The sequence below is a fragment of the Peromyscus eremicus genome, chromosome 16_21, assembly GCF_949786415.1.
Source record: "Peromyscus eremicus chromosome 16_21, PerEre_H2_v1, whole genome shotgun sequence".
Lineage (NCBI taxonomy): Eukaryota > Metazoa > Chordata > Mammalia > Rodentia > Cricetidae > Peromyscus > Peromyscus eremicus.
In genome coordinates this window covers 30,302,510-30,446,688 of record NC_081432.1, presented here as the reverse complement: position 1 = coordinate 30,446,688, position 144,179 = coordinate 30,302,510, and the positions used below count along the sequence as shown (strand labels likewise).

The 144,179-nt window shown below is 42.7% G+C and overlaps 1 protein-coding gene across 1 annotated transcript; it reads left to right on the top strand.

Annotated features, from left to right (window-relative positions):
• The first annotated feature begins 44,109 nt into the window (after window positions 1-44,109).
• Mrps9 (mitochondrial ribosomal protein S9) lies at window positions 44,110-96,493 on the top strand. Its single transcript, XM_059281658.1, has 11 exons — window positions 44,110-44,287; window positions 56,799-56,978; window positions 71,227-71,289; window positions 71,369-71,399; window positions 79,522-79,601; window positions 87,757-87,824; window positions 88,553-88,628; window positions 90,806-90,974; window positions 91,826-91,934; window positions 94,147-94,316; window positions 96,220-96,493. Exons 1-11 carry the CDS (start codon window positions 44,153-44,155, stop codon window positions 96,309-96,311), a joined length of 1,173 nt encoding a protein of 390 aa, XP_059137641.1. The 5' UTR covers window positions 44,110-44,152; the 3' UTR covers window positions 96,312-96,493.
• Window positions 96,494-144,179: the final 47,686 nt, after the last annotated feature.

Below are 144,179 nucleotides of genomic sequence, written 5' to 3'. Positions count from 1 at the left end.
CGTTCTTCAAAGACAAACTCAAATAGGTTAGGAAAAAGATGAGACCCAGTCTCTTACCATGAACAGACTGTGTAAACAGAAGAGCTGAGTACTGTTTTTAAATTATTCTCCACATTACAAAACTACTTCCTAATGTTCCAGGAGGGAAAGAAATAGGTAACTTCTGGGAACAAGGTGGGATGGGAAACGGACTCCGTAAATCCAACGCGCAGCATCCTGGTTCTGTTGTCCGATGACATCATGGACATGGTAATGGGGATCGTGGAGACCTAAACTAGAAAAGAAAATGAAAGGGCTGTTTGGAGTCCTGTCTAAGCTTCCTCTTCACACTAACCTGGTTGACTTTGCCTTTGAGAAAGGCTTGGGGCTACAAGAACAGGCTCCAAAGGTGGAGAACGCTGCTAGTGTTGTCTATCCGTCAGCAAGCCCTGGGCTGCCTCCTAACAAACATTCCCAGTCAATGCTCAAGATAGCCATCACCAAAACACCAAATTCCCCAGCCTCTACTGAAGCAACCAGGGGCAGAAATGATGGCTTTTTGACCTATATGTGAGCTACATCCTGTGGGGTTTTTTGAGGTTGTTTTTTTTTTGTTGTTGTTGGTGGTGGTGGGTTTTGTTGGTTTTGTTTTCCACCAACTCCTTTTCGGTATTTTATTTTCAGAATGTGTTCCAGTTTGTTTTCTATTGCTGTGGGGAAAAAAGAAAAAAAAAAAAAAACACCAACCAAAAGAAACTGGGAGGGAAAGGGGTTTATTTGATTTACATATCCTAAGTTGCAGTCTACCAGGGGAAGTCAAGGCAGAACTCAGGGCAGACTCTTCACGGCTTGCTCAGCCTGCTTTCATATACAGCCCAGGAACACTTGGCCAGGAGTGACACCCCCAGTCAGCGGTGCCCTCCCACATCAATCATTAATCAAGAAAACGCCCTACAGACTTGCCTACAGGCCAGTCTGAGGGAGGCCTTTTCTCAACTGAGGTTCCCTCTTCCCTGTCTGACCCTAGTTTGTGTCCAGTTACCAAAAAACAAACCAGGACACGGTGTTTGCGAACGAGGCGGAGGAGAACTTCACAGCCTAGGATGGCTACCAAACCTGTGGCCATGTGTCTATGAACAGATCCTAAGAAGTACCCTGAGGCCGTAAGCTGTCCAATCTAGAACTCTCTATCTCTCTCTCTTTTTTGGAAGGGAGGGCATATTTGTATGTCTGTTTACCATCTCCCCTTAGGAAAAAAAAAAAATCCTCTTATCCTCCTATTAAGAATTCCTTGTGGAGTTCAGCTGGAAAAACTGACGAGGGCTACTTTTATGAGACCCACCTCTCTGGTTTCTGTCATTCTTCTTCCTTTTGGGCCATTGCAGCTTATTAACTACAAGTCCCCGGGGCTGTGGGGCTGCGGGGCTTCAGTAGCACAGCCATGGAGGCCTCTACGCCTCGATCCACAGCCTGGAGAAACCAGCCCTGCTCCAGGCAGCCTCAGGGGTTCCAGAAAGGCTGAAATGTCAAAGCTTCCAGGTGTCAGTCACACCTAGTGACTTTGTCACGCAGTGTCCACCAGGGGACCAAAAACACTCAAGCTACTTAAGCAGAGATGATTTCATGATAAAGAGTAGTGTGGACAAGAACTCCTTGCCAGAAAGCTGTCTGCATAGGTTGAATTGACTGATTAAAACTTCAGTGGTAGGGAGAAGTTGGAATGTTGCAATTCCAGAGTCTAATTACAGTTTATCGGAGGGTGATCTTTAGCCTACTAAATAGCCATTCCTTGTCTCAATCTCTGTATCTGAGCAAACATCCTGCTGTTAGCTAGAACTGACAATCTGACAAAAGATAAAAACCTTTTGGAGTCTATTAACTTTAAAAAAAGAAAAGAAAGACCTAGTTCTCCACCAACTACTCTATCCATGTTGTCAGCTAGCATCCAAGGCTATAGCAGAGTCCCCCATCTAGCTCCATCCCTAGGACAGACCCGGTGAAGGGCAGAACTAACTCCTAAGTTTTCCTCACTTCTGCACATGCACCGTGGCACAAATCCCTCCCCCCTCCATCAATCAATCAATATTTTTTTAACTAAATAAAGAAAACTGTCACATCAGCAAGCTAAAAACTGTCAGAGGTAACATCAGAAGTAAAAACAGAAACCCCCTTGTTTTTTTAGTCAACTTACATCTCTCTATGGAGAGATGCAGTGATGCTCTAGTCTCGATTCTAACTGGGGCTCGAACTCACCTCTCCCATGTCTCCACTAATATATTTTTTAAGTGCCTTGATTTATAACTTTCTTTGTTCTATTACCATGAAACTGTTTTCACATTATTTTTTTTTTGGGGGGGGGGGTAGAGCAGATAGCTCAATGGGTAAAGGCGGTCAGTTGCTGTTCAAGTTGAGGACATGAGTTTGAACCCCACAAACCCAATTAGAAACTGGGTGCTACACGGTGAGTATTTGTATGGAGAGATGGGAAGTAGAGACAAGATAATCGCTGTGCACTCGTGGGCCAGCTAGCCTGGCAAAACGGCAATGGAAAATTAATGAAGAGACCCTGTTTCAAACAAGATAGGCGAGGACTGACACTAGACATTGTTCTCTGACTTTTATGCACACACACACACACACACACACACACACACACACACACACACACATTGAAGAGCTGAGAAAGCAGAAAGAGAACATTAAAATATTAAAAGGATGGCAGCTGCTGAAAGTAGTTCTCTCTCCTAGCACTAAACTCAAGGTTATGTAGCTCCTGAGGAATGGTGCCTACAGAGAGGTCCTGGCATCTCCAACGGGAGAGGATGAAGCTGGCTGTATATGTGTTGGAAAATCTGGGCACTAAATTCAGTTGTCATTACTGCAAGAAGCTGCTGCTGCCTGAGGGAAGTGGTCAATGGGGGAAGACTCTCTGCAGGAACAGGAATCAAAGGAAGTAGAAAGTTCCTGTTTATCCCCAAAGGACTCCATCCTTCTTCCCCACCCCTAAAGGACCAACAGGCAATGACTATCAGGGAAGCAGCCGGCAAATATGCTCTGCACCCCTGGGTCTGACATCATCAAACCATACAAAGGTAAGACAAAGTTGACAATGAATTAATAAGTGATGTATTTACTAAGATTTTTTAAAACAAATTTGACACCATAAACCCCCAAATAAAAAAGGAAATCTAGTACAAAACAAAAAAAAAGAAAAGAAAAGAAAAGAAAAAAAAAAAGGAAATCATAGCACCAAAGACACTCATCCAGGAAAAGCGTTTTGAATATAACCACTTGCTTTATTGTATATTAAGACATTGTCTTGGTACTAGAAAGGGAAAAAAGTGCTAGATTATTATTGGAAACCCAGAATTCAAGGAATGCAAATCTCTCTTCATGTTCATTTAACAAAGTGACATTTAAATTACTAAGAAGAATGGAATAAACTCTGTGTTATTTGCACTTTCCCAATATTCTGAGATGAAATTGTCCTGGGATCAGCAACTGATTAAGCTGATTATATACCTCATACGTGTAGGATGTGGTTTTCAACCAGCCACAATCAAAATACAATTTACTTCTGTTAGTGTAATAATGTAGATGCTATAAAAGGCATCTCTCGGTAAGTGTTTTTCATTTACATTTCTCCGACTATTAGCGATGTGTTTTTACAGCCGCACTCTGTCTTCGCCCTGCTTTTAATTCCACATTCTAACCATGGAATTGTTGGGATCTCTCGGAGTTGGTACTGGAAGGGAATCCAGATGTACTGTGAGAAGGGAAGGGGCTGTTGGAAACCGTATACAAGTGCTACCAGGAAAACGGCAGTGAACAGGGTCTTTCTCAAAAAGGCAGTGGTCAGAGAGAAAATATGGCAAGAGAGCTCCACCAACAATGTCAAGTAGACATGGAGCTACCGGCTGATAACAAGGCATTGTTTGTATACCTGCTCTCAAAGGAAATGAACAGGGGGTGAGGGAGGGCAAGGAGGGCACCCCACCATAACTCATTCAAAAGGAAGGATGTGTTGCAGGTCACCATTTAGATAGCTGGACTGATGCTTGTCTCTCCTCTCTTTAGTATGCCCTGTTGACTGCTTAGCTCCCTGACCATATAGTGCAAGACGCTACCAAACAGTGGGAGCTTATTTGATTTGCCCCCAGTTTATCAAGCAGGGACAAACGTGGAGCCCAAAGCTTTCCCTGCATTCCCACTGCATCACGTCACTCCACGATGTCAACATTCTTGCCTGGCCTTCTGAAATCTTCTTGCACCTGGCCATAGGAGAGAGTCCCCCAAAGAAATAGAACCACTAGGACGTATACACACACACACACACACACAAACACACACACACACACACACACAAACACACACACACATACATATCCTGGGGGCTCTCCATGTGATGGTGTTTTCCAGAGATGATTATCATTTGAGTCCATGAACTGAGCAATGAGGCTCTATCATCCCCAATAAGTGAATGGAACAAAAAACGGAAGAACTGTATACTTAGACATTCATGTGTGCGCGCGCGCGTGCACACACACAAGAGTGAGAGGAGATTATGAGGGATTAGTTCATGCAAGTATGGAGTCAGAGAAGGGTCTGACTTCAGCTGGAGAGCAGGGGAACTGCCTATGAAACACCAATCCAAACCAAAGGTCTAATAATGAGGGTGGCCAATGGTACCAGTCCTGGTCTAAGTGCAAAAGCCTAAGGTCCAGCAGCTCCAGGGCCCGAGGGAGGGAGTGGATGTCCTTGCTCAAGACATGACAGCAAATTCATTTTTTCTTCTGCCTTTTCATCACTCCGTCCCACAGCTGAGAGGATGATGCCCTCCCACACTGGTGATGACAAACCCTCTTCACCGGGTGTATTGATGCAAATGCTAATCTCATCTGGAAACACCGTCACACGGCACAGGCATGATGAGTTCCAGGCAACCTGGACGTTCCATATCCTAGTCAAGCTGAGACACAGATTAACTACTGTACTAGTCTTTCCAATCTGTTTCCCATATAGTGCCCAGAGTGGGCTTTCAGAAACTCAGACTGGAACATAGCCTTCCCTCTGGAAAAGCTCTCCAAAGTTTCCATTTCACTTAGAATAAAGTCAGAAGGTTTGAACAGAACACTGAAAGATCCTGCATGGTCTTATCTGTGTTTGGGTGACAGCTTCCTTCCCTGACACTCTCCTTGTCAACTCTGTGGTAGCTGGATACCTGCCGCTCTCTCCTGTCCCATACCTTTGAAATCTCTCTTCTATGTCTTGCATACCAAACTCCTATTAATTCTTTAACTCTGAAGTCAAGAGTAACTCCTTCAGAAAGCTACCTCCATCACACCCTACCCTCTCCTCCAACCTAGACACATGAATTTAACCACCATGCTGGTCTGTCCAATCTTATACTCAGTCCCTTATAGTCTTAGCTCTCAATCCCAATCCATAATTTGAGGGCATTTATTTAGTTGATAGCCTTCTATTCCCCACCAGAAAGTCAGCCCAAGCAGGGTAGGGGTCTTGATTTTTTTCTTTTCATTTTTTGAAGTTAGTTGATACATTCCTGGTGCCTCATGTAGTCCTGACGCATAAGGGATATCTAATGAACATCTGGTAATAAGTTAGCAGTATGAAAACATATTGTCAGTCACAGCTGTCCTCAAGAGCTACAGTCAGGACTGGAGATGTAGTTCAGTGGTTGAGTACAAGTTTAGTATGCATGAGCCCCCAAGTTGCAACTCCAGCACTCCACACAAGAAAAGGCAACAGCAAGCCCTGGTATGGAGAAGTTTTATTAGTCAACTTTATGCCCAAGGCTCAACTTGTTCCTGTCCTTAAAACCATGTTCATTCTTAAGCCGGGCGGTGGTGGTGCACGCCTTTAATCCCAGCACTCGGGAGGCAGAGCCAGGTGGATCTCTGTGAGTTCGAGGCCAGCCTGGGCTACCAAGTGAGTTCCAGGAAAGGCGCAAAGCTACACAGAGAAACCCTGTCTCGAAAAACCAAAAAAAAAAAAAAAAAATGCTCATTCTTACACATCCCTGAAACTTTTTCCCCCCTCACTGGTTGTCAGCTGCCAATATTGAAAATCATGAATTCATCCTCTGCCTCAGATAAGCTCTGCACCTTAGCGGACCCTGAACTGTGTAACATGCCTGCACCTCTGCATTTGAAAGTTTATTGAGGCCATCTCCATCCTTCAACATCACTGAGAGATGCTGTCTTTTGGTCTGCTTCTATCAACACTAGTCTGTATAAGTGAATGGAAAACTGTTTATTTAATGTGATTTTCTTTTGTTAAGGTTACTTTCAAAACCTCCTGGAGTCATGAAAAAAAAAAATCTTCCTTCCTATGACACGTGTGTTCTGTAGGTGATGTTGGTCACAGGACACAGATTTCCTTCCAGAATTGAAGAGAGCTTAGCCCTTTGAGGCTGAGGCTGGCTTCTGTCAATCAATGTACCAGGCACCTGACCACACACATGCTGTGCTGCACATTGCCCCATGGAGCATGCAGCGCGGGGGGTGATGATAACGGAAAAGGGCTTCCATTCCCATAGACATGATGAACATGGAAATTCTCATTTGCAGCAAAGAATTCGTCTCCTTGTTAGATTCCCTAAAATATGCCAAAATGTTTTTAAATTCAGAGCTCTACACTTTATGTCATGAATATTTCATTCCTTATCTTCAGATATTCTAGTTAGCATAGATGCTGGGGAGAATATTTCATACCAGATAAGGAAAGATTACATTTGCATGCACACTCACTGTCTTAGTCTGTTTGGGGCTTCTATTACAAGATAACATAAACTAGGTGATTTTTAAACAACACGGATGTGTTATTTCTCAGCATTCTGGAATCTGCAACTCCAGGACCCAGACAGATTTCCTGCCTGACAATGCCCACTTCCTAGTTCATAGGTGATGAACTCTCTCTTCATCCTCATGCAGTGGAAGGGGCAAGGGTACGCTTTGGGGACTCCTTCAAAAGGGCATAATCCTACTCACAAGGATTCTGCTCTTGTGATTAATCACCTCCCATAGGCCTAAAACCAGCACACAGAGGGTTTGGATTTCAACATACAAGTTTTAGGGGAACATAAACCTCAGCCATAAGGGGGAAAGGACCAAATGCACCCAAGACCCTATTATTATGCCAACACAATGCTTTATCCAGCTCTGTAAACAGGCAGAGGAAGTGGGGTCTGTACATAGAAATGCATGGAGAGGTTTCATAAACATAATGGCTGAGGCAGAATTAACATTTAAGTATTAACTAAAAGCAAGCAAAAATCACTCTCACAAGCATTTTCTCCAGACTGACCACAATCAGATGTTAACATCTCCGATGGAATGCAACCCTGCACCATGGTGTGAACAAGGTCTTCCGTGACAAATCTGCCCTTGTCAATATTGGGGTGGGTGCTCCCTTCTAATTGCAAGCAGTTGCAATGACAAAATTCATCAGACCTAGAAACAGAGGCAGAGTATGTGTAATTAAGCGACTGTCCCATGGAAACATCTGACCCAATGGCACTGCAAAAGCCCATGAGTTTGCAACCTGGCCAACTATAAGGCGTTTGGTTTAGGTTTTTTTTGTTGTTGTTTTGTTTTGTTTTTGTTTTTAAGTTTAAATATCCTAGATAAATACAACCTAAATGAAACTATCAGACTTAGAACTTCCGACTTATATAGATCTTTTCCTTCAGTGTTTTGTGTTTTATGGAATAGAGATATGTTCACTGCTTTGAGCCCTGGGTAAGAAACAGGTGTAAAGGCAGCTGCCCCAGGCCATTGGGTTATCAGTCACGTTAGACACAGGGCCCGTCACTTCTCACAAAAATTTCAGTGACTATTAGACCTGCATTTTCCCAATTCCATGCCATTCAGGGTGAAAGGAGACATTTCAGAATTGAGCCCGGGAGAGGCCTCCATGGTGTGTAGAGGCTGGTTAATTCCACGTTCTATAATTTAAAAGAATTTTTAAAAGATTTTATTAGAGAGGTTCTTGATTTAAAGTGGTGCTTCAGGAAGTAATCAACTGTTTTACTGTCATATTGAGATAATAGCTACTTCTCAGCCTGTATAAACTCAGATAATATCCATATTCTGGGCTACACTCGGGAGCATGGAGCATTTGAGAACAAACTGCCTGGAAAGAGGCCTTTACAGCTAAAAGCCCACAAGACCCATGGATCAGGCGAGAACACACACTGATCACGGAAATGAGATAAGTGGCAGATTATATCTGTACTGGTTTATTTCTGATTACATGGTAAAGGAGGAAGAGAATGGGAGAGTGACTGAGCACAAGAAAGCAAGAGAGAAAAGGAGTGAGAATACAGGAATGGAAAAGCTACTCCGGCAATGTCAAATGCAAAAACGTATTCGCATTACATGGGAACCTCCAGCTAATTCAGCTAACTTACTCAGTTTAAAAAGTCATTTAAAATACTTTTGTCATTATGCTTTCTTTACTGATGATTTAGCTTCCTAACCATTTATAAGATATGTCAAAATATTGAGATCTAGAGTTTTGGCTTTTAGGATAATTACTCACTAATTTGAGCCAGCTTTTTAGAATGGAGCCAGATCTCCCTAGAGAAAAATATAGGGCCAGGACAAACACTCCGATGTCACCATCACCACCATCACTACCACCACCTTCACCACCACCGTTACCATCAGTACCATTGCCACTATCACCCCCATCATCCCCACCAATATCACTACCCCCACCCCCTCACCCCCATCATCACCATCACTGTTATTACCACTACCGTTGCCATCGATACCACCACCATAACCACAAGCATGACCAACATCACCACCGCCATCACTCACTATGACCATCACTACTAATACCACCACCACAGACACCAAAACCACTACCATTGTGCCACCACCATTTCTGTCACATGTATGCAATTACCATTGCTCTCTCCACCACACCACCACTAGTCTGCAGATCAAAAATAAATACTTCTTTTGCATTGTCTAAAAATGTGGTCTACCTTTCCTTGCTCAGGGTAGGACACGAAGGTTTTCTAAAGTAAGAAGAACTGTATAATCTTGCAACAATACCTTCAGTGCATTAAATATTTGAGAGTATGCAAACGTGGAGGTGGCTCCGTGCGAGCGAAGACAACACATGGAGACATTCCTTCCCCACAGCCTTCAGTTACTGAGTTCACTCTGTCAGTTCCAACAGCCTCCTCTCCATTCACTTGTTAAATACATAATAGCACTTCACATCAAAATCAGGAGTGGCGTCCTTGAGTTTTGAAATAACTCAACCTTTACGGCCCACTCATTTACAAACTATGGTGATGTTCTTATGAAAAGGGAATCATTTTTCTCCTTCATATTTTGTAGACTGAAAACGTAAGAATGCTGGGAGTTCCTTGAAATTTCATCGTCAAGTCTTGGTCAAAGTGGAAGGCAAGATCCCAGCACAGCCAATCCAGCCACACCGGCTTTCCCAATGAGTCACGTGACCCACTGACTCCAATGGCATTGTGGGAATTCCATTCTGTACTCAAGCTACACAAAGGTAACAAGCTTGTGCTTAAAGGGAGCTTTAAAAAATTTAGATATGGGGAGAGAGGGAGATCTGTGGTTGATATGTAAAATGAATAAAAAATTCCTTAATAAAAAAATTAAGATAAATTTCTTTCTGAATTTCAAAACGTTCTTAATGCAAGGAATTATAAAATTTTTAAAAAAAGTTTTAGCTCATTTTTCATTCAGCAAGGAATAAAAGCAGAAGGTTGACAAATTGATATAATCAAGCCATTGACTCAAAATTAAGATCTAGCCTGCCTTTCAAGTCCTCCAGGCACACCGCTTGGCCCCTTTAATTACCCTTCAACATCTAGGTGAGCAAGGGTTTAATGTAAATAACCAGCTTCCTTTCCAATGAAAATAATGTTTACTTTACATTTCATGGAACGGCAGCATAATATGTTGGTTATATTTACAGCGATAATCATTTCAGAGATTCTGACATTTTTTTACCATTGGCAAGGTATTCAAGGGCACAGTTGCACACTTAACTCTCATTTGCATCAGGAAAGGCTATCAGCTCAGGCACAGGAAATGTAGGCTTTTATTCATGGATCCATTCATTCACGCATTGACTGGATGCCTACTATGTGTTCTCTGCACTAGAGATGTGGCCATGAGAAAAATATCCTGTGTGCTCACACGTTTCATGTCCTACACCTTAGCTGAGGACAGACACAAAATTAAAAACAGTAAGTCTATGATAAATAGGGGGAAATGTTTTGCATAAAAATAAAATAGATGTCCCCTGAATCTATGTGTGTGTGTGTGTGTGTGTGTGTGTGTGTGCGTGTGTGTGTGTGTATGTGTGTGTGTGTGTATAACAATAACAACTACAAAAAAATAAATCATAGGGTTGAGAGTGGGGGACATGTGAGAGGTTGAAGGAAAGAAAGGGAAGAAGGAAATGATGCAACTATATTTTAATTAGAAATAAATAAATAATAAAGTAGAAACAGAAAGGGTGGGAAGCCTTCCTTTTTTTGTTTTTTGTTTTTTTTTGTTTTTGTTTTTGTTTTGTTTTGTTTTTCGAGACAGGGTTTCTCTGTGTAGTTTTGGTGCTCTGTGGACCAGGCTGGCCTCGAACTTACACTCACAGAGATCCGCCTGGCTCTGCCTCCCGAGTGCTGGGATTAAAGGCATGCACCACCACTGCCTAGTGCCTTCCATCTTCTTGATGGCTCAGGAAAGCATCAGTGGGAAGTGGACATTTGAACATAGTTTTAAATGTTTCATTAGTATATGTCATTTGTATATAATATGCTTTATTATGACATTTTCATACACATACATAATACTTTTTCATCATATTCCTCTCTCTTATCCTCCTCCCATCCTCACCACTTCCCCTCATCTTCTGATCTAGCATCCGTTTTCATGGCTTTTTTTTTTTTTTAATCTGACACAGAAAATTGCATTAGGTCTGGTGAGGGTTTGTTTATAGAATCATGAGCATCTTGCCAGTGGCTACATGCTATGGAAGAAAATGCCTCCCACTCCCAACCTTAAGAAACAGAGGAGCCCATGAACTCCTACTTCTTCCACAACAGAGTGTTGACCTACCCAATTTTGTGCAGACCTATGTATGCATAGAGTGTAACAACTATGTCATGCCCGGAAGTCTGTGTTCCATAATGCCCTTCCCCATCCCCCTCACGCAATTCCTCAGCTCTTCTATTCTTCCCACTGGTTCTGCAATGTTCCTCAAGCCTCAGAAGGAGGTGACAGAGATGTTCCACTTATGGTAGGCAATCAACAACCACTTACTATGGGTCTCTACAGTTACCGCAGACCACTGCAAAAGAGAAGTTCCCCTGACCAATGTTGACAGAAGCACTGATTATGGGCATAGACATAGTCATTTAGAAGGCTAGTCCATGGGCTTCAGTATATTCTTGAGGGGATAATGGGGCCCCATAACTATCTGACTAGATGTGAAAGACCTGGGGACCCAGCAAGATGGAGGAGCAAAGACAAAGCCCAACATGTGCACATGTCAGATATATTAATAAACAGCATAGGGATAAACAATGGAATGTGCTGGGACAGGCTAGCAAAGAGGACAGAACAGGAGGGATGTTAGAGAGGGCCATTGTTGTGTGACAAGACTTTTCCTGAGGAGATACAACACACACAGTCTACTTACCCCAGATATGGAGCCCATATCCTGGCAAAAGTATGGATACCACCAAAGTCCAATTTGATGAATCGTGAGTTTTATTGGGGTTACTTACAGGAGCAGAAAATGACTCAAGGACAGCTGAATTACCAAAGCCTACCCCAGCATTAGTGACAGTTCACAAAAGCTGGAAACATGGAGCACACTGAACAGCCCGTAGGCAACTCAACGGGTAGAGAGTGTCCTTTCCAGGTGCCTCAACCGTTGGTCTAAATCTCTTCCAGGCAACTAGGTTAGTTTCTGCTTCCTCTAGGCAGCGTGTCTTGTGTCAGAACCTTCTTTGCAGCTTGGCCTGCCTGAGAGTGATTGGTAGCAACTTGACTTGTTTATTCTTGGGAAGACAAGGCCTGGTGAATCCAGTCAGTTTTAGGGACTTCCTGAAGCTATTTGAGTTGTTTGTCTTCTTGCTTAAGGAACTTCCCTGTAGGATGGAATGTTTCAATGTTGGATGAAACTGTTACACAAGAGTCATGCAATCTGACAAGGCCTTTGTAAACTCGCTTTTTTTTTTTTCTCTCTCTCTCTGAGCAAGAGGACCGCCACTGGATCTTGAGTAGTGGAATGAAACATTCCACTAACATTTTAAGACAGATGAGAGAAGAATGGCTTAAGTCAAACCAGTGCACAGTGTAGGCTGTGACAAGGGAGCTCTACTTTCTAGGTAGACTCAGCAGGATCCCCTGATGGGTTGGAACAGGGGTCAGAATAGAGGGAGTTAAAGACGGCTGTGGCTTTAGTCTGTGTGCTGGAAGGTAGAGCCACCAGTACTAACAGGACAGAGTGGGGTTGGAGCAGATTCAGGGAGGGATCATCAGTCTCTGTTGGGTGTGGTTAGAAGTGTCTCCTAGATGGACAGAGAGAGGGAACAAGGAGACAGCTTGATTTGTCGGTCCATAGTTCTGAAGGATGATCAAATCAGGAATCTGAAGCCATAGAACCACCTTAAGTTAGCAACTGAAAACAGTGTCCCAGGATGACACTGGACATTCCAACACAAGGAGAGGATGATGAGGAACTGGCAGAGGCAGAAGACAGATACAGGAGTCTCTAAGGGACACACTACTCAGCCCTGACAATGAAAATTCACAACACATCATCAGTTACAAAGCGGAAGTCATTGTCAGCTTGGTCAGTGAGGTGGGTTAAAGACAGAACAGGGAGCTTGAGAAGACTCACAAGAAGCTCCTCAGGCAGTGGCCAGCAATCAGGAAATATCCAAGTACATCACCGGTTCAGCTGGTGAAATGGCAGGTGTCTTAGCTAGTACCAACTGTCAACTTGACACAACCTAGAATCACTTTAAAAAAAAAAAAAAAAGAGTTCCAGTTAATCCTTATCAGGGTGGTTTGTGGATATACCTGTGAGAGATTGTCTTGATTTTTCTCAGTTGATGTAGGAGAATGCAGTCCACTGTGGGCAGGGACATTTCCTTGGCAGGTGGCCCTGGGTGATCTAAAAAAGGTAGCTAATGAGGAGCTACCAGCAAGCAAACAGCATCCTCCACAGTTCCTACTGTACCTCATTGGCTGTGAATGAGTTCCTGGCAGGAAATAATGCCACACAGAATAGCAAATAGGTTTGCCTTCAAGTCTCAGCCCTCAGTTCCTGCCTGCCTTCCCTCGGTGATGGGTCATGGCGTGTAAGATGAAATAAACCCATTCCTCCCCAACTGGCTTCCAGTCACAGGTTTTTATCTCTGCAAGAGAATGAAACAGCAGTTGGCACTAGACTGGTTCTCCCCAGCAATCACTACGAAATGTTACCATGTCACAGTCAAAGCAACAAAGGACGTCCTTGTTATATTTTTCACAAACAACTTGTACAGTTCTCTAATCGACCTAGAGATACTAACGGAGCTAGTGTTTAACAAAATACCACAATGTACACTGACTGGATCAAGTGTCCATCCCCGTCTTATGTTGCATTATCTTGCTGTTTCAGCAATAATGTCAGTGATTATGCATTGGCCACACGCCTAAATGCTGGTCCAACTCTATAATTTAAATACATATCATACTAATAGCATCATTGTGCAAAAGCCAAGGAGTATTGGGTGGTTGGTGTTTCCCTTCTTCTTGGAACACAAAGAGGCTCTTTCTGCTGCCCAGGATGCAGGTGTACCACCGGAAAATGCCTCACAAATTCCACCCATTCATTTGCCTGGGAAAAATAACTAATTTCTTAAGTTATAAAAATATACTTGCTCTTCCACATGAGTGGGTGGAGGGAAATGGGTAAAAATGTACTGTTCCCAGCTAATTTGTTTATGTAGTGAAACCATGAAAATGTTTCAAAATAAACTGTCTTAAATAATTAGGCTACGTTTTGCTCGGACCTGACAGTTGTATTTGTTGTTTTGTGCTGAACCTTCACCCACACACATGAGAGCTAGGTGAAGCCCATTTCTGGGTATTTAGGTTTTGTCTTTTCAAAGTGTCACTTGTTACGGATACATGTTTAGAAAAAAACTCAGATACCTTCTTAAAATCTTGACTGCACGGAACTTGGAGCAATACTGTCTTTAAAAACCTGAATGTGGAATGCTAATCGTGCCACGTACCATCCCCCTGCCACGTGGAGCACTAGACACATGTGAAGTATCACAGAGCATCTCCACAATGTCTGGACTTGACCTGGAACCTGCAGTGGCTGCCACGACAAAATGGCTTCAATTGCAGCTTGGACAGTTCCTTTGAATCCAGATTAAACGGTTCTAAAACATGATCCTTACAAAAGGGCTATTTGTTTGGTATCATGGGCCATGAAAGAAAAGGCGTAATTAACATTAACTGCTAGTCTTCCTAGTCTCGCTGACTTCCCTGGTCCAAAGTAGGAATGTCTGATTCTCAGGCCATTCTTACTAGAGTGGTCAAAGACATGACGTGAGATCTTTGGCTTGCACACTGGTATGGCTCCTGCCAACATCCTGTTTCCTGGTTCTTGGCTAGTCTTCTTGGTACAGTGGAGAAGAGGGCATTGAGGATGGTAAAGCATTGTGTAAACTGCTAAAATTAGCCTCACATTATTTGTGGCTCTTTTAATTTCCCTACTTCCTTCATTTCAAATCTGGCATCATCTGCCTTGTACAGTGACCTGCAGCAGAGGTGAGGCTGTGTGTGTTAGAGCCCATCCTGCTGCTATAAGTAACCCTTGGAGTGGGGAATCCTCTTGTCACCTAAGAACAAGCCCAGGCTGGCCTTTAGAGTAGCCGTTCTCAACCTGTGGGTCGAAACCCCTGGTGGTGGTGGCGGGGGGTGGGGGGGTAGGGGGTGGGGGGTGGGAGGGTTGTCAAACAATCCTTTTACAGGGCTCGAATATCAGATATCCTGCATATCAGATATTTACATTATGCTTCATAACCGTAGCACAAGTACAGTTATGAAGTAGCAACGAAATAACTTTGTAATGGCGAGGGGTCACCACGACACGAGGTGTCACAGTATGGGGAAGGTTGAGAAGCACTGCTCTAAAGGAAGGAGAATCCTGGGTGAGGACTGGCTCCTGAGGTGCCTCAGCTCCCTCAACCCTAAGCAAATGAGATAGCCTTTCCAGGAGAGTCAGACAGGGACCAGACCAGGGCACTCCCCTGAGCAGCCCCAGTGGCCCGGGATTGGTTTAGCATCTTACAGACTATGGCTACCCCATGGGAAAAAGCAGCCATGCCCTATGCTAACACCAACAGGGCCTCCTTCTCTTCCTTCCCATTAAAGGAACCCTGCCTCCACTAATCCTTATCTGATGACAACGACCGATTTTTGTCAGGAACTGCTTAGTCTGTCCTAAGGGAACAAGTTGAACCATGAACACTGGAAGGTTTCATTGGAAAAGGTGTGCTAGCTAAGGAAACACAAATCAACTCTCACCTACAGCCCAGAGGCTGAAGGAGCTGCAAACCAAATGCTGCCATGATGAGATACTCTGCAGAACCACCTGCAAAGGAAGAAATGAAGTTTCAGATCTGACAACAGCAGAGAGCATGTGTTCTTGAGGCAGACTCTTCTCCCTCTCCACTTAGCTTTGATCTTTGTGGGTCCGAAGCCCCAGGAGCGGAGTAAAGAGAGGGGCATTGTATTCCATTTTCTGGGTCCCACATGCAGAAGCCTCAGGTGAGTGGGAGAGCGAGCCCAGGAAACATTGTGGAAGAGAGAGCAGAAAGATAGCAAAAACCAGAGAAATTTTTGTGAGAGTGAATCTCTTGGGAATGTCAGAAACTACACCCATAAAGTCTCACCAATACGACTGCCTAAACATGACCTGAACAAAGACAGTAACAACAGGCATGTCAAAGTGGATGGAGAAAAGCACATGGAGCCTCAATCAGTCTTGTTTTATCTCTTCTGGGATGCCAACACCCCTCCTCACAGGCCTGTGTCCAGGTTTTAAGAAGCCCATGCTTGTGGCTGGGTGGCGGTGGCACATGACTTTAATCCCAGCACTTGGGAGGCAGAGCCAGGTGGATCTCTGTGAGTTAGAGGCCAACCTGGGCTACAGAGTGAGTTCTAGGAAAGGCGCAAAGCTACACAGAGAAATCCTGTCTCGAACCCCCCCCCCCAAAAAAAAGAGCCCCATGCTCTCTTTTCAGTTCAAGGTAAGCTGACCCCTGCATTTATACTGTCTATTAAGTACTGTAAGTATTGTTGGCACTCCATAGATTCAGATGGTTGGGAAGCTTCTGGAAGCTGAGAGGTGATACCAGATAAATCATCATGCAGACAGCAGGTGCAAATAAAAAAAAAAGTAGGAAAGAAGGAAGGAGGCCAGAGCTTATAAACTAGCTGCAGTACCAACATCTATCTGTGTTCTGGGACTCTGCTATAGTCTGATTTCTGTTCACAAGCCATTCAGTGATTCATGCCCATACTGAGTCACTTTCACTAACTACATTTTGTCAAGTATGTGAGTTTGTTGTGTATGTTATTATGAAGTACTGCGAGCTGGTTTTTTTGAACAATAGAAATGTACTTCAAATGGTTTCAGAAGGTGAAAGTCAAGGTGTCCAAAGGATCCATTTCTCTTGGGGTCCTTCACTCTGGCATAGAGAGAGCTGTCCTCTTCCTGTGCCTTCATGTGGTTGCCCACTAGGCATGTGTTTGTATTAGACTTTTCTTATAAGAACAACAGACACATTGTACTGGAGATCACCTAATTAATCCATTTTAATTTAATTTTTGTGCTCCCTCACACACACCCAACTTGACATCAAATAGAATCATCTAGAAAGAAGGTCTCCCAGCTGTGAAAACACCTCCCTCAGAGTGGCCTGTAGGTAAGTCTGTGGGAATGTTCTTTTGATTAATGATTGATATGGTAGGGTTGAGACCACTGTGGATGGTGCCATCCATGGGCAGGCTGGTTGTATAAAAGAGTCAACTGAGTAATTCATGGTAAGAAAGCCAGTAAGCAGGGTTCCCCTGTGGACTTCATTTCAGTTACTGCCTCCAGGTTTCTACCTTTAGTACCTGTGTGACTTCTCTTCTTGACTGACTACAAGCTGTAAGCTGAAACAGAACCCTTCCTCCCCCAAGGTGTTTTGTTTGGTCATATTTTTCTCACAGCAATGGATAGCAAACTAGTACAGTTATCAACGTAAAGAACTTGTCTTCCAATGCAATCACAGTTGGAAGTGCTGGGACTTAGAGGGGTCACTGTATTTTCAATGTGAATTGGAGAGGAACACAGTTCAGCCCATCACTGCATACACTTTTATAAACAGTTTATAGACAGGGGTCACTGTAAAACTTTACATTGCTCATTAGCCATTTCCTTTGTTAAGAAGCCTTTTTTGCATCAGGCTTGCGTCTGTCATCCCTGCGCTCTAGAGGCTAAAACAGGAGGATTGTGAATTTGAGATCATACTGGGCTCTATGACTCAAAAGGTAAGTAAATAAAAATAGAACCATCATTCCCCTGTGAGCTTTAATCACTTTCTATACTCCCAAGTAATATTCAGGTTTCAGACTCTTTCCATCATTCCCTTCTCACATCTTTTCTTCCTTTCTTCTAGGAGAACCAGGTGGTCACTTAATCATGAATCCTGTTTATGCAAGTTTATGTAAAGACCTCTAATGGAAACTCCTGGCCCAGAGCCTGGGAGAATGTTCCAGGCCAGCAATCTTCTAGCACATCGCCTTACATTGGTGCTAGAAGACTAATACCTCCTGACCTCTGTCAAGGAAAAACACAACCCTTTCTCCAAAGACAGTACCATGTCACTGTGTCCTCTGAATTGAAACACTCCCTCCTGGAGGGAGAGAGGATGCTGGTAAGATCCAGGAAGCAAAGTGAACTTATAAGACTTTTGAAGCTCAGAAAATGACGAGACTAAAAGGCTCTTCCTTGAGCTTATAGAAGCAGCAATCAGGAAAACTGCTGGTGAAGAGGAGACACTTTTGGAGAACCATCTGCAAGTTGAACAGGGAGCTCCCGGCATACAGATTTTTATGAATCATCGCCCACGCTAGGGTGAGGTTTTACAGTCTTGTGGCCCCCAGGGGTTCACCAAGCTCCTGTAACTCCTCATCCGTGTTCCCATAAATAACTCCAAAGAAAACCATTGTCTCACCAAGCTAGGCTTGTGTGGAATTTGGTCTGTTTGTGCTCTATCTGGGGGACAGGTGTTCGTGCATGTCCTCCCAGGAAGAGTTTTGTAACAGAAAATAAAAACAAGGTCTAAAGGGTCATGACTTGGAAACATGGGTAGAGGTTGATCTGAATGGCATGTATGTTCCAGTTGTGGAAGAGATAACATGGATTCTAGTAGTCCCCAAACAAAAGGAAGTTAATAGACAATTATATTTACCAAAGTGTTGGTGGAAGTAGTCTATAGGTTTCTATTCTGTAGGTTGCCCATGCTGTCTTGTAAAATTCTTAGGTCTGGGTCTGTGGAAACATATACTGCTAAGTTAAAATTTTCCCAGGCTTTTACCTAATAGTCACAATGATGCTAGGTACGATGCATAAGTTAGTAATGAACGGCTGTGAAGGGAAAGCAAGATTTTTTTTTTCTCAATCTGCAACATTCCATCTCTCCCTAATCACTGCAGTCTGTAGAATCTTCAACACAGATGTGGCCTTGTCAGGGAATTTTGGTTCACATCACAGAGAAGTCGACAGGATGGCTGTGATTTGTGCCCTCCCCATCTCAACTTTGTGTGCTTCTTCTGTGGCCAGTTCCTGTTCGCATCTTTCCCCAAGATAAACTGTGCGTAACACCTTTCACTCAGCTCTGTGATCTTCCTGGCAAATATTAAACCTCACATTGGTTTCAGGAACCCCCTAAATTTGCCATTGGTGTCAAGTGAAGGTAATTTTGTGTGAACTGGACATCTCTCTGTGTCACGACACTCCTGTTTCTTTCAGGCCTATCTTAGAAATAATTAGTTACAAATTCTTAAAAAAAAAACATAAACAAAATAATGAGATCTACTGTTGGAAAGCAAAATACAGCATCTTAGGTTGATCATATTCCTTTAACTCTATAAATCTATAAATAGCATCATTAGTTGCTGTGGAACTAGCTACACACTGTTAAGCAAAGGAAAACTAATAAATAGTCCAGAAACCAAAGCTGGCTTATTCACAAAGTCAATAAAGCTGATAAACTTTGGACTGGATTGAGCTGAACAAAACTGCAGAAGGCATAATATATATATATTCAACATAAAGGCTCAGTAAACTTAGCAGGGAAAGGACAATTGCTGTGGGTTAAGTGTGGAATGTCCCCATAGGCTCACATGTTTAAACACTTGGCCCACAACCAGTGGTTCTGTTTTAGAAGGTTGTGACACCTTCCAGAAGTGCAACCTTGCTGAAGGTAAGTTGGTCATTAGGGGTGAGCCTTGACATAGGATGCCCCCGAATCCACTTCCTGTCTATGTTCAGGACAGGACTGATTCATACATCCGTTTAGGACTTCTTGACAGTGGGCATATCTGATCAGCTGTGTCATGCATGTTTCGGCCACTGAGTTCCGAACTGTCAAACCGAGAGCCAGAATAAAGCTTCTTTCCTTATGGTGCTTTTGTAGATATTTTGTCAGGGCAACTAGAAAAGTAACACACACACACACACACACACACACACACACACACACACACACACACAGAGTTTCAGGAGTGGGTGGCTGCTGTACTAAACCTGACCATGTGGTGCCTAATAAGACTTTGGAATGGGTTTGTGGGAGGAATGTGGCTTTGGAGTTTGGGGCTAGGAAATCCCTAGAATACTTGAACAGAACTTAGCGCTTCTGGTGGAAGTTAAAAAGACCGGATTGCTGAGAGAATTGTGGCTCATGGGAGGCCATCTCAGCATCTCAGAGGGGAACGGGAACTCTGGAGAACTGGGGCTAGAGATCCTTTGTGTTATACTCTGGTAAACGAATTTGGCTGCATTCTGCCTGTGTCCGGAGAACTTGAATGAGAATGAATTTAAAGGCAACGGACTAATATATTTGGCAGGGGAAATCTCAAAACAGAATGCAATTCAGGCTGTGACACTGTTACTGCTTATTCCTCTATCAAGGTCTAAGAGCAACAGCTGAAACTTCAAATATGAAAATGTTCAGTCTGGTGGAGAAAGGAATTGGTTTAAAGTTTTAGACAGAGTGAGTTCTGGGAAAACAGCTATAGTTGTTAAAGTGATAAGCCCCATTAGGAAGAAATAGTGTGTCCTATACTGGACAATAGAAAAAGTGTCAAAGGGCAAGACCTCACTCATTCAAAGCTCCATCTTGTGTAAATGCAAATTAATTAGAAAGGAAAGCACCAAGACTAAGATGTCACTGCAGAGATTCCCTGCTTGGAAAACACCACCTAGGAAACAATTTCTCAGGGTCAGCACACAGACGGTAGTGCAACTGTGGTCCAAGCAACTGAATCTCGAGCTAGCAGCAGAACTTGGCAACACTGTCCATATTGTTTCACATGAAAGATACAAGCGATGGGGATCACAAAGGTTTGTATCAAGGTCTCTGAAGGTTTCTGAGGCCAGACAATATATGTCAGGGTCAGAGTTCCTGCAAGGGGGCCCCAAGAAACCACTGTGTGAAACTGTAAAGATTAAGTCCAAGTTACAATGGAGACATCAAGATGATGGAGATGCCAGGACTGTGGAACATCTGTTAAAGAAAGCTGCTGGTGTGAAATGGAGTCTGCCAAACAGAGAGGTTGTGTGCTACAGGGAAAAGAGGTTTAGGAACAGTGCTTCCAAAGCCCTTTGGAGCCCACATAGTTCCATTACAAGGCTTATATGCCGACATGGAGTTGAAGGATATGGTGTTTGCCCTGTTGGGTTTCATTCCTGAGTTGTCCTGATCCTTCCTTGCTCTGCCCCTATTCCTCCCTTTTAGGACAGGAATGTTTACTCTGTGCCATTATCTGTGGCAAGTACATAACTTGATTATTTATTTACTTATTTTGCATTTTTGTTTTTTACTTTTAATTTATTGATTGCTTATATGTGTGAGCATGTGTGTGAGTATGTGTATAACTTGTTTTTAAAAACATTTTTGCACAGGTTCATAGTTAAAATATTGCCTTGACTCTCAAAAGAAACTGGACTTTTGTTTAAAGACTATTGGAATTTTTTATATTGGAGTGAATGCATTTTCATTACGAGATAGGATGAGCCATGGGGCATCAAGGCCAGAATGCTGTGTTTTGGATGTGAAATGGTCCCTTGAGGATTATGCGTTTAAACACATAGTCCCTAATTGACGACACTGTTTGAAAAGTTGTAAAACTGAAGCTTTGCTGGAGGAAGTGGATCACTAGGGTTGGGACTTTTATAGCCCCGCCCCATTTCCTATTTCCTTAATGCTGCTTTCTATCTGTGAACTCAGTGTCTCCAGCTGCCTCCTGCTCCTGCTGCTCTGACTTTGATCCTCAAACTGACCCAGACTGAACCCTCTTTCCCTAACTTTCTTTTGCCAGTATTTCATCACAGCAAGGAGAAAATTAACTGCGGCAAAAAATCTTTTCACAAAGTAGTGCTAGAAAAATCCGTTTGCCGTATGCGAGTGCCGTTTTAATCTGAACTTCGTGCCTTGTAGAAATTAATTTGAAAGGGATCGTGTACCTAAATGCAAAAATCAAAAATTGAAATGTATTCAGAAAAAAATATAAGATGGAAACCACAGTAACCTTTCAGTCAGCCAAAGAGACAAGCATCATCAAAAAGAAATCTCATGTTCTGTACTGGGACTGTGATCCCCTAAAAGAAAGGCTCCACCTATCCAAGGCTCCATCTTGCAAAAGTGCCTTAGTCTTTTGGAGCTCAGAAAAGAACTCAGGCAAGAATTCACTTCTTTAAAACATTTCCTCAATTAGGCAGTTGTGCACGTGTGTGTGTGTGTGTGGGGGGGGGTGTCTGCAGACCCATTGGAGTTGGAGTTACAGATGTAGGTACTGTGCTGCTTAATGTAGGCGCTAGGAACCAAACTCAGATTCTCTGAAAGAACAATAAATACATTTAACCACTGAGCCATTTCTCTAGCCCCAAGCCAAGAGTTTTAAAGTATGAACTATGAAAAAAAATCAGTTTTGCTTTTCAAAATGTAATATAAAGAGCCAGGCTTGGTGGTATACATTTGTAATCCCAGCATTTGAGCATTTGAGAGATGGAGGCAGGAGACCCCAAGTTCAAGGGTATCCTAAGTAGTGAGATGCTGGAGAGTGAGAGAGAGAGAGAGAGAGAGAGAGAATTAAAGACAAAAGTATATAATAAAACTTATCAGAAAAATATATGTTCAGTAAAGGACTTGTACCTGTATTATATAAAGAATTCTACAACCTAGGAATAAGAAAACAAATGTTTCTTTTTTTTTTTTTAAAGTGGGCAGTAGATTTGGGCAGACACTTAAATAAAATATGCATGGCAAACAAGCACATGAACGGATGTGCCTCATCATTAGTTACTAGGAAATTGCAAATTAAAACCTTAAGACAGTCCGACACACCCATGAAAATGACTATCTGTAAAAAGATTGACTGCACCCAGTGCTGGCAAGAAACCCAAGTGCTGGCAAGAAACTCAGCTCTGCACACCATTGGGAAGAAGACAAAAAACACAAGTACTTCGAACGTTCCACAGTTTCTTTGAACTATAAAACACCTACTGTGTGACCTAGCCATTCTGCTCACAGACACTCGTCAAACCAGGAATAATGAAACCACACAGCAGCACAAGATTTGTCAACATACAACGTAGATTTATTTATAATGGGAAAAATTAGAGCAGGGGTTGAGATGGGTCCAGGAGACAGCTTAGTTGATAAAGTACTTGCCATGCAAGCTTGATGAGCAGAGCTCATGAAAACACAGGAGCAGCAGGACTCAGTTGTACTGCAGGGGAGGCAGAGACAGGAGGGAGTCTAGTGCTTGCATGCCAGCCAGTCTAGCCAAGTCAGGAAGCTCCAGGAGCAATGAAAGAACTTAGTCCCCAAAATAAGGAGGAGGGTGATTAAGAATGCCCAGCATTGTCCGCCGGGTGGTGGTGGCGGCACACGCTCTTGGGAGGCAGAGGCAGGCGAATCTCTGTGAGTTCGAGGCCAACCTGGATCCAGGAAAGGCGCAAAGCTACACAGAGAAACCCTGTCTCGAAAAGCCAAAAAAAAAAAAGAATGCCCAGCATAAACCATTGGCCTCTGTACACACACACACACACACACACACACACACACACACACACACCACCCAAGTGCCTGTTAACCTATGAGTGGATCAACTAAAAATATGATTGTACCTTACCAGGAACACCACTCCATATTACAGAGGCGTGAACTGTTGGTATTGACATACATGGGTTAACTTTAAAAATAATTGTATTAAGGCAACCCCGATCTACTCCCCAGTGTCACCAAACAGGAGTGTGTGCAGCATGATTTCATTGATGAAAAATTCTAGAAAATGCAAGGTAGTAGTCCATAGTGAGAACAACTCAGTGGATGCCTTGGACCAGGGCTGGATGGAAAGAACACCAATCAGCATTAGAACATTTGGGGGAGCGATGGCTATGTTTGTTATCGTGACCATAGTGAGGGTTTCTCTATAGGTGAAGATATTGTCAAAATGCATCAAGTTGTATTATTTAAATAGGCACAGTTTGTCTATGTCAATCATGCCCCAGTAAGGCTGCTGGAGCAAAGAACTATTAGTCAGTGGTATCAGCTAAAAATTAAGATGAATGCCCTTGTGTGATTTGAAAACTGTCAAGTTCTCTGTGTCAAGGGCTTTGTGAGCTGGATGACAGGATGAAGCTAGGTCCAGATCAGTGCATTAGAGGAGTTCAAAAAAAAGTGAGAAAGAGGAAGTCAATACGTGGTGCAGGAATTAGGGAAAACCCAAGCAGAGGAGCATTGCTCAAAACAAGGCCCAAACTGTTTAAATAAGGTGGAAAGATGAGTGTGGTGATTTGAATGAAAATGGCCCCCATAGGCCCATAGGGAGTGGCACTATTAGGACTTGTGACCCTGTTGGAATAGGTATGGCCTTCTTGGAGGAAGTGTGTCACTGGGTGTGGGCTTTGAGGCTTCAAATGCTCAAGCCAAGCCCAGTGTCACTCTCTCTTTCTGCTGCCTGTGGATTCAGATATAGAACTCTCAGCTACCTCTCCATGATCATGTCTGCTTGCATGCCACTATGCTTCTCACCAGGATGATAACGGACTAAACCTCTGAAAGTGTAAGCCAGCCCCAGTTAAATGTTTTCCTTTGTAAGAGTTATTGTGGTCATGGTGTCTCTTCACAGCAATAGAAACCCTAACTAAAACAATGAAGATAGAGAAATTCTTGTTGGTTGAGCCATCTGAACAAATGTCGATGTCTGGAAACTTGACAGCCTGAGTTCAATGCACCATTCTACCCCTTATGTATCTTCAGTTTGGCTGTATAGACATTCAGATTTGCAGCTTCAGTACTAATCACATACTGCCATTTTTTAAATACAAACCCATATTTGAGAATCCTCTCTTCTTACAGAGTACTAATTCTTTTAAAGGCCCTGAACTGTTTATGCAACAAATACTGTATTATCTACTTATAGATCTATGGAATCAGCCCCTGGGAAAGTTCCTTTCAAACTGAAGGTCCTTTTATGATAGTTGAAGGACCAGGGATTTTTTTTTTAACCTCTGAAGGTAACTTATAGTTTCCTTTATGTTCTCAAAGGATTTTAATTTAAAGTTTATTCTTACAATTATGTAAGAATTATACATTCAAATAACTTATAACATCTAGGAAGAAAGAAAGATCTCATGTTTACACCACACTAAATATCTATCAGTAGTACTTGGATGTTTCCTTGTAGAATTTTAGTACACTTTTGAGCATAACGGTGACTAAGATACTTAAGTTTTTGTTTCCCATGAAGATATTCCTGTGTGTTCAGAAAGCTATTGAATGAGGTGACTAGGTCACTTCCACTTTATGTCTGGGGAATTCCATCTGCTCGAGTCCAAGGGCTTTATAGCACATTATATGAAACCAGTGCCCACCTCAGTAAGCCAGAACCCTGGATTTGTGTGTGCAGTACACATATTAATTCTCTGTACCTCCCTCACACGGACAAAGGAGACAAATGAGAGGAAGGTTAGTTATAGATAGAATTCTAACTGATTTGACAGCAAGCATGTCAATGCTCTCCACTAAAAGCCGGCTAGCGGAGAGCTAAGCACTAGTCAGTCCTGTTTGGACGCTTACCGAGCTTCCTCAGAGCAGCTTCCTGATAGTCAACTTTTGTGATGAAGGGGTTTTTCAATGGAACCGTGTGCATCTGATGAATGCTAATGACATGGTTCCAAATCTTCTTTAGCCAATCCATTTGCAGCTGCTACCCGAGTTATTTAGTAAATGTCTGAAACAGCTGTCAACATTCTGTGAGGGAAGCTCTTCAATCAATGAATTGACAGAAACGCAATACTTGGAATATTCAGAGCAGAAGGCGAGAGAACATAATGTACATCTATTTAGTGATGTAGCCAGCAATGAAAGGGAGGGATTGATATTGTCAGTGGATTTGGAAGCACTGAAGAGAATTCCATGCTCCTGGGCATAGAAAAGAGAGCAGAGTGCAGTTCTTGGGTGTGAGACTGGAAAAGTCAAATGGAGTGTTGGAGGGTCCTGAGGATATGAGCGATGTTATATTCTACCAATAAGGATGCTCGTAGTGGGGCAGAGCAGCATTGTAAATCATATTTTAATTAAAATTTTAGTGCTTGTTGATGTTATTTTTTATTGTCTCAATAAAACATTTTTTAACAGATGACATCTGGACATTTTGTTTAAGTCCCTCTCCCTTCTCTATAAAATTCTTCAGTAAATTTAATTGTCATGAAAGTCATCAGACTGACAACCACAGAACATGCAGCCTTTTATTCAGTATGATAGTTTGGGTTTTGAAAGTCCCCCAAGGCACGTGTGTTAAAGACTTGACAACCAGGTGGTTATTGGGAACGGGTAGAATCTTTGAGAGGTAAAGCCTAGAGGGAGGTTGTTAAGCCATTGGGATCGTAAAAGGAGGCCATGGGATCCAAGCCCCAGCTCTTTCTTTTCTTCCTGGCCATCAGATGAGTGGTTCTGCCACACCACCATATTCACTCCCATATATTAACATTCATGGCTTCAGCACAGGCCAAATGTTAATATAGACCGGAGTCCCGCAAAACGTGAGCCAATCTTTCTCTTTGTAAGTTGACTATCTTGGGTATTTGTTAGAATGATGGAAAGATGACGCATATATTCAGCCTCAGTGTTTAGAAAAGAATGGTTTTGTGATGCTATTGGCCTCCCTTCTACCCGGAAGAGATCCTTCTTTCCTTCCTTCCTTCCTTCCTTTCTTCCTTCCTTCCTTCCTTCCTTTCATTCTTTCTTTTCCCCACAGAGAGATCCTTTATTAAGCAGGAGAGAAACTTAAAGTGGCTGCTTTCTGATTCAGGCAGAAAACAGCGGCAAATGACCTTGCAGGTGTCATTTTTAAGAGGAGAAGAAGGGGAGGTCTGTGTTAGAATGGGCTAGGATGCGGTGGTAAAGGAACGAGGGAGAAGAGGAAAGAGACAAGGGAAAGGGAGCAGGGGCATTTGTCCCAGAGGGACAAAAGACTGTTTCTGGATAGAGGGGGAGACAGCAAGATCATTTCTTAACGGAAGTCTTAGGTGAGGTTTAACTCACTGTGGTGTTTGGCTCCTGGCTAGGTATAGCCCTGAGGGACAAACAGCCGTCTGTTAGAGCATACTTTTCTGTGGTGATGTATTTGTAATCTGAGAAATAAAGCTTGTCTGAAGATCAGAGGACAGAGCTAGCCACAGAATAAACCACAGAGATCGGGCAGCGGTGGCACACACCGTTAATCCCAGCACTAGGAAGATTGAGACAGGAAGTGATATGGCTGGGCAGAGAAAGGAACATAAGGAGGGAGGAGACAGGAATTAGCCCCTTTCGGCTGAGGACTCAGGGGCATTCAGTCTGAGGACTCGTGGAGACAGGATCTTCTCTTTTTGGCTGAGGAGTTGGCAAAATGAGAAGTCGCTGTGGCTTGTTTCCTCTGATCTTTCAGCATTTACCCCGGTATCTGGCTCCAGGTTTTTATTATAAGACCATTTAGGATTCGTGCAACACTTTTCAGATCTTCATGACGGAAATTAAATTGAATCAACTGTGTCAAGATCTTCCAAATGCAGCTATTTTGGAACCAGGGAGTCCACTGAAGGTCTCACGCTTCCTGAAAATTACAGTTAGTCTTTGGTCGATTTCAGTGTACAGTAGTATTAGCGAAGACTGTAGCTGTGTGTATAGTGCAGTTTCCAAGAGCATCTGCTTCCATCAGTTACCGGATGAAGGTTCTATGATACTGAAATCCACAGCTTAGCACTGGGCCGAGATCCTGGAGTCCAGTCAAAGAGAGGGAAGAGGGATTATATGAGCAAGGGGGGAAGGGTCAAGATCATGATGGGGAAACCCACAGAGACAGCTGACCCCAGCTAGTGGGAACTCATGGACTCTGAACTGACAGCTGGGGAACCTGCACGGGACCAAACTAGGCCCCCTGAATGTGGGTGACAGTATTTTGGCTTGGGCAGTTTGTAGGGCCCCTGGCAACTTGATATTCCAGACTTTGTTGACTCCCCATGGAAGGCCTTATCCTCTCTGAAGAGTAGATGCGGGGAGGGGGGGAAGCAGGAGGAGAGGCGAGAAGTGGAACTGTGGTTGATATGTAAAATGAAAAAAAAAACTTTTAAATTAAAAAAAGAGGAAAGAGAAAAAGAAAAGCCCGAGTAATGAAGACATTTCTAGCTACAGAAAAGCTGCAGGGACCCATAACCTATAAGCTATGATCATGATTTGCAACTGATAATAATGTGTACATGGGCAATTAGGAAAGCTAATAGTTTAGTTAGGTGTGGTGGTATGAGCCTTTAATCCCAACACTTGCAAGAGGCAGGTGAATCTCTGAGTTTAGGCCAGCCTGGTCTACAGAGAGAGTGTCAGGACAGTCAGAACTACACAGAGAAACCCAGTCTTGGAAAAAAAAAAAAAGAAGGCTAGTGTTTAACATGTGTTTATATCCCCTATTTTCCCTACATGACTTCAGACTAATACATTAAAGAATAATGACCATTTTAAAAGTTGATTCTACTGTAGCTCTCACTGGTATCTCCACACTTGGTTTTCTACATAATTTAAGGAATCAGTGCATAAAACTCAATAAATATGTTTTTGACCTTTAGACCTACAATATCAAAAACTGTAACTTTGTGACATTAATAACTGTACTATTGTTAAGAGACGAGTTTTACTTATTATTGACAATTTTAGTGATTAGATATAATTCCCATGGCAAAAACAAAGAAAATATCTATAGCATGTACAAGGAAGGAAGGATGAAATTAAGACATTCTGCTGCAAATATTAAAGATCAACCAAACAAAAAAGGCAACAATATGGAAAATGGGCCAAAAGGGCGTAAAGACTTGGAGAAAAGGGAATTATTTTGAATGTAATGAAATTAAAATCTCCATTAAGAGCATACAAATAAAATGATCCAAATATGTATCACCTCTAAGAGATTTTAGATATAGAAATACAAATAGGTTGAAAATGATACTGGGAAAAAAAATCTCCCAAGTGAGCAGTAGCCACATTGCATGTTATTTACAAGTGAAAACATGGGAACAAAGCAAGTGTCTATCAATAAACAGATGGGTAACAATGTAACATAAGTGCACCTTTTGTTTGCGCTTAGTTTTTGGTGCTGGGATTGAACCCAGGGCCTTGGGCAATCTGGACAAGTGCTCTGCCAGTGAGCTACACTCAGTGAATCAACACGTGGCCTATACCTTTGATAGGATATTGTTCTTAAAATAAAGGTGATCCTGGCACATATTACATGCAGTATAGATGAACCCCCAGAACATTACACTAAGTGAAATACACAAACCAGTCACAAGAACACAGAATTGCTTGACTTTTTAAAAATATTTATTTATTTGAACATGTGTGTGTGTGTGTGTGTGTGTGTGTGTGTGTGTGTGTGTGCCTACTTGCCTGTATGTGTACCACATATGTATGGCACCTGTGGAGGCCAGAAGAGTGCATTGCATCTGAAAGGCAGCTATAGTCAGTGTGAGGTGCTCAATGTGGGTGCTGGAAAACGAACCTGGGTCTTCTGCAAGAGCAACAAATGCTCTTAACAGCTGAGCCATGTCTCCAGCCCCGTTTTTTCCTTTTTTGAGGTACCTAGTTACATTCATAAGGACAAAAGTAGAACACTGGTTGCTAGGGGCTCCGGGAGAGACAATGGAGTGCTACCATTTCCTATTCACAGATCAGTTTGTTTATTTATTTTCGTCTTATTGAAAATTGATTCTTTTTTCACACAATATACCCTTATTACAGTTTCCCCTCCCTCTATTCCTTCCAGTTCCTCCCCGCCTCCCCTCCCATTGGACCCACTCCCTTTCTGTCTCTCATTAGAAAACAGGCTTCTAAGAGACAATAATAAAATATAACAAAATAAAATATAAAACCAAAACCCATCCCATCGAAGTTGGACAAGACAAACTAATAGAAGGAAAAGAGCCCAAGAGAAGGCACAAGAATCTGAGACCCAGCCATTTACTCACTCGGGAATCTCATAATTTAAAACACTAAACTGAAAGCCATAACATATACGGAAAGGATCTGGTGCAGGACCCATGAAGGCCCTGTGCATGCTGCTTCAGTTTCTATGGGCTTTGCTCATGTTAATCAGGAAGCCTGGTTTTCTTGGTGTCCTCCATCCCCTCTGGCTCTTGCACTCTTTCTGCTTCCTCTTCATCCGGGTTCCCTTGAAGGATTTGATAGAGACATCCCATTTAGAGCTGAATGGTCCAAGGTCTCTCTCTTTGTCTCTCTCTCTTCAATGTCTGCCTGTGGATCTCTGTATTGGTTCCCATCTGCTGCAGGAAGAAGCTTCTCTGATGATGGCTGAGCAAGGTAATGATCTATGAAAATAGCAGATTATCGTTAGGAGTCATTTTATCACTAGGTTTGTTTGTTTGTTTTTAAATACCAGTAGTATTTGGTTTTACCCTGGGTCCCTGGGCTATCTAGTCTCAGGTTCTTGATCACTCAAGCAATGTGGGGTTTGGGTTCCATCTCATGGAATGGGCCTTAAGTCAAATCAGACATTGGTTGGTTGCTCCCACAAACATTGTGCCACCATTGCCCTAGCATATCTTACAGGAAGGACACCACTGGAGATCAAAGTGTTTGTGCCTGGGTTAGTATTTAGGTTTCTCCTTTGGTAGCGTGCAGAGTACTTTCTCGTACCAAAACACTAGAACGTAGAGGTGAAGGCTCTATGTCGGCACCACCCAACTTCTCCGTGTTCAATGAGCTGTGTTGCTGTCTTCTTAAGCAATAGGGCCTTATAGTTTACAAGGCACAAAATTCTGTGAGTCCAGGTTGGTGACACACATGCAGTTAGAGTGTGCTAACACCACTGGGGCAGTGTGCTGAAGTGGTTAACATGTGCATCTGCTGCCGTGTATATTTTATCACAATCAAAAAAACAATATAGACACTACTATCTAGTTAAGGGAGAAAGGTTTATGCGAAGAGGGTCCCAATCCCACAGAGCAAAAATATCAAAAGGCAGAAGGGAGGGGAGACCTGCGCCCACGCTTTCTCGGTCTTGATAATTCACTCTTCTCCCAAACGAGGAGCCTAAACTTCATGCCCAAAGGAGAAGAAACTTTGTGTAAATACTTAGAGAAAATTACTGTTTGAGGCAATGCAATTATGCCAAAAACTGGTAAAGGACCTTCTTATCTTATGTAGGAGCTTCTGATTTGCTCTCCGTGTGTGGTGTATGTGTGTGGGGGTGTGCATACCGTATGCAAGTCACACAGCTGTGTGCAAAGAAGTTAAGTGCACATAAGAGATGTCACAACTGATCCTGTTTTCACAGCCAATCTACCCTGAGAATATCGGCTTTTTTCTTTTTTCTCCCTTTTCCTTTCTTTCTTTCTTTCTTTTTTTCTTTCTTTCTTTCTTCCTTCCTTCCTTCCTTCCTTTCTTTCTTATTTCTCTATTTCTTTGTGTCTTTTCCTTCCTTCTTTTTTTAATGTTAAAAATAAAAGCATTCTAATTAGCATGTGGCTTTAGTACTTAAAAGGTACAGTCCTACATATCCAAAATTTACCATCTGGCATGCTTAAAATATAATTAGGTTGGTCTGAGAACCAAATAAGGTAGAAATACACTGAAATTTCTTTGAAAACATAAATTATTAAATAAATTACTTTTGTGGTGGGTATAGTTAATAATCTAAATTGTAAAATGCCTTAATAGGTGGGAATTGCTACGATAAATACGGTGTTGGACATAATGTGGAATAAATTCACTTTAATTCCTAAAGGCTCTGAACTTGGGCACTTCAATTAAACACTTTTCACAGTAATTCACTAACAGAAATACACAAGTTCTGACTTTGCACACAACACCAAACGAAGACTTCTGTAAACATCTAAGTGGAAAGGGAAACACCGATGAGTATTTTGGAAATCCATAGGAAAAACCCAGACTTTGAAGATGGTTGTAGGAGAGAGGCATCTGCCCCGTCATGAGCAGTTCCTGTTATCTTTTACTCCACATCACAGAAACAAAATCACGCTGGCCTGGACCTTAAATGTCTCTGGAGGGCTGTGTCACCAGCTGACATCACGGGGGATAGGGAGGGGGCTAGAAGAAGGAAGTTAAGTTGCTGGGAGGTGACCTTGAGGAGATTTGAACCTTGACCCCTTCTCAGCTCTTTGCTGTAGTGGGTAGCTGTTCCAGCTTTGACCTTGAAACACTGCCCCTAGAGTGACAGTAGGTAACTGCCACACCTGGGGCATGACTGAGAGGGAGCCCCTTAAAGACTGGAGGTGCATACATGTTTGGCACTTCTGGATACCCTGTGGTCCTGGAAGCTGGATGGGACACCAAGGCAGAGTTCTCCGCTGGATGGTACCTCATCTCTCCTGGATCCTGTAACCAACCCCTATTGACTCTAAGTTATCCCAGAAATAAAGCTATCTTGATTACCAGGTAAATTACATGGAATTGCCTTGTTAATTACAGTAATGCTTTGTTCTCTGTTCCTGACCACTATGAGTTAAGCGACTATGTCCCACCACACACTTGCTGCCCAAAGCAATGGGGACAAGTACTCAGTGGCTGAAACCATGGACCAAAACAAACACTTTCCTTTTGCTGGCACCAGTAGAAGCTAACACACATCAAGTACATGCTATTGTGGCAGTGCCAAGATAATTATCATTGTCTAAATCATCACATTGCCTTCAGCATGCCGCAGGAGCCAAGAAACTTTTTCTAAGGTTCAAAGGAAGGCATCTTTCTCAGGCTTACACATCTTCACTGACATTTTCCCAAGCAATAAAAATAGAAATGGTGGACTAGTGGTACAGCTCAGTGGTAAGTCCTGCTTAGCATGCACAGGGCCCAGGGTTGATCCCTAGTACTACAGAAATGGATGCATGGATAGAGAGATTGTAGATAGATGGATGGATAGAGAGGAAAACAACCTCATCATATAATCACACTGTTAGTGTAATGGCCAATCCCGCTCAGGGCTGTCAAATATATATGTGTGTGTGTGTGTGTGTGTGTGTGTGTGTGTGTATGTGTGTGTGTGTACTCACAAAATCTCAGTTTGTGCACACTCTCAATTCAGTTAAAGAAACAAAATTACAAAATTGTAAGTTAATATCCACAAGACTTTAAAAGTTATAGAATAATCTATAGATGAATATTGGCCACTAAAGGATGGTAGAAACAGGAGATGGTGGAGAAAAGGACAACTGCTGCTGTGGATATCACCAAGGTACCAAGCCACGTGGCTAAACATAAATAAGAATTATGAGTTAATTTAAGATGTAAGATCTAGCTAGCAAGAAGCCTGAGCCATTAGGCCATACAGTTCATAATTAATATAAGCCTCTGTGTGTTCATTGGATCTGAGCGGCTGCAGGACCACAAGGACACAGGAGCCGGGTGGGCACAGGAAAACTTTCAGCTACAACTACCAAGTCAGGAATAACATATATACAGAGCAGATGTGGCCCATGCCCTTAAAGTGTTTGAAAAGGACCTCAAGTTCATCTCAACTCATCATTTAGTGAATCCTTAAGACCTCTCTGCAATGTCCTCATTAAGTGGTTGTCTCAAAAGCTGTAGGTTAATTTCCAATTTCCCTTTCACCTTCCTTCCTTCAGAAACATCTGTGGGGGCTGGAGGTGGTTCAGTTGAAAAAGTGGTCACTTTGCAAGCATGAGGACATGCACTCCACCCCCAGCACCCACAGAAAAAAAGCTAGGCATGGTTGCATGCATTTGTAATTGCAGCATTCCTGGAGCAGGAATGGGGAGCATAGATGGGTGCCAGCCAGCCTAGCCTAATCAATGAGAAATGCTAGCTTAACAAAACATGATGGACAGCTCCTTTGGAAGAACACCGAAGGCTGTCCTCTGGCCTTCATAAGCATGTATATACACATGTGCACCCACACACGTGTACCTGTGCATGCACAAGCATACACACACATCCAAAACAAACAAACAAACAAACAAACAACAAGCAAACTATGTTGTAGATTCTGGATACTGCTGGGAAAATGGTCCACACTGGAGCAACATGCAATATTGTTTAACAGTTTTCGGCTCTTATATTGTTAACATGCAAATCTAGAGCTGCAGATATGATTTTTAGTGTCTGCTTTCAGAGATACTCAAATGAGACTGGAAACTGTAGCTGAGTTCAGTGATGGAGAGTAGGTGGGCTCAGCTTAGTTATCCCTGTTAATGTGGGAGGCTATGAAGTCTCAGGGCCTGGGAGGTGCTCCCAAAGTTCAACTGTGGCCAGGGCCACCTTTCTTTTCAATGATCATGCAAGCTGATGAACATGTGGGTAGAAGTCGATTCCTTTCCACTGCAACCAGCTAGAGTTGTTTCTGCTGCCTCCAACTGGCCACACAAATGGATGCAAGGTGATTAAACACATGGTCCTGCCCATCACTTAGCAAGAGCCTCTCTCTATTATTAGCAAGGCATGCATCTACAACATTTGTTTCCAGTTTTATTAAATATCTCTGTGTGTGTTTGTGCATGTTTGTGTGTGTGTGTGTGTGTGTGTGTGTGTGTGTATGTGTGTGTGTGTGTGTGTGTGTGTGTGTGTCCAGCCATATCACTTCCTGTCTCAGCCTTCCTAGTGCTGGGATTAAAGGCATGTGTGCCTCCCAAGTACTGGGAGCAAAGGCATGAGATCCCAAGTGCTGGGATTAAAGATGTGTGACACCACTGCCTGGCCTTTATGGTTAACTAGTGGCTGGCTTTGCCCTCTGATCTTCAGGCAAGCTTTATTTGTTAGATCATACACAAAATATCACCACATTTCCCCTTTTTGTCTAAAATAAAAAACATTATAACTAATATAAGAAAAACTATATACAATAAATACAATAACTATATACAATATATACAGGCAATAATTACATCAATAATATCTAGTCCATTAACACTTGACAAATTCAGAGAAAATACTCCATTATTTATCCTATCTTGGTGAGTCCAAAGTGTTGTACCTAATTCGCTTTCTATCCTATCTTGTAACTGAAAACTATCTTTTGATGTCTCTCATACTTAAACACTTTACACCTCTTTACTGACTTTCTTTTCTGAATTTGTTAACAAGGAAAACTATAACTATTAGTCTTTAACTCCCTCAGAGACTCAAGAAGGAAATAATTTTACCTAAGTAAGCAGGAAGTTCAAGCAAGCAACTTCCAGAAATTGTGAGAAACGACAGAAACAGTTGGCTGCCTGCATAGTCACCCAAGTTTCCTTTGCAACATTGGGGCATCCATTTTCAGCCTACAGGCCTAGCATACCTGACAGACTTATCTGTGAAGCAGAATTTTCTGAATGGCTTTCCTACCTTATCTTAGCAAAGTTTAGCAGTCCTTTCTTTTGTGTCCTGCTTGTCCCATTTGGACAGTACATTGTTGGCAGTCAAGGCAAGGGCATTTTCTTGCCCAGTGGTTAACTTTTACCACAAAGAAAGTAAACTCCATATGGAGTTTTCTTCAATGCCTATAATCTTCTCTGAAGTAGATTGGTGCTGCCAGAGCAGACATGTCTCATTGTCATAAAAAGAAGAACCTACAAAATATGGCATTTTGTAGATCTATGAAGTGTTTGAAGATGACCTGCTATCTAGAATATATCTCTGTTTGACTTTTAAAACATACCTAACATGGCTACAAGTTTGATTGTAATGACTAACTACTAACTCTTCAGGCAAGCTTTATTTGTTAGATCATACACAAAATATCACCACAAATTCCAGGGATTGAACTCAGCTCGTTAGGCTTAGAGGCAAAGACCTTTACCCACTGAGACATCCCACTAGTCTTCATTACCATTCTTGTTATTACCATATCCTCAAATGGAATATCAAAGGCTAAAAATTCTATTGTGTTTCTCAAGATCTCTCCTTTCAACAATAGGCCAAATCTATACAATTTTTTTTTGGAAATGTAGAAATCGTACCAATTCGTGTTATCAGCTTGATCATCCTATAAACAGCATGAGCATATTAATTTCTAAATTGAATTTTTGGTTTTAAAAACAAAATAAACATATTGTCCTGAATGAAAAAGAAATGATAAAGAATATATAATTATTTGGCAGCTGCTTGCCCTGAGGTCATCAATGTATATCTACAGTACGTTCAACATATAATTAGGATGGCAGGAAAACATAGAGTTATCATATAAATGTAAGTATGTCAAAGCTTCAAGGGCCATTTAAGAATGTATCCTTAACAGCTTGGTTGAAAAATGATATGCTTATTTCAAGAAATCTATATTTCTCAGCATAAAGTGTTCCTTTAAGACATTCTAATGTCAAAATAGCATCATGCAGGTGTTTACAACTTAATCACAGCAAAGTCTATTCATAAAGAGTTTAATCACATGCTCAGCGATGATACGATCTTTGAAATTGGACACAATTTCAGATATCAGATCTGATTCTTGATTTTGGAAAAACACTTGGAAAATGGCTGGGAATGTTCTTCAGTGGAAATAGGAAAGGTGGCATGCAAATGCTTAAGAGTCATTTAAGGATATTGAAGGATAATTTTTAATCACATGATTAAAAATTTGGATGAATTGAGACAGAAAATTCTACCTTGTAGGTATAAAAATGGGATAGTTGAATCGTTCTCAGAAAGTTCAGAAGTAGTTCCGCACCAAAGTAGAGAAATGAGTTAGACAGTTTCTTTATTTTGATTTGCAGCTCTGTAAAACGTTTAGGAAACAAAGCCATCTTGATCCATTTGGCAGGAAGCAATGTTTTCCTTCTTGCTTTCTTAAATTACTTTGCAATTCTTTCGTGATTCTATCACGGTTTCTCTAGAATTATATGTATGCGAATATCTTTTCCCCCTATAAGGTTGTAAGCCTCTGAAAGGCAGGTTTCATCTCACTACCCAGATGGTTTCTGTCACCAGAGCCTTGCAAAATATGCTTCAATACATATTGATAAAGATTGACTAGACCTGGTGTAGATTAACCTCTTACCTCAATTTCTGAAACATCCACCTCCCACTTGCTGGCTGGGCAGCCAGGTCATCAGGAATGTTGGACAGGATATCCATGTCTCCAAATCATGAAATAAACAGTTGCTTGGAGGGCCTTTCTAGAAGAATCCTTTGGACTTTAGAATTCTAATTCTTTCTGAATAAGCAAAATCTGAGCAGTTTTGAAGCTCCTGTCTATATTGGGGAGTAGTCTTGAAATGAGTGCATGTGCACTCAGGATAGGTCACATAGAAAACATGGGTGTAACCTGAACTTGAGAAGAGGCTGATACAGGACACCAAGGAGGAAGATGAGGAGGGCATGGTAGAAGTGATGTGTGATTGACGGAAGGCACTCACATTTGAATTTCACACACACATACATACACACACACACACACACACACACACACACACACACACAAACACATCCAAAACACTCTGTTGGTCAAAGAAGATATAAAATAGGAAGTCAGTTTTTGACTACTGCAAAGCAAGCCAGATAAATATAATGTCCTTAGGCAGACAGTAGGGAGGACTGTGACAGAAACTGACACAGGAAAATAAGATTGAATACAGAAGCATAAGGGCTCTTAGCCACTGAGCCATCTTTCCAGCCCCTATCTAATGTTCTTTATATTTATACTGATATACATATATCTCCAGAATAGATAGATAGATATAGATAGATCGATGTACATAGATACATATACATTGTATGTAGTTACGTGCATGAGTACACACAATTTATATATTTCTCTTTTACATTTCTTAGAACTGTCCCCACAGTCCATCTAAATTCTTATCCTGTTTCTGAAAGAGACACAAGATCACTCTTGCTCTTATCTGTACTTTCTTTAAAGGCTGAGACAAAAGTTGCAATTGAGAATGTTTCTCACTGTGCAGGCCTAGGTTGCTGCCTCCTTCCACTTATTTACATTTTCAGGTGCCATCATGTCTTATAAGCAATGCACTTTTTAGGACATCTTCCCTGCTGTGTAAAGTGGTACCTCCTCCATTTGTCCTAAAATAGTCTCTTTTATGCCTTAAGGGGTTCAATTTAGGTTCTCATTTTCTGGAATTTTATTATTAAGTCTATTTGCCAAATCCTTTGTGATTTTACTGACTTCAATGATATTCATTTCTCTTTTGATTTGTAAAGTCCTAGCATCCTAAATATTTCTAGTCTACAGTCTTGGATCCTTAGCTCTCTTTTATTGGGTCTTCTTTATATTCACTCAGCATCAGTCACAGTCACAGGGTAGTCTGTATCCGGTCCAAAACCATGCTCATGGACCCAATAAAGAAATATATACTGGAGTGTAGTTCAGTGATAGAGCACTTGCCTAGAATGAACAAGATTCTGAGCTTAATCCCTAGTGTGTGTGTGTGTGTGTGTGTGTGAGAGAGAGAGAGAGAGAGAGAGAGAGAGAGAGAGAGAGAGAGAGAGAGAGAGAGACTGAAAGAGAGAGAGAAAACAAGTCATGATACAATGCATATTTAGCACACTATTATTTTAAGTAGAGGAATTACACACTCATGTGCGTAGGAGCCTGAGGGATATCTTGGGTATCACATCTCCAAAGCCACCTACCTTGTTTTTCATCACAGGATCTCTTATTAGGATTTGAGACTCACTGATTTAGCTAGCCTGGCTGACCAGTGAGGGCCAGGGTTCTACCTGTCTTCACCTTCCCAGTGCTAGGATTAGAAATGTACACCACTATGCCTGGCTATTTATGTGGGTGCTGGAGATCAAATTCATGTCCTCATGTTTGCATGTCAAGCACTTTACTTAAGGATCTATCCCCTCAGCTCTGGAACTACTTCAAAACTCACCCCCGATTGTCATAAATTCTTTCAATGTTAGTATGCTTTGTGTGTGTGTGTGTGTGTGTGTGTGTGTGTGTGTGTGTGTGTGAAAGGGGGAAATAAAGTGCTAGGAATCAAACTCTGGTCCTTGTACATGCCAGGCAAACACCCAAATGCATCTTTCAAAATGATAAAACGTAGGCAAACGATACATAGACAAAGTTAAGGAATCACTGGGTCTATAAACATTGACTCTGAACTTGTACATGCTGAAGGTATTTTCATCACACATCAAAATGGCATGATTGATTCCCCTTTTGTTGCACGTGACTTGTTTTATTTTTGATAACCATGTCTGAGGAAATGATGCTGGAAGCATCACAACAGGGTTGACTGACAGCTCCCTGTGTGTGTTGTGTCTTCCATAGCAAACAGAATTGACAGCTCATAGGTAAATAGCACAAGTGGATGGATTTGGGCCACACTGTGAATAAAACCAAAGAAGATACTTGTTCTATTTTCAATTTATCAAAATTCAATTAATATGGCAATATGCATGCATCGTGTGAGAACAGATTCGTAGGCTCAGACAAGACTTTATTTTTAAACTATTATAGAAACTTGACATACAGCCTTTCTATACTGAAATTGCTTCCTAAATATTTTACCATTTCAGGGAAATTTACATTGCACATTTTCTTATCCTACACACACTGTTTATTTAGCTGGGAGGGATGTAGATAATGAGAGACTTTTCAAGTTGTAGATTTAAATAGAATGCAAAGTCTCTTTTGTAGGCATCGCCTGTGTTGATAGAAGTTTAAAAAAAATCTGTTCATTTTAAAACCAAAAATTCTCCAATTGTATTTCTAGGTATATATCCGAAAGAATTAAAACACACCGCTGACACAGATATTTGTTAATATATACCCACATGCACAGCAGGATTATTCACAATATCCAAAAGCTGACAAGAATCTAAATGTCTATCATTCGACCATCAGTCAAACAAAATATACTACATCTACACATCTATTCAGCCTTAAAAACAGGGCAATTCTGGCATATGCTATGCTGTGGCTGAAGTGTCAGCACACTGTGCTTCCTGTGAGTGAAGTAAGGTGATCATAAAAGGACAAACACTGCAGGGTTCCGTTTATAGAAGGTCTCTAGAATTGCCAGATTCATACAGAAGATAGAAGGATGGTTTCAAGGGACCTAGGGATGTAGTGAAGGAGAAGTCAGTGCTTGACGAGGACAGAGTTTCAATCTGGGAAGGTGAAAAAATTGTGAACGTGATGGTGGTGATGGTTGCACAGTAAGGAGACGATGCCTTATACCACTGAACTGTACACTTAGAATGACTAAAATGATAATGTTACGTTTTATCATAATAATAACAAAAGATGGAATGGGCTCTGATAATACACTGTAAATGTATAAATCAGTACTGAGTTTTGCGGGAAAGACAGAAGAACTTGCATTTTAAACCAATTCCCAGATTGATGGGTTATCTATTCCTGCATAACAAATTAGGTACTATTTTAGTAGTTTGAGATATTATTTCATAGTGATTTCACCCAAGCGCCTACTGTCTATTGTTCTGGCCAGGGTGGCCCTCAAAGTGACAATCTAGATATGGCTAGAGGCTGTGGCCATAGGAAGTCTTGGTGGGAGGGGTCACTTCTGGGAAAGATATTAGCGGAAATCTCCAGTTTCTTGCTAGTTGCGTCTCTGAGAGCAGGAAGCTATCTCAGGATATGACATCCAGGTTCTCCCCAAAAGATCCCTGAAGAGAAAAGAGGAGATGGAAAGCCAAAGTACTCTGGAAGTACAACTTCCACGTTATGCTGTTTTTCAGAGCCAGATCATTGGATCAGCTGATCCTTAAGGAGAAGGTTCTACCTTTTTCATGAACAGAGTATCAAAAACTGGGGGACAGTTTAGTACTAGTTGTTTTAGTAATAGCACTGGTAAAACACACTAGTTCTTTTGCTGCAACTTCTATAACAAAGTACCATAAACTGAGTGGTTTAAACAACATGATTGTATTGCTTTTTATTCCTTAGTGCTGGATATCCAAGTTCAGTGTGCCAGTAAAGGTAATTTCCTTAGAAATTGTGAGAATAAAATCTGCCCCAGGTCCATTTCCTACTTTTGGTAGCATGCGCGTGCACATGTGTGTATGTGTGTGTGTGTGCGTCCTTGTATTGTAGATGATCTTCTCCTGTGTCTTCGTGTAGTTTTCTTCTGTGCTTCTATCTCTGTGTCCTACTTTCCTCTTATTTTTTATATTTTGTATATAGGAAAGCTACTGATTTTTTTGTGAGTTAATTTTATATCCAGCTTCTGTGCTGAAAGTGTTTAACAGGTGTAGGATTTCCTGGTGGAATTTTTCAGGTCACTTATTTATACTATCGTATCATCTACAAATAAAGATACTTTGACTTCTTCCTTTTCAATTTGCATCCTTCTGATCTCCTTCAGTTGTCTTACTGCTCTAGCTACGACTTCGAGTACTGTATGAAATGGGTATGGAGAGAGTGTGCAACCATGTCTTGCTCCTGGTTTTTGTGGAATTGCTTTCAGTTTCTCTACATTTAAGTTGATATTGGCTATTGGCTTGTTCTAAACTGCCTTTATTATATTGAGGTATGTCCCTTGTATTCCTGATCTCTCCATAACTTTTATCATGAAAGGGTGTTGGGTTGTGCTGAAGGCCTTTTCTGCATCTAATGAGATGGTCCTGTGGGTTTTGGCTTTCAGTTTGTTTATATGTGGGTTACATTTATTGACTTATGTACATTGAACCATCCCTGCATCCCTGGGATCAGGCCTACTTTATCATGATGGATGATCTTTTTGATGTGTTCTTCGGTTTTTTGCAAGTATTTTATTGAGTATTTTTGCATCTATGTTCATAAAGGAAACCAATTTGTAATTATCTTTTTTGTTGAGTCTTTATGTGGCGTGGGTACCAGAGTAACTGTGGCCACATAAAATGAATTGGGCAATGTTCCTTCTGTTTCTATTTTGTGGGATAATTTGAGGAGAATTGGCATCAACTCTTTCTTGAAAGTCTGGTAGAATTCTGTGCTAAAACCATCTGGCCCTGGGCTTTTTTTGGTTGTGAGACTTTAATGACTACTTCTATTTCACTAGAGATTATAGGTCTTTTTAAGTTGCTTATCTGATCTTGATTTAACTTCAGAAAGTGGTATGTCTCAAGAATTACCCATTTCTTTTATATTTTCCAATTTGGTGGAGCACAAGTTTTGGAAATACATCCTTATAATTCTCTGAATTTCCCCAGTTCCTGTTATGAATGCTTCTTCAGCTCTCATTTTGTTAATTTGAATTTTCTCTCATCCTTTAATTAATTTGGATAAGGATTTGTCGATATTATTGCTTTTCTCAAACAACCAACTCTTTGTTTCATTGATTCCTTGTATTGCTTTTGTTTGTTGGTGTCTATTTATTGATTTCAGCCCTGAGTTTGCTCTTTTTTTTTTTTTTTTTTTTTTTGAGACCGGGTTTCTCTGTGTAATTTTGGTGCCTGTCCTGGAACTCACTCTGTAGACCAGGCTGGCCTTGAACTCACAGAGATCCTCCTGGCTCTGCCTCCTGGGATTAAAGGCGTGTGCCATTGCTGCTGTTGCTGCTGCCGCCACCAACGCCGCCGCCGCCGCCGCCGCCGCCTTCACGGCCACCCGCCAAGTTTGCTTATTTCATCTCCTTTTGATGTAATCTTTCTTTCTTTTACAGAAACAACAACGGAAGCAACAGAAAGCTTACAAACTCATCAAAACCAAACGACTCATGACTGAATGAAAAATAGGTCGAGACAGAAATTAAAGGCTTTCAAGAATAGGATGAAAATGAATACACAACATACCCAAACTTATGGGACATGATGAAGTAAGTTCTAATAGGCAAGTTCATAGCATGAAGTGCCTACATATATTTTTTTTTAAAAATGGAGCAATCTCATACTAGTAATTTAACAGCACACCTGAAAGCTCTAGAAAAAAAAAGAAAGAAAGATTACATTCAAAAGGAGTATCTGTAGAGACTTTCTTTGCATACGAGTACACAGTCAATTCTGAAGAAAGTTCCATGAGGTGCTAAGAAGAAAGGATATTCTTCCGTGTTTTGGTAAAATGTTCTGTAAGTATGTGAGGCCCATTTGGTTTATAACATCAGTTAGCTCCAGCATTTCTGTTTAGCTTTTATCTGGATGACCTGTCTATTGGCAAGAGTGAGGAGAAGCCACAGGAGATCTACAGAGCTGAGATGAGACTACGGGACTGAAGGAAAGGAGAGAGAACTAAAAATCTGCAGTTAGCCTACCTGTTTCCCTAGCCAACATCTCTATTTTAGTGAGCTCTAAAGTCTTGCTCTCCAAATACTAGCCCTGAACCTCTGCCACAGACTAAAGAGATTTTCATTAATGTAAAAAGTAGTAAACAGAAGGGGAAATGGTGATTTTTTTTCCTCCTTAACAACAAACATTCCATTCAGAGTTTTTCTCTTTTGTTTTCTGAAGTTATGCTATTCCTACTTCCCTAGAGCTCTGTTTTGTGGGTGTTTTGCTTGCATGTATGTATGTATGTCTGTACACCATGGACATGATGCCTTTGAAATACGGAGACAGCGTCAGATGCCCCAGAGCTGGAATTACAGACAGATGTGATCTGCCACATGAGTGCTAGGGACCAAACCCAGGTCCTATGCAAGAGCATCGAGTGCTCTTAACTGCTGAGCCATCTCCTCAGCCTCTTACTTAGTCACTTTGATCTCATTTTTCTGTTTTAAACTTCTATTGATTCTTTCAACATGTTTGGAAATCCTTTTAGAGTGGTTTATCCATCACTTAACTTGTACCTGGTAGAAATCACCCTGGGCATTACAAGTTTCAGAAAGCAAGGTCAATTTACGCCTACACAGCCACTCTGTTCTTACTGGTTTCAAGGCTCAGAGGCAATACTATAGGGAGAGCCCTGAAGCTAAGCAGAGAAGTGCTTGTGGGTCAGTCTGTGGGTCACACAGCTAAGAGTTAACACAAGAGTGAGTCGGAACCTAGAGTAAGGTTTGTCAGCAGCTGGAGGGAGGTCTTGACATACATCCTGAAAACTGGCAAGTTCGAGAGGAGAAGAAGGGCTTTGTGGGAAGGCAGGCGGACAAGAAAGCAAGCTTGAAATTCATGCAATGGGAGCAAGGATTGCAGAAGGCTTGTTTGATTGTGGGTACCGCCACTAGGCTAGAACTGAAAGGCGGGGTGAGGGGGTACCGCTTCCTACTACAACTAGTGACAGGCTGAGAAGCCACGTGCAAGTCAACCTGCAGCCAAAGCCCCGCGCACCCAATCGGCGGCGAGGGGCCGGACTGCAGGACACGCCCCCTAGCTCCCATTGCTAGGGAAGCGCTTCCGCCTGGCGGTCTGCGCCTGCGCAGTCTCTAGGCCCCGCCCCCTGCCCCTCCTGCCAGGGTCTCTCCCCCAGCCAACATGGCGGCTCCCTGTGTGTCCTGCGGTCGAGCGCTTTCCCGTCGGCTCTCTCACGCGGTTAGGGTTAGCCTCTGCCAGAGACCCGGCTACTGGATAAGCGCGGCGGCTGACTGGCAGGCGGGTCCCGGGTCCCAGGTAAGGTCCGGGGAGTTGGAGATGGCGGTCCGTGCGGTTGGGTGATGTGAGCCGGCTCCCCTTCCGGGGCTGCCCGCTGCCCGGGGCGGCCCCCGGCCCTGCGGTGTTGGGTAGAGGTCGGAGGTCACGCGTGGGAGCGGGCGGTTCAGCTGCGGGCAGATCCTCGTCCTGGGCGGTGAGGAGCTCAGCCGGGCGAAGCGTTCGGCTGATGGAGCTTAGCGGCTGCCTAGGTGTGGTGATCGGTCCCAGAGGTGAAGGGGAGCCGAACCCTGCCTGCTGCGACCCGGAAGACGTCCTGGGGGAAAACCGCTCCGTGCAGGGGACAGAGACTTTGCCTTCTGACATTTGGAGGGCAGGATTTTGTCCAGTTCGCTCGATCCTGAGGGCAGTGTGAAGCTGTGACTTTCCAGCTCGTGGCTCTGTTACCCGCTTATGCGGGTCCACTGCCAGGGTCACTGGAAGAGGGAAGAACGAGTTTAGTGTGGGCTGTGATTGTATTTAAGGTGTCTGTGGGGTGTTCCACCGGAGATTTTCAGGACACCCTTCGGTAGGTGTGTTTGTGACACAGGGGGAGACCTAACTGTGAAGTTCTGTTACCCTGTGGGCTAATTGAAGCCCAAGGAATAGTGCACCGGGAGGTGGTAGAACCGGAGTAGGCAGAGGGACAGGGCCTTCAAGTACAAACAGGCCAGAAAAGAGACCTCCAGGGACGGAGAATGTGCTCCCAAAGAAGTGGGGGGTTGGAAAACAGAACGTTGTAAATAGAAAGAGCACCAAATATTGGTAGAGAAATACTAGCACCAGATAGTGCAGAGAAGTTCAATACTGGATCTTAAAACTATTTTGCAGAATGACTGGTCATCTTTTTCTGTGTTGTTTGATGTTTTAACATAAGGCAACCAACCTGCCCATTGATCCATTAAATATCGTTTTTTGTTGTTGTTGTTTTTGTAAATTGGAAAAATGTGCTGGACATTTTTGTTTCTTCTATACATCTCTTTGGAGATATAATATATATATATATATATTTCCAAGACAGAGTTTTTCTGAGTAGCTCTGGCTGTCCTAGAACTCGCTTTGTGGACCAGGCTGACCTCAAACTCACAAAGATCCACTTCCTGAGTGCTGGGAATAAAAGTGTGCACCACCACGACCAACTGTTGAATATTTCTTTATACACATAGTTGCATATGAGAGGAACTGTAGCATACAGAATATTTTCATTGTGATAATGTGTGTATAGGGTAGGTGGCTTTCTCTCCCTCTCCTGCGTTCTGAACCTAGTGTCTACCCTTCTGTCTTTCTCCATATTCTTACAATTATGTGTAAAAATGCAAATTAAAAAAAAAATAGGCCCTGTTGGGTCACATCCCTTGTACTTTTTTAAATTATAGGGGAAATGCACATAAGATTTTTATTATGTCTAAAACAAATTCTGATTGCTTACTACTTTTTTCTGGCTAATGCTGTCAAAGTAAACATCTTGCTCTGGTTCTGTGCTTTCATTTCTGTAGGGAGATTTTCACATGTGAGGTTATTATTGCAAATGATAGGTATATCTTCAGTTCCAAAATTTCATATCACTATTCCCAACGGCTGTGTACAATTCTCCTTTTATCATTGAGATATGAGAATGTTCCTTTTTCTACCGTTATTCGGATTTTTAATTTAATAACTTTGCTTGTTAATGTTGCAGGATGGCATTGGTCTTTGCTAATATTTATTTCCCTGTCCACATCCACATCGGTATGCCAAATGTTTACTGAGCACATTTCTTGAACCAGATACTCAAATGTTGACCACTACCTATGAGAATTGATCCTTAGCACTCTCAAGGAATGGTTGTCTTAGGGCTGACCTCCCCCCCAAATTCCTGAATACCACCACAGCGTATATTTTGACACATTAAATACATCTTAAATAATAACTGAAAAACTTAACTCCTTTAGGTCCTTAATCATTCCATACACACATGCACTGTTCTTAATCACTTTTCTATTGCTGAGAAAAAACACATGACCAAGGCAACTTATGAAAGAACACATTTAATTAGGGCTTGCTTACAGTTTTGGAGGGTTAGTCATGATCATGATGATGGGGAGCATGGAGACAGGCAAGTATGTAGCAGGGTAGTAGCTAAAGCTAGAGCTTTCATCCTAATCCACCACCAGCAGCAAAGGCGGGGAGGAGGGAGGAGAAGAGATGGGGGAGGGAGAGACTGGGTTTGGCATGGGTTTTTGAAACCTGAAAGTCCAGCCCCCAATGTCACACCTCCTCCAACAAGACCACATCTAATCCTCCCCAAAACAGTTCTACCAGCTAGGAACCAAGCATCAAAATATTAGCCTATTGGGGCCATCCTCTTTCAAATGACTTCTCCCTCTCCCCTACACACACACACACACACACACACACACACGCACGCACGCACGCACGCATAAAGATATTTAGAAACCTTTTTTTGTACAGTGCCTGTCTGAAATGTTAATGTTTCTTAATGTTCATATTAAAAAACACTTATCTACTTCTGCATCCAGCATTAATAGCTGTATTTCTCTTGGGGCCCACGTTTTCTAAAACAACAAAAAAAAATGTAATGATTTTATGAGCAAATAAAACACTATGCAGCTAACTCCCCTCATTTCATATTTGGGTCATGTTCCATTAATTATGGAATCTCTTCAGAGGTCGTAAACAGCTTGAAAGGAGTAGAGGTAATAGAATAATAAAATGCATTTCCTAAAGAGTGTTTTTGCATTTTGTTTACACTGGTAAGTGTGTACTAGGTAGTGATATAAACAGAAATTGTGGGTAACGGTAAGATTTTTAAGAAACACTAATCCAATGAAGAAAAGGAAGCAAGCTTTACTTAGGTGACTCCTGGTTCTCAGTTGGGTCCGTTACTAGCTGACTTCCTCCTCTGTCATTCTTACAGTGTACCCGTTTTATAGTATGCCTCAACACAGTCTCGCATCTCTGAGCTTCCCAAATTTGGTTAAGATTAACAGTCATATATGTGAGTGACCAAAGTTTTCATAAAGAACACCCTTACATGCTCGGAATCTGTAATGTGCTGTGCGAGATTTACAGAAGGAAATACAGAAGAGCCACAGAAATGTATTTACCTAATTCATTGTAGAGTCAGTGGAGGGTTACAGAGGTGATTATGGGCAGCTTCCCAGGGGATGTGATAGTAAAGTGGAAGCTTAGCAGCAATTAGTAATTTCATGTATATGAATGTGCTTTATACATTACCTATAAATATTATGTAGTTATTATGCTCTAGAAGGATATAATTGCTCAAAGGTATTGAAAGGTACAGAATAATCGTAGTAGATTCTGGCAACAACAAATAATTGGTTAGCCACTTAGGGACCGAGTCTGAGATTGGAGTCATCAAACCAAGCACATTAAGGCCACACTTAGTATGCCGATCACTGAAACAGTGTGTTTTAGGAGAAAGATTTGTTCGCTTGTCAGACCACTGAACCCAGGAGAGCAAATTTCAACTCTGCCTCCTTGAGATCAGAGTGTATAGTATTTAGGAGATAAAAAAAACATGGTTGACTAGAGTGTAGGAAAGGTGATTGGAGGTGGGCGAAAGTGCCTCTGTGATGGGTGGTCTGTCATATCTAATCGCCTTCCTGGCTCTTCATAGAAAGTAGCTGTATTTTCTTTGTGTTGTGAGAAAATCTGACCAAAAGCAAGCTGGGGAGGAAAGGGCTTGATTGAGCGTAGAAGTTACAGTCCCTCATCAAGGGGAGTTAGGCCGGGAGCTCCATGCAGATACTGAAGACCACAGAGGAACACTGCTTACTGGCTCACTGGTTATGGCTTGCTCACTTTTGCTTACACAACTCAGATCCACCTGTCCCTCACTCCCAGCCCCATGGGGATGGCAGTAGCACCACACATAACTGGGCCTTGCTATATCAATCATTAATCAAGGAAATGCCCCACAGGCCAGTCTAATGAAGGCTGGTCCTCATTGCAGGGTCCCTTTTTCCAGGTGACTGTAGTTTGTGACAAGTTGACAAAAACTATCGAGCACATTGGCCATATTAGCATGAAGTCAAAAGGTCACCTTAGTAAACAGAGTTGCTGCTTACAGCAGATGTGAGTTCTTTCCTAATTCTTGAACGGCATCACTAATCTTGTGACCTTAGTGGTGTAATGTACAAACTAGAAAAAGAGCCTGCTTAGCTAGTAGTCTCTCAGATTAGTGGTGAAAGCAAGTAACTAAAAGCAGATGGGGTGAGAGCTAGTTTTCTTTCAGTCTCAGTGTGTCAGAGGGATTAGAAGTTTTGTTAAGTGTCATGTATACTCTGCTCTTTTAGGTAGTGAAGGGTTTGTTTTGTTACGTTTTGAACTTATCACAAGTGAACAAAATAGTGTTGGCATTATTGTGAACAGTTGGTAAGTTCCCTTTCATGGAAATATTACCCAGGAATTGAAAAACCCTCTATGATTATAGTTTAATAGAGTGGCATGCTGTTTTAGCTTTTTAAACTTTATAGCTTTTTAAATAAAAGTGGTAGAGACATTGCTATTTTGAAAAACATAGCTGCAAAATTTTGGTGAGATACCTTTTTACTTTTTCTTTTCTACTTAGCATTTTATTAGTACCTAAATCTTTAGTTTTCCCTAAACCCAACGTGATGTCCTTGCTAATTTGGATGATCTGCCAGAGAAGAATGATCACTGACATTTGATGGCTTAATCCTTGTATGTTATGGTTTCATAGTAAATTCATTCCTGTCTCTATGTACAGCATTTCTTCATTTTATTTCTCATGAGTTCCCAAGGATTGTAACATCCTGTTTTTAACACATTACTATGTTGGTCTAATTTTATAAAAAAAATTACTTTTTAATCAGTGGCCAAAAGTACTTGCAAGATGCATTTTAAAATTGACTTGCATTTTATCAGATGGCTCTATTCAGTTTTGTAAATTATTTTTCTTCCTTAGATTATTTTTGAATATCAGTATTATTCATACTGTATATTCACAAGTATATATACATCACACACACACACACACACACACACACATATATATATACATACATACATACACATACATATATGTTGTCTATCTGTGTTGTGGTATGTATGCTAAAGGTCACACTTTGGGCATCATATGCATGCTAGTTAGATATTCTGCCCAGTCCTTGAGTGTGTATTTTTAACTGTAGTTTATTAGTAGTGGGAAAGATAGCCTCTTTAGAGAGGTGTTTGTTCCCTTTAAGACGTTGTCCTGTCCTGGATATATTTTAGTGCATTCCTTCATTGCCCTAATTACTAAAGTACCTCTACATTAAAACTGATGTTTTCCTTATGCATCCATTTATAAATTTATTTTAAGAAAGCTTGGTGATCGATCCATACCTCCCGATCTTGTTCCCTCCCTCTCTTCCTCCCTTTCCCTTCTACCCATTCTATCCCCCAGGGGTGGCTAATGTTAAGCAGACATTTTGTTGTGTGACTTGTACTTGAATAGTAAGTACATCTCTAGCAGAATTAGGCTGTTTCTCTGCTTTAAGTATAGCTTCCCTACCACCACTGTAGCTCAAGTGAGTAATGGTTTTGTGATAGCATCACTTATGCTTGCTATAGTCATATTTCCCTGATGGTTGCACCCATAACTTTTTATAGTTATTGGGTTGTTTTAATCATTATTCAGACTTGGTCTGTATGTTTTATTTGATTGGTAAGTATGTTGAGTGTCTTAATATACGTGATTGTGGAATGAATATGAATGGTGAATTTTTTGTTGACAGTCTAGCAAAATGTCTTACTAAATGCAAGCAGCAGCCATTTCCCCTTCATGGTAACACTTCATGAGGAATCTGGTGTTTGGGTTTTTTGTTTGTTTGTTTTTTAATATGTTCCCGAAGAACTGTGACCTGGGACACCTGACCTAGCTTCGCCCACCTAGGTAATAATTCTCTTGACATCTTAAACATAAGAGACAAGATAGTGGTGTCTCAGTTAATCTTAATGACCACGTTCTGATTATATTGAACCTGTTGTGGATCATCAGAATTTGTTTTTCCTTGTCAGAGAACTCCTCAGACCTGCCTGATTTTACATATAGTTGTGTAGTCTCTTTTTAATTTTTTTTAAGTGAGGCTGATGAGATGGTTCAGGGGTTAAGAACACTTGCTGCTTTTGCAGAGGACCTGGGTTCAGTTCTCAGCACACACATTGAGTGATCACAGCTGCGCATAACTCCCATTTTCAGGAGATCCAGTGCCCTCTCTGGCTGTGGGGACCTGCATGCATGTGGTGTACAGACAAGCAGGCACACACACTTACACATTTAAAAAAAAAGATCCTGGAAAGAGCTATCAAAAATTACAAAAATAAAATGCTCATTCATATATATTAATTATGCATGATAGGTTTCATTATCACATTTCATACATGTAACTAGTGACTATTGACTGTTATCCCCCTTGTCATCCTCCATTTACCCCTTCCTCTTCTCAACTAGCAGTCCTTCCACTGCTGTCTTGGTTTATTTTGGTTTTTTGATCCAGGGAGTTTCATAAGGGGTGTTTCCAGGAGCGCGGGCACCTTTTACTTTGTTAAATCAGGGAGCTTTCTTTTGCTTATATCCAGAAGCTTCTAATTGATACAACTACACATCTGTTCAAAGAGGTTACTGTAATTCCTCTATGGGAGTCCTTATATAGTTTCTTTCCATTCACATTTTTTTCTAATATGAATTCAGTATTTACCTTTTTAAAAATTCCTCATTATATTTTTCCACCTTTCCTATTCAAAGTAGCAGCACAGTCTTCTTTGTTCCCCTTTTATCCAATTAAACTAAAAAGAAACCGCCTAATATTGCTATAATACCATTAAAGTAATGTTGACACTGGCATTTGGCCAAATTTGGGACATCATAGCTGTCAGGATGTGTCTGCCTCTTTGGCAGCCAGCTTGATTGAAATTATAGTTATCTGACCCACTGATTATCTTTAAAAAGAAACAAATTTGTTACGTTGTGTCTACACTACTCTTGAACAAAAGTCTGATGAGAATTCTGGCATCATGGCTCTGCACTTGGACATGGCACCTGTAGCTGATTCTGTAAGGATTGTTTCATGGTGCAAAGAAATTCTCTGTTTTGTTTTTCATTCAACCTCACCTTAATGGACTGTACCAATGAGTAGTAGGCTCCATTCAGTATACATGCTTTTATGTGAACTCATGGCTGGAATAATTCAGAATCTTTTTTTTTGTTTTGTTTTTTGTTTTTTGTTTTTCGAGACAGGGTTTCTCTGTGTAGCTTTGCGCCTTTCCTGGAACTCACTCGGTAGCCCAGGCTGGCCTCGAACTCACAGAGATCCGCCTGGCTCTGCCTCCCGAGTGCTGGGATTAAAGGCGTGCACCACCACCGCCCGGCTAATTCAGAATCTTTAAGAAGAAATGTATTCATTGGGCTGTTTCTTGTGGATGTTGTATTTTTATGTCTTTGAGAAAAAAATGTTCCAAATTAGGGACATCTCTAAAAGTCTTTTAAGTGAACAGGAAAAACTTTTGTAAATATATTTAGGCCTCACGTTAAAATTAGGAAAGCTGTCATCTCATGTCACAAACTCCAGAGAATATGATTGACAAGTGAAGAAAGAAATGAAGTGAGGAAACAAACCTTCAAGTCAGTGATCAGCTCTTTCACTTGAGAAGATGCTAAAATGTAGGAACCAAAGAAGCACAGGGAGAGCGGCCCAGATACATGGAGATCCTGCAATGGCTGTTCATCCAGCTGTGGAAGCACAGCAGCAGTCCTTGCCTTCCGTGGTTCAGCTCTTCGTGGTCGGCTTCAGTCCCGGAGTGCTTGTCTCTCCCTCAATAGTGAGACCACACTCACAGAGCTTTTTCTGTTCCCGCATATAGTTAGACTTGTCCGTATGATCATGAGTTACTGTTGCTAATTTGCGGTGCTACTATTAGAAGTTAAGTATGTAAGGAAATAGTAGATGAGATTTTTGAGCTATCTGTGGTTTCACTTATCCCCTGGGGGCTTGGGATGTTCCTCTCTAGATAAGAAGGGACCAAAAAAATCTTATTTTGACCATAACCATGTCTCATCATCAAGGACATTCTTAGAAAGTTTGAGTGAGGGACAGCTCTGTGAGTTGGGCCATGTCGGGCTATGCTTGAGGGAGGCTGTTGAAGCATGGAGTTTGAAGACAGACCAGCAATGAAGCTAAAGATCGAGTGTCTGCAAGAGTAGGCCTGATACTGCAGGAAGTGGGAAGGACTTGGAAATGAAGAGTTAAATCAGCACTGCACAGAAGGCAGAGACCAGGGGCCCTACAGACCAGGAGAATTTGTGTCTGGAGAAAGGATCATTGCCATGACTGAAGTGCAGAATATTTGGGGAAAAGTGAGTGGGTATTATCTAATTTCCTAAATAGATAGAAAACAAAAAATGTCAAGATGAATGATGAGGCCAGTGTGAACAGGATATTTTCATTTACTAAAAAGTCAGATTACACACATGTACACACACACACACACACACACACACACACACACACTCATACACTGGCCTAGAGTTTAAATGAAAAGTACAGACATTGATATTCCAGGGCAGTGTAAGTAGGAGGTTGACAAGGTCGCATTATGATCCTACCAAATTAAATTCAAGGTAAAGTGATTACCAAGAGTGGCAAACTTTTTAGTGCTGAAAGGTACCATGTGCCTTAGCATGCAGCTCTCTTCAACTCCTCGGCATACAAGTTGATGTGTGGTGATATATTGTGTACCCTAATAAACTTGCCTGAGGAGGAAAAGATGATTGACCAATTATTACAGACACAGAATGGATGGAACTCTGGTTTACACCAGTGTGAATGCTTGTTTGTAGTTTCTCTGTCTACACGTTAAATACTGTATTACTGCCTTCTGAATGGGAAGTATTTGGTCCATCATACCTCCCCTCTTAATCATCACAGAGAATCTCATCTATTTCACAAAGAAAACAGTAGTCATAAGGCATGATTTTACCTCTCTGCCTATGACCCCTTGGCTATAAGCTGTTTCTTTACATGATAGAGTTATATTTATATAACATTAATTAATACCTGTCATTTCCCATACTCCCCGGTGTATGAGCATCATCTGTCAAGCAGCTTTGACTTTGTTAAAAAGATTTATTTTTATTTATGTGCCTGTTCGAGTATATGCCATGTATGTGGGTACCTCAAGTGGCCAGAGGGAGTGTCAGGTCCACTGGAGCCAGAGTTACAGGGTGTTGTGAGCTGCTTGGTGTGGGTGTTAGGAACTAAGCTCCGGTCCTCTGTGACCTGGACCAGCAGGTCTTTCTTCAGTTACAGGGTCCTGAGAGAGGACGAGGCGATCAAAAGGTGAGGGGATAAGAAAGTTTGGGATCAGGAGGTCTTGCTTAAGCTATGTCTTATGCCAAGCAAGCTTATTAAAAACAGCTTCTTACATACAATTTTGTATGAAAAAATGAGACAGAGTCAGCAAAAAGCCAGCATACTATGGGACAGAAGTTACCGGGATGCTAACTGAGCAATGTTACACAAGGGGAACACAGGATATCTCAAGGACTTCTGAGAGGAGCCCATGGGCCTTGGGACTGATAACCAATAGCCCTGTAGGGTAGGAAGAGTTGAGTTCTCAGGATTTGAAGTCACAGCTCCCCTAAGGCCCTGGCCTCAGGCCATTACTGGCTCAGCCAAGTGTATTCCTGGTTTAGAAAAGGAGCTATGGTTCCTTCTCCATACAACAGGGTCTCAGGGAAAGCCTAGGATCAGCTTAGGCTTCAACACTCTGGAAAAGCAGCAAGTGCCCTTAACTTCTGAACCATCTCTCCAACCCCAGTTTTGGTTTTGTGTGGTTGTTTGTTTGTTTTGAGACAGATTCTAACTGTACAGCTCAGGCTAACTTCAAACTTGGCATCCTCGTGCATATAGGAATTAAAGGTTCCTATGTGTGTTGTCACGCCCAACTTCAAGTAGATTTTAACAGACACATACCTCTATCTCAGATCTCTCCTGTGTACATCCACAGAGCCATCTGCTTCCTGGAATGTTCATCAGACATCTCACTCTGAGCTTTCCTGCAGTGGGACTGTGGCTTCCCTCCCTGACTGTGCCCTCCTCTAGACTCCTTTACTACAGAGCATGGACTCGTGTTTACCTGAGGCTCAGATCTGCTGCCTATTATGCTGGCTGCTGGGAAGTGTAGTGGGGGTAAACTGAGAGAGGGTCTTCTGGGTTGGTTTGAATCAGGGGTTCAACTGCATTTGAGAGCACTGTCCTCACCGTGGTCAAAACATCTGCTTGTAGTGTGTGCAGATCCTTTTGGCATTGACACCATTGAAATAATAATCCACTGTATTACTGTACTTTGGGCCCCAAATTCATACGTTTGCCTGGATTTTTAAAGCAGAAAGCATTTTTATTTTAATTGCCTACATAGGTAACAAGATTCTCCATTGCTGAAATTAGAGTTGGTATCATAAAAACAACCAGCTAAAAGAATATGTAAACTATTAAACACATTAGATGATAAAACTCCTAGATTGGAAAAATGGCTGCACTAGACTGTGAGCAAGGGGATTGAAATAGACTCTCTAAAACAGGCTGACTCTGGTAGACCTCCCATCCCACAGGGGACGCTTTTTGAGTTTACTGAATGCTCAAAACTACAGCCAGTACTCCCTCTGTATATGTTATGCTTTTCCCATTACATATCTACAATAAAGTTTGCCCTATGAATTAGGCACAATGAGAGCTTAAACAACTATAACTAATAATAAAATACAGCCGTTATAGCGGTATAAGTTAGGTGGATATAGCTCCATCTCAGAATAATTGTATCACATTCATCCCTTATCCTCAAGTAACTGAAACCAGGAAAAGCAAAACAAGAGGAACTTCTGTGAACCTAAGCCACTGATGGTCTTGTTTTTACTCATTGATAGTAACACTTGGTAAAGCATTGTATTGCGAGAATATAATTGTTGAGTAATTATATTTTTCAAAGGTGGAGCTCTGCTTTCCTAGCAAAAATAAACTAAGGTTTTATGCAACTTTAAATTGCTGTTTCTTACCCGTTAAAGAGTGGGTTAAAATAATTTTCACCCAGTTAATTCAGAGGCAGTTCAGAATGTAAGTTTTATTGTTAATTGGGTATTGTAATGTTTTATCTATTTTTTTTTCTTTCATTTTTTTGTAAGCAACCTTAGTGGTAAATTGCTGTAGAATGTTCTGAATTTAAGAGTCTCAGAAAGGAAGGAGAAAAATGTGGGAGGGATGGTCTTTTGTGTGTGAAGCAGATTTTTAATGTACGTGAGACAAGAACTGAAAGTATTACTAAGATTTTGACTTTGAAGTCAGAGTATTATTAGCGGTGTTTAAATTTGCTGGGGCAGCCATAAGAGGGTTCAGTTCAGGTCTTAAGACAGACTATTTTTATATTGTCTTTGACACTGTCCATTGAAGGCGAGGTGTTGATACCTCGGAAGGAAGTTCCTCGTGGTGTGGCGTAGAAGGACCACCACCAACAGCAAGTGTGATGACTGTTGCCTCAAGAAAGACAGAAAAGCCTTCCTTGTAGTTAGCATGTTGAGCCAAGTTTACTAGAAATCTCAGTTGGAGTGAAATGACTTCCTTATACTGTCATTTTCTTTATTATATCAGTTTGGTAAAATAATATATATGTGATATAAGATATATATGAGGGGGAGAATAAAGTCCTAAGTCAAACCTACACTTTTGTGTTTCTCCTTCAAACTAGGCGAGTGCCCACAAGACCATGATACCACCCCCAACTCTCTTGTCTGCTTGATTCATGTATTTGCCTGTTTGTTTGAGAGGTCTGTTTATGTATCCCTAGCTGTTTGGAAACTTGATATGTAGACCAGGCTGACCTCACTCACAGATACTACCATCATTACCACCACAACCCCCAAGCACCTCTGCCTCCTGAGTGCCAATTAAAGGCATGCTGCCTGGTTTTTGTATGTTTGTTTTGTTGTTGTTTTGTTTTTCAAAACAGGGTTTCTCTGTGTAACCACCCTAGCTATCCTGGAACTCACTCTGTAGACCAGGCTGGCCTCGAAATCACAGAGATCCGCCTGCCTCTGCCTCCCGAGTGCTGGGATTAAAGGCGTGTGCCAGCACTGCCAACATGTTTGTTTCTTTGTTTGAAGTGGTGCTTTTCTCTTTATTTCTTATACATCCAGTATGACAGCTCACTGTCAAGGACCAAACAGTACCAAATGTGGTGGTCACAGTCAAGAGGCGCAGATACTGCTCATTTTGGCTCTAATGAGTTGAGATGCTCTTGAATCAATGTACTTGTAAGCTTTTGCACAGAGATGATTAGGTCTAGAACCTTGGTTGGGAGACCTTTTTTCTTTGTTTCTGAATGCCTGTTGACTGAGGATGTTTTATTTAGAGACAGTGACCTGCTAAGTATATCACTGTTTAATTTAAAAAACTTTCTTTTCTTTCCATACCCTTAGCTATTAAAGCTAATACATACCACAGTTGTAACATCAAAGAAAAATGTCCAAGCCTCAAGACAGGTATCGTATACAGAGGATTTTATTAAAAAGCAGATTGAAGACTTCAACATAGGGAAGAGGCACTTAGCCAACATGATGGGAGAAGATCCAGAAACTTTTACCGAAGAGGATGTTGACGTGAGTACAGTTAACTCTGATCAGAGAGTGTTTCTGCAGAGCTGTGGCTGTGGGCGACACTGTCCTTGGCATAAACTCTTTGGCTCTGTAAAGTTTACATCAGGTTATTGGAACAAGGGAAGAGACCTCTGCTGTAGTAAGGTGGAACATACCTTTTCTTTGTCTTCCTTTCTGAGACTTCACATTATTTGAGTAATTTTTAAAATGACTTCAGCTTTGGCTTATTTCCTATTTGTTTTCATTATCTCTTTTCCCCGCGCCCTTCTCCTTGGCTAGAGTTTTTTGTTTTGTTTTATTTTGTTTTTAATACTTGGAGCCATGATTTCAAAGAGACATGCCACTCTATTTGAAGCCTCACAGAGTTTGGTAAGTTTTAGGTCTTATTAGAAGTGAGTGGTTTTTTTTATTTTGATTCAAGGTCATAGAAGCCACTGAAAGTTTGGGAATGTTTTGTTGTGTAGTTTGATGATGACGTGTGTGATAATAGAAGTCAAGGAAAATCCCTTAAGTAAGTCTTGGTCAATGTGGTTTTTCAGTTTTCAGAGTGAGGGTATGTTCTACATATCGACGTCCTGCCTGCATGTTTATGTGCTTCCCATGTGCACGATGGGTGCCTACAGACTTTATTAAAGGGCATCAGACCCTTTAGAACTGTAGTGTGTAGGCGTCTCTCTAGCCCCTGAATTTTTTTTTTTGAGAATTTTGTACATGAGTACTTTATTAACATCATTTCTACCCTTCCCTCTCCCCCTCCCAAGTCCTTGGATGTCCCCCACTCCCTTTCAAATTCATTACTTTTTTATGGTTACACACATGAGGGAGGGGGGTTGTATACATATATATGTGCGTGCACGCACATATACACACACACTCTACCTCCTGAGTCCATTTAGTGATGCTTTTGTGTACTTGTGTTTAGGACTGACCGTTTGGGATTGAATAACCTATCAGGGGCTTGTCCCTGGAAAAAACTGACCTGTCTGTCTGTCTATCTCCCCTCTCTGCTCTCCCCTCCCCCTCCCCAGCAGCCACTGATTGCTTATAGGGATGGGGCCTTGCCCCATCCACATTGGCATATTGACTGGTAGTATGGTTAGGCAATCTAGTTTAGCTGTAATATTGTTGAGATTTCATGGGTGCAGTTTCCCTGTCCTGTCATAGAGATACTATCTTACTTTAGGGGCCCTGGTCCTCTGGCTTACATTAGTCTTTCCACTCTCTCACTCTTCTCTGAGGGGTAAGTGCTGGGGTTGTATTATAATTGTATCAGTTGGGGTTGTTTACCCCTTGGCAGCTTATTTTCTACATTTTAACCAGTTCTGGATCTCTGTAATGGTCTTGTATCTGCTGCAAAAAAGCTTCTTTGAGGAGAGGTGAGAGGTACACTCATCAGACTGGGCTGGTGCATAGACTGGGAGACCCCAGGCAGCTGTGAAGAGTGGGGACGCCTGGGTGGGGAACACTTTAGTTTTGCAAGACACCCCAGAGAGGGTAGCAGGGCAATTCAACAATTCTAAAACTGGATCTTATTTTTAAAAGCAAAATCTAATTTTGTGTTATATTTTAACTGAAAAGTAACATTTTTACTTATTTTTGTGTTTTGTAATTTAATTTTCTGAACAATGTGAATACAGTCTGAGAAATTTATCATTAGGTAATTTTGTCATTTTCATAGTACCTTTACACAAACTAAGAAGGTTTTGATATTAGCCAATGTAATTTATTGGACCACCTTCATATATTGTTTTTGCTGGTGACTGAAGCATTATTCAGCATATGACTAAATACAGTTACCATGGGGGGTTGGTTCTAAATCCCAACTGATACCAAGATCTCACGTAAAATGGCTATGTATTTTTATATAGATTGTACATCTTTCCCAAATGCTTTAAATTAATCTCTAGGTCACTTACCAACTTTATATAACATAAAAGTCATTTACATATTTATTATGATGAATTGAAAGAATAATGAAGGGGGAAAGAGTATGCAATTTAAATATAGACATGATTTCTTTAGAATGGTAGTTGAATCTCTAAAATGCAGAGAATTGGCTGGATTGCTATTTTTAATTTTTATGAATTTTACATTTTAGTTTAATTCCTTTTTAAAAAATGTCTTTGGTGTTTTTAAATGATATAGACGTACCTCATAAAGCCTCAGACCTGCATTTTTGATTCAGTTACAAGAATGTCTTCTTTTGTTTGAGGTAGGGTCTCGTATTTCAGGCTGGCCTCACATGCACCCTGTAGCCAAGGATGACATTAAACTTGTGCTCATCCTTCCTTTCCTTTCAAGCTTGGGATTACAAGCACACACCATGTGTGAGGCAAGCATTCTAACCAAGAGAGCTACATCCCAGCCCAGAAGGATACATTATTGCCCTTGTAGGGAAAGGTGTTTCAGTATAGGGACCTTATAACTACTGTTCTGTGGTTCTATCTTACAATAACCTAGGAAGCATCTGAGAAATGAAGTGTTGGCACTTGTCTCAGATAATGTGGGTATTTCTTCATTTTCCTGAAGATTAAGCATCATCACACACGCAAAAAGGAAGATGTTCCCACTTGAACTTTAGACTAATAGTCTTTCTTTCCTTATGTAGGCCTCGTCTCAGCTGTAGGTACTTTTTCAAAACCCCTAGTTCTAGGCAGGACTGAGGGATGTCTTTTTGTTCACTGTGAATATATGTTGTTACCATTGATTAATAAATAAACTGCTTTGGCCTATGGCAAGGCAGCTTAGAGGCAAGTGGAAAATCCAAGGAGGGAGAAAGGTAGAGTCTAGGGAGACGCCAGCACCACTAGGAGAAGCAAGATGTGAAAATACTGATAAGCTGTGGATACGTGACAACTTATAGATAAATAGAAATGGGTTAAATTATAAGAGCTAGCGAGCAAGAAGCCTACCATAGGCCATACAGTTTGTAAGTAATACAAGCCTCTGTGTGTTTGCTTGGGTCCAAGCAGCTCCAGGACTGCAGATAGGAGAGATTCTTCCCAACCTCAGGGCCGGGCAGGACCGGAGAACCCTTCCAACTACAAGGCATCTCCTTTTTTAAGTATATGATTTTAAAAACTAATTTTTTTTATTTTTATGTATGAATGTTTTGCCTGCATGCCTGCATAAACATGTGCACCAGCTGTATGCCTGGTGTCTTTGGAGGACAGAAGAGGGCATCAGATCCCTCAGAACTACAGTTAAAGATGGTTGTAAGCACTGAGTGGGTGCTGGGAACTGAACCCAGGTCCTCTGCAAGAGCAACAAGTGCTCTTAACAACCACTGAGACATCTTTCCTACCCCTAGGCTCCTATTTTCTGTCATTTGCTTGTTTGGGACATGTTGTATAAACAGTCATACAGCATTCAGCCTTTTGGCAATGCCTTCTTTCACTTAGCATAATCATTTCAAGATTTGCTCAGTTTGTAACAGTATCTTCATTCCTCTGTGTTACTGCTTTTCTACTGTTGGGATGACATTTTTTTTTTTCTTTTTTTACTTACTCATCAGTTGATGGGCATTTGGACCATTTTTTGTCTACTGTGAATACAGCTGCTGTGAGCAGTATGCTGTGAGCAGTATGATACATTTTTGTATCAACATTCTTTTTATTTCTTCTAGATATTTACTTACATCATTACTATACCAAAGTCCTGAAGATTTGCCCTCCTGTTTTGATTTAGGGGTTTTATGGTTTTAGCTTTTACATTTAAGTTGTGGAACAAGGTGTTCAGCTTGTTCTTTTACATGTGGATATTTAGTTAACCCAGCATCATTTGTTGTAAGGAATTGTTTCACCCATTGAATTATTTTGTCATTTTACTAAAAATCAACTAATATACACACACACATATATGTATATGAAGGTTTTATTTCTGAACCCTCAGTTCTGTTTCATTGTCTATATTTTTATTCTGTTGCCAGTGCAAGTCTGTTTTGATTGTTGTAGCTTTGTAGTGCATTTTAAATTGGAAAATGTTGACATTCTTCTCCTCCCTTCCCCTAAGATAATTTGGGTTATTGTGTACATCTTGGATCTGTATGAAGTTTTAGGAGTAGTTTATTGCTTTCTGCGTAACAGCCACCTAGGGTTGTGGTTTGGAACTTGCTAGACCAGTTAGGGACTATAGCTATTTTCCTGAACCCTTCTGCTTTCTTTTTCTTATCTACTTTTTTTAGTTGAACTTGGGATGTGAGTGCAGACACTCCCATCTTGTGCCAGAACTTAGGAAAAAGTGTTCATTGTTTTACAGTTATGTAGGAAGCTAGCCATAAGGGTGTTGTAGGTACTTTATCACATTTGGCAAGTTATTTCTCATACCTAGTTGTTGTTTTGTTGTTAACACGATGAATATTGCTTAACACTTTTTCTGTGACCATATGTTGTCTTTTATTCTATTAATCCACCTACTATACCATGCTAATTAATATTCAGATATTAAAATAACCTCTGTATTCATGAGATAACTCCACTCCATCAGTTTGCGTAATTTTATGTATTTGTGGATTTGTTTTTTGAGCATTTTGCTGAGGATTTTCAAGTCTGATACCAGTTTATAGTTCTTTGGGTTTGGGGTCTGTTTTTTGAGACAGGGTGTCACTGTGTAGCTCAAGGAGACTTTGAACTTCTGATCCACGTGCCTCAACTTCCCCAGTGATAGATTATAGGTGAGTACCAACATGTCCATGTTAACCGATTACTTTTTGATGTTCATGGAACTTAGTAGCCTTTTGAAAGAACAAAAATCACTCCACAGTTTCATTGTTCTATCTAAAGAATAAATGTTTTCTAAAAGCATGACAGTGAGGAACCAGTAGAGAAGCATTCAAATCTGTGTGAGCTAACAGGCATCTAAATATATCACTGTGGTCTGCAGAGAGGGCTGGAGAAATAGCAAAGAGATGCTGTACCAGCTCCTGTGGCCTTTAAGCCAGTGTCTCTTTGGACTTTAAAATTGTTTCTGTTCAGCTTATTTTTGTTTTACTTAATCAACTAAACAGAGAGTCTATCTGTGGGTGGGGTTAAACATTTTCATACAGTATTAAAAGTGAATTATCTTTTTTGGAGTTGCTTATTCATTGCTTAAATGTTTACTTTGAATATTAGTTTGGGAAATTAAAACTTTTTTTGTGAGTGATAAATTTTTATACTGTAGACATGACCTGTAACTTCATTTAGTTACCTAGTTAAAAGTTCAGGCTCACTATAATTTTCACATGGGTAAATTAAGTGACATTGAGACTGTTATTTTATATATTTACTTAGAAATTGATTTTCATATTACTTTGCCAATGCTAAAATGGCAAGAACTCCAAACATTATGTTACATATTTAGGCAAATATATTTAAGACTTAAAACAACTTTGTATGGAATAATGTATCATAAAATGTTTTTGTTGAGGTGTCAATGACAGATACACATTTGAAGATCATTTAGTCTGTTGTTTTAGTAACCGTTAGCTTTGTCAAGTAAGCAGTGAAATCATGAATTACTATGAAAACATCCTTTTGTTTTTAATAGACTTTTAAAATGGAGTTGGATTTCTGGGAGGAATATGAATGCACAGCATGTAGAATCTTGTTGTTATATTGGTTTCACCTTTGTGACAAACCCGTGAGAGTTGAAGCAATACAGGAAGCTGTGGAACCTGGCTGAGGGACTTCCTTGCAGTGTCTCCTGCTCTGTGATGTTTAACAGGTCAAGTCACATTGATTCTGTCATCACAGTATAAGCAGCATGCGCGTAAGACCGTGTTACTGTTCTCATAACTATCTGTAGTGAGGAATACAGTATACTGCAGCTGGAACCATTACATAATGCCCCAAATGCCTTCCCCAGGCTTGTGTTTGGCAGACCCACCCAAGATACTGTTGAGTACAGTAATTTACCGTGATTGATTTAAAGGGGAGATTGCCTGGTGTCCTGTAGGATGATGTGGCTTACCTAGCTCCATATCCAAAAGCCCACATGGAAGTGAGTGTTTGCTGTTTCCTTGATACCAGTGACATAATTCTGCTGGGCTAGGCTGTGCTGCATGTGATTGATCAGCTTCACTGATTCTCACAGTTTATTACCATTAACTCTTGGCCTTTTATTAATTTTAGTGGATTCCCTTTGGCATTTTAGAAGGAAATGTAAAAGCAAAAGCAGACAGTGACAACCAACTTTCGTCAAAGCGAGTTATCTACTCAATATGGTTTCTGTTTTCCTTTTGTTTTTTAAAGGCTTGGTTATATATATATAAACCGAAAGGGAGACAGAATAGGTGATGAGCTGTATTTGGCAAATTCCACATGAAAACTGCTTAGGTATTTCCAAAGACAAAATCTGTTTATCCAAATTCAGAAAAACATTTTCATCAGCCATTGCATTTGCTGTTAATGTATTTAGACATTATAATGTTTTTCTCTAATGTGTGTATTTCTGATCTATTAATTAAAAGTAAATACTGTAGATCTCCCTTTTTCACTGTGATCAGGAGTTTAATGTTTCACAGAAGCAGGTCTTCCAGGTAAGGGAAAGGAACTACCACACACCGGAAACCTGTGTGTGCGATGCTGTCAGGGAGCCCGAGCCGCTGACACATTTACTCTTCACAAACAGCCCCAGATGTCTTCAGCTGTGGAGGACTCCGACTCAGCCGCCTGTCTCTGAAGCCCATACAGTTTCAGATTGGTGTTTGGGGTTAACAGTTTCCAAAATTAGTGTTTGGGGTTCGTAGTTTCTGAAATCAGCTGCTGTCTCGTTTCGTGGAGCATAGTGAGTTTAGTGTTAGCCAACAGTGCCTCAGGACTCCCCTTTCTATTCTGGGACTCGTGGCTGTGGTTGGCAGTGCATGTTTGCCCCTGTTGTGAACGGCCAGGCTTCGCTCTCTGTTTCTTGTCGTCCCTTTTCCCATCAAGTGTCTGACTGTGTATCCAACTCTGGCTGCTCCCTGTTAGCTAAGCTTTTGGCGTAACTGAATTTGTCAGGAATGTGAATTACAACAGAGAGCAATTGATTTTTAGTTTGCAAAGTTACCTTAGAGAATTGAGTTTGAATAGAAATCTGGCTTCACTGAATGTCACATATAAAATTTATGTGTGAAAATTATATTCAGCTAATATTCCTCACTAGTGTTTCCTGTAAGGTATTTAGAGGGTACTAAATGTGTTAGCAAAAATAAAAAGGAATTTGATGGATGAGTTTGTTTAAATACAAATAGTTCTTGATGCTGTTGCTATTAACTTTACAATTCTATCACTTGGAAGAGGTGTTATTTTTAAGGCTACAGTAATATATATCTGGAATTTTTTAGTAATCACTTTCTATATCTGAGTATGCTAGTACAAGCCTGTAATTCCAGATTAGGAGTTCCAGGTCCTTAGGAACTCCTGCTCAGAAGCTGGAGCAGGAGAAGGCCAAATACTGGAAGACAGTGGTGTGTGTGGTATTGTCCTGGCTGTCCTAGAACTTACTGTGTAGACCACATGCTACGGCCATGTGTTGATGGATGTGTGAGATGATTTGTGTCTACAACAGTTCATGACTGTAAGCAGGAGTCTGTCAGGTAGAACAGGGAGCTGAGTGGGTTGTCTAGTGGGAAGGAGTTAGAAAAAAGGGATCTCTGTGGGCTGTGAAAGCTGTGAGGAGCTAACAACACATGAGTGTGGGATGGCACATGACAGCACAGGTTCAGTTTCCTGAGCCCAGGCACACGGATGGCCAGGCGAATGGTGGGAGCAAATCTGCACGCAGAGCAGACATGAGTACCACTGACTACTACTGACTGCCAGTCCGCAAGGTCTCAGTGAGTCTCTTAATCTCTCATCCCCATTTGAAAACTCGTATATGACAGGCATGCCCTGAAACTATATTTCTATATTTCCTTCTGACTAAACACATAGTAGTCATAAATTTTAGGTTGGAGACATTCATTGACTTAATATTAACTACAGTGAATATAGACGTGTGCTCATATTTACTAATGCCTTTATTTGGGAATTAAAAGTTAAGTTCTATATTACTGTAGAATTTCAGGAAGAAAGCCAGCAAACTGATGTATAACACTGCTGAAGTCTACCAATTACTTTTTAATTGGTATTATAGACCTCATTCTAAAACCAGAATGTTTCATTCTCCTCAGTGTGAATGTGCTGTATGAAGTTTCTCTAATTGATTTGCTGTGCCCATTCCATTTGATGTATCATTTTTCACAATATTTCATAATTTGTGCTCACTTCTAATGAACAGAGTCGTTAGGACAGGCATGTCTAAGTGCAACTGACAGCTAACATTAGGTGCCAGATGCAGTTTGTAAAGCTATGTAGAACTGTGGAGAACAGTTTAAATAAATTAGCACCTGTACATTAGTCTCACTTGCTGGTAATTTATAAGCGAATCAGTAGAGATGACATTTAGGTAAGTCATTGATCAAGTTAACAGCTGCAAACCCCCTGCCCAGCTGGGATACCTAATTAATAGAGATTGCATTGCTGACCTGGTGCTTCTCCTGGGCTAAGGCTGCAGTCCATTTAGACTTTAGACGGAAGCCCGAGAATATAGTCAGAGTGCCTTCATTTTAAGAAACTGTTGAATTGCCAATATTATGGTTAAAACAAAAATTACATTTTAAAAAAGAGATAGGAATATTTACTAATGATGTTAACTTTATCATGTGACTTAAATTTTTGCAGTTTATAATCTTTGTCTCTTTTGTCAGCCTTTTTGTGAGAGTCAGATTAGATGTCCATGTCATACTATAGTGTATGTACTAAGTGTTTAAAGGGTGTACTTCAACTGTGTGTATATGTGTGTGTGTGTGCCCACAGCAGTCATTGAACGTAAACTTTATGTGTGACAATTTTTAACATGTGACATTTAAAACATCAAAGAACTTTGCCAGGTTAAATTTCATGAATTCCGGGACTTTGTGTAAGGACTGTTAAACTAGTACCCACAAGAAAACCCCTTCTATTTTTCTGTTCCTGAAGCTAACGTTTTCTTTGGATGGATTAGTCCTGGACTAGAACAGAAGTTTTGTGTTCTTTCAGGTCTATGTACTTATGTGTTGGAGTTTGTTGAATACAGTATATTTAACACAGACCATGCCCAGAGTCTGGTTCTTACACAAGAAACAATCTCTTAAAACACACTTGCCGAGTCAGAAACAGGCATTTGGCTAGCAGTGTCGTTTGAAACTTCTCGAAGAATCGTTAGCACAGTTCCAGCTGACAGTCTTTTTGTGGAAGGTACAATTGTTATTTCCTAGTTTAATTATCTTCAGTGCAGATTGCTTAGGAAAAGAATTATGACATTTTGGTTAATTCTGTTGTAGTTGGTGAACTTGGTCCAAGTCGACCCAAATCACAACTTGGAAGTGAAACACCCCATTTTAAAGGTACTCACAGTGGACCATTTACTCTGTCCTGACTGCCATTCCCAGTAGCACCGGGAGTCAAAGGGCAGTGGGAGTCAACAGGCAGACTCCCGTCAGCAGCACATTACTCTATCACTTTCCTCCTGTGGGCTTCTGCTGGCCAGACTTCACCTATCACATACTGAAATTTTACATTATTTATTATGTCAATATAGATGTTTTGGAGGAACATAATCTTTACCCAAATTAAAAATTTTTTTGACATAGCTTTCTGTCCTCAACCAGTTTTGTTATTTATCCTGTGTAATAATTACTTTATTTGAAATAGTGCCTGGGTATGTTGGTGGACACAGGTGGTACCATCTGGAAGGTTAGGTATTTCTGAGTGTAAGCAATTATCTTCAGTGTAGCTTGCTTAGAAAGATAGTTATGAAATTTTGGGATGCTGGGTGGTGGTGGCACACGCCTTTAAGCCCAGCACTTGGGAGGCAGAGACAGGTGGATCTCTGAGTTCGAGGCCTGCTTGGTCTACAGAGCGAGATCCAGGACAGGCACCAAAACTACACAGAGAAACCCTGTCTTGAAAAAATTAAAAAATTAAAAAAAAAAAAAAGAAGAAGAAATTTTGGGAGGCTTGTGAGTTGTGGTCTGCTGGAGGAAGTGTGTCACTGGAGACAGGCTGTGAGAGTGTAAAAACTCACACCATTCAAGTCCCTCTGTGCTTTGTGTTTACCTCATCTTCCTGTCACTCACCGTGCCTGCCACTTGCTGCCACATTTCCCTGCTGTGACAGACCTTATCCCTTTGGAACCATAAGCCAAATAAGCTCCTCCTTCTGTAAGTTGTCTTGTTCGTGGTGTTGAAGCAGTTGCAGGTTTGAAATGATAGACTGGACAGAAATCTCTGGAAAGGGGGGCTATTACAGGAAGTGGATGGATATGTCTACGGACAGGGTTGGATTTGAGAATTGAGAGTTATCTATTGGCCTAGATGTCACCATAATTTGTACAGTCTAATTTAGATGGCTCGTTCATATTAGTTTGCTCACAAATGTGACAACAGTTCATATTAAGGAACCCTTTGTGATAGCTGCAAGTCATGTTGTTGTTTCATTGTTTTTTTGTTTTTGTTTCTAGACAGGGTTTCTCTGTGTAACCACCATGGCTGTCCTGGCTCTCGCTCGGTAGATCAGGCTGGCCTCGAACTCAGAAATCCTCCTGCCTCTGCCTCTGGAGTGCTGGGATTAAAGGCGTGCACTACCACTGCCTGGTTTTAATCTGTTTTATACATCAGCTCCTGTATCTGACACCATAAATTCTTTGTCTCCTGACAGGATGAAGTTGGAGGCTATATCTTATTCATCTTCCTAAACTGCCAAGAGCCTAGAGTCAGTTTGGGCTAAATATTTGTTAAATAAAACTTTGTTTCTTTGGGAAATTTTGTTAATTTTACTGCTAAATACCTGTAAATGCCTTTAAAGCCAGAAAAAAAGTAAATCTGTAATCTGAGAGAACTGGAAGAGCAAATTCCAGAATTCCATCTCAGGTTTCAGTTCTGACTCAAGGTATTTTTAGACTGTGTATTGTTACTTAACTGAGGAGTCATCTGTAAAATAGAGCTAATAAATACATGACTTATTCTTTCAACTAACATGAAGAATAATATGGTTTCTATAAACTGAAAATGTTGTGTTTATGTAACATTTACTGAGTGCCCATTAGCACTGCCTTTTTAAGTATTTGTTCTAGCCCCACAACCAGCAGATTACTAGAGTGGTGGGAAGCACACAGTTCTGTGCTCTTCTGTCTCCGTCCTGCCCCTTTCTCGGCGGTGGAATGAAGTCAGGTTTTCCTGTTTGTAACACCCAGTGTTCTGTCCCAAACACACTGGAGACCGTTCAACACAACACTAGTGCAAAATCTTGTTCTTGTTCAGGCGTTGTTTTAAAATGCATCACTAGACAACTGTGTGCTAACTGGGAGTTAAGTGAACCCACAAAGCAACGAAATTATTTTTTCAGTAAAGCCAGTGAGTTCTTTGTTTGCTTCAGAATTTGTGAGAGAAAAAAAAATCTGCATCGAATGCCCATAGGAGATGAATGGAAGTAATAGGTTAGGTCATGTCAGCACTATCCCATGCATACTAAACAGATGCAGGCAGCATGCTGAGAACCTGTCTTGTCTGTTGGAATATAGTCTCAGTTGATTTACACACAACTGGCTTGTTTTATTTACTGTGCTCTCTCATTCCATTTTCATCCATTCCCTTCCTTTTTTATTTTTTAACTAGATTATAACATTGGGTTTCTCTCTTTAAGTTAGATCCACCTTTGGATTGAATTTCAGAATATTTCCAGCAGGTTCTTTGTTCACTTGTTTTTGTATTTGAAGAGGTTGTTTCTGCATCCTAGCCATCGTTGCAGTGATTTTCTAAACACCCTCTACCTGTTAACTGTCTCATGATTTTTCCAAGGCTTACCATGCTTGAGAAATACAGAAGTGTGGATTCTTACGTTTGCATTTCCCTTTAGGATTATTCAGTGATCACAGGAGTTAGTCAGGTTCGTGCTAGAAAGTGAGGCCAGTCATAGCCTGATGCTCATTGGAGGATGAATGGCTTGGGAGCTGACAGGTGTACTTGGTATTTTGTGGCTGTGCTCTTCTAACCTGGGCCTTGCCACGATGCTGACAGCCTTGGAGTTGCTTTGTAGACAAGGCCTTGCAGATGCTATAGGCTAGAGATGGCCTTCAGACAAGGTGAGTGTGGGAAAGTCTGTATTATTTGAAAGTTTTTGACATTTTTTTACTACCTTTTAACTTTGAAATGTTTCAAATTTCCATGAAATTTGAATGCTTATTGAATACATGCTCTTCACATAGATAAATCTGACAATGTTTTCCACATTTCCTTTGCCTCTGTGTAGAATAATTTTGACTGGTCCATCGAAAATCAGGTGTCACAAGCTTAACTCCTGAACGTATCAGTAAAACGCCTAAATATATTCCCTTCATGCCATTATCACCCACAGTACAACTGTCACTTCTAATAGAACCATTCTATAATGTCATTTATGGAAATGGTCTCTATTTGAATTTTCCAGATTGCCCCTAGTTGTTTCGTATTTCAGATTCTAGACCACCTGCTCAGTTGTTGCGCACTCTGGAGTTGTGCTCGCTTCCTCCTGATCAGATTTAGAGCGGATGAAGGCAGTCCTCAGCTTCACCCTTACAGCTTCACCTTGGGAGGTACATAGTTTCCCCCACTGCTGATGTGTCTGTCCTTTGCCTTCTTCGTAGTCCCCTTGGACTACTAAGATCCCTTGCCCTTTGTCCCTAACAAGCAGTCTGGAGGCGTGGTGGTTTGAATAAGATGTCCCTCTTAGTCTGTGGCATTTGAATACTTGGTGCCCAGTTGGTGGCACTATTTGGGAAGGCTTTGGTCTGGCCTTGTTGGAGGAAGTATGTCACTGGAGGTGGGCTTCGAGCATTTGAAGACTTACGCCATTGCTGGTTTGACCGTTTCCTGCTTGTGGTTTAGACAGGAGCTCGGAGCTGCTGCTCCAGTTGCCAGGCCTGACTGCTGCCATGCTTCCACACGAGGTGCTGATGAACTCTAACTCCTATGGAACTGTGAGCCACAATAAGTCGCCTTTGTCATGGTGCTTGTCACAGCAACGGAAAAGTAGCTAACACAGGAGGGTGATACTTGAGTGTGAGTTTTCTGGCCCCCGACGGTGTCACCCAGGGCCTTTGTGATCCTTGCCTGAATGATGACTGACTGTGCCGTCTCTTCTACTTCTCTACTTGGTACTGTTCTGTTAAGGGCTTTCTTTTTTCCCTGCCCCTCACTCCAGTGTGTATGTGTACACCCACTTACTAAGTGTGCTGTAGGGTATTGTCATTCTTTTTGATGGTCCGATTGTCCTGGGGCAGGGGTGTTGTGTGTGTGAATTGTCCAAGCACTGGTGTAAATGGGGATGAGCCAGGAGTACTCAAAGACCCGTGGGAGGGGAGAGCTCTACAGAGGCCCTTGGCTAAGCAAGGGCAGTCAGGTTCCTTGTGAGGACTTGTTTGAAAAGTAATACTTTAAAAACTCACCAGGACCAGGGTGGATCAGTGGAGAGTGCATGTTCAGTGTGACTGAGGGTCCATGTTCAATCCTCAGGACTGTAGGGTAAACTCAAACATAACCTAAAAATACCAAGCAAGCCGTGCGCATGCGCTGGTTTGAGTGAGAACTGCCCCCAGACTCGTGTGTTGAGAGCGCTGTCCCTTCTGAGCGCTGTTTAAGGAGATGGGAAGACTCTTAGAGGCTTGGGCCAGCTAGAGAAAGTAGGCCCTGTGGGGCGTGCCAGAGAAGTGCAAGCCTTGTCCCAGCCCTTCATTTGTTTCTCTCTGCTTCCTGGCCACCATGCGGTAAAAGTGTCTGCCACACTTTCCCAACAGATACTCTACATTGGCTCAAACCAAAGCCATGGATCCGGCACAGCTTACTGCAATGATGAATATTTATAGAACCAAGATAAATCTGTCCTTTAAACTGTTTCTCCCCAGTATGTCACAGTGAATGAAACACAAGCCTGCTTGTTGCAGTGTTCCCCCTGGCCTGGGGTTGGAATGCTTCCCTGAGCACAGTGCCACAGGGTTTGTGAAGGAGCACCTCTAGTTTGATGTGACACTTGAAAGTTGTCAATGGCCGGGTTAATAATTACAGGGCTTGTTGTTGTTTTCTTTTGGGGATGTATACTTAGTAAATGTGCTTTGCCATTTGAACTGACATAATACATAGGAAACTCTACTTCAATATCTGATATACAATAAGCATCTTGGTTATAAATTGAACATATTTTTATAACAGTTGTTAATTAACCTTTGTATGTATTTTCAGAGAGCTATTGCTTACCTTTTTCCAAGTGGTTTGTTTGAGAAGCAAGCCAGGCCAATAATGAAGGTAATCCTAAATACTTGTTAAAGAATATCTTTTATGTGTTAGAGAGGTTGCCTAATAACATTTTACATTTATTTTACAGCATCCTGAACAGATTTTTCCAAAACAAAGAGGTAAGGTTGCTCAAGACTGAGATGGTTCATTTTGTTTTTTCCTTTACTATAGTTTTGGGTTACACATCAGGAGTTTTGTCACAGTGGATGTGAAATAGGTCACAAGTATTCTGTATAATAATGAATGGATAGAGTTTGCAGATTTTGTGTAGGATATGAAAGTTAGATCAAGTTAAGCCTTGTGTCTTTGTTAATGTCACGTTAATTAATTGCATTCTGCATTCCTCTAGGCATCTATGAGGAAGTTTGTGAGTGTAGGTCTATGGGTGACTCATTAAACTCTTGTTTGTGTGAAGTCTTTGTTTCTCTTCCTTTAGAGACATGATTTTACTGAAATGGAGTTTATTCCTTTCTGTTCTTTTTAAATGCCTTTTAACGTGTGTGTGTGTGTGTGTGTGTGTGTGTGTGTGTGTGTGTGTGTGTACTAATAGGCATGCACACGTGGAAGTCAGAAGACAACTTAGAGTAATTGTTTTTCTGCTTACACCGTGTGGGTCCCAGGACTCAGACTCGGGTCATCAGACTCGGTGGCAAGTGTTTTACTCACTGAGCGTCTCTCTCTCTCTCAGACTCTCTCCTCACTCTTTACTCACTGAGCGTCTCTCTCTCTCTCAGACTCTCTCCTCACTCTTTACTCACTGAGCGTGTCTCTCTCTCTCTCTCTCTCTCTCTCTCTCTCTCTCTCTCTCTCTCTCTCAGACTCTCTCCTCACTCTGATGTAACTTTTATTTTGGATTTGGTATAATTATTTGAAATCTCTTTCTAAATATGTCCTATGTTTCCTATTCTCAATTCTTAGATATGATTGATTATAACATACAAATCATTTGTTTCAAAATAGCTTTTGGGAAAAAATGAATGCATGCTGTATACAAGTAGACACCAAGTTTGTAGATACAGTGTCATTTCTGATCCAATCATCTGTACGGGCAGGGTAACTTGTACCTAGTTTCTGATAAATGTTTGGAATAGCAGCAATTTATTCTTCCCTTTTTCACTGACTTCTCTTTGCTCCAACTCGGAAGACTTCCCACCAATTCCTCTCCATCCCTTAGTTCCCTTAGTATATCTCCATGAGTTATGTCTCTTCTGTCCTCTGAGGTCCCTTCAAATCATACCACTTTCTCAGGATTATGTGCTCATTGTTATTAGCAGCTGGGATATGACAGCACAGCTTCAGGGTACCCTTGCAGAATGTCTCTGTATGATTTTGAAAATAATGCCAGTATTGCTAGAATCATCTGACTTTGTAGCTAAGTGTATTTAACAGTGCTCCTTCAGAAATAGCAGTTCTGCTTTCTGCTCTCAATTTTATTGTAGTTTTTATAGCATAAATCAGTTTGTAGTATTGAGAAAAGTAACAATGAACTTTAGATTTAGAGAGATTATGGCACTTGTACTATACTACCACTTGGTTTATTGAAAGATGGAAGCTTCTAGATTGAGTTATCATAAAACACCTTGTCCTGGAAAGTGGTAAAAATATTGGGGAAAATGAAGGTACATACCAAGTTGATGACAGAGCCAAGAAGGAGCACCGATGGCCTGGAATTGGAGGAAGCTGGGGAATGCTTTAGCGAGACGAGAAAGTTAATTTGTATTGATAAAACTTGTTGTCCAATAAGTGGATTTGATGACCTTGAGCCTTTCTGTACCAAACACTTCCCACTGACAGGTTGGAAAGCAGGACTGTTAACTAAGGCTAAAGAATTCAAATACTGCACCATAGTTTTTGTATTGTAGACACAAACCCAAAGAAAATGTTTTCTATGCTGATGACTACCGGGTAGTTATAGAATTAATTATGCGTAGTGAAGTGAAACATTGGGAAAAAAATAAAGTCCCAAGAGTAGAAGTTATATTAGTTAGATTTTCTGACTTAAAATCAATAGAACTGTATCACTGTTGGGTTAAAGAATCAAATTTGAAATTACACACTGTTTGGAAGTATTTGACAGTTCCTATCAAGTTCTGTGGAATATAGTCATTATATCATGCAGACACAAACACACATCATTAGTAATTGAGAAAGACAAAGTAAAAGAAAAATTAAATTGATGAGCATAAATGGCAAATTTAAAAGTGGCTGTAACACAGAATCACCTTTGAGAAGGCTGATAAAGTCAGTCAGAGAATAATATTTATACATATTTGCTTATTATTATTATTATTATTATTATTATTATTATTATTATTTGGTTGAATTGAGCCTTGGTTCTCCTCCTGTATGCCAGGCAGACAAATCCTTTACCACGAAGCTGTGTTTACCCAGTATTAACATTTTCAAATGGAGACGTTCAGAGGCTACTGTGAGGACATAGCTAGCCATGTTGTTATGATCTGAATGTAAGACAGAACTTCATGCTAATTTGAAAACTCTTCCAAGTAACAACAGGAGCATTTATTGAACTTCCAAGTAGGAAGGCCCAGTTCTAAGTGCTTCATCTTTATCTTGAAACTTTCACAGCAGCTTTTTTAAGCACAAACTATTATTCTCCCCATTTTTAATTTCAAGGATACCCAGACAGGAAGTGGCTGGGCATGTAGTTTGGCCCAGCTAGTGATGACTCATGGTACAAATGTGTGACCACCACACTCTCAGACACGTAGCTTGAAGAGTAATTTAATTGCCATAGTTTCCTCAGTCAGGAAAATTCTGGGTAGACTAAAAGCCAGGTAGACACAGATCATCAAGTTTACTGAGAAAGTACTAGCCCAGCAGTGGGCCAGTCAGTGAGTTCTAGTCTGCCTTGAAGTAACAAATAGTTTGTTAGCCTCAAACTCAGAGAGATGCATTTGCTTCTGCCTCTTGAGTACACAAGTACAGTATTTTAAGAGACTACCGGGGGCTGGAGAGATGGCTCAGTAGTTAAGATCACTGGCTTCTCTTCCAGAGGTCCTGAGTTCAATTCCCAGCAACCACATGGTGGTTCACAACCATCTGTAGTGAGATCTGGTGCCCTCTTCTGGCCTGCAGGCAGAATACTGTATACATAATAAATAAATAAATAAATAAATAAATAAATAAATAAATAAATAAATAAATAAAAGTTTTTTTTTTTAAAAGACTACCAGAGAGCATTTTTCTGAGAACTTTAAGTCTTGCTTAACATTAGTGTATTAGTGTAATTCTTTTTTGATTCAAGGAGAAAACATTTACATAGAGAAAACAATTAACAAAATGGAGCCTCTTATTTTTGGTTAAAAGGTTTCAAGTAGAAATGTAAAGAAGCCTTGTTTGAGTAGGACTTTGCATGAGAAAACAGAAACATCAAATCTTTAAATGTGTCATTAAATCCCATTGCATTCAGAAATAGCATACATCAATTATCAGCAGTTATTTGGAAGCCTTAAGCATTATAATTTTAAGAGAAAAACGTAGGAATGGGTGTTTATACAGCTCAGTTGTAGAGTGCTTGCCTGGCATGTATGAGGTTCCATCCCCAGCACCATAGACACAAAAACTATATAAAGAGTATAGGTCAAAACCAAATAAGTAGGGAAATTAATGGCACACAGGACCTTGTGACAAATTCAAGGCCATGGGAGACAAAGCTATGAATGTAGATCAGTGATGGAGTACATCTAGCCTGTGCAAGGCCCTGGGCCCAATCCTCAGCACTGCAGAAATAGCAACAAGATCCCAGGAAATTCAATTACTATTCATAAATTATGGTTGCCTGCTAAGAGAAACTGATAAAATGTACATGAAAAACTATATTAGAGCATTACTGGAAAGTTATTATTTGGGTGTCTGAGTTCATGTTAAAATTGAATTCTGAAATTTTTAAATCATGTCTTTTATAAAAGTGCTTATGCCATAGAAGAGTTAAAGGGTGAAATGTGAAATCACATGGAAATATTTGAGGATCTTCCCACCCAGTGATGTCATAGTAGCCCAAATCACACACTTTGGATTGGGTGTGATACTGGTCTTACTGATATGGCCCATGAATTGCCACCTTTCTTTCTGAGGAGACACAAACCATCTTAAAAATACTGACTCCAACTATATTAATACATGTTTGCATATGCGTGTAGACATGATTAAATTTATGTGTTTTTTAAATCCATTTTAAAGAATATTGACAAATAGATGTATCGAGATGACGAAATGTGGGTTGAGACACTAGCAACATTACATGTCAAATTCCAGAGGCAAACCTGGTGGCTCACCTCTGTCATCCCCAGAACTCAGAACGGTTTGTCCGGAGTTTGAGATCATCCTAGGCTACAGAAAAAGGCACTATATTAACTTCGACCCTCTGCCCCTTAAGGGGGAAAAAAAAGGAAAAGAAATAAAAGACAGTTCACTCTAGAACAGTAGACAGATAGTACAGCTAGCAATATTTTACAAGTGTGCCTGTGTGTATGTATGTGTACCACATCAATGCAGTACCTTGGAGGCCAGAAGAGGGCATCAGATCCCCTGGAACTAGAATTACAGTTAAGAGCTGTCATGTGGGTGCTGGGAACCAAATCCTGCAAAAGCAGCAAATGTCCTTAACCACTAAGGCATCTGTAGCCCCAGCTATCAAAATGACAGTCACAAAAAACAACAGAAAAGACAAAAATAATAAATTGTTTTCAAAATAAAAGCTTTTCTTTGACAAAAAGACACCAAAAAATTTGAATTATAAGGGCTTGGTTTCTAAAATAAATTAACAACAAAAAAAAAAGCTCAATGGAAAAATAAAGATGGAATATCCTGCAGCTTGTATATGAAAAAAATAAATGTAGCCAGTAAACATTTTAAAATATCTAAGACCAGAAATGATGCCCTATAAAAACAATAATAAGACTTTTTTTTTTTCAGCTTAAGGGGTAAGAAGTATAAGTATTATAAAACAATTATTAGAAACAATTTAATTATTATAAAGTTCCTGAATAAACTGTCATCATCATACAGGTGTTAAAAATATTGTGTTAGCTCATGAAGTTGGGCTAGAAAAACAACTAGAAGATGCTGTAATGTATAGTGTAACTACAATAGAATGCTATATATGTTTATAAAAAAGCAGTCAAATTGTGTGATGGTGCATTCAGAAGGATATCAAGGTCAGGGCCAGCCTGCATTATATGGTGAGCTGCAGGCTTCACTACACAGTGAGACCCTGCTTAATACCAAAATGAGTAGAGCCATATGGAGGAAGCAGAGAATGGGTTCCCACAATTTGTTCTCTGACTTCCATACTACAGTATGATGCCCCCCAAAATAAGTAATTATTTGTAATTTTTGTAAAAGCAAATGCAAACCACAATGACAAATAAATAGGCAAATGCTGTTCTTTCCTGTACATGTACATATGTGAATGCACAAAAGAGTCTGAAACTGTTAACTCTCACCTTGCCTCCGGCCAAGGAGCCCTTACTTTTAATCTTTAGGAGAGTAGTATGTTACTTGTATAATTGAACTTACCTGTGTTGAAATCTGTGACAGGAAACCAGATGGGAGGGGCCTGTATCAGCAGCTACAGACTCTGCTTAGAATTACATGAACATGGACAAGATTTTCATAGAAAATTAAGCTAAAGACCTTAAGTGAAAACCTGGCTAGCAAAAAAGAAGGAAAGAGAGATAATAGCCTGAAGTTTCTCTTTTCTTTTTCCCTCCCCAGCTGGAGAGTGAGCCATGCCCTCCTGGTGCTTAGCAAAGCGCTGGGTCCCTGTAGCCCAGCTATCTGCTAGCTGGTTGCCTAGACTGGTTTTTGAATTGCAGGTCTATCCTGTTGAGCCCAGTTCTATCTTCAAAAATCACTAAATGACCACGCTTAGTAGGTATCTAGGCAAATTGTTATTAAGTTTAAAGGTGCTAGGAAGTAGTGAGAGGTTTTTATAAGGAATCATGAGGATGGTTCACTAATTATTGGAGCAGAGAGCTCTGATGAGTGAGCTGGTGATGGTAGTGTAGAACAGAAAGACAAACAGAGAACAGCCAATGTCAATCTAGTTTATAGGCCAGAGTTTATGAATTTGAAGCTTTTTAAATTTTCAAATTTATTATTAAGTTCTGATGCATGCTATGGTATAATAAGCTTTGCAGTATATCAAAGTACATAATGGTTCATCTTAAAATTTATGACACTATAGATTCACTTAATCATGTATGTTTATGCAAGAGTATATGCGTGTGTTCATAGCCGTTATGAAGTCTGACTGTGAGCACAAGTGCACACAGAGCTGTGAGTCAAGGTTCTACCCAAATACAACAGTGCTCTTAGCTGACCAGGATGCTTGTCTGATTGCATTGTCTTCAGTTACGTTCTGACTGAGTACTTGAACAGTACAGTGATGATCATTGCACGGTGTAGGTTCAAGTCCTAGGTAATGTGGAAGCCATGGAGCTTCTGGAAATGGCACTGGAAAGTAGTTAAATCATTTGTAATTCATTGGCTGGTAAGAACGTTGTTTTTCTAGCCCTGCGGTGGTAGTACGCACCTTTAATCCTTTACTCGAGAGGCAGAGGCAGGTGGATCTCTGTAAGTTTGAGGCTAGCCTGGGCTACAGAGTGAGTTCCAGGATAGCCAGGGCTACACAGAGAAACTCTGACTTTAAAAAAAAAAAGCTGGGCTGTGGTGGCACTCGCCTTTAATCCCAGCACTCAGATAGGAAGCCAGAGCCAGGCAGATCTCTGTGAGTCGAGGCCAGCCTGGTTTACAGAGCGAGATCCAGGACAGGCACCAAAACTACACAGAGAAACCCTGTCTTGAAAAACAAAAACAAAACAACAAAACAACAACAACAACAAAAAGAACATGGCTTTTCTTTTCAGTCTAAACTCAGCTAAGACTTTTTCAACACTCATTCAATGTTGATTCTCCATTATCAGTGTATTCACAGTCTGATACTAGTTATCCTCAGAGAGAAAAACAGCCTGCATTTATAGGTATCCCAACAGAAAAATGTTTACTGTTTAAAAACAGACAGATAAAGGCTTTCTGCTTCATAAGCACAAATTGTAGATACACTGGCTACCTGAATATGAAAGTGATTAGAATTCCAGGAGAAAATACAGGAAAACAAATTTAGCCCATACTTTAAAGTATGTTTTCTTGTGGAGATGGAGGTTGCTTCAGAAGGATAAAGAAGCCTGTTTTTACAGTGCCTTGTGGCCCTTCAAAGATCCTCAACTCACAGTGGTTGTACAGTATGTCTACAGTAAGAACAGGTCATGAGGAGCCAGACAAGCAGGCTAAAACTATCTGAAGACGTTCCTTGGTGGGTCCAGTAGTGAAACCAGGGCTGCGAATGCTGCCTGAAGTACCAGATCCACTGTATGATCCAGTCTGTAAACTCTTGCTGTAAAGGACACTGTAAATTAAAGTGACCGGGAGTAGCAGACAGGACATAGTTTATACTACGTCATAAACCTAGGAATGTAATTTTTCCTTGTTTTCTCTTGAGACAGTTTCCCTATGCAGTTTAGGCTGACCCCAAAACTCCTGTTCCTCCTTTCTGTGCTCCGAGGTGCCAGGACTACACAAGTGCACCACCACACTCACCTAAGAACAGAGTCCTTAACCCAGAGGGATCACTCCAGACCGTTCCGAAGGAGCTCAGCAGAGAATAGGCAGAAGAGTAGGAGTTCGTGTCTCAGTTTGTTCAGTGGTTATTTAAGTGAGGAACTGTGTATTTCAGAAGGAATCAGGTCTAACTCCTTCCTGAGGCCCCTCCTGTCTGTGCTGTTTTAAACCCTCAGAGGTAGATGCTGATGGGCTTGGGATGAATGCTGTGGCCGATGAGTTGGCTGGGCCTGCTTCGACTCTCCGAGTGCACTCACTGACTTACTGACTGCCAAGAATGAAGGTCCGACTTGAAAAATGTAGGACCTGGATATTTTTGTTCTAACAGGATGATTTTCATTGTCTTATGAGATTTTATTTAAAACAAATGAAGTAGATCTTCACAGCAGAATATTTTATTAAATACAGACGTTGTTTTATGCTAATTGATATGAAATATCCTAAGCATTTACATATTAAACATGCTAAATACATGAATTTTAAATGTGAAAACTTTTGATATTTTAGATACTTTTGATATGCTAATCTGAATCACAGATGTGTCCCATGCTGTAGTCATACTCAGTTTGGTTGATCTCTGAATGGTTTGGTTTTCCTTAGCAATCCAGTGGGGAGAAGACGGCCGTCCATTTCATTTTCTCTTCTACACTGGCAAACAGTCGTACTATTCATTAATGCATGTAAGTATATTCACTTATAAGCTGTAAACTATACTGGAGACTTCTCGTAGTGTCAGAACTATATCATGATGGACAGAGGAGGGCTTGTTGAGGTCTGACTGCTGGTGAAAGGCCTCCTGTGCTGTCTGCTGTTACGTCAGAATGTTTATCCAGAAAATGCTCTTGCGTACAGCTCAGGTTCTCCCAGTCATCCTCATGTGTGCAGTTTGAAGGTGGGCAAGGAGGGCCAGGTACTGTGTGCTGTCCGATTGTGAGGTCTTAAGCCCCCCTCCAGACATTCTGTTATTAAAGTTCGGCCTTCCAATAGTTAATGCAGTATGTGAGAGAGAATCCAGGCCACAACAACAGGCCAAGAGTGAGGTCCTACTGTGCTTTGGCTTTGGAGTATACTGGGAACGTTTTGTCTTGCTGCCTTCAAAGAGAGCTGTTTGATAGTGTGTGAATTTGAGGGCGGTCCCCAAACTGCTGTGAGAACAAAAAGTTGGATGTCACTATCCATTTTGACAGACAGAACCCATTTTATTTTTAGAACATAGTGTGTGTTTTATCCCTAATGTGATTTTTAAAGCTACAGAAATATTTATGGGGCTTCCCCATCCACAGTCAGAGGCTGGAGTCTGCATCCATTCCTCTGCCTTTAGACATATCTGCTGTTTATTTGTGCTTCACAAACCCAAAGGACAAAATCCCCAGTTGTCAGGTACATTTATTTCTTAGGGAAAAAAAGAAAACCTTCTTTTCGCTTTTTGTTGACCTTGGGCAAATGAGCTTCTTGCCCTGGCAGAAATGAAATGAATGACAAATGTAGAGTGTGTCTTTGCTGAGTAATGGGGCTGTGCTCCAGCTTCCATGGAGGCTCCCGCGCACAGCCTGCGGCTGCCCGAGGACCCCTGCTGCTCATTTAAATAGGTATGTCAAATCTGCCTCCAAACGCCGCTGGTTTGATCTGTGGTAATATTTGTGAAGGTTCCATATGGACTTGAGCCCCCTGCAGTGCTAAGAAATAATGTACAACGCTTCATGGTGCAGACGCAAATTTTCCCTGAAAAGGGATGCAGTGCTGCGTCTTAGCTGTCGGAGGGGATGATGGAGCTGACGCGCTAGGCCTGTCAACTTGTTACACGGATGGGTTGCACGCAGCGAAGCTGTGGAAAATCTGTGCCTTTTAACTTTTCTACTTAATCACGGTTGTAGCATTGCCTTTAGACTGTATGCTACATTAATTCTCTTCCTGCCTTCTGCCTTCATCCCAAGTTTCACGGGAAGAAGTAAAGCGCGCAGGTCTTCCAGAGGAGCCTTATCAAACAGCTGTCATCTGACAAGCCATTTGCATTTGTTTGGGCTGAAATGGAGCAACCCAAGGGCAAGATATTTTGTTGCATTCCATCATAATGAAGAAATTACACATTGTGTAAGAGGCCTGGCTTTACTTTTAGTTTGCTTGTGTGCTTTAAAAGGTATTGCTCCAGAAACTGATGTGTTAGAATTTTACCATCCTCTGACTGAAATGTCAAATTATATTTGACTAATAAATGCTCTTCCCCTGGATTGGGCTGGGCTTTGTTGCACATAGGAGAGTCTTTGGGCTTTTACATTTCAGTTAACTCAGGAAATCCTAAATGCTTGCCCCTCACATCAGCATCACTTATGGCAAATGCCGTTAATTGCCGCTGCAGTCACACCCATGCCGTCTCTTAGAGCACACAGATGACTGGCTTCTGAGTGCTCGGACTTTGAAGTCTCGGAGAAGGGAGTGTGCACTGCTCAGCCTGCAGAAGCACTTTCATGCTGGAGTGAGCACTGCACATAAAGTCCAACTGTGAAGCTGACCAGTTCGCAGCCTCTCTCTCCTTTGTTCTGCGCTGTCATCCTGGAATGGGGTGCCTCCCTCTGCCCCGGGCAGCACCAGGAGCACCCTTGGAGACTGGCAGACTGCAGAGCCTTAGGAATGAGCTTCGTGGCCCCCATTTGATTTTGTCGATACAATTTTCTCTAGGATGACAGGGAAAAGACACTCAGCCAAGCAGCTTTTCCCATATCTGTGACCAGCTATAATTGTTCGAGGCAGGGCAGTCCGTGGTCAGGCTTTTTGACAAGGAAACAGATCGCATGCCTGTGTGCAGCTGTGTGAGGAGACCTTTCTGAGCTCCATTAACCTTTCTTACTGTCTGTAATTGTGCCGAGTCTTTTAGTACGGGTAGCTGTTTGCATAGTAAGTATACATACCACTCTATAACTAGTCCGAGATAGCCCCAGTGCACACTACAGTTAAGAACAGCATGTAAGAAAAAGGTAGACATGGTGATACACACCTTTAATCTCAACACTCAGAAGGCAGAGGCAGGTGGATCTCTGAATTTGAAGCCAGCCCAGTCTATATAGTGATTTCCAGGCCAGCCAGAGGTACATAGAAAGACCCTGCCTTTAAAAAAAAAAAAAAAGCAGTCTACAGCTAGACATGACACATACATGTAACCTCAGCACTTGCAGGGCAGAGGCCAGAGGATTGCTGCAAGTTCAAGGCCAGCCTGGCCCGCACAGTGAATTCCAGGCCAGCAGAGAAATTTAGCAAGAGCCTGTCTTTGAGATAAAATGACAATGAGAAGAAATGTGTATGTTCTTTGTTCTGATCAAGAAATGAACCATGATGGGGACATGTAAATGAAGGAAATTTTGCTGGTCTGTGGTGTGCTCCCACTTTGTGTCACACTCCAAGGGTTCGTTTGTAGGTCAGCAGGGCCCCCAATTTTACAGTGGACGTAGTGTCTCCTATGTCTTCAGGATCCTGGGGAAATCAGTAAAAACCCAGTTAGCAAGATGTACATGTGTAATGAAGAGCTGTAAACCATCCAGACACCACAACTTAAACAATGAAAAGGGTTTTAGGAAGTAGGAGTGTCCCTGGGGTTTTGTAGAGTGGCACTGCCTAGCCAAAAGGAACTGGCTAGGTACTTGGCAGCATTGGCTGGACCTGCTCTCTGGACTGAGGGTCTCCATTCCCTCAGCAGCTGTTTAAACAGTAGGACTTGTATACTTCTCCAGCAGGAGAAGCTGTAGCCTAGGTTTCAAGAACAGCAGAAAGAGAGAGAATAAAATAAAATAAATAAAAGAGAAGAAGTTTAAGGATGTTATACGTGTTTGTTTGAAAAAGAAAGTAGGTGTGGCTCTGTGGCAAACCACTTACCTAGTAAGTGTGAGGCTCTGGACTCTGTTCCTAGCACTGCGAAATCAAAACTGCCATAGAGCAGATAAGCAAGCTGTGGCTGGCCTAGTGAGACCCTGTGTGCACGGCTCAGTGAGATGGCTAGAGGGCTGGGCTAGGAGTGTGGGCAGCTGTGGCCTGTGGCCTGAGCAGTGTGAGCCTGCCCAGGATGGCTGTCTTGGTGGCAAATGTAGTAGTGAACTGTGTTCATGGAATTCACTTACTAGAAGTGAGTTGAAAATTATTGGTTTTCTTTCACCTATACTATTTAAAATATTACCTATAATAACTTAAAAAGAGGATATTTCTTTGGCACAGTTTTGGGAATTTTAGTCAGTGGTAAATTGGCCCCTATTCTGGGCATGTGTGAAAAGGCTGCTCATCTTGCAGTAGAATAGTGAAGATAAAGGAGACCAGGGGCCATGGGTCCTTTCAGAGTCATGTTTCCCTTGACCAGAGGATGTTTTATGGGTCCCAACTTCCTGTAGGTGTCTCTTCTGAATAGCATCACCCTGGACACAGAGCCTTCATACATGGGCCTTGGGTTATAGGGAACAACACTATCCAGACTGTAGCAAAAGTCATTTACAGCTCACTATGAGAGGTGGTTTTCTGACTTTTACATGGGGACCTGTCTTAGAGTTTCTATTACTGTGAAGAGATACCATGACCTTGGCAGCTTTCATAAAGGAAAGCATTTCACTGGGGCTGGCTTACAGTTTAAGAGGTTTAATCCATTATTGTCATGGTGAGAACCATGGCAGCATGGAGGCAGACATGGTACGGGAGGAGTAGCTGAGAGTTCTGCATCCCCACAGGCAACAGGAAGTGAACTGTCTATCACATTGGATGTAGCTTGAGCATAAGAGACCTCAAAGCCCACCCTCACATAGACATACTTCCTCTAACAAGGCCATACCTAATGCACACACCTCATAATAGTGCCATTCCTGTTAGCCAAGCATTCAAACACATGAGTCTATGGCAGCCATACCTATTCAGACCACCACAGGACCCTTCTGTCAAATCTTAATTACTGTGACATGTCTGGAGTGCACTTTCCCTGAAATGCTCTTCAAAAAAGAGGACTTTCAGACTTAGTGGGCCAAGTTTGGAAGTGTTTCATGTTGTACACTGGTGTCCTCTACTACGGAGTTACTTAGTAAGTAGAGTGTCACCTCAGGAAAGAGTGTGAGTAAAGAAATCTGTATGCCTTATACATTGTTGGTCAAGAGGCATGGCCTGCAGTCCTTTGTACACAGAACACTTTTGATGTCCTATGAACCCCATGCTGGGCCAGGCCATGCAAAATAGTGAAATCTATATACTGTCCTTGCCAGCATTATTCAGACACAGTTCTCCAAAGCAGGGAGATAAAACCTCAGTTTTAGGCCTTCTGTAACTCATACAGTCAGGACTCAAGAAGTTTTACATAAGCTTATCCCAGACTTTTAGGGGAAGCCAGACACACGACTGTGAAAACCAGAGTGCAAATTGAATATCATGTAGAAAGTTCACTTACAGTTTGCAACTAATTTTACAGTAAATAATGGAGTCTTTTCAAAATGCTTCTTTAAATTGAAGGAACTGCATGGTCACACACACACACACACACACACACACACACACACACACACACTAAAAACGTGAAAAATGAAGGACTAAGTGGCTCATTATATATTTACACTATTGGGTTAAGAAAAAAGAAGTCCAAAGTTAGAATGAAATGCTGCCATTCTGATCTGTGGATGCTTTACATAAACAGAACTCACTTGCCTTGTGAAAGAACTCACTGGCATTTGAGAGATTCTGCCAGCTTTCTTTGATAACTTAAGTAACCCCGGTTCTACCTAAGGACAGCAGCCAATTAGGAGTGGGCTGCTTTATGAGGCCACTATAGACTGCAAGCCAGAGTCCTAGAACAAAGTATCATGGCATTTATGCTTGGTTTATATGTTTCTAAATATTTACCTCCGGTAAATATTTAAAGCTCTTGGATATAATATTATTGTCTTTAAAAATGGAATTAAAATAACTGTTACAGAGTAACTGTTTAAGGCCTGTGGAGTGATTGTTTTTAAAAAGCCCTGTACCATGCTGGGGTGTATTTGTATACTTGTTGGCTTAAGACTTCTTGGCAGCAGGAGTTAATTCAGTAGTCTAGAGATATCTTCAATGTACATTTTCTTCATATATGAATAATTACTATTGTATACTTTATAGACTCAAAGTGTACAGTTAGGAAAACAATGTTTTAAAAATAGGATTCAACTTGCTGCCTTTGTTAATTTGATGAGATTACTTCTTTTGTAGCGGTACAAATATTACAATGTATGGGTTTAATTCAAGAAGCAAAAACCTGTGGGATGTGAGTCCTAAGGGCTCTGGTGTCCTTGCTGCTGGCAGTGAGCTTCCCAGAGTAGCTCATATGACCTGAATTGTGAAAACTCTTGGCACTTTATGTTAGTGGCCTTCTGGACAGGTAGACCATTCACAGAGTGGTGGCAGGAGTCTGCAAGAGAAACATGCCACTTGCAACCTCTCTGAGTTACATTGGTGCTTAATCATGTGATGTTGTTTACACCAATGGCCAAAACACTTGAGGTAGTTATTACTTAAGAAGTTGATTCTCTGTGATTCTGTAACAAATTACTGTCAGAGACTGAACTATCTAAAATGGCAATTACTATTACTGACTGTTTTGTATACCAAATGCAATTATCTCTTCCTATGCTGCCCCTCCAATGAACTATTATTTTTTTATCCTTCATGAAATGGAATTTCCACATTATTAGTATAACCCAAACAAATTTGGGAAGGATACTGAGAATCATACTGCTCAGACTCCAGGAAGAGCTTTTAGTTTAAGAATTCCTTTTCTAACCTGAGCATCTGGTATTTTCAAATTAAGGCACCTTCTAAATTTGACTCATACATTATGGAAATCTGATGGCACAAGGGGTGGATAGGCTTGCTTTGATTTTATGAAATATTAATCATAGCTGTGATTAATGATTCAGCATTTCACATCTGGGTTATTCCTGTCATATTTGAAATTACACTATTAAGTACAGTATATAAGCTTAGTGTAGGTGAGGTCATTCTAATTCTCTAGTGTCCCTTAAAAATTAAGTGGAAATGTAAATATACCAGAAGCTACCAGTGATAATCTGTGATGTTGACAGTTCCTGGCATTTTTTATGCCCTCAAGGATTTTTCTATGCAAATCGGAACACATCTCTACAGGGAATTAAAGCTATAGAATTTACATCCTAGAGAACTGCTGTTTTTAGCTACCACAAGGCAGACTCCGAAGAGCTGTTTCTTACACCAACAGAGAGAACGCATGGAAGTGGAGTACCAGCACAGTGGTCCCACTTACCTGACTCTTGAAAGCATGGTTGGCCACTGCTATAGGCCAGTCACTGTGTTAAGTTCTTTGCACACATTTTCTTATTCAAAAGGGTGCATGCAGCTGGGATTAGAGGTCGTCAGTCTCCCTGCGTGCTCGGCACCAGACTCATGGTCTAGAACCTCCTGCTCAAGCAGCCTAGGGAGCAGCGGTTGCTGGGTTTCACCCAGTCCAGACACTTGGCAGCCATTAGCAGAACACTGTACTTGGCATGTGATGCATACTTGTCATGCTTTCTTTCACATGTCTATACTTAAATCATGTGTAAGTAATTATGAGTATAAACAACACCAGGAGGAAACGGCATAGTGAAAGAATATTCATAGAAAATATAGACTAAAGTGAAAATTAGTCTGACAAGATGAGCTGGGGTGAAGGCACTTGCTGAGTTCAATCCTTAGAACCCACATGGAAATGGGAGGGAAGAGCAGGCTGTACAGAGGCATCCCCTGGCCTCCACACATGCACCCATATACAGACCATGCATATGCACACACAATAATAAACAGAACTTAGGGGAAAAGTGTAACTGGAAACTGCTGGAAAGTCATTGGAAATGGTTAGTTTACCAGCCTGAACTTTGACTTGAAACTCATATAAGAGGACGGTCAGCTAGTGGGACAGTAGTTGCCTTGGTTACTGTAGAAAATTAAAGAAACCCTTTCAAAGAGAGGAAGGTGTGTTCTGACCATGTTGGTGTTCTCATAGGTTACATAACCTTATCTATGTTTGAAAGCTGTGTCTCTGGCCCCTGCAGTCTCAGGTCTGTGGGCTAGTTGACTTTTCCTGGAGCACCAGCTCAGGCAGCGCCACCTGCACACTGACATGCTGTGTCTGTCCACTCGCTACAGGTGAGGAAGCTTCCTCCTTTGGAAGCCTTGACCTGTTGAGAGTGTCAAGAACTGCATTTTAGAAACCAATGTGTTGAAAACGTTGTGATCTGCTGCCCACATGGAGTTTTGTTCTAATGTTCATTAGCTGCTGAGAAGCCCAAGGGCAGAGCATTTGCTTAGCAAAAGTGAAAATCAGAGTTCAGTCCCTGGTACTGTATACACACAGGCTAAAAGTACCCTAACCACAGTCAACTAGACTTTAAAAATCTTAGATTGTAAGATGAGATTTTTAGGTAGGTAGTTACCAAGCTAGAGATGCCTTAAGTTCACTGGGTCTAAGTGTAAAGTGCATATTGCTACCTAAGTTAGGATTTTTTTTTTCCTCAAGAAATATTTGCATCCTATTTGTGAAACTGTTAAGGAAAAGACAGTTTATGAGGGTTTGGTTGTTTTAGCCATAGTCACAGGTTTGAAATTTACAAGTTGTTACAGACATTTTTAAGTCAGTCAAAGTGTTGTAAATTCTCATTATAATTACTGCCCCTTGGTTCCTTCAGATGACGTTGTATTAAAACACATTTTCTTATTCTGAAACTAGACTGAGCAGGGAGCACTTACAATAAGGGGTGCTCAGGAAAATGATAAAATATATTAGCAGGAATACTGTACCATCGCTCTCATTTTAGCTGGGTATTTTGTTTGTCTTAGGAACTGTATGGAAAGATCCTCCAGCTAGAAACACACAGAGGTGCTCTTTCAGGAAAAACTGAGCCCAGGTAAGTTCTTGCCTTTCATTGCTAGTATGATGCCTAAAATTTGGACAGTATTTCAGCAATAGTCACTAAAGTTAAGTTTCTACTACATGGTTTTTATTTAAGAGGAAACATACTGAGCTTATTTTTATGTTACCTCATTCCAAACTTGTGGATGAAGTGGTATTTAATCACTTTTGGATTGTGATGTTCTCCGTTTTGTGTATAGCTGCACACTTATTCAGCGTTTGCCTATTTTAGTGGTTGTATTTCTGTTTGGCCGATTGATCAGTCCATCAGCTGTGCGTCAGCTTTCCACAGCCCTACTCGTGTATTTGTTGTGTATTTGTTCTTGTACACAACATCTTACTCTCTTGTTCAACTTGTGGCTGTGGCTTTTTTTGTTTTTTTAAATGAGGACTTTATTACTACTTCAGTTGGTTGATAGGGAAGCACTATACTTTTCATGTCTTCTTAGTAAATTCCACAGGCACTATCGTAAGCTTGAAGGAATCTGGTAGCTTTTAAATGAGTTTCAGAATAACACATTTAACTCTTCAAACCTTTGCTCACAGTGTGTTTCTAAAGTAGATTGAGAGAATGGAGTGTTTCTCCAAAATGGTGTATGTAGGAGTACCCCTGAATAGCATGAAAATTTGTCTCCACATCGTGAATTACTACTGTATGTAGGATCTTTTGTGATATAACTCTAATTGCATGCTTAATTAAAAATATATGTGATATTTTAACAGAGACCTGATTGGCAGCAGATGGCTGATTAAGGAGGAACTAGAAGAAATGTTAGTGGAAAAACTGTCAGATCAAGATGTGAGTAATTAATCTTTTTAATTTAAGGGGACCTGTGTCATGAGAATGCAGACAATTGCTGTATTAAGATCCTAATAGTGATGCTCCTCAGAGCCAGGTGTTCCCCAGACACTTACCCTTGTTCTTATACCGCCCTTGTTGATTTCTGCAGTCAGGAAAGTGACACGTTTGTCTCCAGATCCTCCTTTTCCTTTTGTGAGCGCCCTCATGTCCTCTGCCAGTTGTTGTAGGGAGTAGGGCAGATGTTGGTTTTTGTTCTCTTCAGTAAGGCCAGTGTTAATTTGATGAGCTAATGGTGAATGCAGGCAGCCGTCAAGTAGGAAAGAAGATAGCACGTGGTCGGTCACCTTGGTGCAGTGTGTGACTTCCTGCCTTCCCATATTCATGTGCCCGGTCCATGAGGGCAGTAGTGGTTTTTATTTATCCTGGAAACCGTACACCAGCTGTGTCACAGACACTCAGAATGCTGGCTCTAAGCTGCATTCTCCTAAACCTCACCCCAGCCCTGACAGAATCCTGGGAGAGTCACCCAGGAGTCCAAGGTGAACAAACACCTTCTGTGAATCTGTGTCCTGTAAAATTCAGGACCCCGTCGTAGGTCTTAATTGTATTTATTGTGTTGCGTGTTCTAAAAGAACCCATCATTGTCAGGGAAGATGGGTGTATTCCATATTTAGGTGTATAACAGAGAAGATTTAGACTCCGATCCTGCTGTGGCCGTGGCTAGTAGTGCTGGTGCCTTACCACCACCGGCTTTAAGTTGTGTCCCTGGATTCTTGCAGTTTGCTTAGACAAGGTGTCAGGAATTTGGTTGGTGGCAGATCTGGAGGTGATTGCTAGGATCTTAACTGCTGAGTCCTGCTGTGTGTGGATTGAATTGGAAAGGTCTCTGTGTCTTCAGTGAATCATGTTTGCCAGCCACCATTCTGATTTTTGTAAAATTCGGGGATTTTTGTCTGTTTTTCCATTTGGGGAATACTCTAAGGACTTCATTACAAAACAGAGCGTAGGTGGTAATCAGAATGCCTGGTATTAGCAGAAGTCCTGGAAGTTGTGTCTGTGATAATAAAGCTGAGGGTAGTGGGAGTGCTGTGTGGCTTCCTAAACCATAGCCTAGTTCATGAACAAAGCTGTGCCATGCACAGTGAAGAAATTGTGAGCCTAGCTGAGTCCAAGGACACAGCTGTGTGACTGGGAGGAAGAGGAAAAGGTCTAGCAGCATGAACCATGGGTGTGTAAGTTCTCCATGCTGACTTAGAACGTGCATGCCTTCTCTTTTCCTTGTCTCCCAGGAAGCTGTGTTTGAACTAATACTAATCAGCCTAAGGAGATTCTTAATTTCACATTACCATTGAAGGAGATTCACTGGGAAGGCAAGTGTGGCAAAGTTGGGTATGACTTTTAGGGTTGGCAAGGAACAAATAAGTCATCAAAAACTGGGCTCCACAATCCATATTAACTAAGGCTCTTAAGTATAGTTGTTTCCTTCTCCACAGACACTCTAAGTGATTATTCTGGCTTCTAATTTTAAGGGGTTAATACCAAGTTGTTTACTTTCTAATCACATGTTCAAGAACTATTAAAAAAAATGCACAGAGTAGCAAGGATAATTTATTTCAAGAGGTTGCCCTTTAAGTCAAGTATCTCTTGAATTTTTAAATAGCTTGATTGTTCGGTTTTAAAGGAAATCATAAACATTAAAGTAACACAGCTTGAACAGCCAAAAATATATTTGCCAAATGTATTATGAAATATAACTTAAGGGGAACATTTTCTCAAAATCAGACTCTTCCGTTATTTATAACTAACTGGAAATTATTTCTAATGTTCCTTTTGATGCAGTTCTATTGACAGAATAGAAGTTGTACTTTTGAAGATCATCTAAATATTTTTTAAAACAATTTTAAATATCAATTTCCTAGTCATAATGCAGAGAAATTGATTTTTTTGAATGATAAATCCCTTTGTTTTTTTGAGAGGAAAGCTTAAGCACTAAAGAGCCACGAAGAAAGTGATGCATCTGCATGCTGTTTTAAAAGCAGCATGAAGATGCCGAAGTGTCAGCCTGTCAAAATTCATCAAGAAGGCAGCATTGGAAAGATCAAGTATATAAAAATAGCCAAACTTTAGCAAATGCAATTACACTTGCTTCTTCTAATGAATTCTATTGTCTGCAGTATGTACAGTTCATCCGACTGCTGGAAAAGTTATTGACGTTGCCGTATGGGCCCGCCGAAGAAGAATTTGTGCAGAGGTTCCGCAAAAGTGTAACTATTCAATCAAAAAAGCAGATGATTGAACCGGTGCAGTATGACGAGCACGGCAAGGCCTTCAGCACCAGCGAAGGTAATAACATTCACCGAGAGACGCAAGAACTGACTATTCTTACGTGATTGCTCTCCAGTGCCTGTTTGTTTTGTTGGTTTTTGCTGCTGCTACGTTGGGTTTCCTAATTTTAAGGTTCTATTGGAGTGTTTTGTTGTTGTTGTTGTTTTTAACAAACAAAAACCCTGAACGTACACTCTTGTAAGAGAAAGTGTGGGTCCACACACACTATTTCATGTTTTCAATAAGAAGAATCAACAAAATATTTGTGATAAAGGGTCTCAGAAACTACAAATGATCAGTGAATCTGCATTTCAGATGTAAACATATAACGTAAAAACTTGAGGCTTCAATTCAAATTTTCTTGGATTATGAGTGAGGACGTTAGACATCCCTCTTTCAAAAATTGATGTGTTAAATGCATTTGCAGTTCTTAAAAATTTACCCTCAGTCCTTTGTCAGGTCCCTTTCAAAATGTCACTTTTCCTAAGGATTTCTTTCATTTCTCTTCAATTGTGTTTTATTCTAGTGTTCACATATTTTTAAAGATTTGTTTTGATTCATCTTTATTAATTATAAAAAACAATGAGTTGGTTGCTGTTTTTTGTAGCAAGACAAATGAATGTGAATATCTTGGTTCTTGAAACAAATTTGAAGTCATTTGTGTTTCTAAAATGGAATTGAAGAGCATAATTACCTCCCAATCACTTTATTACCTCAGTTGTAGTGTGAGTCACCCAACTGTTGGCTGCTTCTGTAGTGCTTCTAGAACTTTCCTCACTGCAGGGTTATGCAGTAGGGAGCAGTGATCTCCCTGGGCACTCTGAGGCACACACGGTCTTGAACTCACTTGCGGCTTTTCTGTCCTGCAGGCAGGAGAAAGAGCGCCACAGCCCGGGCGGTTGTTTACGAGCACGGAAGTGGGAAGATCCACGTGAACGGAGTTGATTATCTGCTTTACTTTCCCGTCACACAGGACAGGTGTGGTTTTCATTCCTGCTTTGAGGGAAAGCATGCTTTATAATTCATCATCATAATTAAGAAGACTGCCGTTTTCTGATTGTTTATCTGAAGGATTATTTCTCTTCACCAATAAACTAGCTAAGCAGAAACTACTGCTATTTTTCTAGGTAGTTTTTCAGATTTTTAGAAAACCATTCCTAGAAGCCCCCATTAATTGACTCATTTTGTCAGATCCTACTGGAATTTGAATATTTTGAGGCACGTCTCACGTTCTGAAATGCAGAGTGTGCCAAAACGTAAGGAAAGCACGTATCACCTTCTGACGGGAAGACAGGCATTCACAGAAAGCAGCAACTCCAGAAACCAACCCTGCCTTCTTAATTGATGAGGCCGGGAAGCAAGGGGAAGTGTGAGCAGATCTCCATGGCTTAGGCTCGCTTCTCCTAATTGTGAACATTAGGAAAGGTCTGCCTTGTCTCTTTCGACTTTCTTCTGCTTGGGGAAGTTAATTGTACATATGTTGAAGAAGCAAAGAAACCTGGGCTGTGTAAAGTCAAAATACAAGTTTTGCTCCTTTCCTGGTGCTGTATTATCCACAGAGAGGCAGACATTTGTCAGAAACAGGCATTAGACGACTCATGCCCCTTAACTCTCCTCCCCGTGGCGCTCTCGAGTGAACCGCCTTGCAGAGCTCTTCTCGATGGTGGTTATTGTTCCAGTAGTTGCTTTTGGGTCCATGCATAGCAGAAGCTGCGTGATTATTTCCTCGCTTCTCCACCTTCTGTTTCCTGCGTGTGTGGTGGAGGGCAGAGGGCCTGCAGCTCCTCTCATGCTTGTGTGGGGGCAGGATAGCTACCTCGGGAACGTGCATTGTGTGCCTGTGTCAGGGAGGAGTTTGTTCTTAACTCGTGTCATAAAGATTGAACTCATTCTGCTGTCGTCTGAACTGGAATAGATGGAGGAAGCTCAGGAAAAGCCAGAGAGGCCTACACCACAGGATGGTGACTTGACTAGAGACAGCAAGGAGTGGCATTTGATGGGTGGCCTGTCTGTCACTTGTGTTCAGAAATAATTCCTGATTTAACAGCAAGTCTCAACCCTATCTCGATCTGGCTTTCAGTTGCACCTTAGATCTTACCCAGCTGCCCCCTTTTGAGACAAGGTCTCACTGCATAGCTCTGGCTGGCCTGGAACTTGCTGTGAGACCCGGACAAACCTCAAATTTACCGAGGTCCACCTGCCTCTGCCTCTCAGGCGCTGTGATTAAAAGCGTGTCCACCCTCCCGGCAGCTTCTTTTGTAGTTTGAACTCAATCAGCAGCATCTTCTGTGGTCCATCTTGCCCAAGGCCTGGAAAAGATGTCGGTGCCATCTAAGATGACTCTTCTGAGGAGGAGTTCAAGAGATATGTAGCTCAGGGATAGAGTGCTTGCCTAGTGCACACAAGGCCTTGGGTAAATAAATCAATTAAAAAACTCGGCAGAGGTAAAGGCAAGATAACAAAATCCAGCTCTTTTGTAGATATGACAGTGAACATCATATTGACGTGGTGTTGAGCAGGTGCTTGTTCACCTGAGTGGGAAGAGGCACAGAACCATGCTTGTGTGTGGCCTGCTCATTGGTACTTACCTTTGGTTTGCTCCCTGGTCCTGAAGGGGCAGGCTGCACTGTGTATGCATTTTAGAGAACTATAGTAGGAATGTGTGATTTTGGGTGGAAGGAGGCACGTTCACTGTGGTTTTGGTAACTTTAAAAACAGCATTATGGAGATGAGCATCTTATATTACGCAGAAACATTAGAATATGCCTCATTTAGGAAAGCCAAATGGCATTTGAGTATTGCTTAAGAAGGCATTTTAATTTATACTTGACCATTGAGTCCAAAGGTTGGATTCAGTGAGTAAATGGAGTTCCTCAGCTGTAACACTTCTTTACAAGGTAATTTTCACAAAGTTCTCCTGAGATAATCAGTAAACAATAAGGTCAGTGAACTGCTCTGCCCTATCAATACCCAAAAAATGTCTGTGAACCTTGCATAAAAGCAAAGCATTCTAAACCTCAGGAGGATCTGTCTGTGTTTCTATGTCTTAGTGTCGAGTTGACAGAGAAGTGTGAATAGTGTAACTGTGGCAGGCATTGTTTGGTTTTTATAACTGTTGACAAGGTTAGCAGCTTATGAAATCGTGTGTCTTTAGAAGAGGCTTACTCCATGTGTTTGTGATGTGCCTTAGAGAACAGTTGATGTTCCCTTTCCACTTCCTGGACCGGCTGGAAAAGCACGATGTGACCTGCACAGTCTCCGGGGGCGGGAGATCGGCGCAGGCAGGAGCCATACGCTTGGCAATGGCCAGAGCTTTATGCAGCTTTATCACCGAGGACGAGGTGGAGTGGATGAGACAAGGTAGGGGTGTGTGTGTGTGTTTGTGTTTGTGTGTGTGTGTGTGTGTGTGTGTGTGTGTGTGTGTGTGTATACATGCACATGCACAGATCCTGCTGCTGCCTTGTTGATGTTTCTTAGACTAGTGTGAGAAAACTTCCTCTTGGAATCTCAGCCCACTACTATCTCCCATTCTCCAGAAGTCATTTTCAGGCTGGATTTCTACAAAGTAAACCAAGATTAGGACAAGAAAAGGTCCTCCCTCTCAGCCATTGACATTTGTCCCTGCTAAAATATGCAGCCCCAAGGCCGGTGGGAATTATTTTGGCCTTAAGGCATAATCTTTTGTGCAGCTGAACCAGCATATAACTCAACTGTATTTGAAGCAGATTGGTTGATTTACTTTATCATAAGAATCAGTAATAATGATAGGTGAATTTTTCCAGCATTATTAGGGGTTTTCCTTTTTTTCCACTGTGATATTGCAGTGTGATTTTATTTTCTTTTTCATTCCACTTCGTGACCTCATTACCTGGGCATGAATGGAGGAGTCTGCACAGTGGGATAAAGAATGTACTTCATTTTTGCACTAGGATATTGCTTAAACATGTAGGAGCCATTCAAGCTCAAGATGGTCTTTGCACCATCTACAGGAAGAAAGTGTTGTATGTGCAGGAGATGCAGCGGCCCTCCGGAATCACTTAGTGCTTTGAACTGCACCCCTTTTCAGGGCATATGACACTTTATATGGCCTCTTTACCAGTGGCCCCAGCCACTGGGACATGACAGGGTGGTGCTTGTGGCTTAGGCTACTTGATTTTTTATTGGAATGTTCCTTGCTTATAAATAATTTGCCATTTTATCAGATTCACCAACTTGTGAAAATAAACAGATAGTGAAGGAGGTGTACTCTTCGGAGCTATGTGCTTATGACTTTGAATTTAATGTAGGACCCGTCTGTATCCCATTCAAAATTATTATTTTATTCCATGAATCCCTAATAAATAGCACCATAAGCCCTGTGCCAATAAGAAGACTGCTGGTGTTACCAAAGTGAAAAGGAGCAGGTTCAGTAGAGCATGCCATTAATCCCAGGTCTACAAAGCGAGTTCCAGGTCAGCCAGAGCTACATAGTGAGACCCCATCTCAACACAAAAGGACAAGTAAAAACAGTGGTCTGTGTATCTGTTTATATAAGCACTAGCGTACTCCTGGTGTCTGTGATGGTGACTAACATTCCCTGTGGACCGACATATGTTGAAAGTAACTCAGGAGTTGTCTCAAAGCGTGATTGCTCCTGATGACTAGACAGCAGCACTTCCATCTAAAAGTGACTGTTCTCCTAGAACAACTCAGAACTTACTCAGCTTCTGAAATAAGACACCAAGGAATATCATTTTCACAGAAATTCTAGCAAGATCCTTCTTTTTCAAATCTGTTCAGCTGTTTGTTTCTATCTGTCCCTTTGCCTGTGCTGTTAAGAGGTGTCTGTGCTTCCTCAGACCTCGCTGACCAGGCGCCGTTACATACGCCCATAATCCCAGCAGCTGGGAGACAAGTGTGAGAATCAGAAGTTCAGGGTCGTTCTTAGAAATATGAAGAATACATCCCGGCTCAGTAAATAGGGCTGGCCACAGAAGAACGGCTTCAGCCTAAGTGGAACAGTATTGTGAACCAAAGAAAGAGTCATGATTCTCCTACGATGCAGAAAAAAGACTCATAAAACGTTGCTGGTGTCTGTTTCTGAAATTAGAAAAGTATCCCAAAAGAGTGAAGACAGTCTGCCATCTTGACGGGAGTTGTTGGTTTGGTTGCATGCCTCCAGGTTTTTCTGAAAGCAGTTGCTGTAAATGTCATGCAGTTCACTCCTTGTCTGCTAGGCAGCCTGTGTTTCCCACACTCACAAAGGCTTCTGTTTATGCTGCAGCTGGACTACTGACTCCTGACCCGCGGGTCAGAGAGCGGAAGAAGCCAGGCCAGGAGGGTGCCCGAAGAAAGTTCACCTGGAAGAAGCGCTAACTAAGGCTTTCCCAGGCGAGCCAAGAGCACCTGTGCTGTGTACCTGGCTCGGGGTAGACATGTTCGTGTACACTAACCAGGGGCAGACAGCATATTTAGACATTGTTTGGGGTTTGAGTTATGACACGACTTATTTTTAAGTGCTGTTTTGTTGTAATTACCATTAAAAATAGTACAAATAATGTTGATTTCGTTCTTTTTTTTTTTTACTTTTTCAAAATACAGGAGCATAATTTACAAAATCTTGGCATATTGGGCTTGAAAGTTATACTCACTCCATCGTACAGATGGGATTCTGTTTGAAGAGCAGGCCTGTTGTCCCACACAGTCGGCCTTTCTTGCAGTGTGCTTGTGGAATTGAGAGCGAGGAGTTCTAAGATTGGAGGGACTGGGTTGCACAGGAGCCCAGCAGTGCCAGCAAGCTCTGAGCCTCCAGGGTTGGGTGGCTGGTGAGGCTGTAGCCGGTGGGGCAGTTCAGCCCCAGTCGCTGGACAGAAAGAAGTGTGCTGAGGCTGAGCCTGTTTGGATCAGTTTGCAGTTTGGGTTTTATAAGTTTTCATCAAATATTTAAGGTATACAATAGAGTATTTTGATGTATATAATGAAATGTTTACTGCAATCAAGAGAAAGAACACACCCATCACCTCAAATGTCCACCTTTGTGTGTGGACTGAAAAGCAGAATCCTAAGGTGCACACACTGCGTTAGCCGTATGGACATACTCTTCTGTCCTGTGGTGCTGAGACTTCTCACCCTTGACCGGGTCCTCTCATTTTCCCTCCCCCGCTACACCCCTGCATGGTGTAACCACTGTTGTGCTGTTTCTCCAAGTTCAACTCTCGTAGACTACACAGCTGTGTAAGATTGTGCACAGTGTCTTTCTGTGCCCACTTGTTTCACTTAGTGTGATGTCCTCAAGGTTCATCCATGTCAGGTGGACAGGATAATTTTAAAGTCTGAATTATTATATAATTCATATGTTATACAGGCTCATATATGTACGTACGTGTACATACACACACACACACACACAAATAGCTTACGTTGTGTCAATTGATGCCATTTAAAATCACATAGACAAACCACTCGGCGTATCTGTGAGGGTGCTTCTGGAAATGTTTGTTAAATGGGAACTCTCACTGAATCTAGACAATGCCTTGTGGGTCACATCCCAGATGGGCTAAAGACAGAGAAAGTGAGGGGAGTACCTGCATTTCCTCCCCCCCACTTCTGACTTTGAATGCCTCAAGCTGCTGCCACTATGCCTTGCCTGCCACACTGTCCTGTACCCACAAATGCCAACCCCAAGTCAACCCTTCCTCCTCTGAGTGCTTTTTGACAGTTATGTTGTCCTAGCAATGCAACAAGCAGTACTCACCACATACTGATTTCTTTATTGGTCCGTTTTGGAATCCATTTCCAATCAGCAAGATGGAAGGTGGAGGGTAAGGTATCCTCAAGCTTTCCCCCACAGAGCCTTACTGGAGGTGCTTGGAAAAGGATTGGGTTAAGGAAATAGCAACAGGGTCTTCTGGGTAAAGGTCCCTGGACTAAGGGCTGCTATGCAAATGGCCTGGGGCAGGGGGGCAGTCTGGACTCCCTTACTGACTCCCTCAGTGGTGGCTAGAGATGGGCTGGCCCCCAGGCCGGGTGTGCAGATCTCATAAGGAGACCTGCCAGGTAAAGCGGTTGGCTATGACCCATCCCACCGGAGTTTGACCAGGAGCTAAAATCTTCAGTCACAGCTGACGGTTAAATTGAAAGGGTTCCTAACTACCCTGGCTTAAATGAAGACACTTACATTTTTATCTTCTTACAGTTTTGTAGTGGGTCTTTGAGGGAAAATGAGGCAATTATGGTAGTTTTTTTAAATTAAATGATTCAGTTGCTCACCTATTTAAGTATATAAATATGGATGAATTGTACAAAACGAGTTTCATTATGACATTCTCAAATGTGCACATCAAGTACTTTGTCCATCAACCAATACCCTGATATACCTCTACCCTGTGCTACATTTATTTTCAAGTCTTTTTTTAAAATCTAGATTCCACATAGAAGAGAAAAGGTGATACTTGTTTTTCTGAGTCTGGCTTATTTTACTTAACGTGAAATTGTGTCCAGTTCTGTTCATTTTCCTGCAAATGACATAATTTCATTCCTATGGCTAAAAAAAATTATACCACAAATGCTTTAATTACTCAGAAGTTATCCCCTAATTCTTGGTCTTCCTTACTAGAGAGGTTTGTTTGGTGGTGATTTCTTGATAAATTTGCTTTTTAAAATCTCAGGGGAGTTTTGAGATATTTTGCATACACCCAAATCCTTAAAGAGAAATAACACGATGCAGAAAACGTGAAGCCTACAGACACCCAATGCATGGGGTGAAGTTGTAGTTAGTAAGCTATGATTCTTGCCATATCGCAGTCTTTCTAGTCATGTTGTGTCTGGCTTTGGTCAGCCATGTTTAGCCACAGTCTTTAGGCATGCTTTTGATTTAAGTCAGTGTGACGGGAGAGGAAACGTCATCCCTGTGTAGCATGCATCTGTAGAGAGCATTGGATCTCCTAGCATTTCTGAGCACTGCCTGGGCTTTTGCCTTTTTCTGGCATGCTTGTAGCAAGATAGTGCTGACTGAGGCGTTCCCATCTGGTTCTTACCACCGTCAGTTCCATGCCATGGAGGTGATATGGTTATGGAAACCCAGAATGATGTAACAATAAAACCAAGAGGAGGTCTAAAGCCAGCATTGATTCGGAGGTAGAGATGATATGGGGGGGCAGGGTGCAGAAAGAAACCCGGGAGCTGGGAACAAGCTTGGCAGGCCTGGGGGTTGCTGAGAGGGAAGAGTTCATTGTGAAAACTGGTTGGGAAGGGCTGAGGCAAGTCTGAAGGGCCAAATTGCCATGGAGATATGACCATACCACCAGGAATAGCAATGAGACCTGAGTAGAGCAGGGGTTTCAACCATGGCTAAACAAGAGGGTTGTTGTAGAGCGTTAGTTTAAAATGTGTTACAGTTGTTCATGCTGTGGAATATTAGTTTAATGATGCAGAGATGACATCTTGCATTCTGTATGTTGCATTTGTTTAACTCTGTGAAACTGTGTTACTTTGCCTGTCTAAAACACTTGATTGGTCTAATAAAGAGCTGAACAGCCAATAGCAAGGCAAGAGAAAGGATAGTGTGGGGCCGACAGGCAGAGAGAATAAATGGGAGGAGAAATCTGAAGAGATCAAGGAGTGAGAGAAAGAGGACTCAAGGGGCCAGCCACCCAGCTACACAGCCAGCCACAGAGTAAGAAGTAAAGAAAGGTATGAAGAATAGAGAAACAGAAAAGCCCAGAGGCATAAGGTAGATGGGATAATTAAGAAAAGCTGACTAGAAACAAGCCAAGCTAAGACCAGGCATTCATAAGCAAAAATAAGCTTCCGTGTGTATTTATTTGGGAGGTGGGTAACAGGGCCCCTAAGAACTAAGAGTAAAAACAACCAACTACAGAGGGTCCTTTTAAAGGTAGATGAAGCAGTGTCACCATAGTTAATATAATAAAAACATTTGAGCCTTATTAAATCCTACTTTTCTAAACAGTTCTGGACCCCAGAGGTGCTGAGGAAAAAAAAAATGTTTAAAAAAAATCTTCAGGTAGCTGAGGAATCATTTGCAGGCAGAAGAAAGGAGGCTGGTGAAACACAGAAGGCAGAAGGCAGAGGGAGAAATGTTTCTCAGCTCACCCGGGCAGATGTGATAACGCAGTAGGTGGTACAGATCTTCCATATAAAGTCGGGCCGGCCATTGGATGGAACTTTGGGGGAAGTTGGGAGAGGGAAGTCAAAGGAGGCCAGTGAGGCCTGCGGGGTTTGTGTCCCTGCCTACAGCACCTACAGTGTTTGCCCCACATTTAGAAGCAAGAGAGTAGGGGGACCATTCCACTGAGGGGATTTGGAAGATGGAAATAAAGAAATACAGTGGGAAGACCAGAAGCTCCTCAAATTCTGGTCCTCCATGTGGAGAAATGTCTTAAGAGTAAAGCCTTAAAGTTTTAAGAGGGAGCAGAGCATCACAGAGGGGAAATCAGCAAACAAGGCATATGCTGCCCAAGAGGCCCCTTGGGAGTCCCCATTCCTCTAACAATCTCCTTCAGCTTAATTGTCCACAGTGTTAGTCTTGAAGGTAGAAACGGAGAAAACCATCCCTCAGCGAAGTCTAGCAGCTGGCCCTAAGCTGTGCAGCTCGTACCCAAGCCAGGCTGAGACAAGAGCGCTGCCTGGCTCCAGAGCTGGTACCATGGAATGAGGCCAGGCAGGCTGACCCCTAACCATGGTGGCTCATTTGTGAGGTGGAGAGAAAGTGTTATCTCCAAGTACTGCTAGGATTCAGTATGTACGTGTGAACCACTTGGCCTGCAGGAAGTTGTCTGTAAATGCTGATATGAGTGCCGAGCCTCTACATTCAAGCTAAATAGAAGTACATGACTGTCTAATAAGAGTTTGGATTCCTTTAGCACCAAGTACTTTGGCTCCTGGCTGGGGGGGAGATAAATGATATAAATGCTGGGGCAATTTGATGTTTTAGATCAGTTGTGTGCATGCCTATTGAAGTAAGTAGGCTAACCCTGGCCCAGGAAACCCCATAGACCAAAAATTCAGCCTGGTAGCCATCAAAACCATATTACATAGCTCCTGATAAGGAACCTACAGCTATTTATTTAAAAAAAAAAAAAAAGACTGTTGTTTTATAAACATTGATATTTACAGAAAGAAGCAGGGATTCATATATTAATAATTTATATTTGTGTTATTGCTACTTATTAATGTTAATACTAAACACACACACACACACACAAAGATTGCCACCTACTTTGGTAAAACTTTGTCATCTGTAGAACTCTATCCTCAGGGAAATAGATCTGAGGCCTGATCTTCCATCTCCACATTGGACCACCTTGTACCTCAATTTTCACCTTTGAAAAACCTATCATTTAGTGATTGGCGTTCTCCATGCCCAGTTGGGTAGCAGAATCAACATTCTGTTTTAATAACGGGGCCTGTTCCGTTTACAGAAATGTCCTGGAAGGAACTTTGCCCAGCTGATGTTTATAACTGTGGTGGAGAAGTGCCTGATAGATAAAAATTAAATAACAAAAAGATGCAAATAGAAAACTTACACTCCGGCCTCTCCGTTCTACTAATGTCCTCGCAGGGCCTGAGGGTTGCATTCTTGCCTAAAAATGTGCATGTTATCAGTTTGTCATATGAAGAGAAATTGGGGCGGGGAGGGTTCAGAATCGGAGAAGTAAAATCCAAAGGGCTGGTTAGTGAGCTGGCACTTAACTGGTTAGGATGGAATCCTCCAGTGGAGCCTTGGAGACTGAGCTCTTACTCTTCATGGTTCCCGGGAGGCTCCTCGGCCCTTGGAAGAAGACCTACTGACCATCGTCAATCCTTCCTGGTGCCGACAAGGTCAGTATGCTCTCCAGGCTGGGCTCGGTCTTAACACCACTTTCCTTTACACTGCCTCTCCTCCGTGAAAACTGCAGGAGAACATCAAATTTGTGCCCTCTTTTTTCTGTTTCCCCAGCTCTCAGTTGCCCTCCTAAAAATGATTGAAAGCTCCAGGGGAGCTGGCCTCACAGTGTGAAGGCTCTCCATGAAACAAATAAAAGCTACTTCTGGAACCCTCTCCAGCGGAGCCTAGCCTTACCTTCTTCAAGGAGGTTGTTCTTACTCACTGGAGGAAGCTGGCCCCTCCCAGGGAGCCCCATTATTCAGTGGAGTTTCTCCTTTGGTATCTCACAGTATCACTTGTCTGAAGAGAGGTGCAACAGTTGTTTTGCATGGTGTTGCTCAGTAGATAAAGTCCAGGAAACTTGAGTTCTGCATTGCGGTCTGTAGCTACACTAGAAAAGCGTAGGGCTCTGGCATAGGTTACAAAGCCCAGTTTGAACTGTCTGAAGGGGCATTCATTGGGAAAGTCTCCTACTGGAAGGGCAGCAAAGTGTGCTTACAGTGCCCAGCTCCTCCCACTCCGCTGCCTGCCCCTCTACAGAAATGTTTCCCTGGCTCCCTGAACCAGCTTTCCACACTTCCATCCTGGAACCTTCAGAGTTCTGAAGATGCTGAGAATCGCCCACCCACCCCTCAGAAACTGGTCTTCAGCTCCCATTGAAACGATGATCATCCCAGTTAAGTTTGTGGTGGAGCAGAAGGTACAATAATTTCCAGGATTCAGACCTCCATTTTCCCAGAAGGTGGCAGGTTGCACAGACAAAGAAACTCTGCCCTGGGGATGTACCTGGGATATCCCATATAGAAGTCACCATTTTGAGCCTGTAGAATTCGATCTGGATGCTCTGGAAGCCACAGTTACTGAATGTTCTTGACCAACTTACACGATTTTACCTGCTGTCCCAGGCTTATTGCCTGCTCCCTACCATGCCCTTCCAACAGCCCTCTGTAGGGCTGAGCCCAAACATGCCTTTCTTATTCATTGGCGCTGTGCTCTCTCCCTGCTCAGCACCATGACCTAACTGCATTTGCTGCACCTTAAATGAGGTGAGAGAAGCCCAGCAAAGGTACCAGGTAGGGCTCTACTCCCCTGTTCTGTCCCAGAACCTGTACACAGAAAGCAGCAGAGAAGTGTTTGCTTGCTAGTGAAAGGGCCACATTGCTGATCCACAAACGTCGTTAGATCACTGACATGACAGCCCTCTCTTCCTGCCTTGCAAGGTCTATAGACTCTTCTCTAGGTTGATATGCATCTCCTGACCTTTGGTTCAGCAGCAAGATGGTTACAAAATAGTCAAGTCCAGCTTCTCTCCTCAGTCTGTGGGCTAATTAGAGAAACACAAGTGCAGAGAAAACAATTAGAAGGCAATTAAGTCCTGCTGGGAGGTGTTGGCTGGAAGTGGGAATCCGAATGGTCCGCCCATGGGGTAAGTGATAAGGGACATGACCTCACCTGTCACGTGAGGCTGGGAGCAAATCTTCAAAACAGCAACACTGACCAAAATCTTCAAAACCGCCCAAAGGAGAAAGTGAGTGTCACCACCCTGGTAATATTTATTCAAATGTCCACTCAGTTTCCCCCCCTCAGCAGTCCCTCCTTCAGCTCTGCCTGGGTCTCTCTTTTCTGAGGAAAGAATCATTTGGAAGCCCACACTAAAAATATTTCACTGGATATGAATCCTGCTCCATGCTGACCTTGCTTTTGTTTGGAATCCATGCCGATGCTGGGGCTTTTTGGGGATCCTGCATGACCTAATTTCCCATCCCAACTTGATTTGATCAATCAACTTAATGACTGCCCTCTGTACCCCACTAGCACTCTGGTCTCCAGCCCCACCTTGATTTTAGTCTAGGAAGACCAAGCGTGCAGACCTGTACAGTAAGAGAGTACAAGAGTACTTCCTTCATCAACCAGCTCAGCAAGTTACTGAAGTCATTCAAGGCTCTGATTTTTCACCGTAACAGGACTTGTTGGTGTGACCGGAATACAGGTTTGTCTCCTCTCGCTTGCTTTTGGGAATGGGAAGACTAATGGAATCTGGGAGCTCACACAAGAGGCCATTGTACTAAGTCAGGTAACAGATGATAGTGACTTGGACCAGAGTTTTAACAGTGGAGGCAAAGAAGGGGGACAGATTGGTTTAATTGATTGATCAAAACACATTGGGTTGATTTGAAAGCCAGTTCCAAAATCCAGTGGAAGTGATTCTTGATTTATCTAAAGCCTGTTGCCAGAACCCTATAAGTTGATGGAGACTGCTAATAACCACCATCTTGGTAAGTTATATAATTCATATTGTGACCATTGCCGAATTGTAGCCTACTCCTGAGTGGAGGGAAAACTGAGAGAATTCATAACAATGGAGAAAGACAGACAAATAGGAAAGAGTAGGGGTTTTTAATTGATGCTTTCCATCTGCGAACCTCAGAGTTAATGTTAGTTAACTTCCACCTGGGCTACCTGGTGGCTTTCTAATGCAAATTGTGGTCTGTCCTTCCTGGGTTGCTGAGAACCATTACTGTGGTGTAGTAAGTGTTCTAGGGAAAAGCAGACTGCTGAGCACCTGTCTCTGCAGCACTCAGGAAGCAGGAGAAGCAGCTTGAGATTTCAAGAATAAACCAGGCACCATAATGACCTGTCTTGAACAAACAAAAACAGTCCTCAGGATAGGACCGCGTGGTTAAATGTCTCAGGCAGAGGGGAGTTAAAGCATCGTTTGATCCAGTGGTTGCCAGCCAATCCGTTCCCAGGTGAGCAATATAAGCACATGGACCAGTGCAAGACCAGAGGGTGGAGATGAAAGGAAAACACTGTCCACACAGAAACAATATCTGTGCTGACAGTGTTTAAATAATAAATAATTAAATAATAATTTAATTATCATGAAAACGTTGAATTTGGAGTTGACATCCCATTGGTACATCATCCCCATACTCCCTTTAACAAGTCAAGAGGTTCCTGTCCAACCAGTGACTACTTAACCTAGTCATCATGGAGATATTCAGTTGTTAGCTCATCCTACTGACCAGCTCTCCTCTTGAAATAAGTTGAGATAGTCATTCATTTGAAGCCCCCCCACACACACACACAAAAAAAAAAAAAAAAAGATTGGGGGGGTGAAATATCTTAGCAGTTAAGAGCACTGGCTGGTCTCAGAAGACCTGGGTTCTATTCCAAGCACCCACATAGACTATCCAACTACTATCTAACCCCAGTTCCAGGGGATCTGATGCCCTCTTCTGGCCTCCTTGGGCAATGCACACGTGGTGCACAGACATATATGCAGGCAAACACACACATAAAAATAAATCTTTAAAAAGGAGCCAATTACTATCGTTATCTTACATAAATTCTTATATAATAAAGTATGTATTTGATTTTATTATATAAGATACATATGTGCAGGTATCTCTAGACTATGGGATTATGAATTATTAAAAGCTTTCTTTCCCATACACACACACACACACACACACACACACACACACGTTTAGAAGTTTATAAATCTTGTTCTTAATTTTTGTATAGTGGAGTGTATTTTTGTGACAGGGTCTCATAAAGCCCTGCTTGCCTTAGACTTCACTGTGTAGCCAAAGATGACCTTGAATGTCTGATTCTCCTGCTTCCTCCCTATGTTCTGAGATTATAGGTGTGCACTGCCATTCCTGGTTTTATGCAGAGCTGAGGATTGAACTGAGAGCCCTGTGCATGGCAAGCAAGCACTCTACCAACTGAACTGTATCCTGAGGCCTTGGTTTGAACTCTTTAAAAAAGTCACTTGTAACTTTTAAGCATATAGAATATGATAGTTCCCCTCATCTGAGATTCTGCTTTCCATTGTGTCAATTATCTGAGCAAAACTGTGCTCTAAAATGTTCAGTAGAAAATTCCAGAAATAAGCAATTCACACATTTAAAAATTCATTCCTTTCTGAGTAGCCTGATGAAACCTCTGGTTGGAATGAACCATCCCTATGTCCAGCATACTTACAATATGCATGATACCTGCCTGTTAGTTTCTTAGTAGCCATGTTGATTACCAGGCTAACTATACTGAGATTACAGGGCTGGTATCCAAGCAACCTTTGTCTTATTTAACAGTGGTCCCAAAGTCAAGAGTAGTGATGCTAGAAATTCAGATAGGTAGCACACAGGAAGATGGAGATGGAGAGACAAAGACAGAGACAGACAGACAGACACAGAGAGAGCACATTCATGAGTCTTTAGAGAATATTGTAATTGTTCTACATATTATTAATTCTTGTTAGGAAAGAGCATATGTGATTTGGTGCTATCCATATTCAGGTAGCTACTGGGGTCTCCGAATGTATCTCTGCAGATGTGAGGGACAACTACCAGGCAGATTTTCTATGTGAAACATAGTAGCATCCCAATTAGTACCCTTGTTTAACCACAAGATGGAGTAGTGTACAACAGAATAAGCAACTGAGCATCCCAGCCATGAGGAAGGGATTCCAGCCTCCTCCTAGATTTCACCTCAGTGATTCCTTTCTGCCCTTTGACAATACCAGGTGTGTGGATCATCTTTCTAAATCTACCCTCTGCAGACACATTTCTAAATCCTCATTTGTTCCTTTATGCTTACATTTCAACTTATAATTATCTCACCATTAAACCAAGTCCTTTCGGTGAGAGATGTACATGGTTAGAAAAGACTTGCAGCCAAACTTCGGAGGCTTTGGAGCCGAACACTTGCCAGTAAGTCTGACATCCACTGCTTCCAGCTCAAACCCTGCAGTCCCCAGAACTGGACAGCAGTTGCTACTTCAAAATTGTGTTTGATCAATGATTTAAATCATTTATAAGCTGTCTCAAGGCTAATGTACCAAGGAGGGGTGGGGGTGGGGGCACACAGAAGGCATTTGATTCAAATTGGGTGAAGACAAATGCTGAGTGAGCATCTGAGACTTCCGGTTCAGAGCATCACGAGATGATGAGTAAGAGGAGTGTGGGGGTCATACAAGGCCCCGGGGTCTGGGGAGAAGCTTGATCTCAATGCAGAGCTCAGGTTAACAAGAGCAGCCTTTTCTGCCCAGCTTTTCACCCAACCCAGCATGGTGCCTCAGCTGCCAATGTGGCTTTTCTTCCTTCCTTCCTTCCTTCCTTCCTTCCTTCCTTCCTTCCTTCCTTCCTTCCTTCCTTCCCCTCTCCCTCTCTCCCTTCCTCTCTCTCTTACCCTTTTATGAGTCAAGTGAATAGTTTCTATTTTGCGTCTACATTTTCCTAATAAGTCCTGGCCTCTAACTGCTAATCTTCTCTTATTGTTATGACGAGAACATTCAGAACTCTCCTAGCTCTTTTGAAATGTCCAATACATTGCTGTTACTGTGGTCACCACTTTGCACGAAAGAAGCCCAGAGCTTAAGTCTATCTAACTAACTTAGTGCCCACTGGCCAACCTTACCCACCCCTCGCCCTACTCCTTCAGCCTCTGAGCACTGCCAGCCTACAGACAACTTCTGAGATCAGCTTTCTCTTGTGTCCGTATGTAGGAGGACAACGTGCAGTGCTTCTTTCTGATGCTGGCTCACTTCACTTATCCTAACATCCTCCATGGATATTTAGGCAAGTGGTTCTCAACCTTGTGGGTTGCGACCCTTTGGGGAGTCGAGCAAACCCTTTAACAGGGGTGGCATATCCGATATCCTACATGTCAGAAATTTGCATTACAACTCAGGACAATAGCAAAATTACAGCTATGAAGTTGCAAAGAAAATAATCTTATGGTTGGGAGTCACCACAATATGAGGAACTGTATTAAAGAGTCGCAGCATTAGGAAGGTTGAGAACCATTGGTTTAGGCAGTAATGCTTTTCTCAGAAGGATCCAGTCCCCACTGGAGACAACCACTCCTGGCAACGCTCAAATCTGAAAGTGGGCTGTAAGTAGATTCTAGTGGAATCGCTCCACTATAGAAAACCTTTACTCAGTACTGTCTACCTAGAGAGGGGAAAATTCAGTGATTTCACAGATAGGCTAATCCATGATAGCAGGCCAGGCTGCTCTTGGTGATCTAGAACTGTAGCATTAGGATTCAAAGCCAGATTACTAAATTGAGAAAGAAAACAAAAATTGCCAGTGATCTTAGCATTATCCCCAGCCAACAGCTGGCAATTATTAGGACTTCTTCTGTAGCACGCTGCCACGAAAGGGTGTTCTCCTGGTTGCCATTAGAGCACACACAATTTAAAAACCGATCTTCCATTTATAGTCATCACCATCTTTCTGTGGCGCTATAAGCTTCATAATTATAATTTTAATGACCTCATAATATTCTATCCATCGAGCATATGTTCCATAATTTACTTAACTAGTTTCCATACCATTAGCCACATGCGCTTTTTAAAAATAATACTGTAAATAATGGGCCACAAGCATATTCATATGGATGCATTTTCCACTTATCCTTAGGGTATGTCAACAAGATTCACCAGAACAGAATCCAAGAGAAGTGGGAGCTTTAGTTAAAAAGGAAAAAAAAAAAAATCATTTGCAAGCCAAAGGGATGGCAGCTTTCCTTACAAAATGAAAGGATATGCCAAGGGCCAAAGGGAGAGGCCGGCTGCTGGAGAAAATTTCCATCCAGGCTCCTATTACTGGCTGCTGACACAAACCCAACTCACCCCACAACTCCTCTCCCTCTCCCCATCATCCTTCTCCTTTCCCCCTGCAATCCCGCACACCCCCATTTGAGTGTAATCTGGGAGGGCAGCATGAGGTCCATCTTGACTTGTCTCTCATATGTAAATGAGGAAAACAACACCCATGCCCAGTCTTGCTTGGTTGACATTTATGTCTGATGTGCAGGTAGGCCCTAGTGCATTGGTCAGGTCCCACAGCAAAATTAGGCTTTTCTGGGGCTGTTTGTCTTGGCACATGAGACAGGAATGTGACCAGGACCACAAAACCTGGTTTTGATACGGGGGACAGGGAGTGTACTTGTATGTGTAACCATCAGTTGCTGGGAATCCCTTTGGGGACTGTTGTTCTTAAAGTTCACAGGTCAAGTCCCCACAGTAACATTTTGTCAGGTGAGTGGGCGACAGCCGTGGCTTTCCTGCCAAATGCCTTTCCAAAAGGAATCTGCCATCTTCAGCCCTTGAACGTCTTTGCTGGAGGCTCTGCACCAAAAGGCCTTCCCCCCACCCCCACCACCTTTGGCTTTTCGAGACAGTTTCTCTGTATAGCATAGTCCTGGCTGACCTGGACTACAGTTTGCTTTGTTGACCGGGCTGGCCTCAAACACACAGAGATCCTCCTGCCTCTGCTTTCCAAGTGCTGAGATTAAAGGCGTGTGCCGCCATGCCCAGCTCGAGAGAAGCACAGTGAGGAGGCAGGAGCAGGCACACCCATGTGAGTATTTGCCTGCAGGGGGAGCCTTTTCACGTGGGTGTGCCTACTCCTGCCTCCTCACCCTGCCCCTCACCCTGCTCTGGAGGCTGGGAAGGAACTCTAGGTGTCTTGAGCTTCCAGCAGGTTAGTCATACTACCAAATGCCTGGGGGGAATCACTTGTCAGGACTTCCATACCAATGTGGAAGATATGGAAAACTTGGTAGAATCAAAATGGAGTCACTTTTGCCAACCCTGATTGACAAACAAAGGCAAGGCAAGCTAGGTAATGAAGAAAAGGTCCTACAGTATGGACCGCTAAAGTCTGTCAGAACCACAAAGACAAAAACCTTCTGAATCATCTTCCTTCCTGCTCATTCGACCCTGGACCTGACATCATCTTTGTTATTACTGATGGAATGCCTCCATTTAAAAGCAGGATTCCTGTGCGATCACAGCAAACCTTGTTAATCCTTGCTCAGCCCAGCAAGGAGTGTTGGCACGAAACAGCCTGTCTCCCGAGATGATCAGTCTTGCCTGAGGTAAACAATTCCAGACAAGAGAGACCACAGACCCACACATAGACTCCACAACACCATCAACATCCTCATTACCAGGCCTCCAAAAATGGTTCCAGATGGTTTTTTTCCTTTGCAGACCCCTCTGTTCCCAAAGGAAAGAGGCTGCCCCTCGCTGTGTGTGCTCACAGAGTCTCATCTGTTGAGATCAGACTAGGGACTCTTTACTGCCTTTTGTCTCTTCATGCTGCCTTAGAAATCTAACATTAACCATTGTGGCCAAGGATGGTAGTTTAAAAACATTCATTGCAAGCCTAATATTTGATAAAAGTTGCCCTTGGCCTCCATTCCTTGCGTATACCCGTAGTGCTGGGTCATGTGACCACCACTGCATTATCATATTTTAGAGAAACTCTGCATTTTTTTTTTTTAAAGATTGACACCCCAAACAATCTCCTTTGTGCCTTCGCCCAGGACCAGCTCTCACCCCGCTTCCACATCTTCCACAAAGTCTTTTCACCGTCATCACTATAGCTCCCTACAAAAGTCAGTGCGCGTTGCCGGGCGGTGGTGGCGCACGCCTTTAATCCCAGCACTCGGGAGGCAGAGGCAGGCGGATCTCTGTGAGTTCGAGGCCAGCCTGGTCTACAAAGTGAGTTCCAGGAAAGGCACAAAGCTACACAGAGAAACCCTGTCTCGAAAAACAAAAAAACAAAACAAAACAAAAACAAACAAAAAAAGTCAGTGCGCACTCTCAGTTCTGTTTCATGTGATATCTGGGAGGCATTTGACACTGTTCTTGACATCTGCCCCAACCTGTGTTCTTGTCCTCTTGCCCTGGTGATGCTCTTCTCCAAATGTCAGTTGCTTTCTCCTAACCATTAGTGTTCCCCCTAAATGGGAGAACGGTGGGGGAAATGGTGACTAGGGCAATGCTGTGATGCTACTGCCTCTCTGTGTTGTCATTGAAATTCACCAACTCCACAGAGCCTTCTGCCTCAGCTGTGTGACTCCCTAAGTATCTCTGGTTTCTGTTTCTACCTTTTCCTTGTCTTTCTACACACGTGATCTGTGAACAAATTCAGCTACTTAAAATAGTCTAAGCCCCTTCATATGTTTAAGTACCCCCAACAAGGTCTTTCTATAGAATTTGAGCTGCACTGCCTATTCAGCTCACCTATATTTTAATATGTAGGCATTTCAGATTCAGCAGGGACAGAATAGAATCATCATTTTCTTCCTCCCATACCTTCTGGGTTCCTGTTCTCTTAGTAAAAGACCCCACTCTCCACTTACAAGATCAAATTTGAATATGTCCAACATTTCAGACTCTTTCCCTGCATCCATTACTACTGAAAACTTTTCCATTACTTCTGCTAAAAAATCACACTTTCCCCTATGTCTGCTCTTTATTGCTTCTTGAGGCACTTCACAGGTCCCATTATCTCCTGCCTTCATCATTCCAACACTACAGTAACCTCATACCTTCTAACCTCAAACCCCAGGAAGAGACTAGGTAATACAATGTGATCATGTTTGTCTTCTCAAAGAACCAGTTTCTTTCTTTCATTGGTTCTTTGCTTTGTTTTCATTTGAATTTCCATATTATTAATTTTCACCCTGATCTTAATTTCTTTCTATACTATGATGTGGAGTTTGGTTCACTTTTGTTTTTCCAAGACACTAATGTACATCGTTATTTAAGAGCTTGCTGACATTTTAATATAAACATTGGTAGCTGTAAACTCCCCTCTTAAGATTGATTTTGTTGTATCCCATGGTTTTTGGTGTGTTATGTTTTCATTTTCTAGTAATTTTTAACAAATATTTTGTGATGGCTATTTTTGATTGTCAACTTGACTACATCTGGAATTAATTAAAACCCAAGTGGCTGGATACAGCTGTGAGGGATTTTTTTGTTAATTAAATCATTTGAAGTGGGAAGACCTACCTTTAGTTCAGATCTTTTGAGGTGGGAAGATGAATGTTTTATCTTAGCCACACCTTCTGGTGGCAGCCTATATAAAGGATGTGGAAGAAGGAAGCTCTTCCTCTTTGCCTGCTTGCCCTCTCTTGCTGGCAAGTCCATTCCTCCCCTGGCACCAGAGACTATTTCTTCAGATTCTAGCATCTACTGAAGACCATCTGAGACTCCAGCCTTGTGAACTAAACAACTATTGGATTCTTGGTAGACCGCCATTGTTGGACTAGCTGGACCACAATCTGTAAGACACCGCAATAAATCCGCCATTCTATCAGGAGTGGTGCTCTAGAGAAGCCTGACTAATACACTCTCTGAGTTTGTTTCTGGGATTGTAGTATGTGGCTTAATCTCCACGAGCTCCTGTGTGTTTTGTAGATCCTCTTGCTGTTGATATAGTTTTATTCCATGGTAGCCAGATAAAATAGAAGAAGAAATTTCAGTTCTTCCATATTCGTTAAGACTTTCTTTGCATCCTATTATATGATTTTTTTTTTTTTACTTAGAGAAAGATCTACAGGCTGCTAAGAAGTATGTGTACTCCACAGTGTTTGGATGGCAATGTTCTTTCGAGATCTTTTAGGTCCATTTGACCTATGATACCATCTAACTTGGATGTTTCTCGGTTTATTTTTATTGTTGTTGTTGGAATGACCTGTGAGAGTGCAGTATTGGAGTCATGCACCATTACTATGCTGAGGCAAATCCAGGTTTGAACTTTATGTCTCAAAGCATTCGTTTTATGAAATTGGGTGCACTGTGTTGGGTGTGTGTATGTTTAGACTTGTGAGAGCCTCGTGATGCATTGTCCCCTTGATTAGTATGGAGTCTGACTGGTTTCGGTTTTGTCATATGTTAGGAAAGTGACACCTGTTTGGGTCCCACTTCCATCTGCTTTCAATGGCTTTGCCATCCTGGCACTCTAAGGTGGCCTCTGCCTCTGGTGATGAGGTGAGTGACTTGTCGGCCACATATCTGTAAGTCTGTGTGTTTTTCCTGGAGCTAGGAACCATTGATATCCATAGATACTATTCAAAGGCATGTATCATGCTTATGATTTGGTATGTTTCTTTGGTGGTTTTCTGGTCCTTATTTGTTGTTCTAGTGTGGCCTATTCTTCCCTGTAGCATCATGAATATGTTTATTTTTCTCTACCGTCTGAAGGATTCCTTTGAGCATCTTTTGTAGAGCTGGCTTAATGGCCATGCATTCTTTAGCCTGTTTCTTATCATAAAAAGTCTTTATTTCTCTTTAAATTATGAGAGATCATTTTGTTCAGTATGAGAGTAGTCTGAGTGGGCCGTTGTTGTCTTTAAGAACTTGAAAAACAGCATTCCACGTCCTCCTGACATTTCAAGTTTCTGTTGTGAAATCTCCTATTTTGGGTCATACACATTGGACTTTTATCACAGTTACAGAAAAGAAATTCATGCACCAGGTGAACTGGATAACAGAGAGGGTGAGGTGGAGGTGTTGGCTTGCCATCACTTACAACGATTGAGGATGGGGTTCAAGGGGAAGGGGGGACTACAAGTTAGACTGTGCTAAAGAGCCTTTGCTATAGCTGAAGTCCTGGGACACCGTGAGAAGAGACCAGAAAGGAGGTAGAGAGTGAAGCCAAGGTGAAAGAAGATTCGCATCATGTCTGACCTTTAATAGAGAAGGTGGGGGTTGAATCAACATGAAAATAGGGGCCTTAATAATGACCTCATAAAAGGAACTATGGTAATAAAAAATTTCTTGACATCTAAATTGTCTGAATTTATTTTTTAAAAAAAGCTTTTAAGCAAGCAATGAAAGAACCTCTCATTGCCTAGTTTGTGAGGCTCTGGGACATGGAGAGAGATGGGGTCAGTCTGGGTGCTGAGAAAGAGAGCCACTGAGATATGTAGCTAGCTACTCATCCTTCTTTGGGAGAAAGATGTCATAATCTGAAGCAGTATGAGGGACATCAATCCCTCATTTGAGATCCTGGGGACACTAGGTTATCACAGGCTGAGATCCTCAAGAATTTCAGGGACTGGAAGACAGTAGAGGAAGAATGGGCATTATTGAGAGAACCAGACACAAGGAAGGTTCCAGGATGATGTCCACTTCGCCAGACCCAGTAGGAGTATTGTATTAGCTGGGAATCTCTAGAGGGACAGACCAAGAAAATAAATACATACATACACGTGAGACGATTCCTCAACGGAGGATGCTCAGGTGATTCTAAACTGTGACATGTTGACATTTAAAACCAACCTTTGCGGCTGTGTTCATGGGAGAGCTGAGAAAGGAGTTACCTCAGCAGGGACTTCAAGACTGCTGTGGGACTCTAATGGCTTTGCTCAGGCCCGTGGTGAGGCATGATCTTTCCAAGGTAGGAGAGGCTTTGGGGGATCTGAATGACTTAGTGTAACCATCCTATAAATCAGTTCCAGAATATAAATCATGTCAGCAAAGCGTTAAAACGATCTAGAGGAGATGGGGCAGGGGCAGATCAGACACAGGAGTCTCTCAGGGTCACTCAAGGCAAATGTGGCAAGACTGGTACTGGGGAGTCAGAGTTTTCCAAGGGGGGGAAATTGACAGAACAACAAAATGCTGTGCTAACGGGCTTCTGGAAGGCTTCAAAGCCTTAAGAATAGTTTATAGATGGTATAAATTATGAAAACAACACCGATTAAAAAAAATTAAGCTTGTGGGGGGGGGCAGGGGAGGCAGTTTTCCCCTGAGAGCAAGCTGCACACATCTCTCCTGTTGTGTTTTGTTTTGTTTGTGGTTTTACCAACATATACTGGAAGTGGAGGTCGCTCGCTTATCTGGGGCTATCACAGCAGCCCAGTATGGCCGAGGGACGCAACATCCAGGCTGCAGCCACAGTGATGGCCGGTCAAACACAGGGAGCCAGCTTGAGCAGAGAGAGCCTTGGGATGTCTATTGCTGTTATGAAACCCTGTAACCATAAACACATAAACAACTTGTGGAGGGAAGGTTTTACTGGGCTTACACTTCTGTATCACACTGTTCATCCATTGAGGAAGGGTTTGTTTCAGTTTACAGCTCTCAGGTCACATGCCATTGCTGAGGGAAGTCGGAGCAGGAACTCAAACAGGGCAGGCACCTGGAGGCAGGAGCCGATGCAGAGGCCATGGAGAAGTGCTACGTACTGGCTTATTCCTATGGCTTGCTCAGCCTGCTTTTTTTTTTTTTTTTAACTTCTTTATTGATTCCTTGGGAATTTCCCATTGGGCACCCCAGTTCCACCCACCTCCCAGTCCCCCCACATCCTCCCCTCACTCCTGCAGCACCCCTCCACAAAAGAAAATTTTAAAAATTAAAAAAAAATCGAACCAAAACAAAGCAAGCAAGCAGACAAAAACAAAACAAATAAACCAGCATACAGAAACCTCTTTGAGTTTCCTCCTTTCCTACTGCTCCAACACCTCTTCATTTGTCCTGGTGGCATTGGAGGCCTCAGTGTGTCATATAGTATAACCCTTTATCCAGTCAGCTTTGCTAGCCAATGTTCATTGTAGTGAGTCACTGGTCTGGTTCAAGGCTCTGGTTTCTGGCACACCTTCATCACTGGATCCTTACGGGAACTCTTCTGGGATACCTCGTGGCCACCCCAAGTCATGGAGATTCTGTGGGTATTGTTCCACAGGACCAGCCCCCTCCACGAGCTCCAGCAGGTCCTAAATGGGGTAGATGTTGGGTTAGCTCAAAGCCCGGCAGTGGGCCTCGGTGGTAGCTGAGCTGGTCAGTCTGGGCCACTCGGGCCACCCACATCAGGTGAGGGTGTGGAGTGAGCTCCTCTACACTCATGCCCTCAGGGTTGGTTCACCCTTGCCTCTAGTGAGGGGTGAGGCCATCTCTCCCAAGTACAAGGGCAGCTTTCTGGGTGAAGGCTGGGACCAGCTCTCTTGCTGTGGTGTCCAGTGAGAGGCAAGGCCAGCTTTCCCTGGGCCAGTGAAGGGTGGGCCTGGCTCAGTGTGGTCTCCTGAGTTCATCTCACATGTTCCTATGGCCCCCTGAGGTGACACAAGCCACAGACATCAGCACAGACCCCAGCTGCAGCTCAACCATGGACCCAGACATGGTCCTTGGCAGCAGCCGGGTCTGAATGTCACCATGGCCTCAGGTGGCAGTGCAGGCCACTAAGATCAGCACGAACCCCAGTGGCAGTGTGGCCTTTGAACACCAACATGGCTCCAGACCTTGGGCACGGGCTTCGATGGTAACAGGAGCCTCGAACATCAACACATACCCTGGATACAATTAGATCAATAGATCCTTATCTGCAGCTCTGGCCCAGATGTCACCATGGCATTGGGTAACAGTCTAGGCCACTCAGATCTTCATGGCCCCTCAGCCTGCTTTCTCATAGCACCTAAGACCATCAGCCTAGGGGTGGTCCCACCCACAATGGGCTGGACCCTCCCACATCAATCTCTTAGTGAGAAAATGCCCTACAGGCTTGCCTACAGCTTGATCTTAAAAGGGGCATTTTCCTGAACTGAAGTTTCCTTCTTTTAGATGACTCTAGCTTGTGTCAAAGTTGACACGAAACCAGCCAGGACAACTGACCACTTGTCAACTTGACACACAAACACATCATTTTTCAACATGAATCTTTCTTTTCTCATTTGTCCTCAAAATGATGTCTTAATATTAATATTGCAGTATAAAACTTAAATAAGTTTACAAGTCCCACAGTCTTTACAAATTCAAAATCTTCAAAAGTTCAGTCTCTAAAGTATCCAATCTTTCTAAAAATCCAACTCTCTCTTAAAAATCCAAAGTCTCTATAAAACTCCAAAATCTCTTTAAAAGTTCAAAGTCTTTCAACTGTGGGCTCCTATAAAATCAAAATCAGTTCAATGCTTTCTTTTTCTAAGAGGGAAGTACCAGGGCATGATCACAATCATGTCAAAGCAAAACCCAAATCCAACACTGTGAAGCTCAATGTCAGACTTTGGGGACTCATGATCTAGGATCCAGAGGGCTTGCCACAGCACACATAGTTTGCTCTCCTAGGCCCAGGCCAGCTCCACTCCACAGCACACATAGTTTGTTCTCCTAGGCCCAGGCCAGCTCCACTCCAAGGCTTATTGCTGTCTTCGGTGACTGTCCCATGGTGTTGGCATCTACAAAACAAAACAAACAAACAAAAACAAAAGACAAAACAAAACCAAAAAAAAAAGTACAACCAAACGAACAAAAACCACCCTCGGGTGTCCATGGCAACTGGGCTGCACCTTAGCCTCTCCTATGTCCTCTTCAAGGACTCTGACTCTGCCACATGGTGCCAAGCTGCATCCTCTCTCCATGATCCCTTCAATACTGGGGTTCTCACTGCTATGGAGGCTCTACCTCCACCAGTGGCTTCCCCTGGCTCCATGATACCAAGCCTCAGCTAGTCTCCATGACCGCTTTATACCTTCAAAACCAGCACCGTCTGGGAGATTTGTACACTGACAAGTTCAGCTGTCAGCATGAGATGCAGGCTCAGCCACCTCTGGACCATAGTTTCTGTGTGCTGACTCTGAGGAAACACTTCCCAGAAGATTTTGATAATCACAGCAAAGCAAAGATTTCACTTTAGTGCCTCTGGTCTCTTCCAGTGCTTCAGTTAGAGCTGACCAGAGTCACAATTCTTAACTCAAGACATCATATAAATAGCCCAATGGAATCTTTGTTTATCTCTAAAACTTCACAAGCCAGGCTGCATTTCTCTTAGCATTCTCTTCCAAGTGTCCGAAGAACAGTCCACTGAACTGTGAAGACTCAACAGCTTTCCTAGCCCAAAGTTCAAATGCTACCACAATCCTCCCAAAAATACTTGATCAGATCTGTTACAGCAATACCCCACTCCTGGGATCAATTTCTGTCTTAAAGTTTCTATTGCTGTGACAAAACACCATGATCATAAACAACTGAGAAAGGAAAGAATTTATTTCAACTTTCAGCTCTTAGGTCATACTCCATTGCTAGGGGAAGTCAGGGAAGGAACTCAAACAGAGCAGGAACTTGGAAGCAGGAATTGAAACAGAAGCCATGGTGAATGCTACTTACTGGCTTGCTCTTTATGGCTTGCTCAGCCTGCTTTCTTATAGCCCCTGAGACCATCAGCCTTGGGGAGAGGAGACATTCACAGTGTACTAGACCCTTCCTGTGGGAGTCTGCCAGAGTCCAGCTCCGACCTGTGGAAGGTTTCTTAGGGTTTGGGTGGGGGGAGGAATGAGGAAATATTAGGTAGAAAGATAGTGATGAGGAAAAAGACAGAGAAACAGGATAGCTTCAGGAGGGCCCTGGGTCAAAACCCAGCCACCCAGAGGTTTATTCAAAAGGGCTTTTTATAATTTTCCAAGGGGAGAGGCAAAAGACCTCCCCCATGCAAGATCAAGCACAATGTACAGCCAAGTGTAGACCCTTCAAGACACTTGGTAACCACGCCTGTGCCAAATCATCCCATTTTGCAGCCCTGCTGGGTAAAGCAAGTCCAGATTCTCTGACCTTGAGTAAGGTCTCACTGGAGAGCGTCTGTGGACTCCCACAGCTTCCACGTTAATCACTAAATAAGAAAATGCCCTACGGACTTGCCTACAGTCTGATCTTAAGGAGGCATTTTCTCAGTTGAGATTCCTTCTTCTCAGATGACTCTAGTTCATGTCACGTTGACACAAAGTTAACAGCACAGAGGATAGATACAGCAGGGAAGAGTGTGGCCTCTCCCCTTCTTGGCCCCGGCTAGGCTGAACAGCCTAGGATGGGCACTAATGAGCCCACTGGGGCTGTAGAGTGGTACAGTGGCCCTGAAGTGGCACTGCAGGATGAGCAGGCAAACTGCTTATGCACAGTGACTGAGGATTATGGGTAGTGAGATGGAGTGGTGCTTTCCATCCATGCCATGGTACTCAACATTGGTCTTCCGGCTAAATAACTGATAGAAGCCATGACATCATTTTGTACTGTATTGGACCTTGCTAATATTTCTTTTTTAGTATCCCCTTAGCTGCCCCGCACCAACTGGCACTTACTTGGAATGAACAATGGCAGGCCTTTAGAGTTCCTGCCCACCCCTTTTAAAAAGTGATTTCATTACATGATGGCAAACTATGTCTTACAGATTTGTAAAAGCGCCCCAAAGAGCAGTAAGACAGCAACTAAAGAGGTTTTTTGTTTGTTTGTTTGTTTGTTTGTTGTTTGTTTGTTTGTTTTAAGGCATCTTCCATGGATAGGAAAGGGAGGAGCCATAAGGTTATTGAACAGAAATCCCACTCCACGAGTGGGCTACCTCCTCTATGAGTTGTTGACCAGGGAGACCCCTGAGGCTGTGCACCTAATGAAACAGTCCATCCCAAGCTACAAATGAAAGCAGACAGCAATATGTAGAGATGGAGCCTTGTGGAGCTTTGGACAAATGTATTTGTTGATTTACACCCATACCCATTCATTCCCTATCGTCTACTCTTTCATTGAGCTAAAGGGGTGCCACAGCACGAGCCAAGGTCTGAACTGTTTGCTCTGATTCCCAGATGCCACACGTTTGTCAGCTCTTAGACTAGGCATGTGCTTTCCTGTGCCTCACTTTTGTTCTCCGTGGAATGGGTTGAACTATACTATTTACTCCACAGGGTTTTCTTAAGAAATAAACTGGGCAGCATATTAAAAATGCTTAGACCAGTGCCTGGCACTTAGGACATTGACCTAAACGTCTTTAATGTGACTAAAAGAGAAGCACTTCTGATTCTGGCACAGGCTGGACCCTTCTCTCACCATCTTAAGCATCACTAAATGGTAGTGTTAATGAGAATTAATGAAAATGTCACACCTCTTAGAAGCCCGGGCTCCCCAGAGTGCAGGGGCTGGGGGAGGAGGTGGGGAGGGGATTACATGAGTTCCGCTCACCTCACTGCTCATGTAGCTCTCTGCATTTGAAGTTAACTGAGACAAATGTATGTAAGATTTCAAATAATATTTTGATGGCATGCATGTAAAGTAGTAAGGCTGTTTAAAAACATTAGCATAAGTAGAATGTAAAGTTTATGAGTTTTTCTAATGAGAGGCAAGAAATGAAGCTGAGAGGTAATTTTTGGCAATTCATCCTGGTGATAAGAGGTAATGGGAGTGTGTCAGGAGGAAGTGAGCTGTTCTCGGCCTCTGTACTTAAACCAGAGCGATTTCTCTACTTCTCTCTTCCAAATGGCATTTCAAGTATTAGGAAATCTTTTGGCTATTAATATACTACACGGGAAACCTTCTTATGCCGGAACTTCCCTTGCCTGCCCATTTGCATTGCATGCAGAGCAGAAACAGATTTCATCAAAAGTGTAGTTCAGCTTTTGGTTTTGTTTATTTAAGTACAGAAATATTATTTGTCTGAGTACTGAAATGACAGCTATTTATTTTTTATTTTTTAAGAAAATTTTGTACAATAGATTTTGGTCATATTCTTCCCCGGCCCCACCTCCTCCCAAAACCTCATCACCTCTGTACCCAAAACCTCAACTTCATGTTTTGTTTTTGAGGTTGTCTTTGTTAGGGTTTCTATTGTAGGGAATATGACCATCTTATAAAGGAAAACATTTAATTGAGTAGCTTTCAGTTTCAGAAGGTCAGTCCATTGTCATCGTGGAGGGACATGGTGTGCCAGCAGACATGGTCCTGGAGCTGGGAGTCCTACATCTGCATCAGCAGACAATGGGAAATGGTTTGAGGCACTGGGTGTTGCTTGAGCATATATGAGACCTCAAAGTCCACCTCCGCAGTGACACACTTCCTCCAACAAGACCATACCTACTCCAATAAAGCCACAGCTAATAGTGCCATTTCCTATGAACTTACGGAGGCCAATTACATTCCAGCTTTCACAGAGATTATAATTTCATCATTTCTCCCTCCCTCTAAGCACTCCCAGATACCCTTTTTTGCCTTCTTTCAAATTCATGGCCTCTTTTTTTCATAATTTTTTTTCATAATTGTTATATGTGTGTGTGTGTGTATACACATGTATACACACACACACACACACACACATATATATGGTGGTATTTTATTTGTACTGAAATGTGATTTTAATTGTATGTTAATAAATAAAGTTGCCTGGGGGTTAGAGCTATTAGAGCCATAGCAAGAGCATGGCAGTGGTGGCGCACGCCTTTAATCCCAGCACTTGGTAGAGCTAGGTAGATCTCTGTGTGTTCAAGGATACAGCCAGCATTGGAGACACACGCCTTTAATCTCAATCCCAACCATAGAAGACCTGGAAGTCTCTACAGACAGGCAGTGACGAGGCAGTCATGTGTTTGGGTTTACAACCAATGAGAAGGCAGAACAGAAAGACTATGTAAAGACAAACACACAGGAAGAAGGTCTCTTTTGGAAAGGTCTCTTGGCTCAAGAGGCTAGCTGTAGGGTAAGGCTCTTAGCTCTGACCTCTTGGCTTTCTTCTCTGAATCGGCTCTGTGTTTCTTATTTAATAAGATGGTTGGTTACATCTACATATATGTATTCCTAAATATAGCCTGCTCAATCTCTATTACGTTATTTGTATATATATATTTCCAGGGCTAACCATTTGGAACTGGATAACCAATTAGTGTTCTCTTCCCTGAGGAAGACTATTCCTCCCATTCTCAGCATTCCTTAGTTGATCTATAAAAATTTCTTTTCTTTTTTTGTTTTTGTTTTGTTTGCTTTGTTTTATGAGACAGGGATTCTCTGTGTAGCCCTGGCTGTCCTGGAATTCACTCTATGAACCAGTTTGAGATCAAGTAAAAGTCTTTTTTTCACAAGCATAAGTCTCCATTCCTCTTGGGATTCCACAATTGCAGCTACTAGGCTGCATGGAATGTGTGTGAGGTGCTGCAGAACTATTTCCTAGGGCGACCGCCTTCTCCAGTCCTGGCAGCAAAGCTTAGATGCTGTTTTCTGGATTTTATCCCAAAGAAGTGAAAACCATGTCTATACAAAGACTTGTTTGTATGCAATTTGTAGAAGCTTAATTCCCAGGTCACACAGGAAGCAACTCAAAATGACCACTGATAGATGAATAGATACATGGGCTTGCAAAGCCTCCAGCATAGTGCTACTTAGAAATAGTGAGGGTTCAGCCATAGTACACTCCTCAATGCAGGAAGCTGAAAAAATAGAGAAAATGAAAAATTAACGGACATAAAACAACACCAGCCAGTCGTGGGAGTTTGAATGAGAATGGCCCCCATAGGCTCATATATTTGAATACTCAGTCTCCAGTTGGTGAAACTGTTTGGGAAGGATCAGGAGGTATTGTCTTGTTGGAGGAGGTGTGCCATTGGGAGTGGGATTTAAGGTTTCAAAATCTTTTGCCATTCCCAATCAGCTCTCTCTGTCTGCTGTTTGCCAATCAGGATGGAAGCTCTCATCTGCCACTCCAGCACCATGCTTGTCTGTCTGCTGCCATGCTCCCTACCAAGTCCATGTCATGGACTCGCTCTCTGGAAAGTAAGCCCCAGTAAACCCTTCCTTCTGTAAGTTGCCTTGGTCAGGCCGTGCTTTGTTACAGTAGCAAAAAAGTAGCTAAGACATTTGGTAATTCACCAAAAAGGGCACAAAAACAGTTGAAAGGATAGAGGCTAGAGAGATGACCTGGTGGTTAAAAGCCCTTGCTACTCATGCAGAGACCCCAAGTTTGGTTCCACAGTCTTCTGTGACCTCTGCAGGCAGTGGACACAGATGGTCCATATTCATACAGACACATCTCGTGTAAGAATTAAAAAATGAATCTTTAAAAAAGTGGGAAGGGGTGACAGAAACTCTACATCTCAGGGGTGACAGTGGTCATTACAGGTACATATTTTGTCCGCACTGACTGATCTCTGCAGTCAGGATGGGCACGCTTCGTTTCCAGAGAGTAGTACTAACCTAAAGTTGAGTTTTGAAAAAGATGAAAGGAGCCAGTCAAAAAGACGCAAAGGCCGTTTAACGAGCGCTGTGGCTCGGTTCTTCAGTATTTCCCAAAGACCCCCGAGTTAAAGATGTGATGGAAAGTTGTGGTACTGTTGGCAGCCAGTGGGACCTCTCAGAGGTGGGCTATTGGGAGACTTTTAGATTATTGTGGGTGTGCCCTCAAAGGGAATGGTGGAGCCCTGGAGTCTGTTCTCTTGTTTCTCTTTCATTTCCTAGCTACGAAATGAGGAGATTCACTCCACCGCATGCTGGCACTATGATGTGTCACTTTCATCATTGCCTGGGAGCAGTGTGACCACTGACCTTAATACCAAGTTATCAGAAGAGGTCTGCTCCTGTGATGAATCCCTTCTCCTCATTCTAGAAGGCTCTGAAAAGTCCTCAGTCTGTGAAATGTCTACTCTTTTCTCAAAGTGGAAAAGAGAGAGCACGATGCCAAATCTCCTTCGTGTGAGTTAGCAAATGGGCTGGCTTGCTCTAGCTGCTTCTCAAAATACTAAGTTACTAAAAGGAATTTGAGGACCTGGAGGGGGCCTGATTGGCACCCCACGCATGCAGAGGACAGTGCAGGGCTGCAGCCGGCTTGGCTTGGGGCTAATTGCTGGGCACAATTTCTTCACCTTTACTTTCTTCCTTCCCATGGTATCTGCTCTCCCCTGTCATCACCTTGACGGTAAAAGGCTGGGTGAACAGATGGAAAAGAACAGGAAGACTCTGTCTCTCCTAGCTCAATCTCGGGTGAAAACCTTTTCATCTTCTGGGGGAGTTTTCTTCCTTTTCTTCATTTTAACACATTATTCCACCATGCCCAGAAAATTGTTTTGGTCTCAAACAACTCTTATTTATTCATTCTTGTGGATGAAAGTAGAAGCCTGGGTAATGTAAAATGATACAAATCCAGAATCCTTTTCTATTTGACTTTCAGATGTGGGGCTGTATTTACATTTGATTATGCAAAGGTTTAATATTCAAGCCATTCAATCCAGGCAAATTGGCAGAGACACAGGCTAAGTGCCTACCTGGAAAAGGCCTGAGCTGCTGCTACCTTGGGTCTTGAGCAGTACTCCGTAGCAATATCTACCCGCCCCCCCCCAGAAACCAGAACAGGACTCATCAGCAGAGGATGCACTGAAGAGACCCACTAACTGCCCCTATCAACCTTCTTAACCTCTTTCCCAAAGCAACAGGATCTGGTGCTTCCCAGGGCATCCTGGGTGATGCGTGCATCTTGTCGTCTTGGCTGCAATGATATTTGCTGCCAGGACTGGAAAGGAAGGAGTATATGACTGACGCAGAGGTTACTGCTCCCCAGCCAAAGGCTGCCTTTTCTCATCCTCTGTCTCAGCCAGTGGTGAGGGTCAGCTGTTAGCAAAGGCCTTACCCACTCTTTCAGAGATTAGTTGTTAGTACCCTTTTTAATATATATATATATATATATATATATATATTTATAATATCATACATTATATGTATTTATTAATCCTTTCAGAATTGTACGCATGCATACAATGTATTTTGATCATAATCACCCCCACTCCTCTCTTTAACTCCTCCCAGATCTGCCCCCACCTTCCCTTCCCAGCTTGCTATTTGTTTATTAATAACCCATAGTGTACAACTTGTGCTGCCCTATTCATGGCTATGGGACCATCCATTGGAGCCCCTTCAAGAAAGCTGGCTCTTCTTCACAAAGAGGCCAATGAGAGTCAATAGTTTCTCAGCCTGGGGTGAGGGTCCTTAAGCCCCTTCTATGTTGATATGTTGACTGGTTTGATGCTGTGCAGGCAACCTTAGCATCTATGAGTTCATGAATGCAGTGATCCTGTCACGTCCAGAAGACACTGTTCAGCTTTGATCCTCCACAAGCTCTTGCTTGTTATTATCTTTTCTTCCAGGATGATCCCAGGATGAGCCTTAGGGTGTACTTAATTCTCAAGAGAAGCCGATTATCCACCAGGAGGCCAGCCAGCATTCTGGAGAGGCTTGCTAGAGTCTATCCACACCTCCATTGTATTTATAACTCATCTGTTCACCCTCATAGGCAAACTTGGAAAAACCTACATGGGAACAAGGAAGTGGTTCAACTAAGACTGCAGGCCTCCCAAAGTCCAAATCTCCAGGCTGTCTCTCTTGGACTGGCATCTTGCACCCTGTCCTGGGACCGTGTAAGTTACAGAAAGAACAAAACAGTACCTTCATGGTAGATAGCACAACAGTCCTGCCCAGTTTCATTCATCTGAGTCCCAGAGTCCACCATGGAAACGGCAAAGCTGCCATTCACTTCCCCTCTTTTTTTGTAGCAAGAGTTTGTGGGTATTTTGTTTTTTTAAAACCACAAGGAAGCCAGGCGGTGGTGGCACTCGCCTTTAATCCCAGCACTCGGGAGGCAGAGGCAGGTGGATCTCTGTGAGTTTGAGGCCAGCCTGGGTCTACAAAGTGAGTTCCAGGACAGACTCCAAAGCTACACAGAGAAACCCTGTCTCAAAAACAAACAAACAAACAAAAACAAAACAAAACAAAAACACACACACAAGGAAAGAACTGAAGGATATTGGTAAGAAATGTACATGGTCAGATCTGTGCTGAAGAAAGGTCAGGATTCACACATTGTTAACTGAAGTATGGAGGGAAAGGAGGAAAAAAGAAAAGGGGAAATGAGATTAGGAAAGGGAGGGAGACAAAGAAAAGGTGGATAGAGGCCAAGAAGGAAGAGGAAGAGGAAATGGGTTAGAGAGCCAGAGAGAGAGAGATTGGGAGAGGCAGGGAGGGATGGAGGCAGGGAGGAGAAAAAGAAGGGGAAGGAAATGGAGGAGGGAGGGAAGGAAGGAGAGGAGAGCCCATGAAGCTATGCCTGAAGGATGGAGACTCCGACCCATCCTGTCCTTTCCTCCAACACCATCTGTAAGTTCCAGGAGAGGGTGGGGGTGGGGGAGGGTCAACCCTTGACCTGAAGCCCACCCATCCTTCTGGCATCTGGCTCTTGCATTGCCCTCCTTCCTGAAGTTCCTCCTGGCCTTCTTTGCCCTGTGGGTGGGAAATCCTGCTGCTCCTGTGTCTTACCGGCAGACTGAGCTGGGGACTCCACCTGTCTCTGGCTGGTGTGCCAATGAGACCTGGTGGAAATTAAACCCTGCACCCCTTCTTATTCACTCCCTTTGACTTGAAAACAAACAAACAAACAAACAAACAAAAAACCACATTCCTTGAAGGGACTTAAAATATCTCATTGTCATGTAAACCTAAGCAAAGCCTTCTACCTCTAGGCATTTGCAGTCCCTCTCTCCAGCTCTGTCTGCCACCAACTCAGTTAAAAGGGAGAGTACTGTAATGCCCACGTGTGAGCCCCCCGCCCCCCGCAAGATCGCCAAGGAACCAACTTTCGATGTAAGAACAAAAGGTTTCATTTATTCCAGCCTAGGCAGGGACCTCCCTGACACCACTTTACAGTAGGTGAAAATAGGGAAGGTCCCCAGCACTCACTTTAAGGGGTTTATATAGGAAAGGTTTACATGCAGAATGTTACATATCTCGGGATGGACGAGGGGGCCTGGGGGTGAGGTAGTTCTTTGAAGTTACTGGTTGAACTATAAGCATAAGGTTGCTAATGGCTAACAGGATTCAGGGTATCTATAGAGACATAACTTTTTACCCCCCTATGTCCTGCTTTTGCTGAACCCAGGATATATACATTCAGATTTATTGTTCCAGTCCTACTCTCCCCTGAGTTCAACTTCTGGTCAATTGAGTCCATTACTCCCTATATCTTGTTTTGCCAAATCCAGGATACATAGATTTATTGTCCCAGCCTTATCGTCCCATAAGTTCAACTTCTGGTCAGTTCAAAAACTGCTGGTCAGCAAATACCTTTAGAGGAAGAGGGGGAAGGGGAAGGAACATCTCTCAAGATGGCTACTAATTTTTCCCTTTCAACTACATCATCTACAGGGATGGGAACACAGCAGTGTAATAGCAGGAAAGCATCCTGGCACAGGACTCACTCTTCAGGAGGATCAGTAGGGCTGCAGACAGGAAATGGATTAAACATGGACTTGTCTGGAGACAGGGAGGCCACTGAGGATGCTACACACACACATCCAGGCAAAGGAGCCTGGATGGTGATGGCAGATGAGCCAAGGTGGTGGTGGCAAGAATGAAGGTGGGACCAACCAGGAGCTATTTAGATATTAATATTAATGTTAATATTAATTTACTGTGCTCCAGCTTCATTCTTGGCTGTTTGCTCTCCAGGGAGACAGTGTGTATACTCATAAAGGTGCAGGAAGAGTGTTAGTTACTTGGCGGCGCTCTTACCCTGTGAGGAAATGTCACGAAACACGACAGAATCCGCTAACAAGAGTTTTATTAAGATAAGAGAGAAAGACAGGTGTGCTCAGGCCTGTTAAAGAGACACGTGCATAAAGAAGAAGGAAGCCGGGAATATGGCACTGAGCATGCGTACACAGGTTTATGTGGCTACTCCACGCATGCACGTAGATCACGTGGTTGCGTTGCGCACTTTACGCAGCCATGCAAAGCCACGCGGTCCTGGTCACGGGAGACGTTTTGACCTGGAAATGGCTATTTTGACCAGGAACTGGCTAGGCGGAAGTGTCTAGATCCACTGAGCTTGTGCAATCATGCCCAACCGTGGGGGCATGTTGTGAATCTATCAAAGAGGGGCTGGGATGGAGAAGATGAAAAGAGGAGAAATGTAAGCTGAGATCAGGCTTAGCCCACTGACATCGGGACTCGGGGCTCACTGTGCTGCTCTCTGTCTCGGGCCAGTTTCCCAAAGCGGATGCTAAGATAGAACCTGGAGAGGAAGACGCTCTTTAGACGGTTAATAGGTTGATCTGTGTGTGCTCAATATTCACACGTTGGAACCCTTCCCCTCAGGTCCTCAGAACAGGAGTTACTTGGGTTGAAATGAGGTCATTAGGGTGGTTTCCAATCACCTAAGACTGGCATCCTTCTGTAGAGACCCTTAGGACTCACCCGAGAGGGAAGAAGACATCACGGAGAAGATGGCCTCCGAGAACAGCTCTGTTGGCATGCTGGTCTTCGACTTACAGCGGCTAGATTACAAGAAAACAAATTTCTGTTGTCTCAGCCAACCAGGTGGTAGTTTTGTTAAAGCGCCCCAGGCTGATGGATTCCGAGATCAGCACCTGTGAAGAGAATGGGAGGTGGAAGGGTCATGCTGAGAACGAGACAGATGGAATCTGTCTAAACCCCACAGAGCTGCATCCCACCCAGCAGGGAGCTGAGGAGTGGGGTGGCTCTGTCTTCCTGTTCCACCTCAATGTGTCACCAGATGGGGGCTGCTCCCCAACACTTGTGACCTCAGGTCAGATAGTTCTGAAATTGTAGTGGCCTTGACAGAGATAATGAGTAGCTTGGGCTGTCCATGCCCTGCCCCCAGCAAGGTGCTGCCTTAGCAGGGGGGTGCACGCCTCTGTCTCTCACTGGAACTCTCTTTTTCTTGCTTTGGCTGCTGCAATTCCTCCAGGACATTAACAGACCCTACTTCTCTACAACTGACTTGTAGAACCAGTGAATCCCGGGGTCACAGACTCACTCCCAGCCTCTTCTGCTGTAAAACAGGCCATTGAGTCTGATGCCATCTGCAGCCTCTTTTAATACATTCTCAAGTTCTGCAGTGTGGTGGCTGACTGGTTCACAGCGACCTGTAATCTATTTGTTGCGGAACTGTAAAGAGGAGCTCAGAGGCTCTAAAGAGGGAAATGATATGGATAAAGAAATGCTAATTGTTCTTATTGATCGTTACCCATAGTGTACATGGGCCAAAATACGTCCCATGGAGAAGGGGAGACACTGTGTTTAATTGCTCGCCCCCTGCTGAGCCCTCCAGCAGATAGCTATCCAACAGATAGCTTCAAACCCGTCACACAATGGCCTTGGTTAATCCCAGTGGCTCACAAAGCAAAAGGAGGAGGTAGGAATGTGAAAAAAAGATTTGTAGAAATGAGTGAGGGTGGATGGAATGGTAGGGGGGAGGGAGATGAGAGTGGTCATTGTGGATGCTGTATATGTGGGAAATTGTAAATATCTATTTTACCCAATTAATTAGTACATATTAATGTTTTACAGAAGAATGGTGAAGTTTTACTCTTTATGTCAATTGGATGAGGCCAACAAGAGAAAGGTTGCAGAAAAGATAGCTCATCAGTGTTTCCCAGAGGAGGGCATACCATAGTCATGGCATGGGGAAGTACTGTGAAGGCAACACAGACTCCATCTTAGGGTAGGGCCACCATCTTAGACCACCTGCTGCACTCAGTTCCAGGAAGGACCTCAGGAATGTGCCATGACAACTTGAACAGATACAGGGCAGTGTCCTCCTGCAGACATTCTGTCTGCGGTTTATGGCCCTTGAAGCTATCTAGACAATCCTGCTGAGCAGTCCAAATAATCCTGTTCAGCTGGCTGTGGTTTCCCGCCAAAAGTCGAACCCAATGATTTCAAATGTGACTTTGCGCCGAAAGTCTAGACCAATAGTTTCAAAAAATCACCTTGCCCCATATCCCTTCTACCCAATCCCAAGCATGTAATTCTCAGTTTGTGGTTTTTCCCTATAAAAACTCTCTACACCTGGGGTCTTGGCTGCCAGCACATTTCCTTCCATCGGCCGTGCGGTGGCCCAGGTTGAACCTGACAATAAAAGGACCCTTAGGTGCTTACATTGGAAACCTGCTCCTTGGTGGTCTCTAGGGGTTTCTTGAAATGGGTACAAGAGCACCAGGACCTGTCTAGGATAAGGGAGAGTGGAAGACCTAAGGACAAGCCTTATTGTAGGCTTTTCCCACAGGAAGGAATGGATAGGGCCTAGGAAGCAGGCTTGGGATTGGCTGACTAGGGTGATTTTCATGGGCTGTGGGGTGTAGGGATTGTTACTGGTTGTCTGGTGTCTGACCTTGTGATGATTAGGGCTGGGGGATAGTAACCCATAGTGTGAGAACCCACAGAGAAGGTTGTAGATATAAACCCCAGGTGGGTGAGTTTACATTAAGAGTTTACATTCACAAGTGAGTAATTCCCGTCACTAGGAACTGTGCAATTTCCCCAGAGACAGCAAGGCCCCAGATGACAACACATTAGGATGAAAAGACAAGATTAATACTGACTCACCAGGGAAACAAACATTATGCCAGGCCTTGAAAGGCGGTCTGGGTGTCACATGAGCAGAAAAGGGAAACTCTTACCTAAAACCTGCCTTTCTTATTAAAATGAACCGAGTCATTTTGCCATCAAGTGACCAATTGGACTCTGATGACTGAGGCCATGTTGAATGTTTATTGTTGGTCTACACTTCTGTCAGATGAGAACAAACCAGTTGTTTGGTACTTGGTGGAGACAGCAGTGAGATCAGCATTGGTAAGTGGGAGTCTGAGCTGCTATACCTAGGGGGCAGCCTCCGCCTTGATGCTTGGTTAACTATGACATGGCAGGTACTTTCTCGTCACCTCAATGTAAGCAACTTGAAGAAGGAGTGTCTCATGCTGCTCATGGCTTCATAGGCTTCTGTTCACTGTGGTGGGAAAAACGGTGGAGCATTTCCATTCCCGCAGACAGAAGCAGAGCAGAGCAGCAGCAAGATGGAGCCAGGGCAAGACACAGCCCCCAAAGAGACACCCACAATGACCCACCTCTAACCAGGCTCCACCTTTCATAGCTCGATTGCTTACCAACACTCCGCTCAAAATGGGATTGTTTTCATTGGGCTGTATCGGGAATTGAATCTATTCAAGTTTGAATCCACCAATGACTTAAACCATTCGTTTAAACCCTCATGGTCTCTGGAAACACCTTCACAGACACTCCCTGATGTGGGCTTCCTTAATCTCCTGGCGTATCTCAACCCAGTCTCCAATTAAGATTAACTTTCAGTAGACCAAGTGGACTTGTGATCAAGCTGCTCTCTACATATCCTGCTCCCAACTGTGGCCAGAGAAGCCTGTGTTCTGCAAGGGGCAGTGGTTAATGCAGCAACTGATAACTAGTCCACGTGCTGAGAATAAATGACTGACTGTGGAGTGCTCAGCCCTCGGGACATATTTATAAATCCCCATAAGCCTCAGGGAACGCCAGAGGAGGAAGGAATGGAATGGAAGAGTAGGGAGCAGTGCTCTGAACTGCTGTGTTCTGGACACGACAGAGCAGTTACAGCCGTGAACTCACTGCTGCTATGGCCAGAAAAGATCAGTCAGCCTTTTAGGGAGCAGCACTGATCGGACTCAGTGGGACTGGGCGAAAAATAGGAGAGGACATGGCGGTGGTGGGGCAATGGGTTGGGATGTGGTGGAGGGGAGAGGCAGGGAGGTGGATAGAACCATGATATACACATACAAAATTGTCAAAGAATAAGTAAAAGATACTTAAAAAAAAAAATCAGCCGTCATAGGTGGCCATTACATGTGGTCACCCTGCCGTCGATGGGATAGTAAGTGACAAAGGCTGATCGCAATGAGACGTTTGAGTCATCTTGTCAGTTCGGTTGTTTAGTGTGATGAGTCTCAATTAGGAAAGTCCTATAAGCCACCTTCTTCTTTGGCCATTTATTAAAATCGAGAGACGTTTCTTGTCAGAGGCCAGGGAGGCTACTAAGTGTCCCGTAGCAGCACAGGAACTCTGATGGGGACAGCTGAGTGCACTCGATATCACATGCTGCGGTCCTCACCCTTCACAGTCACTTCCATCTACCACATGAGTGACCAGTTACCTCCTAGAACCTAATGTTCTTCTTCTTCCGAGTTTATTTCTTCTGGGCTCCTGACTAGTCAATGAGCTATTCACCACTGCTCCGTCTCATACCATTTCCCCAGTCAGGGAGCCAGGATACCCATCAAAACTCTGGCCTTTGGGACAGTTTTCTTATGTCACTGCCTTTCAAGTCATGGCTTATTCTTTCCTTTATCATCATATCATCTTTGAAATATATATGATATTATATCCATATATATGACTATATTTCACACACTATATATAGTGTGTGAAATGTTATTACATCTATCTCATTCTCCCTCCAGTTTCCTCTGAATCCCCTCAACATATCCCTCTCATAGCTTCATTTCTCCACCTCTTTCTTATTTTCAGTAACACACTAGGTTCAATTAGTGCTGCCCACGTGTGCGTGGCTCCGGGGCCATCCGCTGGACCAGGGAAACCTGCCAGAGGCCACAGTCTCAACGAATGAGTCTCCCTTCCTCAGCAGCTATCAACTGCCAATTAGCTCCTTAATATGGGGTGGGGCCCAGAGACAGCACCTCCCTGATCTCTGTCAGTCAGGCCATGGTTTAAAGGAGTGTACTTACTGTCCATTTGAAGTTTCCTTCATTCACATACCAAACCAATTCATTTGGAAATTCATCTCCAGACTTTCTTTTCTGTCTTCTCTTCCTCCTCTCTCCCCCCTTATTCTCCCCCCCCCCCACAGAGCCATGAACATGAGTCAAGATTAGGGGAGCCAGCCCCGTAGATGTAGATGCTACAAAGGGCATGAATACCTGCTCACACAGCTTGGTGGCCCTCTAGTCCTAGATGTACCAATTTCACCTAAGACCTTACACATAGTTGCTCTTGAGTCCACTCAATCTTATGGCTTGGTATGTCTGCAGAACTGGGTGATGATAGGCAATGACCTGCTTTGTCATTTGCTTATCTGTTGGGTTCAAAGGATACAACTCTTTCAGGACTGAACATCCCAGGAGAAGTGATTTTTAAAAAAACTGTGTAATTCTTCACTGAACACAGTGGCTTAGTTCACTTTGTGTTGCTGTTAACTGAATACGAAAAAACCTGCATAAATTTTAATAAGTGAAATTTATTTTGAAAAGTTAAGAATCAGAGCCCTAGCAACTGAAAGAGGGCTTCTTGCTGGGTCATAATAGCAGTGAGTGACATATGGATTCACGGGGTAAATGCCTGTCCAGGTAGCTTAGATATCCTCAGACATTACAACAGAGGGCAAGTGAGTTACTATAACCTCGGGGAAAACTATAGGAACTGATAGAGCAAGTATGCTACTTCACATCTCTTCCTTCTCTTATAAAGTCCTTAACCAGCCGGGCGCTGGTGGCGCACGCCTTTAATCCCAGCACTCTGGAGGCAGAGCCAGGCGGATCTCTGTGAGTTCGAGGCCAGCCTGAGCTACCAAGTGAGTTCCAGGAAAGCTGCAAAGCTACACAGAGAAACCCTGTCTCGAAAAACCAAAATAAATAAATAATAAATAAATAAATAAATAAATAAATAAATAAATGAAAGTCCTTAATCCCATCGAAAAACCAAAATAAATAAATAAATAAATAAATAAATAAATAAATAAATAAATAAATAAATAAATAAAATAAAGTCCTTAATCCCATCCAGGGGCCTCATCTTCATCACCTCATCAGTTACCTCTTGTATTAGTTAGTTTTCTGTTGCTGTGATAAAACACCATGACCAAAAGCAACCTATGGAAGAAAGAGCTTATTTTGGCTTGTGGTTACAGAAGGATGAGTCTATCATGCTGGGGAGTTGTGGCAGCAAACAAAACAGGAAGCTGAGGGATCGCATCTTCAACGGAAAGCAGAAAGCAGAGAGCACAAACCGGAAGTGGAGTGAGTGGACAAACTCTCAAAGCCCACCCCCGGTGACACACATCCTTCAGCAAGGCTCAGTTGCAGAATAATCTTTTCATACACTGTGAAGATGCGGCACTTGGATTGGTTTAATGAAAAGATGAATGGCCAACAGTGAGGTAGGATTCCCTGGCAGAGAGGATGCTGGGAAGAAGAAGAAGGGGAGATGCCAGGAGACACAGAGCAGGCAGGATGGGCTGTATGGAGATGAGGTAATAAAGCCACGAGACAGAAAGTAAATGAATAGAAATGGGTTAATTTAACTTATAAGAGCTAGTTAGAAACATGCCTAAGCTAAGGTTGAGCTTTCATAATTAATAGGTCTTTTTTTTTGTGAGCTGGAGACCCAAAGAAAGGCCTGACTACAAGGCTCCAGACCTAAACCTCCTCAAACACCACCACCAACCAGAGACAAGGTGTTCAAATATCAGAGCCTGGGGGGACAGCTCTCATTTAAACCACCATCCATCCCAAATACCAGCAACATATGAATTTGAAGGTTACATTTCTAACACAGGAACTTTTGGGGCACACATAAGACTATAGCAGGCAGCATTGTTGTTATAAATCCTCAGGGTCCTATGATGCAACTCTCCACTGGAGCTTGTTACAAACTCCATACATCACCTTTTCCTGCTACAGACACTCTCAATACTGCTGGGTGCAAATGGCATGTGTGGATGCCCTAAAGCCAAGAGCCCCTGCAAAGTCTTCTTGTGAGCCTCACTCAAACGTGGGAGACATGGGTGACACTCGGTATCCAGGTGGAAGCAGTTAGGAACATGATGTAAAACCAGCTGCTCCTAAACACTGGAAAGGCCCATCGTGCATCACGGTTCTTTCTTCATTGCTAGAAGTCAAGATGGAAAAATTTGTCTTTGCTTTAGAGAGGATATCCTTATCCGTAGAAACCCTAGAAACTTTGCTCATGTTACCTACTCTTCAATATTTTCTCCTTCCTTTTGAGAAGGTGTCTTCTTGTGTACTCCAGGCTGGCCTCAAAATGCCTCTACCTGCCTCAGCTTCCCCGGTGCTGAGATTACAGGCATGCACCACCTCAGCAGGATATAGAGAAGGCATTTCTTTTTTGTTTTCTGGTGCTGTGATTGAACATTTGTTCATACGTCAGAGGGTCCATAGATCTAGATGAAGAGATCCAGACCCACTTCGAATTATAAGCAGGGACTTCTAAGCCAACCAACCCACTATCTCCTGTTTTGAAGTAACAGAATACTATATTCCAGGAAGTTATAAATAATAAAAGTTTATTATGCTTCAGTTAATGTATTATTACACATGCAGGAGGCTGGGAAGCCTAAGATAGTCAACACACTTGGAAAGGCTTTCATGTTACATTATCCCATGGTAGAAGGCACCACATGGCAATAGAGAGCAAATGAGGACTGGACATACCTACTCCCCTGATAGGACATGAGTTCATCGATGTGTGTAGAGTTGGTCCTCATGACCTATTTACCTCTTAAAGACCTGACCTCTCAAAACTGTTGTATTAGGAATTAGACTTCTAACACATTAACTTCGGGATAGACCTTCCAAATATATTCCTTGCTGATAAAGAGTTTATCAGAGGGAGGAGTGGGGGTGAAGTTCTAGGAATATTCACAGAGTGAGAAGGAATCAAGGGTCCTAACCAGAGAGAGCCACTGGAATTGGGGCTCTCCTAATAAGCAGAAATGAAGATAGTACATCCTGGAGCTGTCCAGCAACCCTTTCCTTCCCTCTCCGTGTGACAAAGTGGTCCTGGGAGAGGAAAAGGAACAAAAGGACTTTCCTCTCTCAAACTTGGGGCTGGGTGCTTCAACAACAATCAGTTGAGCTCCGGAAATGGCTCCTTTCCAGTGGTTCTCATTCTGTGGGTCACAACCCCTTGGTGTGTGTGTGGGGTCATGTACAAGATATCCTGCATATCAGATATCTACATTACTATTCATAGCAGTAGTAAAATTACAGTTATGAAGTAGTAACAAAATACTTTTATGGTTGGCGGTCACCACGACATGAGGAACTGTACTAAAGGGTCATAGCATCCGGAAGGTAGAGAACCATTGTTCTAGATGAAGGTAAGGGATGGTGGGTAACTTTGCTACCTTTTGAAAGTTTCATCACATCGGCCTCTCACTATGGAGATGGCTGTAAGCAGTCTTCCAAAGGAGAAATTCCTGGGATGTGGTAGTTGATCTTCATTGTCAACACAACTGGCATTTAGAAACACCATGGTCTCATACTTCTAGAAGTATCCTTGTACGTGTTTCCAGTAATATTTGACTGAGGAGGGAGACGAGACCCATCCTAAATGTGGACTGCACTATTCCATGGCCTAGGACGAAAAGGGGCAAATGAGCATCAGCATTCGCCGTCTTGACTGGGGACATAATATGATCAATTATCACGGGCTGCTGCCACCACACTTTCCTGACTGTGATAGACGACACCCTTAAACTGTGAGCAGAAATAAACCTTCCTCCTTACATTCCTTCTTATCAGATATTTTCAGTCACAGAAGCAAGTAAATTAACTGATAAATATGTGTTTGAATTTTCCTCTCCTCTCCTTGGTGCTGTGCCAGACTCACAGATTTGGGGGTTCGGGGGTTCTTTATTGACACCTACAGTATGCCTAACAACATTGACCTTAACCAGAAAACACAGTTTATGACCACAGAAATTCATGCGCTGGGCTATTACTACCCCAAGCTCCCCTACCTAGAAGCAGCATTAATTAATAGGATGCTGGAATGGTGTTCTGGAGGCTCAGTTATGGTAGCAGATGGGAGGCACCATCCTTAAAGCTGTTGATGACTTGATTAGGCATCTGCCTCAAACCCACGGCCAGGGTTTGGTGGTGTCTGCCCAGAAGCCAGATACATGGTCTAGGAAACAAAAAGTTGTGTTAGCAATGTCTCTTGAGTCCATTAGACCTAAAAGGACACTGGAACAATTTCATCTCATCCTGGGATCTTGGAATCAGTGGATTTGAAAGTGTTAGATTCCACAGCATAGTATGTTACCAGGGAACGCGTTAGACAGTCAGCTTGGGCCTTGGCCCTCATACTGCCAACCTAAAATGTCAAGATGGAATCACCAGGCTGATCAGGAATATCAGTGTACAGAAATCTGGGAAAGCTTTAGGTTACTGCCATACGGTAGAGACGGGAGGGGAGTGTTCTGTTGATATCCCGGTGGATTCATTGAGCTACAGGCTTGTAAATAATCCTCAACCATAGAAGACTATGACCAAATCAAGGCCATCAAGAACTCAAAGCTATCTGGGTCAAAAGTTTGTGTTCCGCCATCTAACAGAGAGCTTCCTCCCACTGAGGTGCCCCAGAAGTCACCTATTCTTCCCTCATCAGGCCTGAGGAGTAGCCGCAGGGGAGGCGACTCTGCAGGTATGTCTGTTTGCGTTGTTCTCTTCCTTTGCCCTCCCTGCTACCCATGTCCCATGATCCATTTGGGGCTAAAATCAGAGGTTCCACATGAGCACCTGGCTGGACTACACCACCAGAGACAATTCAGCACATAGTGAGGCTTCTCACTTCCCTTTGTAAAGTTACCTTTCCAAACTGAACCAAGTACAGGAGTAGGCAGTCTGTACAGGAGAGTCCCCACGGACCCTGGGGATCCCGTCTCCAGCTTTCTCAACCCTGTGTGGCTGGGATGCCCACCCTTCACATACCGTCTATCAGGTTCCTTCCATTCTGCCTCCTTAATGGAATCAGCCAGTGGGGACATCAGCAGGAGGCTAGAGGTCATCAACCCCACTGCTGTGTCCCCTGGCTGGGAGTCCTGCCTGGCGGTTCTTAGCAGGAATGTTAATAGCCCTCTCTCTTAGCCTTTTCATGTTTTATTATGGTTGAATGTGTCTCCCAAATTTCACGTGTTGGGAATTTAATCCCCAAGTTCATGTCCTCAAGGTTTTGTGGTGGACCTTTTGGGGAGTTGCTTGGGCCATCAAAGCCCTGGCTCCTTTCGTGGCAGTGTGTTATTGCAGAACGGCTTTGTTAGAAGGTAGCTCTGTCACGCCATGTGATGTCTACCGCCATGTTGCGTTGCAGCATGAAGGCTTCATCAGCTCTGACTAGATGCCTGCATCATCCTCCAAGACTTCTCAGCCTCAGCAGAGCTCTAATACATGGCAGATTTAGGATTTGCTATCCTGTCTGTGTAATGCTGTGCCCTGGTCTTTTTCTATTCTATCACAAAGTTACCTTTGAAGAGAAGGTTATTCCCTGTCTCTGAAATCACAGAATGAAGACGAGACATTCTCCTATTAACGAATTCTCATTTCATTGATTCAGCAGCCTCAAATGTGGCCCCCTGAAGGAAGGAACAGCTACGACTTATATTTCTCTGAAATTTCCATTGTCTGTAGGAGAGAGAGAGAGAGAGAGAGAGAGAGAGAGAGAGAGAGAGAGAGAGAGAGAGAGAGAGAGAGAATAGAAAAACTACTGTCTACCAAATCACCTTAGCAGATGCATGGCTTGTTTCATGGGAGCAGAATGGCTTGTTCGTTAATGGCTCTGGTTACAAAATGTGTCCTAGGGTCATTATTTATAATGGGCAGCAACAAAAAGCAGTAACAAAGCTGGCACGCAGCGATGGGCAGTGTAAAATTTTAATTGAGAGGCATTTTCTGGATTTTGATTTTAAATGTCCTGTTGTTAAAAAGGAAAGCAGCTTTCCAGAAGATGAGCATTATGACAGAAGTGAGTGCCTGGCAGGTTTGCTTGAGACACCAAGGAAAGGGATGCTCGCCAGATTTCTTCCCCCCTGACACTTAAATTACATCACCATCAGTGATGACATCTAATTATACATCATCTGGGAGCAACTGACCACTTCCCACACATATAGCATGAGCAGAATAATACAGGATGGTATTCCGGTTCCAAGATCAACTCTAAAGAGCTCATCTGGCACTTCCTCTGTGTTAGGCATGTGCATGGGCCTGCAAAGACAGTGACACCCACCTGAGATCCTGCACCACTGTACAGGACGGACCCTTGGCTCTGCAGAATGCAGAGCTGGTGCTCATTCTTGGAAGACAGTAGACTGGGGACTGGGTGGGTCCCTAAGGGGGTGGGACATGCAGAAAGTGGGGAAGATTAGTTGAAAGAGACAAAAACAACAAAATATACTGTAAAGAGTCTGCCTTGGTCAGGACTAAAGAAAAGAATCTGAAGCAGTAAAATAGAGAAATAGAGGAAATGACGGTAATATATTAGAGTGCTCATGGGATTGTGGTGGCTAAGAGGTCACACAGTGTGTCGTATGCTAGATGGATAACAGGGAGCCATTGGTTTAGTTCTAATCCAAACCTGGAGGCCTGAGAACCAGAGGGCTGATGACCAAAGGATGACAGAAGATTGTTGTCCCAGCTCAAGAACCTCCTCCTATTTGTGTACTGTGGGGACTAAATGGATTGGATGATGTCAACTGATACTGAGGATGGTGAATTTCTCTACCCCATATACTGATTCTAGCACATCTCTTCTGGAAACACACACACACACACACACACACACACACACACACACACACACAAACTTTTTCCAGCTGTCTGGGCATCCCTTAGGCTCATCAGTTTGGCACATAAGATGAACCACTGCAGAAGCTATATAAAAAAATAATTACTGCTTGGCTTTCAACTTGTAAGTTTTGATTCATTAGCAGACTGTGATATCCAAGTAATGTTTTGGGGGGGAAAATTGGGGAGAAAAAAAAAAAACAGTACAACAAACTAGGAAGTATCAGTGTGCAGGGTGTGTATTAAGGCCAGTATTATTTCATCAACATCTGAATATGGCTTTCCATAGGTAGATACTGTGTGCCTGGCTCACAATGTGTATTTCTTATTGTAGGGGGCAGTTCAAACAAGAGTGTAAAACTCCAGCTTAAGGTCAACTCACTATAAAACTACAGGGCCTGTGTAGCTAGCCCATTACATTAATCTCCTTTTGCTGAAACGGAAATCATCAAATGCTATGGCTGAGAATCAGGAGCCCTTCCGCTGTGCTCTGCCATGGGCTAGACACACCCGGTGTGTGATACTGTTAATAATGACCAACATCTGTGGACAGCCCATGTTCTAACTCCCCCACAAAAAAGATCACATTGTCTTATTTTATAGATGTAGGCAGGGGGCCGTCACTTTCCCAGGGCTGTGGAGCTGTAGGTGACACAGTACACCTTGAAATTCAGCAGAAGCCCTACTTTCTAATTCAGCTTGTTTCCGAGGGGCCTTGCCAGGACTGTGAACTTTGTGATGTAAATTCTCTCCTTTGGTATATGTCTGTACATGGTTTAGTATTCTTGTATTCTATCACTTTGACTACCCAAACTTCATGGCTCTAAAGCAACCTTACTTCACTGTGCTTACAGAGGTAGGGAATCAGAAATCTGGTCACGTTATTGGGGGTGGGGGTGGGGGTGGGGGGGCGGTTCTCTCTATGACGCTTGGTGTCTCACTTGAAAAGACTCAAAAAATGGAGGGTTCCTGAGGGCTGGGCATGCCAATCATCTGGAGGCATCTTCATTCCCCCATCTGGTGCCTGGGCTGAGATGCCAGCAAGGCTGAGAATGTTGACCTCTGTATATCTTCTTGAGTTCTCCATGTTTCTTGGCCTGGCTCCGGGGCTGGTGTCTCCATTAGAGGGAACACTGAAGGCGAGCCCTCCAAGTGAGCCAGATGTACCGCCGGCCCTTTACCAATTAGCCTCAGAATGTTACCTATCAGTTCTTCCATTATTTTCTCTTGGTTGGCAAACCCATCCAGATTACCTTCTTGATATAAAAAACACTCCCTATGACATTCTCAATGTTCTTAGTTTCCAAGCAGTACGTGTAAGCTTCCTTGTTGTTAGGACAACTGGGTTTCCTTTGGTGTGGGAAAGTAAGTGGCCCAAATTCTTCATGATGCATAGGGCACTTTGTGGTTAATAATCTACTGTTCATTATAATGATCTGTAGTCCCTATAAGAGTAAATGAGCTGGAACCACAGATATATTTACTGCCTTAATTTAGTCGCTAGCATTAGGCTTATTTTAAAGTATTTTCTCTCCATTTGGATGGAATTTCTTTTATCCGAGCTTATCTTCAATGTCAATAAGTTTAGCACTCCTCAACAGCTGGAAGCCCAGATATTATACATCTCCCCACCTATTAATCTTCCGTAAGTTGATCTTTATAGCTATGGAGCTCATTCATCACTGCGAGCTGTCCGCTTACATTTGTATGGTCTTCCATTTAGCTAACCGAACTCTCTTTCTTTATCTAGACTGAAGTTCTTTGTCATTTTAATGGTTTATAGAGTTCTCCCTCAGAGCTGCCTCTGAGTGTCAGATTGTCCACAAAGAGCAAATGGATGCTAATAATGTCCCTCGTTATGTCTCGTCTTAGCCCATTCCTAAGGCTCTTTGGCAAAGTTATCTCTGAGAATCACATGATATTTCGTGTTCTGTAAGAACACTTACAATCTGGCAGCTTTTCTCTGAAGAGAAAAGACAGACACCACACTTCATTTATCGATCTCATCCTACAAAACCGGAAACTGGTTGTACTCTTAGACATTGTCCTGTGTTTGTCCAGGCAAAGCCCAATGGAAGGTTCTCAAAACCTCATGTAATAGGATGTCAGGACACAGCAAAGGACAATGGGGTTGACAGAGCCAAGAGAGAAATGAAGGAAGGCTCGAGGGAAATGAAACAGCCAAGACAGAAGGCGGGGGATGGGTGCTCGGTTCAGCTCTTAAATGCCCCCCAGAAGCCCACATGCCTAAGGTTTGGTCCTCACCTGACTGCACTTTGGGCAGGTGACAGAATCTCTAACGTGTGGGGCAGAAGAGCAGGAAGCTGTGTTACTGGGATGGAGGAGCAGGTGGAAGCTGGGTCCCTGGGGGTGTCCCCTAGAAGGAGACACTGGGACTCTGTCCCATCTTCTCTCTGCTCCCCAGCCGCCATGAGGTGAGTGGCTTTGCTGTGCTGTGAGTTCTCCACCATGGCCTTCTACCTCACTTCTCTGTTGCTCCAAAGTCACAGAACCCAAGGGACCATGCAGAACCTCCCAAACCTTCCTTTCTCTAAACTGGGTTCCCGGGTGCTTTTCCACAGTGACGCAAAAATGAGAGACACAACACAGCTCTCATCAGAAAAAGTTAGTGAAGTCCTGAGCCCCACCAGGGTCGGCGGCAGCTATGGTTCTCATTACAGATGAGAAGAGAGAGCAACCAGGACATGAAAAATCCAAACCAGGATGTCATTATCACGGTGCTGGATGCCCCGGCTCCAGGGCACACAGGCCTCTGCCTCTCTGGGCCCAGGCAAGGATGAGCATGTGAGCAAGTTCAAGTCACTTGTGCCAGCTGCTGGGCTGGCTAAGGACTTGGAGTGACAGTGCGGGGCAAACCCTCTTGGGAGAATGTTTTTTGTTTGCTCGTTCTAGGAGTAGTTTGCATAGCATGGGATTGGGCAATGGGAAGAATGTCACAAGGACAGCCAAGACTGAAGATGGGCGTCAGCTCAATCCATGAGTTCGGATGCCTAGATGCCTGACAGCTGCCACCATGAATGTGGGGTGGGCAGGCTGCTGGGGACAGCTCACACAGAGTCAGGGCAGTAGGGCATCATTTTCTAGTCACTGTGGCCAGTTTGGCTGGGAAGGTGGATACAGAGTGAACACTTCCCTCCAGCCTTTAAAGACTGTGCCCTGGAGTCACAAGACAAGGAGAGCTGAGTCCAGAAGGGTTTTTCAGAGGCCTGCCTATAAGTACCTGCATGAATCTCTGCAGGCCTCTGTGAAGAGAAGAGCCATTCTGCTTTCCATATATTCAGCTTCTTCTGGAAACAAAGTTTGCGGGTGGTGGTGGTGCGCCCCTTCCCTCCTCTGAAAACAAGGCTGCAAATCCCTTGAAACAGCAATCTCTCTGGGATTCAATCATTTTGCTTTTCCCATATGGAGGGCTAAGTGCTCACAGTGCCTTCTCAACCTTTCCAGGCCAAGCTCTCTACATATGTAAATGCCTCCCAGCAGCTACAACAGACAGACTCCATCCACACTCCCAGGTTTTCCCATTGAGAAAATAAGGCACAGAGTTGCCAAGTCATTTGCCCCAGGGCACACACTACTGACAAGAAGTGAAAGACTGAAAGCCAGGTAGTCTGAGACCATAGTCTTCACTTTGACCTAGCTACCCAACTAGTGCATAGCACTGCTCTGGGAATCACTCACCAAAGGGCACCCTCTGCTCTGCCACCGGGAGGGACAAGATACACAGAGAGGCCGGGTACCCTCATTGTGGCCTGAGCCTGTCCTATTGAGGAGCAGGCAGGAACCAATTCTTAAACACATGAAACTTAAACATAGATCAAAGTCGGGTACTTGGGCATTAATCTCATGCTGTGTGTGGACTCCAGGACTCCAACCAAATCTGATTCTCTTGGCGGGTGCCAGGCCCCACCCTCAAGAGTCCAACTACCTCTGTGGCTTATAACCTGTGCTTGGGTTCCTAAAGCTAAGAACGGAACTGAAATCCTTGGAATTTAAGTCGACATTCTGTTTGTTCTTTTTTTTTTTCCTGGAAGGACAGGCATCAGTCACATTTGGTAGAGTCTGGGGCACAGACACAGCAGTTTGGTCCTGGGTAGGTCAATGTTGCTTAGCTCATGGTATATCAAGAGCCCTACAACCGCCAACTCGGGGACAGATTTTTGGGTTCCCTCCCAAGCCAAGCAGCACAAGTGAAGCCCTTAGCACAGGCCTGGGGACCAGGATGCTCCGAAAATAACATTAGTAAGACGCCACCAAGGAATGGAAACTGACATAGCCATCATGTTCTTGAGTGGAGTGGATGAAAGATGGGAAAATTCTGACATCTCTTGAGGCTGAAGATGGTTTGTCCCACCATTTTCCTCCTTTGATTTAAAAAATAAAATAAAATAAAAAGTTTTTAAAATATGAAAAAAAAAAATCAAAATCTTTGCACCAAGACGCGAATGACTGAGTCAAGCCATGGAGTTACTTTTCCGAGAAAGATGCCTATGGGAAACGCCAGCCCGACCGATCTCACTTGCCCAACTCCTCAACCTTGGCGGTCCCCTAGGTACTAGGGAGAGTGCTAGGGAAGAGCAGGTGCCTCCAGGGGCGGGTCACAAAGGGCTCGACCCCAGGTATCACCTCTCAGCTGGCTCTCCCTCGCCAGCGCTTTCAGGCACTTAACCTTCAGGTCTGTTGGCCCGTGGAGGTGGATCGGGCTGGCTGCTCTGGGACAGAGGTGTGTCGGCACCGAGGGAGGCGGGCGCGGGGAGCTGGGAGCCAGGCAGCTGAGGCGGGGAGTCTAGCATGTTCCTGGGGTTGCTGGCGGACGCGGGGGTGGGTGGAGACGATCACGATTGAGGAGGAGCACACAGGCGCACTCACCGCCTTCCTCCTTCCCTTCCTCTTCCTCCCACCCCGCCCCCGGGGGGGCGGTACCCTGGTCCCTTGGGGGAGGTCTGCACCCCCGGAGAGTGGCGGCCCCGGAAGGAGGGCTGGGGTTGGGGCGGCTGCGGTGGGTGGCGGACGCCGCGGGCCCCTCCCCCGAGCTCCCTTATTGCCTCCCCCTGCTCCCCGCCCCTCCTCCTCTCCATCCTCCCCATCCTCCTCCTGGTACCCGGCAGCCGCAGCTAGGGGAGCAGCCGGCGGCACCGGGGCCGCTCAGCCTTTGTCTCCGGCCGCGGGGAGCGCCGGGCCCAGCGCAGCGTAAGTGATGGGGGCCGGGACCGGGCTGCGGGGGGCTCGGTGGGGCGGGCCCTGGCGCGGGCGCTGCCGAAGGAGGGGGAATCGAGGGGGAGGCCGGGCCGGAGGAACCTCAGCCGCGATGCTCGGGCGGCGCCGGCGCAGGGTCTCGGAGGGGCGCGTGGCCGGCTCGCGGGGCGCCG

What these genes read in the sequence shown, in the direction of transcription:
- Mrps9 (XM_059281658.1), top strand. Translation starts at nt 44,153, where the DNA reads ATGGCGGCTCCCTGTGTGTCCTGCGGTCGAGCGCTTTCCCGTCGGCTC. An exon ending in TCAGGAAAAACTGAGCCCAG is followed by an intron (nt 87,825 to 88,552) that starts GTAAGTTCTTGC and finishes ATATTTTAACAG; the next exon opens with AGACCTGATTGGCAGCAGAT. An exon ending in AAAAACTGTCAGATCAAGAT is followed by an intron (nt 88,629 to 90,805) that starts GTGAGTAATTAA and finishes TATTGTCTGCAG; the next exon opens with TATGTACAGTTCATCCGACT.